The following is a 144,179-nucleotide window of genomic DNA, read 5'->3' as shown; positions in this document are numbered from 1 at the left end:
AAATACAGAGAGAGAGAGTGCAATAACAGGCAGAAAACTCAAGTAGAGAACTCGAGAGGCTTTCGAAACTCTATACACAAACACACACACTTATATATGTACTTATACTTCCTATAGATCCCAGCATCTTCTGACCCTAGACCCTGTGTGCGCGCGTGCGTGTGTGTAGGGGGATAGAATAGATGTGACAGGTTGTTAATGGACAGTTCAAACAGACATTTTAGTAGATATTAGTAACTGTTAATAATTCACCAGCCCATGAGCACATCTCTGTCTGTCTGTCTGTTTATCTCTTCCTGTGGCGATCCCCAAAATTTGTGGACATAAAAAGCACATTATAGAAATGTAGAAATAACATTGTATTCAAAAACAAAGATTTATTTTATTGATGAAGAATATGAAATTTGCATTTGTTTGAAATGATTGACAAAGAAAAAGAAGAAAATGTAAAAATAATAATTTGGACATGTCTTGGTTGTCAAACATTATGCGGAACTCAAAATTGTCATCGTTCAGTTTCATTTAATCATAAATAGATAAATTCAGGTTTGTACTTTTACTGTTTCTGTTGTTTGTTCTACAACTATAGAAGTAACAGTGCGAAATAGAAACAATTTGAATAAAAAAAATTCTTTATCATCAACTGTGAAATCTTTTTTGGCTTTCAAAAGTTAGATCTCTTTCTCAATTCATTTTCTATTGACTCTATCATTTTCGATTTTCTTTTGTGTGTCTTTGTATAGATGTAGTGTTGGATCCTCCTGTCTGACCCCTGGATGGCAGTGCAGATGTAGACAGTGATGTATCGTGGCACCACGGGCCGTGCTTCATCGTCCCTCCACTGAAATCTATACTTATCTTTGTTTCAGGCGAGGTGATGACTTATGACGGTCGTATGCGCATGTGGAAGCGTGTGCACCTTACACGCGGGTTGGTTCTGCTGTCTGGTCTCTTTTTGCTGCGGGATATGTGGATGGTGATGTGGCACGGCACCGCAGGGCCCGTCCTGACCGCTGCTACACTGAGATGAGTGAGTGAGTGTGTGTGTATGTGATGGGTTCTGGCACCCGCGGGCCGGGTCGACTGGTGCCGGGCTGGTGGCACGGACAGCGATTAGGACTGTGATATCAACCTGTCACTCCGAACAACTCGACTTGTCACAGACAGAAACAGAGAGAGAGAGAGACAGAGAAGAATCAGATGAGATAATGTAGACGCTGAGTTAGTATGACAACTTTGAAGACAGAAAAAATGAACAAAAAAGAAGAGAAGAGTTGGAATTTTGGATGTGTATTGGGCTGTATGGTTATCACTCTCTTGTGAATGCTTTATCAAAAATGAAACAAAAACCGTATTGTCATTAAATCTGTAGAAATGAACCGAAGAACTAGATCATGATTTATTTTACAATTACTAATAATATTTGCTTTTGCAAGAATGTTTTTAGTGATGAGGCTTCATTACTGTTTTGTTGTTTTACAATTTACATAATTCATACAAACTACCCACCTCGTAAAATAGTTTGACATTTTAATGAAATCTTATAAAAACCTTGTTTATAGATTAAAAGACTCACGAGACTCAAGAGATCCTTTAAATTCACTCTTGTATTTAAACATCCCTTTTGAGAGCGGTCACTTCGACATTGCGGAGACCGCATATGAAACTCCTCCTCTTTTTCACTTTTCCTGAAGTCCTATAGGATAACGCCAGTAAAAAACTGGCCAATTGTCGCAAGACATGCACAGTATGCAAATACTGACGAATCTAGACAGTATAAATACAGTGCATGTGACGACAATCCTCAGAATCTTCTTTTTCACGCTGCCATCGTTGAAGACGCAACTAGAACTTCTTTCACCGCATCCGATGGCTTCATTCTGTCGTCTTTGCACGGGCCCCATTGGCCCGCAGGATACTCACGAGCACTGCATTCCCTGCCTGGGCCTCGCTCACGCGGAGGATGCATTCTGCGAGTCTGATTGCGCGCACTGTGCGGACCTGCCGGCGCGTGTCTTGAGGACTCGCAGGAACATCGCTCGTGGACTCATAGGGTCGAGGCTCACCACCGCCAACGAGCCGCTGGTGAGTCGACCCACCCCGCGAGGTGGTGGCGACAACTCGGCTCCGGGCCCCCGTCCTCTGCCGTCACCTCATTCCCCAGTCCTCTACGTGGACGAGAGCCTTCGTCCCCCGCCTTCCATCGCGGACGCCGTTTCCTTCGGCGTCGAGGAGGATGATGACTCCATGTCCATCTCGGACAAGGACTGGGCAGGATCGGAGCGGGATCGTCCCGATCCAGAGAGCCCCCCGGACCTCCACGAGGAGTTCGTAAGGGTTCTCGAGAAGGCCGTAAGCGAGCTCGACATTGCCTGGGATTCAAAAGTAGGCTCGACTCCTGGTACTTTCAGGCGAGCCGCCGCCAGACCACGTCGAAGCGGAGTGCGCCGTTTTTCCCAGACGTCCACGAGCACGTGGTGAAATCCTGGTCTGCACCTAGGTCGGCGCGCCTTCACGCTACTATGCCGGCCATGTTCGCCCACGTGGTCGGGGCTGAAGCCCACGGTTACGTGCGTATTCCACCCTTCGAGGAAACCCTCGCTGCTCATCCGTGCCCTTCCACCACCTCGTTGGGCTCGGACCCAGGCCTGCCCTCGAAACCGTGCAGGTTTACCGCCCATCTTGCCGGTAAAGCCTGCGAGGCCGCCTGCGCTTTGCACTCTATGGCGGTGCTGCAGGTGTTCCAGGCTAAGATCCTTCCGTCGCTGGATAGCGGCACCTTGGAGGCGGACGCCACGAAGGATCTGAGGGCGGCGACTGACTTCGCTCTGATGGCTACAAGCGCACCGCACAAGCTATCGGCAGGTCTATGGGGTTCATGGTCGTCCTCAACGGTCATCTGTGGCTTACGTTGGTGGATCTAAAGGACGCTGATCGTAAGTCCCTTCTGAACGCACCAATCACTCCCTCTGGCCTCTTTGGTGACGTCGTGGAGTCGGTAGTAGAGCGTTTTGGTGAGGCGCAAAAGCGCGCCAAGGCCATGAGTCACGGGCTGCCTCGAGAGGTCCGCGCCACGACGGCGGAGCGTCTTCGGCTCTCAAGCCGCCGTCCTGACGGACCTGGGAAGAGGAGGAGAGAATCCGTGAGCACATTTCCCGCCAGTGCATTTAGCCTCGCTGGGCCAGCGCCCTCCCCTAAACGGTCCGCTGACGGTAACCCCCGATCAGATTCAGCCATTATGTCTGTTTCTGGACGCGTGGAAAGCCATTCCAGGCATCTCTCTTTGGCTACTAAACGTGATAGAACACGGGTACGCCCTGCAGTTCAGGCGCAGACCTCCCCGCTTCAGCGGTGTGGTCCCGTCGCTTACGTCAGCGCAAAACGCGCCTGTGTTGAGGCAGGAAATCTGCAGCCTGCTCGCGAAAGGAGCGATCGAGCGTGTCCCCCCGAACGAGCGGGAAAGCGGGTTTTACAGCCGGTATTTTGTATTGCCCAAGAGAGATGGTGGTCTGCGTCCGATTCTGGACTTGAGACCCGTCAACCGAGCGCTTCACAAGCGAGCGTTCAGAATGACAACTCTAAAACAGATCATGGCACAAGGTCGTCCCGGGGACTGGTTTGTATCCGTAGATCTGAAGGATGCGTACTTTCATGTTCAGATAGCCAAGCGCCACCGAAGGTTCCTGCGATTCGCATTCGAGGATTTAGCGTACCAATTTGCTGTCCTCCCATTCGGGCTGGCATTAGCTCCGCGCACATTCTCGAAGTGCGTGGACGCGGCGCTTTCCCCTCTCAGAATGAGCAGAATGCGCATTCTCAATTATCTGGACGATTGGCTGATTTTAGCCCACTCTCGGAAGGCGCTAATCGGTCACACGTGGATGCTGCTTTGTCACTTGACATCCCTAGGGCTGCACGTGAACATGCAGAAGAGCAAACTCACGCCGAGTCAGTCTATAACGTATCTGGGGATATGTTTCGACTCAGTGGAGATGCACGCTCGCCTCTCCCCAGCTCTACATTTGCTCAGGCCGGGCCGGTCTGTTCCCCTGAGGGAGTTCCAGAGGCTTTTGGGTCTCATGGCGTCAGCGTCGGCGGTCTGCCACCTAGGTCTTCTGCACATGCGACCACTACAGTCCTGACTGAAGGCTCGGGTTCCATGGATAGCATGGTCCTCGGGTCGGGCGCGAGTCCCGGTTACACTCAGCTACCTCGGCGCCCTGAGTCCGTGGCGTGACCCGAGCATGTTCTGTCGGGGAGTTCCCCTGGGGCTGGGGACGAGACGCACAGTCGTTATGACGGATGCGTCATCCTCGGGATGGGGCGCGGTGTGCGAGGGCATGCCGGCATGAGGAAATGGCACATAAATCGCTTGGAGCTAAAGGCGGTGTGTCTAGCTCTTCATACTTTCCAGTCGAGGCTGGAGCAGAAACATGTTCTGATTCGCACCGACAACATGTCTGTGGTTTCGTACATAAATCGCCAGGGAGGGATCCGTTCCGGAGCTCTTTTCAAACAGGCGGCGGGTCTCCTACTGTGGGCAGATCGGCATATACATTTCAATACATTTCGTTGCACTGTACTTGTATGTGTGTAAGGACAATAAATTGAATCAAATCAAATAAAATCAAAAATATACTCTCTATCAGAGCAGCGCATATCCCCGGTCATCTGAACCGCGGAGCGGACATGCTTTCGAGGGAGGGTCTTCCGCACGGGGAATGGAGGCTTCATCCTGACACAGTCCTGTTAATTTGGGCACGCTTCGGGAAGGCGGAAGTGGATCTATTCGCGACAAGCGAGAACGCACACAGCCCGTTGTATTTCTCGCTGATCCACTCCCCCATGTGGAGCAGCGCTGACGGTGTGTTGGCCGGTCATTCGGCTTTACGCGTTTCCTCCGGTGAAGATTTTCAAAATCAGAGATGAGACGCCGTCGGTGATTCTCGTCGCTCCGTTTTGGCCGAATCAACCATGGTTTCCGGACCTGAGGGAGTTGTTGACGGCACCGCCGTGGCGGATTCCCCTCAGGAGAGACCTTTTGTCCCAAGTGAACGGCACGATATGGCACCCCAGCCCAGAGTTGTTGAACCTCCATGCCTGGCCACTTCGGGGATTCTAACTGCACTCCCTCAGCGTGTACTGGATACTATTTCGGAGTCTCATGCGCCGTCTACCAGAAGTTTATACGCTCTAAAATGGGGGGTGTTTGCTTAATGGTGCAGCAGTAACAATATCGACCCGACGTCCTGCCCCGTGTCTGATATTTTATCTTTCCTACAGCACAGGCTGGACAACGGCGGCCTCCCTTCAACGCTGAAGTTTTATGTGTCTGCTATCGCCTCATTTCGTTCCCCGGTTGATGGGCAATCGATTGGTAGGCACATGCTGGTGGTCAGATTCCTCAGAGGAGCGAGGAGACTTTTCCCCCCGCGAACCCCTTCGGTGCCACCTTGGGACTTAGCGCTGGTGTTGAAGGCTCTCTCTTCTCCCCCTTTCGAGCCTTTGGACACGGCTTCTGTAAGAGAGCTCACTCTAAAAACCGTTCTCCATCTCGCCCTTGCTTCGGCTAAGCGCATAGGGGATTTACAAGCTGCTGTGGTGTCTGCCCTGTTCAGCGCAGCCCGCTGCATTCGTTGGGTTTGGTTATGCAAATTTGCCAAGAGGCCAATCTAGCAGTTCATTGGCGTACTCAGTGATCTAGCAGTTCATAGGCCGGTTTCAGCCAATCAGCGGTTAACGCTTGGGGCGACCTCGCGAATGGTTGATTTGTATGCTCCACATACTTTGTGTGTTATCCCAGTTGTCGGGCTGTTTTTGCTAGCTCTCACGGCGGGATTGTACTGCCGTTCCATATGCGGTCTCCGCAATGTCGAAGTGACCGCTCTCGAAAGGGAACGTCTCCGGTTACTTTCGTAACCTCGGTTCCATGAGAAGCGGGAACGAGACATTGTGTAGATCGCCGTGTTCGCCGCTTATCACCTGGCGGGCGTTCTTCGTAGATTCTGAGGATTGTCGTCACATGCACTGTATTTATACTGTCTAGATTCGTCAGTATTTGCATACTATGCATGTCTTGCGACAATTGGCCAGTTTTTTTACTGGCGTTATCCTATATGACTTCAGGAAAAGTGAAAAAGAGGAGGAGTTTCATATGCGGTCTCCGCAATGTCTCGTTCCCGCTTCTCAGGGAACCGAGGTTACGAAAGTAACCAGAGACGTTATCACTACTAAAACTCTGCAGTATGTGCATGGCCTTAGAGAAAAAAAAGTTCGAATTCCAAGAACGGAATTGAACAGGGTGTTAAAGAAACGGTTTATTGCGATGTGGCTTTGGATAAAATAATCTGCCAAAAGCATAAAGATAAAAATCTAAATATGAAAATAAGAGATAGTATGAAAGGAGTCAAATGTTTGTGTCTGAAGTTTCAGCAAGATTCTTACTGTACAAGGTGGCTATTTCGAATGAATTTGTGTGAAGTGAACTGTACAAAAGCATAAAATTATTAGCAACAATGAAGCTCCACCCCTAAACCTGACTGTCACACCAAAATATACAAATTTCATATGAATCCAGATTAGATTGTACATGAAATCATGGTGGATCCGGTGCTTATATCTGAAAAATTGTCTCTGTGATTCAAATAGAGTTTATTCTCTATACTGCCGATACACTAACACACATCACTGCACAGCATCACTGTTTAGTGTTGGTGGCCATCTAGTGTCAAAATAAAAATCTCATTCATTTGTCTCTCTCTCTCTCTCTCTCTCTCTCTCTCTCTCTCTCTCTCTCGCTCTCGCTCTCGCTCTCTCTGGAGTCTGATACAGGATGGCAGCTCTTGCTTGCAGCCACAGGCCTGCCTAAAGCCATTGCAGATGATAGTTTTAATTGCTTTCAATCTTTCAGGCAAGTCCTTGCCTACTGGCACCAAGAACTGGTGTGTGTGCGCGCACGCGTGTCTGTGTGCGCGTGTGTGCTCATCTATGATCTCTTATCGTGATGCTTCTGGTAAAATGACAGCAGAAATAAAACATTTTTTGTTTTGTTTGTGTGGATAAAACACTTGAAGTTTTTTCATTAGAGGATATGTTAAGTGAGATGTTTGCCATTGTGTGTGTGTCAGTAGTTTGTAAAGGGCCTTTTTCTGTTCCAGGATGATATAATCTTCCTAGTATTAGAAGGATTTACTGAGTCTGCTGTAGTCCTGAACCCTGTCACGTGTGTCTCACCTCACCGATGTCTCCCGGCATCCATGCTTCATCTAAAATAGAGGATCAACTCTACAAGCACATAAGGTGGGTGTTTAGATGTCCATGTGTGTGTGTCAGTGTTTAATAAAATAATTCAATTGAATTTAAGTTTATTTCTATATAGTGCTTTCACGATTTTGCATTGTTGCAAGCAGCTGTACAGAAAATACACTGTAGAAGAAACAGATGTTAGAAGAAAAACTGGTGAAAAAAATGTAAAAGAAAAATCAAGAAAAAGTCCTTTGTGTGTTATGTTGCATTGGAATTATTGCAAAACTTCTACAGTATAAGTCGGATAAATAGTAAGATTTCAAATGGACTGTTATATTCGAACTGTAACAATAAAATGTACAGTAACTGAAATGAAATAATTAGGTATGTCTTAAGCTTTAAATGTAATTTAATATTTTACTCATGGCATCTAAATTAGTCTCTTCATGCAAATTTCAGCTTTATTTGGTTTACATAAATCAGTTTATGCATTCCAATGACATATGATTTGAAACATCAGCAACCCACAAGTCTGGAAACCATCTAGATTTGATCTTCACAAGGTACTGCTCCACTCATCACCCTCAGGTCACCCCGCTGCACACGTCTGATCACTTCTTCGTCACCCTTGACCTCGACCTCACTGCTCCGGATATCGCAGATGTCTCACCGATGGTCACCTTCCGGCGCAACCTGCGGTCTCTCCCTCCCTCTTGTTTTTCCTCTGCTGTCCTCTCTGCACTCCCCCCCTCTGATGAGCTCTCTCTTTTGAATACAGACAATGCCACAGCCACTCTGTGTTCCACGCTTTCATCCTGCTTGGACAACCTATGCCCTCTTGCATCTGGACCAGCCCGTCCATCCCCGTCGGCTCCCTGGTTATCGGATGTACTGCGTGAGCATCGCGCCAGCCTCCGGTCAGCTGAGAGAAAATGGCGCAAGTCAAAAGACCCTGCAGACGTCTCTCTCTACCAATCTCTTCTCTCTTCTTTCTCTGTAGATGTCACCTCTGCAAAAACAGATTACTACCACTCTAGGATCTGCAACTCTCCGGACTCTCGAATGCTCTTCAAAACCTTCTCTGCTCTCCTCTGTCCGCCTGCTCCCGCACCTTCATCGGAGTTAACAGCTGCTGATTTTGCATCGTTCTTCGTAAAGAAAACTACTGCCATCAGCAGCCAGTTCTCTACGCCACCATCTGTCGAACCCGCCCACATCCCTGACACGTGTGTGCTCCCTGCCTTTTCTCCTCTGTCTGAAGCTGATGTCTCAAAGATCATTGGCTCCAACCACCCTACCACCTGCCCACTGGATCCCATCCCCACCCATCTCCTCCAGGCCATCTCTCCAACGGTTGTGCCTGCTCTGACCCACATCATCAACTCTTCGCTCACCACTGGGACATTTCCCACAGCTTTCAAAGAGGCCCGCATCACACCGCTTCTAAAGAAACCCACCCTGGACCCTACACTGCTAGAAAACTACAGGCCTGTCTCCCTTCTTCCCTTCATCGCCAAAGCCCTGGAGCGAGTTGTGTTCAATCAGCTCTCCTCCTTTCTCATGCAAAACAACCTCCTGGACAGCAATCAGTCTGGGTTCAAGACCGGTCATTCCACAGAGACTGCACTGCTCTCAGTCATCGAAGCCCTGAGACTGGCAAAAGCATCATCCATGTCTTCTGTGCTCATCCTACTGGATCTGTCTGCTGCCTTTGACACTGTCAATCATCACATCCTCCTGGCTTCTCTCAGTGCTATGGGTGTCTCTGGAATGGCGTTGCAATGGTTTGAGTCCTACCTCTCGGGTAGGTCATTCAGAGTATCCTGGAGAGATGAGGTCTCCGCGTCCCAACAGCTCAACACGGGGGTGCCACAGGGCTCAGTGCTTGGACCGCTACTCTTCTCCATTTACATGACATCCCTCGGCTCGGTCATTCAGAAGCATGGCTTCTCCTATCACTGCTATGCCGACGACACACAACTCTACTTGTCATTTCAACCGGACGATCCGACGGTCGCTGCTCGCATCGCGGCATGCCTTAGTGACATCTCGCTTTGGATGAAGGATCATCACCTGCAGCTAAACCTTGCAAAAACGGAACTGCTTGTGATCCCGGGCAACCCAAAGATTCACCACAACCTTGCCATTCAACTAGGCTCATCAACGATTACACCGTCCAGCACAGCCAGAAACCTGGGAGTGGTAATCGATGATCGGCTTAACCTCACAAGTCATGTTGCCAGCACCACCCGGTCCTGTAGATTCATCCTCTACAACATTAGGAAAATTAGACCATTCCTATCGGAGCACTCTACGCAAGTCCTAGTCCAGGCTCTTGTCCTGTCCAAACTGGATTATTGCAATGCGCTTCTGGCTGGACTTCCTGCTTGCACAATCAAACCTCTCCAGATGATCCAGAATGCGGCGGCAAGAGTGGTCTTCAATGAACCGAAGAGAGCGCATGTAACTCCGCTCTTCATCAGGTTACACTGGCTCCCTGTTGCCGCCCGCATAAAGTTCAAGGCTTTGCTCCTGGCCTACAAGACCAACACCGGATCTGCACCATCGTATCTCCACTCGCTAATGCAGATCTATGTTCCTGCCAGATCACTGCGGTCTGCAAAGGAACAACGACTAGTGGTACCATCCCAAAAAGGAAAAAAGTCACTCTCCCGTACCTTCACTGGATCTGTTCCACATTGGTGGAATGATCTACCAGCTGCTACAAGATCAGCAGACTCGGTTGCCATCTTTAAAAAACACCTAAAAACGCATCTCTTCCGTCAACACGTTGCTGATTGAGTTTTTCCTAATTCTCTTCCCTTTCCTTCTTAAAAAAAAAAAAAAAAAAACATTACTAACCTCACTATTCTTAGCTTTTATACTGTGCTAGGCTTTAATGGACTAGTTTGATGCACTTATGTATTTTCGTTGCCTATGTTGTTATAATTGCTTCCAATGTTTCCTCATCTGTAAGTCGCTTTGGATAAAAGCGTCTGCTAAATGACTAAATGTAAATGTAAACAGATTAAAACAAAAACATTTAGATTTACCCTGATTCACCTTAGACAGTTTCATACCTTATGTTTGATTTGACCTTCACTGTAAAATAAATTTAGCAGATAAACCCCAGAAATGTTCTGTTAGCCGGAGCGACAGAAATATAGTGTAAAATAATAGTTTCTCTAAAATTCCAGGGTGTAAGGATATATAAGCTTTCCTGTAGCTCAGTGGTAAGAGCATGGCATTGACAACGGCAAGGTCGATCCCAGGGGATTGCACAGAAACAAATGTATAGTATAATGCAATGTACACTCACCTAAAGGATTATTAGGAACACCATACTAATACTGTGTTTGACCCCCTTTCGCCTTCAGAACTGCCTTAATTCTACATGGCATTGATTCAACAAGGTGCTGAAAGCATTCTTTAGAAATGTTGGCCCACATTGATAGGATAGCATCTTGCAGTTGAAGGAAATTTGTGGTATGCACATCGAGGGCACGAAGCTCCCGTTCCACCAAATCCCAAAGATGCTCTATTGGGTTGAGATCTGGTGACTGAATGCATTTTAGTACAGTGAACTCATTGTCATGTTCAAGAAACCAATTTGAAATGATTCGAGCTTTGTGACATGGTGTATTATCCTGCTGGAAGTAGCCATCAGAGGATGGGTACATGGTGGTCATAAAGGGATGGACATGGTCAGAAACAATGCTCAGGTAGGTCGTGGCATTTAAACGATGCCCAATTGGCACTAAGGGGCCTAAAGTGTGCCAAGAAAACAGCCCCCACACCATTACACCACCACCACCACCAGCCTGCACAGTGGTCACACGGCATGATGGATCCATGTTCTCATTCTGTTTACGCCAAATTCTGACTCTACCATCTGAATGTCTCAGCAGAAATCGAGACTCACCTGACCAGGCAACATTATTCCAGTCTTCAACTGTCCAATTTTGGTGAGCTCATGTAAATTGTAGCCTCTTTTTCCTATTTGTAGTGGAGATGAGTGTTTCCTGGTGGGGTCTTCTGTTGTTGTAGCCCATCCGCCTCAAGGTTTTGCGTGTTGTGGCTTCACAAATGCTTTGCTGCATACCTCGGTTGTAACGAGTGGATATTTCAGTCAAAGCTGCTCTTCTATCAGCTTGAATCAGTCTGCCCATTCTCCACTGACCTCTAGCATCAACAAGGCATTTTCGCACACAGGACTGTCGCATACTGGATGTTTTTCCCTTTTCACACCATTCTTTGTAAACCCTAGAAATGGTTGTGTGTGAAAATCGCAGTAACTGAGCAGATTGTGAAATACTCAGACTGGCCCATCTGGCACCAACAACCATGCCACGCTCAAAATTGCTTTAATCACCTTTCTTTCCCATTCTGACATTCAGTTTGGAGTTCAGGAGATTGTCTTGACCAGGACCACACCCCTAAATGCATTGAAGCAACTGCCATGTGATTGGTTGATTAGATAATTGCATTAATGAGAAATTGAAGTGTTCCTAATAATCCTTTAGTTGAGTCTAAGTCACTTTGGATAAAAGCGTCTGCCAAATGCATAAATGTAAATGTATATTATATATAGTTTTCCCCGTTTTCCTTGTCAATTTGCTGTATTTTCTGTAATTTCACAGTTTTTTAACTGTAAACTTTTAAAAAATTGCAGCTTTTTATTGTATTTCTAAAACATATTTTAAAAAAAATAATTCGGTAAATTTTAAAATAAAACCTGAAAATTCGGTTGACGTTTTCTGTCAGTTTTGACAAATTCTGTGTTGTTCTCTGCAAAAAAATCTGTTTTTCTTGTGTGTTAATTACTTTCTCTTTGCACTTGTGCTTGCTTACTGCATTAAACTTCTATTATCATATTCATGTTTGCCGTCCCATAGCCATGAGGCATATTAAGCCACAGCATTCCCACTGTGAATAATCTCTCTACATGTGAGTTTTAATCATCTCTCTCTCTCTCTCTCTCTCTCTCTCTCTCTCTCTCTCTCTCTCTCTCTCTCTCTCTCTCTCTCTCTCTCTCTCTCTCGCCCCCAGTCTCGCCCTCTCTCTTGTTCACTGGCAGCTTGCATATGTTCATAATGGCGAGTCACAACACCTCTGAAATCATGGCGGGGCTTTGACCACTGAGTGAAAAGCTTCCAGTTTGGTTTCACATTCAACTATCTTGGTATTTTTTATTTCATTATTATGATTATTTTTGTTATTATATATTGTTATAATGATTGTTTAACAAGCTATATTAGTTTTATTCTGGTCAAAGTTATCCCATACAGGAATGATGTATTTAAAGTTGTCACTACTACTAAGCTACATTTATCAGTTCCTGATGAAGTTCTGTCCCATTACACGCTATCGATTCAACACAGGTTGTTATGGTTACCGTGCCTCTTAGATGAATGAGCATCTCACAGGCACATGTTACAGTATATGTGACCACCGAAAGGTGTGAGAAAAGATATGACTTTCTCAGATGTTTCAGATCATGCAGTGTTCGTAGGGTATGATGTGCTGCACAGATGCCGGGTTTCTGCGCTTTTAAATGCTACATTTGCGTTGCTAAGCATCTGTGTGTCTCTCTGTGTGTGTTGGTGTTTTTCTCTTTCGTCCTGATCTAGTTTGACTGTAATGGGACCCAGTGGTGAATTTTTCATTCTGCCCAGAGGGAAGCAACATTGTGCTGCAGAGAGAGACAGACCGAGAGATACAGAAAGGACTTTTTTAAAAGACACTTGGCTTCTTTAGTGCATTTAATGCATGCACAGTATAGCAAGTAAACACCAGCGAATACTCATTTCTGTCCAGTTCCTCTACGGTAAAAGCAGTCGGACAAAACTAGATCACTTCTATTATAAACAAATCAAGTTTATGTTCTGCTTTGGGCCCTAATCTTAATTTTGTTATTGAGTGGTCTTTTTGGAGGTGGTCCAAAATACCATGTAGGCTACATCATTTTTTTTTATTTTGCCCAAAAATTACATAATAATGACAACTCAAGTTATGTTTTTAAATTGGTTTATCTACATTTTCCAAATACTTCTTCCAAATATTTTATATTCTTCAAAGTGGCACTCCGAGATGAACACAAGTCAGACCTCGGGTTTCTCAGGACACACACGCACACACACACACTAGCATGTTCTAATACGTTGTAATTTGCAGGACAGCCTAGAGATTATTCCATCTGTTCGCACATGCCTCGCTCCTCCACGGCTTTGAGCTTCGTCTTATGCAAATATCTTTTGCCTTGAAATCTATTTGGAGTTGCTTGAAGGGTCCAGAATGTTGCCCTGCTGTTGTCCCACCGCACACACACTCACAATCACACACACTCCTGCTGTCTGGCCCAGCGGCCTGCCCCTGCTCCGCCTCTCTTCTGTCATGTGGAAAACTTTTTACCAGCACATACACGCAGACACATGCCCAGAATAACCCCCATCTCTCTGTCTCATCCTCAAAATCTGCTGTGATTTTGTAACGTTAAAAAAGAGAGAACAGATTACATTTTTTATGTTGACTACACACACATCATCTTTCAGACATCTTAAAGGGGGATAGTTCACCTCAAAATGAAAATTCTTTCATCATTTGTTTACCCTCATGTCAAACTTGTGTGACTTTCTTTTGCAGAACACAAACAACATCAACCCCGGAATGTGTTTACTTATGTATATTTTTGGTTCTAGAAAATTACAAATATTTCTTCACAAACGTTTTTGAACAAATCTCTGTATCGCCAACTAGTGGTCACTAGAGAGAACAGCGTTAAAGAGCCACACATCTGGTGTAAAAAATTATTGTTATACAGTTCATACATAATACAGTTCTTATGTTGTTGATATTCCATGAATAGCAGTAACAGTGTGATAACCTCATAAATCATCCTCCAATCCATCATTATTTAAATCGTCGTGACAGGCAGATGTAAAATAAAGTCATGCTTAGAGTCACACAGCTGTTGTCAGGGTCTTGACTCTCATTTTGGAGTTTCGTGTGATGTTTGTTAATGAACTAAAGATGTTTTATTATTGCTTAGTCAATGTAAAGTCTTCAGGTTTGTACATCTGATAATAATCACATGTTCCTTCTCATGTTCCTCGACTGGTAAGCTCAGCACTTGCAAGGTGCCGGGTTTAATTCCAGAATGCACTCATACTTTATGTCTGGCAAATATAATTTTGATGCATATATATATAAGTAATAGAACTTACAAAGGTTTATAGTTGATCATCTCATATTTATTTTTACCAGTTGCTAAACTAGACACATTTTATTGTTAGTCACAGTTTAATTGCATGAAAACCAAGATTCCAAGTTATTATATTTTCAGAGTTATTTGTACACATTTCCCCGCTCTATAGTTGTAATTCGGGTGTATTAAAATACTATTGGATTTAACTCATGCAGTCTTTACATTTTAAATACAAAGATGAACAAGCAAGAATAATCCTAACTTAATTCAAGATTAAGCACAGATCTGTTTCCAAGTTTTGCAAAGTAGGCCGAATTGAATGCGTCGAAGGGCATCTGACGTATTTGTTTAATGTAGTGTTGCCACCCTCTGGTCACATTTAGGCAATGCAGTCTTGAGGAACCAACAAACAATTAAAACACCTGTTTTAAAAATGCCTGTTAATACCCACTTTTTTACATTGTATGTTTTAAACACTAATAAAGTCAAACTCATTTATATCTGTAATGTGTTTACAAGGAAAGAAGATTCAACCAGAGGAAATGTTGAGATGTACTGCCGTCCTGAAACATCATCAGCATAAATTTCGAAGGAGCACCTGGAAGTGGAGGCTGAAGGTCCTAAACCTCCAGATCATCTCCATACCTCCATGGTACTAAACATTTTTTTCTATTATTGCTGTAACCTTTTGAATGTAAGTATTAACTAGCTGTATTTTTTTGTAGGTTCACATGAGCTCTGCATTACTTGCTTAAAACAATATCTACCATACTAAAGAACAAAAGAGAGCATTACAGATGCTACCAATGGATTATTGGTTTTAATGGGAACTTTAATAATTTCTGTTGATCTCTTCTGGTAATGTGTTGGGTTCTATTAGGAAACCAATAGAACACTGTTAAATTATACTGGAATAAGACTCATGACACTACATTTTTAATGGTTTAAATGGTAAAAAGCTGATGGTTCATAACGGTAATATAATCTATAATGTCAATTGTTTTCAGCGGAGTGACGTCATCTGAACATAAACATTTTAGATAACATTTTTGCACATATGCGAATGACCTTGAAGTTTTAATCATCTTGCACCACTAATACATTTCCCTGAATCTCATATTCGATGGTGTTCCAATCAAACACGTTTGCTTTAGGCACACGCTGGGCTTGGTTAAAGTACAAGGCTTTAATCTGATTCCCGGTGAGGACATAATCCCACATATTCAGGTCGGTGAGCTCGCCAGCAAAACTCTGCACCGCCTCAAAGTCGCCCAGATGTTTATCCGCGTCCTGACCGAGCAGCGCGGTGCCCCGCGGGCTTATGCTGTGACCCGGTTTGTAGAGCTGGAGCGCGCTGCGTCGCCCGTCCACCCAGAAGGCGGTGAGCCCGGTGCGTGACGCCCAGGTGAGGCACAGGTGAAGCCTGAAGGTGGAGAGAGGAGGTAAGTGGAAAAACGACCCATCGCCGCTGAGATAGAAGGACACACGCCCGTCTCTCTCTCTCCACACGTTCAGCTCGTCGTAGTCGGGCGTGCGGTAAGCGAACAGGATGATCTGACGCTCGCCCTGCAGCTCCGTCGCCACGCGCATGCACAGAGTGAACGCTGAAAGGCTCAGAGGTTTCATAGGAGTGAGTTTAACAAAACTGAAGTCTGTCTCATAGGGGAAGAGAAGGACTTTGCCACTGAGACCCACTACAGAAGAGACGTGAAGAATAACAATAATTTACTACAATAAACGAATGCAGTGTTAAACTTTCAATGCCAATTTACCTTCTGTAGATTCTGAGACCGGTAAAAACACATAGAGAAGTAAAGCCAGTGGTACCACCATCTTGCCGCAGGTCTAAATTAAGCAGAGCAAGAATAAGAATGAAATCTGAAAATTTACTTTGATTTATAGTGTGTTAGGAAAATAATTTAAAACAAATATTTTGTCCTGTTTGAAAACCACTATCAACTACATATCACACTAAATATAGTGAATCACATACAAAGATTTCATTCTTACAATCAAAAGTATAAACTTTTGCATGAAGTAAATGACAAATATTTATATAGGACCATTACAACTTTTTGTGACTTTTCAGGTAAATTAAACACACAATTTTAAATCTTCCTCCTGTAATGGCACTGTATAAATATTAAAACAAAAAATATATTAAATTAATTAAAGACTTCAAATATTATAAACAGTATAAATAGTTTTGCCTCTAGCCTGACAGTACATCTCAGCCATGAAAGTATTTACCATCAATCATTTTCACTTTAACATTTCTGACATTTTATTCAAAAAAACTGAAATGTTTTAATGTTCTAAAGTAATAACAACAATATAAAAACGAAAATAATTATTCTAAATGACTTACTGTCTATGCGATGGTTGTAAGTTTATGTCTCAGAGCAAAGTGATGCTGCTGGTCTGCTTCCCTCCTGACACCGATGACATCACATCAAACAAACCAAACAGAAGATGCTGTGTGTTCGAACAGTCATGAGACCAAAAACACAAAGCCTCTTTCATGTGTTGACTCTTGACACAACAGACCTCATAAATCAATACGGTAGTTTAGAAAACCCAAAGTTTGAACTTTAAATGAACATGAATGTGAATTCGTAATGAATAAGTTATCATTGGCTTTAGAATATTTCACTACCTCTTTTAAAATTAAACAAATACATTACATTTTGCCTCTTGAATTTAAGGGTCTCGGTTAGATCCTGTTACTCTATCTTAGTTCAGGATATTTCAAGCTTACATTTGTTGGAGAGTTTTTCACAAAAATGATGATTTTTGACTACTGTACCAGAAAATGTTTTAAAGCTCATTTATCATTACAATAACTAGAATTATTTTTCCAAAAACTTGTGGATTAATACTTTTTAAAATTTGAATACATTTATCTAACGTTAGACAAACATTTAAAACCCGTCTCTATCGAAATAACCTCAGAAGTATAGACTAATGTCATGATTCTGCCTTCTCTGATTTTCTAGTGTAGTGGCAGAATCATGACAGACCCACGTGTTTTGTGTGGAGAGAAACATATTATTGTCAATCAGGACATAAACGCGTTCTCTCCAGTGTCGTCATTAGCCCCGTCCTCTCGCTCCTAGTATCGCTTTCCACCTGTGTCTCATCACCCACACCTGCCCATTGTTATCTCCTTTGTTAGTCTCCCTATTTAATGGCCTTGTGTCTATTGTCTTGTGCTTGTTCGTTGCTCTAAGTTTCGATGCTGCAGTCGATGTCCAGTCCGGTGCAGGAACCAGCGTCTGTGTCCAGTCTGGCGTCCAGTCCGGATGCCGTAACAGCTGGCTATCCAGCCGACGTTCCAGCAGGCTTCCAGTCCTGCCCAGCCGCAGACGTCAAGTCCTGTCCAGCGGGCAGCATTCAAGCTGACATCTGGTCCTGCCCAGCAGCCGGTGACTTAGTAGGCCATCCAGCCAGCCAGCCTTCCAGCCGGTGACTCAGCAGGTTCCCAGCCTTGTCAGGCCGACTCTCCAGTCGGCAGTTCCTTCCAGTTCATCCCCTACTAAGTTCCCCAGGACCCCACATTCTTGAGTGCCTCCAGGTACTATGACTGTTCCCCCATGGACTTTGTTGTTCCCCCTCCCCCCTCCCTTGTTTGTTATTTTTATTATGCCACCCCAACCCTCTTCATGTATTCTTGTCTGCCCCTAATTTTGTATACCATGTTTTTTTGGATGTTGGCTGTTTCCCAGTCTGTCTTGTCTCGTTTGTCTGCTCCCTTGGTGAACGCCAGGGGGCGTTCATTAAGGGGGGGGGGGGGGGTTCTGTCACGATTCTGCCTCCTCTGGTCTGGATTTTCTACTCTAGTGGCAGAATCATGACAGACCCACGTGTTTTGTGTGGAGAGATACATATTATTGTCAATCAGTACATTATATGCGTTCTCTCCAGTTTCGTCATGACCCCCGCCCCTCTAGTTCCTAGTATTGCTTTGTACACCTGTGTCTCATTACCCACACCTGCCCATTTTTATCTCTATTGTTAGTCTTCCTATTTAATGCCCTTGTGTCTATTGTCTTGTGCTTGTTCGGTGCTCTAAGTTCAGTGGTTCACGTTCCAGATACCTTGTTGGATGTTGCTAGTTCCCTAGTTCTTTATTCCCCCTGTTTTGTAACAAGGCATGATGGATTCATGTTCTCATTCTGTTTACGCCAAATTCTGACTCTACCATCTGAAAGTCTCAACTGAAATCGAGACTCAATTTAGGTGAGCTTGTGCAAATTTTAGCCTCATTTTCCTATTTGTAGTGGAGATGAGTGGTACCCGGTGGGGTCTTCTGCTGTTGTAGCCCATCCGCCTCAAAGTTGTGCGTGTTGTGGCTTCACAAATTCTTTGCTGTATACCTCGGTTGTAACGAGTGGATATTTCAGTCAAAGTTGCTCATTTATCAGCTTGAATCAGTCGGCCCATTCTCTGACCTCTAGCATCAACAAGGCATTTTCGCCCACAGGACTGCCGCATACTGGATGTTTTTCCCTTTTCACGCCATTCTTTGTAAACCCTAGAAATGGTGGTGCGTGAAAATCCCAGTAACTGAGCAGATTGTGAAATACTCAGACCGGCCCGTCTGGCACCAACAACCATGCCACGCTCAAAAGGGCTTAAATCACCTTTCTTTCCCATTCTGACATTCAATTTGGAGTTCAGGAGATTGTCTTGAGCAGGACCACACCCCTAAATGCATTGAAGCAACTGCCATGTGATTGGTTGATTAGATAATTGCATTAATGAGAAATTGAACAGGTGTTCCTAATAATCCTTTAGGTGAAATGTATATTGTGATCTAATGTGTTGAACTGATGTGAGTTTAGTGACAATTATAATTCATATAATCTATCTGATCTATTTCCTCATCCTCATATCTTTCCAAACCTGTACACTTTCTTTGCTCTGCAGAACACAAAAGAAGATATTTTGAACATTTGTAACATTTTGGATGAACGACCCCTTTATTCTGTGTTATTTATTCTGTGGTTAGCCCCTCATTCTGCTTTATACATTTGAATGTGAGAGAGGTGAGAACTGTGTCCATACTTGATGTACTTTATTTGTACTTTATATGTGCTAGTCAAAACTTGTTGTTTTCCTGGCACTCGTGTTCTTGATGTCTCTGCGCAGGTACCTGCGATCAAGATGCAGCAGTCGGAGATCCTGAAGAGGGATTTCAGGAGCCTGATCGATACGGTACGCAACGCATCACCCGCGGCGAGGATCATTATATCAGGGCCGTAACCTACCTACCTAACTACCGACGAGGGAATGAAAAGTTCAGTAGACTATTTATGCTAAATCAATGGTTGATGTCATGGTGTATTGAACAGAAGCTGCTCTTTGTTAATAATTTTGATCTGTTCTGGGAGCAACCTAGGCCACCGTTTTGACTATATCTCCACTTCAAAATTTTAACCATAGTCTATGTCCCTCCCACTCAAGTGTTATTAATGTTTCTGCTTCCAAATATATAGAGACCGTATCTGTCCCCGAATAATACTACAAAATAATAATTTTGGCAAAAGTCAGAGAAAAATCTGATCGTGATTAAACCTGCAGACAATGTAATAAACAACCAAAACCAATTCATAAAGTTCGGCCTACTTAATATTAGATCACTAAATTCAAAGGCAGTTATTGTAAATTAAATTATCATAGACAACAGCTTAGATATACTTTTTTTCCGAAACCTGGCTTAAACCAAATTAATATTTCGGTCTAAATGAGTGTACCACACCAAGCTACAGTTATATGTGTAGCTAAGTGGCCAACCTATAGTGACTACGCCACCCTGAATAAACAGGGAAAATAACTAAAGCACACACGTCCACTCCCTTCAAGAGGACAAGGCAAGAGGTGCGGGTAAAGGTACAAAAATTGTTGTATTTATTACAGTCAAAGAAAAGATAATCAAAAAGAATCAATTAAATCAAAATACAGAGCATGAATATCAGGGAATATAATCCGGTAAACAAACAAACTCAAATGAAAAGCAGGGGGCTGAGGCGACCTGTGTAAGAGGCGGGCTGGAACAAGGTTACCAGTTTACACACCACGCACACTGCATACACCACTTCGATCCATAATAATGGCACAGCAAACTTATACACCATAACACCATTGGGTGCGACAAAGAGTCAGCCCGCCTCAGGACACACTCAGCTCCTGCAATGAAAGAAATATTAAAGCAAATATCACACAAAAATACTTCCAAACAAAATAACCTAATAAAGAAAAAAACAATTAAATGTTAACCAAGGAAACCAAAACAGGAAAGAAATTAAATGAAATAACTACAACTACAATTCTACCCACATAGCATACAAGATCATGTATAGAAGGCAAAAGGTCTAAGTATTATAAAAGGGTCGACTCCGCTATTACAATATGAGAACTAAAGGGTAACTCCTCATAAGATGACACCGAGATACACGGGAGAGAAACTGCAATGAATAGATTAAGTGACAATGTGGCCACACAGATCAGGAGGACCACACTTGGGGTGGTAAAATACAACAATGGGAGAAAACAAAAATAAGGAACACAGCAAAAGCTTTGTTCACCAAAAGCAGCAGCGTGAAAGCGTCACAATAGCACAGCCCAACTTGCTCTAATAAGAAAATAAAGAAACTAATTAATAATTGTATTTAAGAACCATAAAATAATTCGACCCATACGATTTACCTACCCAATGATTCAAGGAATTATTGCCCAGAAATCCACCGTAAACTAACGCTAGTTCTTTAGCCGTTACAGCTTTAGCCCAGCCTATGCTCCGTCATCCAGGGAGACAAAACTCGTAGCCCTAAGGGCAAACCATACTAAAATAAGCGCACATAGAAACCAAAAGTAGAAGTGCTGCCTTTAAACTTTCACTTAAGTAAAAGTACAAAAGTATTTGCCTTCAAATGTATACTCAAGTATCCAAGTACTATGATTTGTTTTTATGGCTATAATGTCCTATTATCATTTTTGTCACAAGACTCTTGCCAAACTCAGTCTATGTGAAGACTCTCATGTCACTCTTGGCACACCAATCTATTAATAAAATTACATTCATTAGTCAGATAGACACGGAACTTCTCTCTGGAAGCCCAACAATCCTTGTACTCTGATGCAAATACACTGTAGTAACGCTGTGGTAAAGCTTTGTTGGCCAACTTTAAATGAATAGTATTTATAAACAAAAGCTTTGATATTCGTGCACCACAAGCACATTGTTGTATGTCTCATATTTGATTGTGTCCCTGTAATGGAAATTTTCTAGTCTAGCTTCTTGATGTGTCTATCTATATGTTTATGAAGTTTTTATCCATGTTTTCTTCTCTATGTTATCATGTTTTTCTCTATACGCGTCATACCACTCTGCCTTTGCCCTCGAGCAGAGGCCAAGATGTTCTGTTTGGAATAACGGGCATCACTTCTCGGAAACCAGCTCGGGATTCTGGCTAGGGGGCAAAGGGAGGGGTTTTCACGTTTTAATATATACTCTGGGTGCAGAAGGAAAGAGTGCCTTTGCTCTGCACCATGCTCATTGCTTATGATGCAGATTAAACGACAATAAAATACTTTGCAAAGTACCTGATGTCTCTGTATATTGCGTTTGTCAAAATTGACTCACCTTGATTAAGGAATAAGAAAATTCCACAACAATTTGGCGACGAGGTATGGGATCACAAGGCTGACGGAGAACGGACTAGAGTTGACTGATCATCCTGGACATAGCAAATCCAGCTCTAACCCCATACAGGGACGAGAGAACTCTACTCCGGACCCCAGGCTGACGTGATCCCAAAAGAACTCAGTGCAAGGCACAAAAAGGAAAAGTGGTGAGTCAGGTAGATTTCTGAACAGTCTGGAACGAAAGGGGAGACTACTTAGCGCTAAACAGTCTGGGGGACTGATTAAAACAGTCTGGTTAAAGAGGGGAGACTACTCCGAATCGAGAGATTCTAAACAGTCTGGGGGACTGCTTAAAACAGTCTGGTTAAAGAGGGGAGACTACTCAGAATCGAGAGAGATTCTAAACAGTCTGGGGGACTATTAAGAAATGATATGGATAAACCAACATACAGAGAAATGAGGAAAAGGTGGGGAACGGGAAGTTTACAAGGTGTACCCTATTTAATAGAAAAAGCTAACTTTCCAGGAAACGGTACATTTAGTACCACAAAATTAGAGAAAATAAGAGAACACATGGGGAAAACGGACATATTTAAAATGTCTACAAAAGAAAGGGAAAAATATGACGAAGCGTGTAAATGTTTAGAATTATGGGAAAATGAAGCAAATAGACGTGACTATGTTTTTAAAGAAAAGGCATTGGAAGAACTGCTACCACCGAAAACTCCATTGTACCCTGTTTTGCTTGAATATAATGATTTAACCCCTCTGTCTTCTTTACCCCCATCTATGACTGAGTACAACCACCAACCGGAGGATGATTGTGTCCCTCCTCACCGACATCTGAACCCGATCGAGGCAGCTCCAGTGCCCCCACCAGTGTCTCCACCAGCACAAGTGCCGTCTCCACCACAGCCCGTGGTGCGTCAAAAGCACCGACAGATAAAGAACTTTTGACATTTTGCAAAGAATTCTCACCCTCAATGAAAGAATTAGAGAGACTGTTGAAAGTCAAACTGAAACCATCTGACCTGAGAAAGCTACAGTGTAAATGGCCTGTGGAGGAAGTATTTAAAGAACATTCTGGACTTCAACCTGATTCAGACGGACCGGACATTGGTCCGTTCGAAGGACATCTCAGATCCGTTTTTCTGTGGAACCTCAGAGAAGAGCTGAGACGAGAAGTGGAAAAATCGTGCATCGAGCCAGATCGCGCGAGAATGAGTGAGATTGTCCGTCATGCTGTACACGCCGAAAGACAAACAGGCAAGAAAGAGCTTCAGAAGAAAAACACACAAGATAAAGAACTCCACATGGCTCTAATGAATATCGGAGGAGAACACGGAAGAATAGGAAGATGGCGAGGGAGAGGAGGTTTTAAACCCTCTGGCATGTATGGAGAGAAGTGTTTCAATTGTGGAAGAACGGGGCACTGGCGAAATGATTGTCCTGAGCCTCGGAGATCGCGGAGGTCAAGAGAAAAGGTAGATGGAAGTGAGGAGGTGAGGCATCATTCCGAGGGTGGTGAGTATGATTTCCCTTAGCATATGCAATGAAGAAATGCTTTTTCCTACTGTATGCAACGAAGATCTGCTTAGCTCACATTCCATGATGAATGAAACCGCTTTCTGAACTTTGCTAAAATGCACAATGTGTGCAACAAACCGCTTGAATTTTTGATAGATTCAGGGGCAACAAATAGCCTACTGTGATTCACAAGAAGTGTTTAAATTTGCCAGGGTCTAAACTAGCTGTGTTTTCCCTAAATGCTAGTGGCTCTAATGTAAAATAATTTATGTCAAAAGGGTGCAATGTGAGTTGGGGAGTGACAAATTTCAACACAGGTTTCTCATGTCTGACTGCTGCCCGATTCATTTGCTGGGCAGAGTCATAATGTGTATGATGACAGATTGAGCATGATACCAACACGACCCGTGTGCAGCGCTCGTACAGCTGTACGATGTAGTTTTGAATTACGTAAGTATGATGTAGAATGTATTGCCTCACAGAGCCTCATGACGTTGATTACAATGGTGTGGGGAGCTGTGGGTGTTTTGCTGACAAATATGCGCACGCCATAGAATGGGTTAAAAGGGACGACTTGCAATATTCAAATTTGTTGCATGCCCATCGTGAGAATCATGCCTGTCTGTCAGCAACAAGGGGACTTGAAGTGTTTTCACACACAAAGAGATTAATGAAGAGTATTTACATACCAGAAATTTTGGGAAAGGTGCCCGTACAACTGTTGATAACAGGAAAATATTATGTTTGGTTGATTAGGAACTGTGAACCTGTTGTGTGATAACGCCCAAGGGTAATTTTCGTCCACGCAAACAGCAATTCCCCCTCAAAACAGAAGCCTCAAATCAGAAGACCTCAATGGCATAAGGCCAATATTCAACGAGTTTCTCAAAAAAGGCATATATGTGCCATGCCCACATTTACCGGTGCGCAGGCCTTTGTTTCCAGTTTAAAAGATAAGAGAGTAGAAGTAAATGTCTCCAAAGTCCAGCTGGCAAAACAATTTGTTCGTTTTTTGGGTCACGAAATTACTGACCGTGGCAGACAGCTGTCCGCAAAGCGCGTGTCTGCAATTTCAGACATCGCACGCCCAAAACAAAGAAGCAACTAATGACATTTTTAGGGATGACCTCTTACTGTAGGAATTTCATTTTGAGGTACACAGAGATGGAAAAACATCTCACGGTATTGATTCATGGGAAGCCCATGACTGCAAATGCGCAGATTGAATGGACTGATGCAGGGGTTGAGGCTTTTGGTGATCTAAAGCGAGCTCTGCAATCTGCGCCTGCGCTAGGTATCCCAAACCCAGACAAACCATTCACACAAATGGTAGACGAAAAAGACGGCACAATGCTCTCTGTGCTGCTCCAAAAACACGGAGACCAGCTGCGCCCCGTTGCTTATCTTTCATCCAGATTAGATAGTGTGGCACAAGGTCTCCCACCGTGCCTGCGCGCAGTAGCAGCAGCAGAGAAAGCAGTGCTGGCCTCTAGGGAGTTTGTTGGTTATTCTCCCCTTACTGTGTTTGTTCCCCATGCAGTGGCTATGATTCTGTTAGAACAACGAGTGTCACATTTATCTACAGCGAGGTGGCTGAGATATAATCTGACGTTGTTGGAATTGCCAAACATCACGGTAAAGAGATGTAACACACTAAACCCAGCCACGTTGCTGCCACTTCCTGACAATGGTGACCCACACAACTGTGTTGCCACTTTAGAGCAAGTGTGCTCGCCACGTGTTGATCTCAGAGACGAACCTCTGCTAAATGCAGACTTGACTTTCTATGTAGATGGCAGTGCACGAACAGATGAGGCGGGAAAGAATCATGTGGGGTTTGCTGTTGTGTCTGATTTTGAAACAGTACAGTCAGGCCGCCTGCCTGACCATTTCTCTGCTCAAACAGCAGTGCTCATTGCACTCACACGCACATGCGAATTAGCAAAGAATAAAAATGTAGACATTCACACAGATTTAGATGTGCATTTGGTGTGACTCATGATTTTGGCACACTGTGTAAACACAGAAACTTTTAAAAGCTGATGGTAAAAACATTCTTAATCAGACACCGGTTGCTGATATGCTATCTGCCATTATTCTCCCAATAGCCATTGTTGTGTGTGACTCTGACACACACACTTTTGTATCTGAAACAATTTTTGCAGGAAGCCGACGAGCTGACCTTGCAGCAAAGCAAGCAACATCAGAGACAGACAGATTGTCTCCAGAAATCACTAACAAAACTCTTTCTCTTGCAGAGATGCAAACATTTTGCAGAACCAGCTGAGCGTGCATTCTGGAAGGAGTGCTCATGTAAATACACAGACAATGTGCTTGACCTGTTTGCCAAAACATTTTTTCTCTGCTTTTGCGATTTTGACGCATGGCCTAGACCACGCGTCAAAAGGGGGGATGTTACAAGGCAATGTGTTTTTGTGTTTTTGCTCTCAAAATTTTTGTGCAGGTCAAAAGAGCAGTAGCAAATGGAGCTGACAAATCATTACACAGCTTCCAGGAAGTCGTGGGAAAGACACACCTCCCACTGCAAAAAGGTCCAAGGAGGGGCAACTCCATCCACAATGGCTCTTCGCAATGGTCGTGCTGACAAAGGGAATCAACTGTTCCAGTCGGGGACGCATCGAACCCCGAGAAATTAGAGATTATAGAATTTTGTTTTTGTGCAACACTATATTCCAAGTTTGATAAAATGGTATGGGGAGTGACAGTGTTACCCTAATTCTGCTAGGTACTGGGGAACAAATATGTATTTGTGTAGAGGTACGTGTACCTCAGTTGATGTTGTGGATAAGGCAACAAAATTTGAAAATGTGGGCCATTATGTCCCCTGGGACGGCCAAATAAAAAGGAAAAAGAGAAAGTTTTAGACTAGCTGTAACTCAGAAAAATTTTAGTTATGAGGGAACGGGAGCAATTCCACAAATGAGAGTAAGAATATGGAAAGTGACGAAGGCTGAAGCAGGTGGTGTTACCAATTCTAGTGGGATTTTAAGAACTGTTTAGATAGAAGAATGAAACCTGTAAGAGAAAGGGCGTTGCTCATCTTACGGGTCAAAGTATAAAGATTTTGGTTATCATATATGATAAAAGGGGGGAATGTAATGGAAATTTTCTAGTCTAGCTTCTTGATGTGTCTATCTATATGTTTATGAAGTTTTTATCCATGTTTTCTTCTGTATGTTATCATGTTTTTCTCTATACGCGTCATACCACTCTGCCTTTGCCCTCGAGCAGAGGCCAAGATGTTCTGTTTGGAATAACGGGCATCACTTCTCGGAAACCAGCTCGGGATTCTGGCTAGGGGGCAAAGGGAGGGGTTTTCACGTTTTAATATATACTCTGGGTGCAGAAGGAAAGAGTGCCTTTGCTCTGCACCATGCTCATTGCTTATGATGCAGATTAAACGACAATAAAATACTTTGCAAAGTACCTGATGTCTCTGTATATTGCGTTTGTCAAAATTGACTCACCTTGATTAAGGAATAAGAAAATTCCACAACATCCCAGTCGAACACATTTGCCATTTGCACTTCATCTCGATCATAGAGCACCTTAATCTGGTTTGCAGCCAGAACATAATCCCACAATTTCATGTCTGTGATTTCACCCACAAAGCTCTGCTCTGAGTCAAACTGACCCACATTTGAATCTGTATCTTGACCGATCAGCACAACGCCACCAGGACTTGAATGAAGTGACCTTTTCTGTACACCTGGAGAGCACTGCGACATCCGTCCATCCAAGCGGTGCTGAGACCGGTGGCTGAGTCCCATGTAAAACACAGATGGGTTTGGAGAGTGGAGAGAGAAGGCAAGTCAAAAATCACTCCTTCACCACTACTACGGAGATAGAATGACATTTTTCCATTTCTCTCAATCCAAACATTAAACTCATCATCGTAGGGTGTGCGGTAGGCAAAGAGAACCATCTCTCTATCTCTTATCAGCTTCACAGTGACACGCATGCAAAGAGTGAATGCCTTAAGGCTCAGTGGTTTATCTGGAATGATTTTAACATAGGCATTATCGGTCTTAGTTGGAAACTGAAGCGATTTACCACCAAGACCCACTGCAAAACAAAACATGACAAACATCAACATACAGTTGACACCCAGCTAGGACCCAAACATTTTTATATTCTGCTTTGCATATTTGGTATTTTTTATTCTTCTCAAATAAATGTAAGTTCAGTCATTACTTGAGTACTTAACTTGAGAATAGTCAAACAAACTTACGTCCAGAATGAATGTGATTTACTAATAGAAATGTACTACCATTAGCAGTTCCTGCGGTGAAACCCACATACAGCAAACAGTGGATGAAAACCACTAGCACCAGCATCTTGCTGCAGATCAAAAGGAAACAAAGCAAGAATAATAATTTGAGATGTGAGAAACGGAGAGGCGTAAGTGACATTTCATCAACTTTGAAGGACAGCCAGAATAAACAATATCATAGTTTGATCTGACTTGATCTTATAATAGACTTACACACATGGATGACAGTATCCAGACTTCACTTGTGTCATTTTGGCAGTAGAAAGAGCTTATAGATTTTTCACCCAAAATGTACATTTATTTATATACGTTTAGATAAACTGATCATATTTGTTTAATTTTGTGAAAAACTAACAATATCACTCCCAAATTTCTAATAAAAATATACATAGTATTGTATGAGGCGCCGTATAGGGTTTAAATAAACTAGAACAGGCCATAGAGGCCGTCCGCGTTATGATGACATCTCGTATGAGTAAATGTGCCAGTTAAACCCAAGCCGGAAACAATGGCACATTTCCCCCAATCCCTGGGATCCTGCTGTATACGTGTTAGGCAGTGTAAAACGCTATTAAAGAAATCGGCTATCATCTTCTATGCAATTTACACGCAAGTAAAGGACTAATGAGCGTCAACGCTATCGCTTTCATATTCATGTTGATCTAAATGAAGACGACTTCCGTTTACACTGAAAAGTTCACAAACATCCACACATGATATCACTATGTATGCAAGTCATTATATTTTGTATGTATGTTGCGAGTGTTTTATAGATGTGTGTGTACGCAGAGTTTGTATGTATGTGCGAGAGTTTTATAGATGTGTGTGTATGCAGAGTTTATATGTAGGCTATGTGCGAGAGTTTTATAGATGTGTGTGTATGCAGAGTTTATATGTATGTGCGAGTGTTTTATAGATGTGTGTGTACGCAGAGTTTGTATGTCTGTGCGAGAGTTTTATAGATGTGTGTGTACGCAGAGTTTGTATGTATGTGCAAGTGTTATATAGATGTGTTTTGCATGCATCGAGTTTATGTGCGAGTGTTGAATAGGTGTGTTTGCACGCATCGAGTTTGTATGTACAGAAACGTCCACTTTTGGTATGGCAAGATGTCTTAAAATAGGTTTGTTAAAAGTGTGACTGAATGATGTTAGTTCAATTGCGCAACCATGTATTTGCTATAACAATGAAAATATTTGAAAAACAGTTATAAACAAGCAATGATACAATCCTTTAATTTCATTGAATTCCGCTACACTTAAGAATTAGGCTTTAAAGCAAAATATTTTCTTGAAAAAAAAGTTCTCACTCATTTAACCCTCTCTTGCTCTCTTTGTATGTCTAAGTATGTGTCTCTTTTTCTGTGTGTGTGTGAATGTGAAGAAAAGGTGTTAGGGAAGGAGTAAGTGAAAAGGTTATGTGAGATGATGGTGTGAATAGCCAGGGAAGCAAATCCAGATGTGACTAGAGAGAAGTTTTGTACCTTGAAACGCTGGGTGATCTATCTGGTGATGATGGGGGTGTCAATGTTTCTACTCTGACTCTTTGCCTGCATCTTTGCTGACGGACCCTCCATGCCTTTCGCTCATATCTCTTCTCCCTTTCACTCAAATCACTTATTCTCTTTCATTTTTGTGTGTCAATGTCACAGAGATAGCTCTGTTTCCTTTTCTGCAAATACTCTGCTCTGCGTTCAGGATCAGCATCCCTACGCTTTCTGTTTAGTCGCTGTTTCTCAGCTGCAATCAGTTTAGCCATACCCTCAATTTAGAAATACCTGACCAAAGGAGGATTAACAATGACAAAGAAAAGTTAGAATCACACAATGTGATTTAGTGCTATTTTACGCAAAATAACTAAATGAATAGCTTTGAACAAAGTTTATCTATAAAAGGGAGTCACTGGTGTTACTGATCTTCACTGGTGTTACCCACAAGGAAGGTGACACCAGTGACAGTAACACCATTGACAATTCTCATGAAAAATGCATTTTACAAAATGGCTGCTGCAAGGTAGGCCTATCAATAAATTTTCGTAGAATGACCCATGTATGTGCGAGTGTTGTTTAGGTTTTGCACGCATCGAGTTTATATGTATGCGTGAAAAAGTGTACATGCATGCATTACTAACATAATATGCATTGGTATACTATACATGTATATGTGAGCGATGTATATGTGTGTATGCACGCTTTTATATATGTATTCATAAGCGCAGTTTGATTTAAATCCTGTACGGCGCCTCATAATATAGTTTCTATTTGCATTCATTTGCAAAAAAAAGAAAACTGGAGAAACAGGTGAAAATAACAGAAAAGATGCTCTGTATTTTTTCCGACATCAAAATACTGCAAAGAAAACAAGATCATGTTCACTTTTAATGTGATAACCTGAATCACTGCTGTTGGATGACTTTAAGTCCCTCCTTAGGTTTGATTTTATTGTAATTCAAAAGACTGTACTGGAATGCTAGAAATGCTGTTTTGAAATGAAACTTTGAAATGGTCTCTTAATTTTTGTCGAATGCTGTATTTGCAACCGAGATGGATTTTTTTAAGTGGACTATATGTGCATATTTGTTTCATTAAATTAACTTAAATAAACACTCACGCGCGATCTCCGTCACTGCGGCCAGTTTATTCCAATCGCTCAGAATACTTCCGCACGCAGACAGACACAGTCAGAATGTATGGAGGGATTTTTCGGTCAGAATATAAACTAAAAGTCTAAAACTAAAAGTTTTAAACCAAAACTAAAAGTCTAAATTTGAAACTAAAAGTCCAAGTTGAAAATAAATTTGGTATATGGGATTGGGCATTTGGTATGTAGGATTGGGCATTTAATCATTTAGCCATTTAGGATTGAGGATTTGGGGATTTAGGATTGTATGTATGTGCGAGTGTTGTTTAGGTTAGTTTGCACGCATCGAGTTTATATGTATGCTTGAAAAAGTGTACATGCATGCAATACTAACATATGTATTGGTATGGATTTCACATTAGTGCCCACATGTTTTTCATATGTGTTTGCTTGAACATCCAATACTATACATGTGTATGTAAGCAATGTATATGTGTGTATGCACGCTTTTATATATGTATTCATAAGCGCAGTTTGATTTAAACCCTATACGGCGCCTCATATCCTCGCTCCATTCACTCACTCGCTCTGTTTGGTTTCATTACAGTGTGCTCCTTAGCACTGGGAGCTCCCTCTGCTGTCCATAAGGTGCCTCTGCGCACCAGCCATTCAAACCTGTATTTTGGCCACGCCTCCTCATTTGCATACACTCCTCAATCCTCAAATGCCCAATCCTAAATCGCCAAATCCTCAATTCTAAATGGCTAAATGATTAAATGCCCAATCCTACATACCAAATGCCCAATCCTATATACCAAATGCCCAATCCTATATACCAAATGCCCAATCCTCTTTACCGAATTCATTTTCAACTTCGACTTTTAGTTTCAAATTTAGACTTTTAGTTTTGGTTTAAAACTTTTAGTTTTAGACTTTTAGTTTATATTCTGACCGAAAAATCCCTCCATAAGAATGCAGTGATGGGCGCTTTGTGAAACTGGCCGTTCCCCTTCGGCCGGTCTCTCGACGTTGTCATCTCCGAGATCAATTTAAAATGGCAATGGGCTTGGCGAATGGCACGCCCACGCAAATCTCTGGCCTGTACGTACGGGTATAAAAGGAAGATGGCGGCGGTCATTCACTCATCCTTGGTTCTTCTGAACCTGTTTGGCACATGCTGTCAAGTGAATTCGTCTTCGAAACTACTTTCCTGCTGGACTTACGACGTAGAGCAGCAGACTTCTCCCTCCTGAGCAGACTTCCCCTGGGCGTTTCGGCAGAGAGCTACAGATCTAAAAGAGCTAATTTCTCGCTGTGTCCTTGGGTGTGACAGACTCATCCATGAGTCTGATGGCCATGATAACTGCGTCACTTGCTTGAGGCTCAAGCATGCAGAGGCGGTTTTCACTGATTCGGCATGCTCCGTCTGCGGGGGCATGGCAATCAGGGTGTTGCGGTCACGGCTGGCCTCGTTCTTTGTGAATGTTGCCGCCACCTCTGGTGCCATTTTTCCCGGAGGTGCATGAGGAGCTCACTACGTCTTCAAATGCACCATGCTCGGCGCATTCCCGGCTAGAGGGCTCGGTAGCTGTGACTTCCCTGGATGGTGGGGTGGCCAAAGGCTACGTTGACGTCCCCCAGGTGGAACTTGCAGTTGTGGGGCACCTCTGACCACAGACAGCTGCCACCTGGAGGGGTCAACGTAGACCTCCCGTCCAGGGCTTGTAAGCTCTCTTTGACATTCATGTCCTCAAGTAGTACTCAACTATCTCGACGACTGGCTTATCTTGGCGCACTCACGAGATGTGTTGTGTATGCACAAGGTCCGGTCCTTCGGGTCAACTGGGAGAAGAGAAAGCTCTTCCCTGTTCAGAGCTCCTCCTATCTCAGTTTGGAACTAGACTCTGTCCATATGTCAGCATGTCTCACCAACGAGCGCGCACAGTCAGTGCTGACCTGTATGAGGTTGATCAGTCGGAATCCCTCGACTCCGCTGAAAAACTTTCAGAGGCTCCTGGAAAAGATAATGAATGAAGTGCTAAATCATTAAGTGCTGAACAATTTCTAATCTCAAAAATCATAATGGCTTGTTTTACTTGTATCACAGTACATTCTTGTCAAACATAATGTTACTCTTACATATAAGCCTATTTGGTTTAAAACAAAAATATAAAATCTTGTTGAATTCTAACTAAACATATCTGGACTTAAAATGGAACTGTTTTTTCTATAATGCTGGCAAAATAAACATTGTCTTCCTCCATACTGATTTCATTACCTTACCTGCTTGTTTTTCTAGACAGCTTTAATGACAAACAATTGTATAATTAAAAGGGGAACAGTGATAGTTAGTTATATGTTACTCCTCTAATTAGCCTTAAATTAAAAACACTGAACAAAGGCACTAATCTTTGATTGTATTTACTGATTTATAATTTATATATAAAACCTTTGCTTAGTATTTACCTGTAGGTGGCGCCAGCATGCAGTGTTTCGAACGTTTTGAAGCTGTTAATCATTTTGCGAAGTAATCGGTTCATTTGATCATCACGAACCTACTTGTAAGGCCTGTGACACACTGGATGCGTGGCGTGAGCGTCTCAGAAGCGTGGCGTGTCCGTTTTTAAATCGGCTCCCATGTTAACAGGTTAGAGCTTGCACACTGCCTGCGTGAGACGCGCGTCTCAGGCGCGGCTCGAGCCGCGCGGAAAACGCGTGCATGCTAGGAATAGAACCGACGCCTATTTTTCACGCGACACGCAAGCGTGTTGGAAGCGTTTCCAGGCAAAATAGAATAGGAAAAGATGTTTATATGTCATTTTGTACACGAATACATATTAATAAATGCCATTTTGATGTTTGAAGATCAAGGTTGATATAAATTCAGATAAAAATTTAATTTAAAAAAATATATATATAATAATAATTATCGATTTTCAAATATTTCACCTCTCAAACAAAGTCTATTTTGCCGTCAATAATGTTGACGGTGTCCTTTATCAGTAGGCTTTATACTGCTTAACATGAAGTATAGTCTTCCACAACGCTCTCCCCATATGTGAGCAAGGATGATCCAAATCACGTGACTTGACACTTTCAAGTAGGCTACACTTCGATTTTCAACGATGGACGACGGCAGGTTAATTGAAGAGGTGGAGAAACACAGACAACTGTACGATCCACAGGATCCTTGCTATAAAGATCCACGAAAGAAGGAGAAGGCATGGGACTCTGTTTCTACAGCTATTGGTCAAAATGGTAGGTTTACTATATTGCCTATAGACAACTTAGCGATAGCCTACATGAGGTCCAATCGAAGTTTGGGTGTACATAAAAAGTCTATAACCTCCTAATCTTTTCAGGTCGGTTATCTATCCCTCCATTATTATGTTTCAACCAGCACACAGTTTACTTCATGTCTCCAGCTTGCACTTGCCTTTTATAAATTTAGAAATCCATTCAGAACATAATTTATTACATAATTGACCTACAATTCTTTTTAATATATATTTTAACGTCCATTTGTTAATTATTTGTCAGTATTACATTGTCCTAACAATATATTTAGCATTTGAAAATTAAGTTTGCAGTGATGTGTTTATCTGCCACATACTGTACCACAGAAAAACCTTTCAAAACAAGTCACCAAACAGACTACAAAACAGAGCTTTTTTTAATGTAGGCCTATTGACTGTGATAATATAAATGAAATAAGTCATTTTGTAGAGATTAACATGTCAGTCTTTATTTAAGATCATGATTATAATTATGAACATAAAAAGTATATTATTTTTTGTCATTAATTGAGATACCACACTGAACATTTCAAATTACAAACAAACATTACAAACTATATACAGGAATAGAAAATAAAGTTGTTAAATTATTTACAATGAATGAATGATGTGATGTGATCACATGCTCCCTTCTAGAGAATTGAAGAAAGCGCTGAATTTCTCACGCACTCCATAGGCATCCTTGGTGCCCCTGTTTCCTCCCATGTTCCTTACATTAGGCAACATGTTTCCTGTATGCTCGGCTTCATCCTGCCATCTCCGGTTTTGCGCTGGGTTGATGAGAAAGTTGTGCAGGATGCACGAAGCCATAACGACACTGTCCGCAAAGTGTGGTGCCATCTGCAGCCTTGAAAGCAGCACTCTCCATCTCGCACTGAGGATGCCGAAGGCACACTCAACGACCATTCTTGCTGAGGACAAGCGGTAGTTGAAATTTTCTCGCCATCTTGGGAGACGTTGACCCGGGAAAGGCCTCATGAGGTAAGTTTTTAACGGAAATGCCGCATCTCCAACAATGACATAGGGCATGGGACCATGCACACCTGAACCTGGTAGTGGGCTGTCTTCAGGCACATTCAATGTTTTGGCCTCCATGCCCCTGCCAAGCCGCGAAGAGCCGTACACCCCCCCGTCACTGGCCCGGCCAAAGTCTCCTACCTGGATGTAAGTGAATCGGTAATCTGCATCCACAAGTGCCAGAAGAACAATGGAGAAAGTTTTCTTATAATTAAAAAACAGACTTCCGGAATTGGGAGGTGCTTTAATGGAGATGTGCTTCCCATCGATTGCACCCAAGCAGTTTGGGAATTTCCACTTCTCCCAAAATTTTGAAGCAATGGTTTTCCACTGGTCCTCAGTTGGTGGAGGAATGTGTGTTGACATCATCCGGTTTTCAATGGCACTGCATGTCATGTGCACAGATGAGCACACAGTAATTGCCCCCAAACGATACTGATAGGCCAGGCTAGCAAAGCTTTCTCCTGCTGCAAGGTATCTGTGTCAAAAAGAAAAATATGTCATTGTCAATATGAGTGTTTACAATATAGTAGTTAAAATATTACAACAAAGTGATAGTAGCATTGATGAAATTATATTTTCTCCTCATAGGTGATGATTGCAAAAAAAGGTGGAAGGTGCTGAGAGATGCTTTTGTAAAACATAAAAAACAAAAGCATCCTCCCAGTGGCTCTGCAGGTGGGACAGTCAAGGAATGGAAATATGCAGTTGAAATGTCATTTCTACTTCCTCATTTAAATCCAAGAAGGTTAGTATGTACTTTAATTTCCATGTTTAGGTTATAGATATATGCAATTAAATTGTTTACATTATACACAAAGGTTGTTTACTAATTGTATAAAGTTAAGTGTTACTTAATTATCACAAGGACCACTGTTACTCTATTTTAGCTCAAGATGTTCACTGGATCCAATACAACAACTGGAAGACACACAGGACCCCATTGATTTGAGTGCAATAGAGGAGGATGTGGAGCGCACAGCAACTCCAACATCACAGAGGTGTAACACCCCAACCCCACCATCTGGGCCAAACGCATCAACATCTCACTCCCGAGCTAGTCCCACTCCAGTCCACCCCCGCATTCAAGCAATTCTGTCAGAGACTAGACAAAGCACCCAATCTCAAACAAGACCTGCACGTGAAAGGAGAAGACAGGGAGTAAGTGAAGCTGAGCAACAGCTACTGGACATCATCTCCATTCCGACTTCAAATGTGCCCCCTCATGTCCCTACTGGGAAAGAGGAGATGTACTATTTTGCTTTAAGTTTGGTGCCTAGGTTAAATAGGCTATCACGTGAGGCGCAGACCCAAGCCCAAACTCATTTTTTGACATTTCTCACTGAACTGGAGGACAGACAGCTGGCACAGATGAACACCCCAGGCCCTATAAGAGGAAGCCACTCTTCCGCCTCCACTGCATTTCACCCTTATATCCCCACACTCCAACCCCGGTCACAATATCATCCTGTTTCTCCCCAAGATGACCCTCCCATGACATATTCAGAGAATCTGTCTGACCCTTTACCCCACAGCTACCATAATTTTTAAATAAGGTCATTAAATGTAAATAGTTTAGTTTTGAAAATTAACATTATGTAGAATAATGTATCTGTTTTAGTGTAAAGAATAGTGTTCTGTTATTTAAACATTTATAATGTTCAATTGTTTAATTAAAAAAAGTCTTCTTGTTGAATAGTCTTTTGTTCTTTTATTATAAAGAGAATAAAAAGCTTACCTGAGTGTAACGGCAAGCCTCTGCTTGGGCTCGATAGGATCACGAAAATTGGTTGTCTGCCTCGTCAGGTCCGGTCCGACAATAGACAGAATCTCCTCCATTTGTTCCGCTGACATCCGAAAGTAATTCAGATGTTTTTCTGAATCAAGTTGCAACTCTGCAACGAGGTGATAATAAGCTCCAAAAGTTTTTCTTCTTTGATTCAGGGGGTGAACCCACCATCGTCTGTTTCTCCTCCTTCGAATTCTTAACAGAAGAAGGGCCGCAATGGCTTTTCTTCTGTCAACCACTCGTACTGTAAAAAAACAAATAGTATTGGAAATTTTATGTAATTTATCTGATAACATGTCACAATCTGGTGTCCGGTAAATACCACATTCAGGGGTTTTCAGAGACACCAAATCTTTTGAGGTTTAACTCTGACATTTATATAGCCTAGTGATCAAATTTAGCACTTTTGAAATGTATCATATTTTCATATTTATGTAAATAATATGATAATAGATTCTAAGCTAATCATCTTTTATTTGAACTTCTTTTCAAATTGAATTTCACACGTTATGGTGTTTTCTCCACAGGACAGGGCATTGATTTCATACATGTCCACTGTAGAAAACATCAGGACTTAAATCATGGTTATAATGCATTTTTGGAGAAACAACAAGTGAATAGTGAAATAAATTTTACATTAATATTCCTATTAAGTTTGAGATATTATTACTAAATTTGCACATTAATACTCCAATTACACTACTTTTTTTCCATTAAATCTTCCTCCAAGAAAATGCTTATTATATCCAATGAAAAGATCCATTGCATTGAATGGGAATATTAATTTATGTCCATCTTAAACTCATATTGCATAAAGTAAAATCGTGCATCAATTAAATACGTTACATCTTTAATAACATATCTGAGAATCATATCATCTTAATAAGAATTGTGGTTCGTATTAAACCCCAAAATGTATTGGTGACTGAATTATTTTACTTTTTTATGCTCTTAAAAAATGACACACTACAATAACAACGTAGTCTAGTGTGTCATCTGAGTGACGGTCCAACATCAGGTAATAAAGCTACAAAACATTTGGAAATGTTATTTAAATAAACAGACAGCCCACTCACCCATTTTTCGGATTTTGGAAGGTGTAGGTTATGTCAAAAAAGTTGAAACTTGTCGTGAATACAAGACCCTTGTCTGTCGGCGGCCTCCCTCTACGTCACCTATAGCAGCAGCAGCGCGCCAGCGCCGCGTCAGGCACGGTGCTGTGCAAAGACACAGAAAACGCGACGCAGCCGCCACGCAGCTGACACGCAACAGAAACGCCACGCTCACGCCACGCATCCAGTGTGTCACAGGCCTAACGTGGAGTCAGAGATGTTCGGATCCATATGCAGTACTTTATTAACAGCGTCCGGTACGTCAGGGAATATCCACAATAAGAAAGTAACAAGCAGAAGTCGGGGCAGGCAGCAGAGAATCACAGTCGGTATAGACAATCCAAAATAAAACACAGACGGAACAAACACATGGAAACGCTCGGAAATGTCAGACTAGGCTAAACAAGACTTCGCAATCATTGAGAGTCCAAACACAGTATATATAGGGGAGTGGTAATGGGAATCACCTGGTGGTGATTAGCATGGGATGATGGGAATGGACACAAGATGCCAGAGTCCTAAGTGGAGTGCCCTCTACTGGAGTTCATGGGCACTCCATCTGACGATCGCGAAATAACCGACCCCCCCAAGGAGTGGCTTCCAGACAATCCTAACTGAGAATAGACCAGAGTTCAGATGGGAGGTGGAGCGGGTTGGAGCAGGCGGAGCTGGAGCCCACCAGGTTGGAGCTGGAGCCCGAGACAGAAGCCCATCAGGGCGGAGCAAAGGTCCACCACAACCGAGCAACTGGGCCAGAAGCCCACCAGGGCGGAGCAGAGGAATACCATACTGGCGTCGATGGCACAGGAGACCAAGTCTGGTAGGGGTAGGACTGAAGCAGAGAACATAAACAAATTAATGGCGGCCTCCGTGGCCGTGAGATGGCGGTTAGAGAGTTCACAGATGGTCTCCATGGCTGTGACAGGACAGGATGAGAGTTCATGGATGGATCCTACTGACACCTCTGAAGGTTGTGCAGCAGTTGCCACCACCTCTGGAGGTTCTGCCACAGTAACAGTCTCCTTGACAGCAACACAACAGGCTGAGAAAACATTGCTGGGTGCAACAGACAGTATAAACCAAGACACTGGATGATCAGCTGTGACGAGACGAGGCACTAGATAATCAGCTGAGACGTGACGAGGCTCTGGAAGCTCTGCTGAGACGTGACAAGGCTCTAGAAGCACAGCCGTGACTCGCCCTGACTCTGGACGGTCAGATGTGACTCGCCCTGACTCTGGACGGTCAGCGGTGACCTGACTTGACCCTGGAAGGTCAGCTGTTTCTGCCATTTCGTGCAGTGGCTCTGGGCTGGCGGCCATCTTGTGCAGTGGCACTGGTGGTTCAAGCTCCACTGCCAACTGCGCTTGACACTGTTGCCCCCCCAAAAAGGTTATTAGGGGTTTCAACACTGTCCTCTGCCTATCCCACATGAACGTAGAGTCACACAACATCAGTCCATAGTCCTTGATGTCCCTTAAACTGCCATTAAACTCCCCTCTAGGTGACTGTGGTGAAAAGAATTTCAGTGTGCGAACTCCACGCCCACTAGTAATGAGTGTCATTGGGTGGCGGGTATATATATCGTGGTGGGGGGGAACAGGTGATTTTGCATCACCGTTTCAGCCGGTTCCGGTATTCGCTGTGTTTCGCTGCCTGGTGTTGAGGGTATGTGTTGCCGTTCTCCATCGTTAGTTTTGTCTGCTCGCTTTAATTATGCCGTTTTCTGAAAGGCTGGCGTCTGTTCGATATCCCCTCGTGGTGAAGTGTCTGTTTGCCTTTTTGGGATAATAATTTGCTGCATCGTTGGTCAAACTGCTACGCAGATGCGTGTTTGTGACCGCTGTCTTCCTGTCGGTAGGTATCGTTGTACTTTCACACGATATGCATGTCAGAGATCTTTTCTTAATTGTTACCATTATTTTCGCGTAGTTATTTAAGGTGCTCCACCGGATAGGTGACGGGTTTTCCCGCATGTGGGTATGTAAAACCTACTCTTCTTTTACGATTGCGTTGAAATGTATGTGAAGTCATTGTTTTAAATTGTGTATTTATATTTTAGATACAAACCAGTGCATCCTTGCATCCTTTTGTGCTCTGTCGCTGCAAGATTTGATGTCTCAATACTGCCGTTTTTCTTTAGTTTTTCTTTAGTTTTTCTTTAGTTTTGCTTCGCGTTGCTTCCGGGTTGCTGCTTGCTCGCTTTTCTCGCTAGCCGGCCCAGGGGTGTGTGTCGTGGCCTAGTGGTTGCCGGTGTTTCTGTTGTTGTTTAATTGATTTCCTTTTTGTACTTATTTCTTTAGTTTTCTTGTTTTCATTATAGTTTTGTTTAATTTAATCATTGTTTAATTTCTATTTTCTTTATTTCTAGGAGCTGGGAGGAGTCCAGAGTGGGCAGGCTAGTTATCCCTGGTGCCAGAGTTTTCCTACCAAGTGTAGTTTTCTTTATATTTTCTTTTGAAGTGTATTCCACGTGTGTGTGTGTCGTGGTTGTCTGTTTGGTGCACGGGTTGATCCTTGCGGGCATTTTGGAGGCCTAGGATCTAGCCTGTTCAACTACTGGTGATCCCAGTTCCCGTAGTTTGTGTACTATTTTGTTTAGTTAAAATTGTCTGCTTCATGTGATTGAACTCCTGACTACCTCCATTGCAGTGACCAGTTTTTAATTATTTATATTAAAATTACAACTGGTACCAAATAAAGATGTCAATTATCAATATCCACGTCTCATAGTCTCTGTGAAAAAGGGAAACTTGAACCTGTGTGCTGATGAACATTAAAACAATGTTCTGCGTGTTCAAAATTGGAGAGAGGCCAGTTAAGAAAATGTTGAAATTTATTGATCAGAAGTCTCAAACAATACAGCCGCTGGGTGAGTTCTCAGACGTAAAGTCTTACACAAAGAACCGACCACGAAAAACAGTCTCACAGCTTTTTAATATTTCACGTCGCGTCTCTTCTTCAGCTAGGGTCCAATCAGCTCTCTCTCCTTTGTCTTGTCTTCAGCCAATCAGATCACACTGCTTTGCTCTCGAACATCTGCAATGTATTATATAGAAACACTACACACCACATTCCATGGGGCTCCCTGTGTAATCTAATCTTTACACACACATACCGTTTCCTGTGGAAAAATACCCTCAAAATCATCCCAACTCTTGGCTAACACAACTCACACACTTGGTTATATTTTCAACATATTATGCACAGTTAGTAAACAATAATGAAATCATAAAGCATATTAAATGTAAAGGCACGTTTAATTCCACAATAAAATAAAATCCTTCAGTGTGCACATTCCTTCCCCCAAAAAGAAGATGCTTCTTGTTACAAACACACATAAGCAGAACATGCACCCCCCACTTACTGACCACATTCCAATCTCTGGCAACATCTAGCAACTGTAGAACTCTCAGCTTCAAGCTTTTGTTCACAATCATGTCATGTAGGAAAATACATCTGATTTAAACAAAATGAATCATCCATTTTTATATCGATCTATATATTGATCTTAATTCCCACAGTGCTTGTATTGATTCTTTCCCAGGTAGTTAACCTGGGTGGCGTAGTCGTTATTTTCTTTAGTCCAGTAGGATTCAGTTCTTCCTCGGGCTGTTCGAATCCAAATCCCACCCTTTCTTGGCACATAACCATGACTTAATTGGGTCATTGAGTCCGAAACGGAACAAGTCCTTAAACAAAACTTCATCACCGAACGATACTTGATATGATATCTCACAGAATTGTTGAACATACTCCTCAGGAGAAAGGCCTCATTGACGAAGGTGCAATAGCTGATCTACTGGGTCAATGATCGAGCTCTATAGTTGACATGCTGACCTAGAAGTGGGAACAGACATCTGAGTAACGAAAGGGTACCGGTCTTCTGGATCTTTGTATGGCGAAGTAACGTGGAGTCAGAGGTATGTCAGGGAATATCCAAAATCAGAAACAGTAACAAGCAGAGGCCGGGGCAGGCAGCAGAGAATCACAGTCGGTATAAACAATCCTAGATAAACCACGGAAGGAACAAACACAGGTAAACGCTCGGAAATGTCAGATTAGGCTAAACAAGACTTTGCAATCATTGAGAATCCATACACAGTATGTATAGGGGAGTGGTAATGGGGAACACCTGATGGTGATTTGCATGGGATTATGGGAATGGACACAAAATGCCAGAGTGCTGAGTGGAGTGCCCTCTACTGGAGATCATGGGCACTCCAGCTGACGATCGTGAAACTACTGAAGTTCTAAAAGGGCATGCATTATAATATACTTTCTCGTGATCACAAAATAACCATTTCTTTTCTCGTTATCACGACTTAATTTTAATCGCGATCTCGACATAACAAAAGTTGTTTTCTCGTTATCACAACTTCATTTTCTTGCGATCTCGACATGACAAGAGTTATATTCTCGTTATCACGACTTAATTTTCTCATGATATCAACATAATACGAGTTGTTTTCTCGTTATCATGACTTAATTTTCTCGTGATATTGACATAATAAGAGCTGTTTACTCGTTATCACGACTTAATTTTTATGTGTTCTATTGCATGCTCAGCATTATCGCAGCATCATGGATGAACGCATTTGCTTTTACTTTGATCAAGGATTAACCCAAACTGAAATAGCTCTGTGTCTGTCAGTGATTGACAACTTAAGTGTCTGTCACTTTCGAAGAAGGCTGTCAGGGCTGCAAATTTATCATCGAAGACAATATAGTTGTGTAGTTAATGTCATTGTCAGCCAACTTGAGGGACCAGGACGTCTGCATGGGTACCGAATGATGCATGAAAGATGCCGTTTGAGTGGTTTGCGGCTGACTTGAGCAATGGTCAGAGAGATACAGTTAAGTCTGGATCTGTTAAGTGTGGAGGAAAGAAGAGGGAGAAGGTTGTGGAGGCGAAGTAATTGAGTGCCAGGCCCTTACTATCTTTGGCACATGAATTCTTACAACAAACTGAAGCATGGCATAGGGGTTAACGGCTACATTGATGGTCTCTTTAGGCACATCATCTGGATGCAAGCTTATTTCACCAATAGCAATCCCAGAGTAATTGCTGGGTACTATTTCCGCGCTGTTGCTGAAAGAATGGGTTGTCCTCGAATAATCCGATCCGATTTTGGTACCGAAAATGTCCATGTCAACCAGGGCCGGATTATGCAATGGACATTATGGGCACCATGCACGTTTGAGACCCAAGAAAAGGGGAGAAACGTTCACATAACAATGTTTTCGCTATATTCATTCTGTATGTCTCTCTGGCCCACACACACGCAAGTGTGCATGGAGAATAGTTTTTCCCCATTTATGGCAGCTATATTACTATTTTTAATGTAATTGTACTTTGTATTATCATTTTGAAACCATAACGAAACAAATATTCACAATGACATTTTCTCTTTCCCCTGCATTGAGTAAATCAACAGTTCCCTGCTAAAGACAGATTATAATGGCAATCAGTGTTTGTACTGTTGTACAGCAGGTGTCGCTGTTACACACCTTTGGAAAAAGTACATAATCTCTGAACCTAGAAGGTATATATATATATATATATATATATATATATATATATTGATCTGTTTTTGAGTCTAATCTGGGTGGAGTCTTAGACCAAAAATTTTAATTATCTCAGCTGTTTAATCAAAATGATGTAAATTTGAAGAAACGTACCCATATCTAAAGGGGGATAAAAAAGAACAATTGAAGATAGAAGAATACAGTTTATTTTGTTTGAATGCAGAGACTCTGTTCCTTCATTTGATATATTGTTTGACCATAAATCAATTACAGATAATATACTGTGAGCCATCAAGATTCAGTGCAAATGTTAAATGACGCTGGCGTAGTATGGCAACTTTTCTTTTAAAGGCTGGCGGGGAAAGAGTTAACATGCAGACTATGTCTGCTGTAAGCCTGCAACTATGAAGTTACATCAAGAGAAAAGTTGATTAGGAATTTGGAATAAACAGCATTGCTAATATACACTCACCTAAAGGATTATTAGGAACACCGTACTAATACTATGGCAAGCCGTTTTGACATAAACCTATGGTTTGACTATCCATAAAATATATTTTAGATAGTTTCAATTGTATTTCGACAAGTCATAATTATAATTTCACTAGTCAAATTGATAATTAGAGATATCTGCAATTATAATTGCGCTAGTAAGAAATCTGATTCAAGATATCTGTAAATATGTTTTGACTAGTCAAAACTCTATTTGAGATATCTGTAATGATGTCATAGATATCGAAAATTATCTCGTCACACATACGCAAAGTATTTAAAGATATCTGGAATTCAGTTTCGACTAGTCACAATTATATTTTAAGATATCTGAATTGTGCCTGCACCTAGTCGAATCTGCTGTTGTGTGACGTGAGATTTAATCTCCTCAGCTCCTCCCCTACACCAGAGCCAAAGCCAAAAGCGCAACGGCTAATGCTATCACCTTAGCTTCATCGGAACACAGCAAGGAGACAACAGGCTAGTTTTTAAAATGGATGTCAATGGGTTTGTTAGCTGTTACGCTTTCTCCAGTTGGATGTATTAAAGACCCTTCCATCTAACTAAAATAAGGGTTACCCCTCCTTAACGGCTAACAACAGTAGACAGTGTTTGTAACTTGTCAAGGAGAGAAAAGAACCGAATGAAGTAGGCTTCTTACGTGATTATTAAATAATATTTGGATGAATTCATGTGGTAAAAGATGTCCAACATGCATGTCTGCATAGCTGTTACAGAGCAGGCTTCCTCTCCACCTCCTCCATCACTGTAGGACAAACTCACCAGTATATTAACCGGCTCAAACTCAACATCCCATCATGCCATTCACCTGGGACTGATTGCATACACACCTGCAGCTAATCTACACCCATCCATATAAGCCCCGCTTACCTTCAGTTCATCGCGAAGTATTGCATTGCCCCGGCGTACAATTTCTGAGCGGTTTATTCATTGTGTTTGCTATTCTGTTATCGACCTTGGATTGTGTATATCGACTTCTGATTCTTCTGCTACCTGCCCCGACCCGGACTGTTATACCGACTCCTGATTCTTCTGCTACCTGCCTCGACCCGGATTGTTATATAGACCTCTGATTGCTCTCTGCCTGTCTCGACCCCTGCCTGTGACTCACTTCGGCTCTGGGATTATCTCCGTTGTTCTGTCTGTCCCGGATTTACCTTGCCTGTTTGATTGTTCCAAATAAAGCTGCAAATGGATCCTGCTGTGTCCGACACCTCATTACAGAATACTTCGCCAACTACTGATCCAGCAGCAGTCGTACAATTATCTACGGAACTCTCTTCCCAAGCTTCACGTCTGGACCTGCATCACCGTCAGTTAAGCCATCTGACGACACTGACTGAAAAACTTGTAAAGGGGTTACATGATCTCCGGGCGACAATTGGGAATGCTACCAGCACCTCCGCCATGCCACCACCAGCAACACCAGCAGCACCACAGCCTGTCCCACTCGCTGCAACTCCATCAATAAATCCACGACTGGCATTTCCTGAAAAGTTTGATGGTAACCCGACGAAATGCAAGGGATTCTTATTGCAACCGCCACTCTATACCACTGACGCGAGTCGCATAGCATTCGTTTGCTCATTACTTTGGGTCGAGCATTAGATTGGGCTACGGCGGTTTGGAGACCAGAGGGGTTGTCATTCGCCACGTTTGGGAGTTTATTCAACAATTCCCTCACGTCTTCGAACACCCCACGGAGGGCGGAACAATTACTCAGGCTGTCACAGGGAGGAAACACAACGGCTGAGTATGCACTCACCCTGGATACCCTAAAAACCCTCTTCCGAAAGGGACTCGCCGCGGAGCTCCAATCTGAATTAGCCTGCCGTGATGAGGGAAGAGATCTAAATGGATACATCGATCTAGCCATCCAGGTAGACAATTTAATCCGTTCTTGACGCTCTGGCCGTATTTCCAGGCGTTATCTTCAAGACACGCCCACCCTGCACGAGCCCATGCAAATCGGCTTCACTAGCCTAACACCAGAGGAACGAGAACGTCGGAGGCGGAACCATCTGTGCATGTACTGTGGCCAGCCTGGACACATGAAATTCGCCTGTCCAGCTCGTCCCTCTGCTGAAACCCGCTCGGTGAGTGTCCGCACTAATGCCCACACTACCACATCCAGTTTCACATTACCTGTATGCCTAATGATTCACAATACAGTTATCAGCACCACTGCTCTGATAGACTCAGGAGCCGCGGGGAACTTCATATCTCACAAATTCGCTGTACAATGCAACCTGGAATTAAAACCTTGTCCTTCCTTGACAGTAGAGGCGCTAGATGGTCGACCTCTTGGGGAGGGGAAAATTCACAGCACCACAGAACAAATCAGACTACTTGTCGGATCATTACACACCGAGAACATCAGCTTCTATGTCATCCAATCACGTCATCACTCTATCATTCTCGGTCATCCCTGGTTACATGACCACAACCCTCACATCTCCTGGAGAGAGGGGCAAATCATTCAATGGGGTCCTGCCTGCCAAAAACGCTGCTTATCCAGAGTCACCCGCATTCCTCCAATAGATCCAAATCCTGTCACGCCAGATCCAGAGCAACCCAAAGTACCACCTGAGTATGCAGATCTCATCGAAGCCTTCAGTAAGAGCAAAGCATCACGACTCCCCGAACACCGCTCCAGCGACTGCGCCATCGACCTTCTTCCTGGAGCTTCTCCTCCGCGGGGAAGGATCTTTCCTCTGTCTCGACCAGAATCCGAAGCTATGAAACAGTACATTGAGGAGGAACTTACCAAAGGTTTCATCAGACCGTCAACTTCCCCGGCAGCCGCCGGATTTTTCTTCGTAAAGAAGAAGGACGGGGGTTTACGACCCTGCATTGACTACCGAGGGCTGAACGATAAGACTGTGAAGTTCCGATATCCACTGCCTCTGGTTCCTGCAGCACTGGAACAACTCCGTCAGTCCAAATACTTTACTAAACTGGATCTACGCAGTGCTTACAACCTGATTCGCATTCGTGAGGGAGACGAGTGGAAGACGGCTTTTTCCACCACCACTGGACACTACGAATACCTGGTCATGCCTTTCGGCCTGTCAAACAGCCCCTCAGTGTTCCAGTCCTTCATGAATGACGTGTTCCGAGACATGCTAGATAAATGGGTGATTGTCTGCATCGATGACATACTGATATACTCAAATTCTATGGAGGAGCATATCCGTCAGGTCAGATTGGTTCTGCAACGTTTAATTCAATACCAACTCTACGCCAAGGCTGAGAACGTTTGATGGGCTCTATTCTTTACCAGATTTCAGTTCACCGTAACATGTAGACCAGGAACCAAGAACATCAAAGCCGACGCACTCTCACGTCAGACAGAGGAGATCGCGCAAACGCCAGACCACGAGAACATCCTTCAAACAAATCTCCTAGTGGCTCCTGTACAATGGGATATCATCACAGAAATCCAGCAAACAAACCGTCAAGAAGGACCACCCCCAGAGTGCTCAACTAATCTGCTTTTTGTTCCAGACCACCTTCGTTCGCGTCTTCTCACTCAAGTTCACTCCACACCCAGCTCTGGTCACCCCAGGATCACCGTTACCATTCATCTGCTTCAAAATCGCTTCTGGTGGCCCACGTTACGGTCTGATACCATCAAACACGTTCAGGACTGTACCAACTGCAACACATCCAAATCACCCAGACAGTTACCTGCTGGACTCCTAACACCACTACCTACACCACAACGCCCCTGGTCTCATATCGCCATTGACTTCATTACGGACCTACCCAACTCCCAGGGACATACCACCATACTTACCATCGTGGACCGATTCTCCAAGGGCTGCTGTCTAATACCACTACCTAAACTCCCCACTGCACTTCAGACTGCCGAACTCCTCTGCAACCAAGTATTCCGCATCTATGGTCTGCCCGAAGACATAGTTTCGGACCATGGGCCTCAATTTACCTCCAGAATTTGGACCGCATTCTTCAAACAGCTTAAAATCAACATCAGTCTCACCTCCGGTTATCATCCCCAGTCCAACGGGCAAACGGAACGCCTGAATCAGGAACGTCACCCGCTTCCTTCGGACCTACTGTCAGAAACAACAAACAGAGTGGAGCAGATACCTGTTTTGGGCTGAATACGCCCAGAACTCCCTAGTTAAATCCGCCACAGGCATTACCCCTTTCAAATGTATTCTGGGCTTCCAACCTCCCCTGTTGGAAGCCACAGAATTACCATCAGTCACCGAATGGCTAGACAAGAGCGGGGAAATCTGGGACCAAGCTCACATTCACCTTCGTCACGCAGTCAGACGACAAGAACGACAGGCTAACCTCCATCGTCGGCCGGGGGGCGGAATACCGTGCAGGTCAATGGGTGTGGTTATCCACCAAGAATCTAAGACTCCGACTCCCTTGCCGCAAACTCAGTCCCAGGTGTGTTGGCCCATTCCAAATAATGAGACAAATTTCTCCTGTGTCTTTTCGATTGGATTTGCCTGCTGACTATCGCATTTCTCCTACATTCCATGTATCGCTTCTGAAACCGGCCGGTGGTCCGAGAGGAGAGTTGGAGGAAGTCGCGGCTCAAGACCCCCTGCCCATTCTAGTTGGCGGCGAGGAGGCGTACAGTGTGCACGAGCTGCTGGACTCCAGGCGCCGGGGTAACGTCCTCCAATATCTGGTTGACTGGGAGGGGTACGGTCCGGAGGAGCAATCATGGGTCGACGCTGGAGATATCCTAGACCCCACACTTACTGATGAATTTCACCAAATGCACCCGGAGAAACTGGCTCCTCGACCCCGGCGTCAGTTGTCTTCTCGCCTCAGGAGCTGCTCGCAGGGGGGGGGGGGCTCTGTTACAGAGCAGGCTTCCTCTCCACCTCCTCTCCATCACTGTAGGACAAACTCACCAGTATATTAACCGGCTCAAACTCAACATCCCATCATGCCATTCATCTGGGACTGATTGCATACACACCTGCAGCTAATCTACACCCATCCATATAAACCCCGCTTACCTTCAGTTCATCGCGAAGTATTGCATTGCCCCGGCGTACAATTTCTGAGCGGTTTATTCATTGTGTTTGCTATTCTGTTATCGACCTTGGATTGTGTATATCGACTTCTGATTCTTCTGCTACCTGCCTCGACCCGGAGTGTTATACCGACCTCTGATTGCTCTCTGCCTGCCTCGACCCCTGCCTGTGACTCACTTCGGCTCTGGGATTATCTCCGTTGTTCTGTCTGTCCCCGATTTACCTTGCCTGTTTGATTGTTCCAAATAAAGCTGCAAATGGATCCTGCTGTGTCTGACACCTCATTACAATAGCGCTGAGATTTTAATTGCAGTCATGTGACAAAGCGCACCAAACAATGTGTAATGTTCAATAAATACAAAGATCAGCAAACTGCTTGTTTTGTTGTAATTTATTTTGTATATATACAAAAAATATAACTTTTTTTGAAGAAGATTACAAGTGAATCATAGTTTAACATTCATTAATGGCATTTATAAGTATGTTTCGTTATGCATACAGTATGTTTTGTTAATGCAGGTTAAGTTGTGTCTTTAGGTACTTACACACAAGGTGGGAGTATTGTATTATATTATAGTAAGAGATCAATGATGGTGATGTTCTGTTGTGTTCAGTGATGAGTCCAGTGCAATTAAATATTTACAAATGAATCAAATTGTTGCACCAGACATGATGCCTATACAGATGCTTATCTTAAATGTGTTAATTTGGAATAAAGGCAAACACTATTTAATCCGCAGCACAAATCTCCAACATTACGATATTTTACTAATACCTCTGCATACCTTATGCTAAGTTTTTATTTTCATTCTTTTAATATGAGTTTTGTATGAAGCAGTTTGAATGACACAAAATGTAAGACCTTTATTATATAATTATTTGACAAAATGGCAGCTGACAACAGTTTCCGAGGAAGGATTGGTTAAAAACGCTTAAGGTGGGGCTTAGAAAAAGTGTATTTGCATGCATTCATTTAATATATCTATGAAGCAGTTTTGACTAGTTAGAATGTTAATTCCAGATATCTATATTGAAATTCTTCCTGTCGCCAAGCTAAATTAAGATATATCCAAAGAAAGATCTTCCTAGTTACAAATCAGACTAAGATATTCATAATTAAATTGCAGATATCTTTAAATGAGATATCACTTAGAAGAATTTCAATTCATGATATCTCTAATTTAGTTTTGTCGAGTCAAAAATCCAATTCAAGATATCTACAATTAAAATAAGACTAGTAATAAGTTGCTTTCAGATATCTGCAAATGTGGTTTTGGATATCTTAAAAGTGATTATGACTAGTCAAAGACCAGTTACAGATATCTCTAATTATGATTTCTACTGGTGGTAACTCAGTTAGAGATATCTCTAATTGAAATATCACTAGTAAAAATTAGTTCAAGATATCTCTAATTGGAATTATGCCTAGTACAAAATGAATTATAGATATCTTTAATTGCAGTTTCTACCAGTCAAAACACATTTGTAGCTATCTGAAAATATTTTTCAATGGAAGTCAATGGAAGAATATGACTAGTCAAAACAGCATTGTAGATATCTCAAATGTATATTATGAATAGCCAGAATAACATTATAGATATCTTCATTACCTGTTATGACATTGTAGATATACTAATTCCAATTGCGACGACTCAAAATTACAGAAGAGATATCTGGAATTGGAATTTTGACTAGTCAAAACTAAATTATGACTAGTACAGCCATGCGTATTTTATGTCAAAATGGCTTGCCATACTAATACTGTGTTTGACTCCCTTTCGCCTTAATACTACGTAGCATTGATTCAACAAGGTGCTGAAAGCATTCTTTAGAAATGATGGCTCATATTGATATGATAGCATCTTGCAGTTGATGGAGATTTGTGGGATGCACATCCAGGGCAAAAAGCTCCCGTTCCACCACATCCCTGGTGACTGTGGGGGCCATTTTAGTACAGTGAACTCATTGTCATGTTCAAGAAAGCATTTTGAAATTATTCGAGCTTTGTGACATGGTGCATTATCCTGCTGGAAGTAGCCATCAGAGGATGGGTACATGGTGGTCATAAAGGGATGGACATGGTCAGAAACAATGCTCAGGTAGGCCGTGGCATTTAAACGATGCCCAATTGGCACAAAGGGGCCTAAAGTGTGCCAAGAAAACAGCCCCCACACCATTACACCACCACCACCAGCCTGCACAGTGGTCACAAGGCATGATGGATCCATGTTCTCATTCTGTTTACGCCAAATTCTGACTCTACCATCTGAATGTCTCAACAGAAATCGAGACTCATCAGACCAGGCAACATTTTTCCAGTCTTCAACTGTCCAATTTTGGTGAGTTTGTGCAAATTGTAGCCTCTTTTTCCTATTTGTAGTGGAGATGAGTGGTACCCGGTGGTTTAGCCCATCCGCCTCAAGGTTTTGCGTGTTGTGGCATCCCAAATGCTTTGCTGCATACCTCGGTTGCAACGAGTGAATATTTTAGTCAAAGTTGCTCTTCTATCAGCTTGAATCAGTCCGCCCATTCTCCTCTGACCTCTAGCATCAACAAGGTATCTTCGCCCACAGGACTGCCACATACTGGATGTTTTTCTCTTTTCACACCATTCTTTGTAAACCCTTGAAATGGTTGTGTGTGAAAATCCCAGTCACTGAGCCGATTGTGAAATACTCAGACCGGCCCGTCTGGCACCAACAACCAAGCCAAGCTCAAAATTGCTTAAATCACTTTTCTTTCCCATTCTGACATTCAGTTTGGAGTTCAGGGGATTGTCTTGACCAGGACCGCACCCCTAAATGCATTGAAGCAACTGCCATGTGATTAGTTGATTAGACTAATTTGAACAGGTGTTCCTAATAATCCTTTAGCGGGTGTAGAATTTTAATTAGTTTTCATCTCTGAATCTTTTTTTTTTACATATCATAATGTAGCAATACATTGCGGTGCAGGGATTCATCACGAGATAATATCGTAACCTATTCACATAAACAACAAATTCGTCATAAAACTACAGGATATTTATTTGTGTATAAATAAAGAAATACGTCAACTTCATTTAATTTTTATATAGCACATTTAAGTGCAGCGTTGTTGTCCAAAGCGCTTCACAAATTTAAAATGCAATAAAATAAACATATAACCAACATACACGTACGACAACTTTTGTAAAATATTCCCATATCAAACGTAACCTACTTCAAAGGCCAGACTGAAGAAATGTGTCCTCAACTGGGACTTAAAAACCTCCATAGATGGGGTCTGCCGAATATATAGGGAAAGACAGTTCCATAACTGTGGCCCTACTACTAAAAAGGTTTGGTCACCTTTTGACTTCTGTTTTAACTAAGGGACAGTCAGCCACGACTGATTTCCTGATCTAAGTGACCTAGCTGGCATGTACGAACCTATGAGATCGCTAATGTAGTTTGGGGAGAGGTTGTGAAACGCCTTTAAAAACCCATAATAAAATATGAAAATCAATCCTATACTTGACTGGAAGCCAGAGGATAGATGATAAAACCGGGGTATTGTTTTCCCTTTTTTTAAATAATAAAAAAATTACAAAAATACAAATGAGGGGGAAAACAACACTAAGACTGCTGAGAATCATAAGACACTTTTTTTATTTGATTTTTAAAAGTTGTAAAATGCCATATATTTGAAATTAACATTCTACTTCTACTACTTCAGTACATACTGCCGATTCACTGGATTGTATTCCTTTATTAATGCCTAATATTCTTTGTCTTTAGGACGAACTGGACTCTCTTGTGTACACATATGGAATAACCATTCGGTGTAGCAATGGTGGTGACCTACAACATGGGAAGCCCATACAACTTACCAGAACATTATCAATCAAAAGACTATTTTAATCCTCTAGATGCTGAAAGATTGGATGTGATTATCCATGAAAATGTCTGCCTGTGGAAATCAGACACCCTATGATTGCGACCTATATGACCTTCTTGTTTTGGAAGAAAGTAATCTACAGCTAGGTGCAACAGTCACAGAAGCATAAACATTCGACCTCTGGTTAGAGAACTTTTAGGTATTTCGTTTATGCACATATGCCATATAACATACAATTTCATTTTTAAATGTACTGTATTTAATGGAATGTTGTAATGTAAACTTTTTGTAGACTTTCATTTTTTAGCTGAATTTTTTACACCTACTGAAAGCAGTTTTAAAGTAATTACAACAAAATGTAATAACAATCATTAATAAAATGTTTAAATAATCTGAGAAAATAAACAATTCAGGTGCACATATTGCTTATACATAACACATTTTTGAGACCTGTTGTATGTATATATAAATGGGAAAAATGATCACCTGTTGTATGCACATATCCTTTGTTGAGAATCAGTATACAGCACGACTGCAAAAATTATACTTTATACCAATAAAGTTTATTTTCACACAACTTTGTGAAATGTAAACGTCAATTTAACTTTTTCTAGAAATGAACATTCAGGAGACAATTGTTTAGAAAATACTAATCCATCCATCCATTATCTTCCGCTTATCCGGGGCCGGGTCGCGGGGCAGCAGTCTAAGCAGAGACGCCCAGACATCCATCGCCCTAGACACTTCCTTTATCTCTTCCGGGGGGACACCAAGGCATTCCAAGGCCAGCCGGGAGACATAGTCACTCCAGCGTGTCCTAGGTCTTCCCCGGGGTCTCCTCCAGGTTGGACGGGCCCGGAACACCTTCCGAGGAAGGCGTCCAGTAGGCATCCGGAACAGATGGCCAAGCCACCTCAGCTGACCCCTCTCGATGCGGAGGAGCAGCAGCTCTACTCCGAGCTCCTCCCAGGTGACCGAGCTTCTCACCATATCTCTAAGGGATCGCCCAGCCACCCTGTGGAGGAAGTTAATTTCGGTCGCCTGTATCCGGGATCTTGTCCTTTCGGTCATGACCCAAAGCTCATGACCAAAGGTGAGAGTAGGAATGTAGATTGACTGGTAAATCGACTCAGCTCTTTCTTCACCACGACAGACCGGTACATCGACCGCATTACTGCAGAAGCTGCACCGATCCGTCTGTCAATCTCCCGCTCCATCCTTCCCTCACTCGTGAACAAGACCACAAGATACTTAAACTCCTTCACTTGAGGCAGGATCTCTCCACCAACCTGAAGTGGGCAAGCCACCCTTTTCCGACTGAGGACCATGGCCTCGGATTTGGAGGTACTGATTTTCATTCCAGCAGCATCACACTCGGCTGTAAACCGTCCCAGTGCATGCTGAATGTCCTACTTTGAAGGGGCCAACACGACAACATCATCCGCAAAGAGCAGAGATCGTGTGGTCCCCAAACCTGACACCCTCCGGCCCCTGGCTGTGCTTAGAAATTCTGTCCATAAAAATTACGAACAGAACCGGCGACAAAGGTCAGCCCTACCGGAGTCCGACATCCACTGGGAACAAGTCCAACTTACTGCCGGCATACAGGGACCTGACAGCCGTTAGCAAAGGACCCCGGACCCCATACTCCCGAAGCACCCCCCACAGGACGCTGCAAGGGACACAGTCGAATCCCTTCTCCAAATCCACAAAACACATGTGGATTGGTTGGGCAAACTCCCATGAACCCTCCAGCACCCTGTAGAGGGTGTAGAACTTTGGTCCAGCCTTCCATGGCCGGACGAAAACCATAGTGTTCTACTATCGGCTGTATTCTCCTTTCCAGTACTCTGGCATAGACTTTCTCGTGGAGGCTGAGAAGTGTGATCCCCCTGTAGTTGGAACACCCTCGGTCCCTCTTCTTAAAATGAGGGACCACCACCCCGGTCTGCCATCCCACGCGATGCTGCAGAGGCGTGTCAGCCAAGACAGCCCCACAACACCCAGAGACTTCAGGTAATCAGGACGACTCTCATCCACCCCTGGTGACCTTACGGCCACAGCACCGAGCGGCCACTTCGACAATGGAGGTGGAGAACATGGTCCACTCGGACTCAATATCTCCAGCCTGCCTCGGGATCCGATTAAAGCTCTGCCGGAGGTGGGAGTTAAAGATCTCTCTGACATGAGACTCGGCCAGACGTTCCCAGCAGACCCTTACAGTACATTTGGGTCTGCTGAGTCTGTCCAGCTTCCTCTCCCACCATCGGATCCAACTCACCACCAGGTGGTGATCAGTTGACAGCACCGCCCCTCTCTTAACCAGAGTGTCCAAAACATATGGTCGCAGGTGAGATGAAATGACCACAAAGTTGATAATCGACCTGCGGCCTAGGGTGTCCTTGTGCCATGTGCACTGATGGACACCCTTATGCTTGAACATGGTGTTCGTTATAGACAAACTGTGACTAGCACAGAAGTCCAATAACTGAATACCGCTCGGGTTCAGATCAGGGGGGCCGTTCCTCCTGGTCACACCCCTCCAGGTGTCACTGTCATTACCCACATGGATGTTGAAGTCCCCCAGTAGAACGACGAAGTCCCCAGTCGGAGCACTTTCCAGCACCCCTCCCAGAGATTCCATGAAGGTAGGGTACTCTGCACTGCCGTTCGGCCCGTAGGCACAAACAACAGTGAGAGACCTATCCCGACCTGTAGGCGCAGGGAAACGACCCTCTCGTTCACCTGGGTAAACTCCAACACATGGCAGGAGAGCTGGGGGGCTATAAGCAAACCCACACCAGCCCGCCGCCTCTCACCATGGGCAACTCCAGAGTGGTGAAGTGTCCATCCTCTCTCGAGGAGTGTGTTCCAGAGCCCAAGCCATATGTAGAGGTGATCCTGACTATCTCTAGTCGGAACCTCTCAACCTCACGCACCATCTCAGGCTCCTTCCCCGCCAGCAAGGTGACATTCCACGTCCCTAGACCTAGTTTCCGTGTCCACTATGCACCGACCCCCTATGGTCCCTCCCGCACGTGGTGAGCCCACAGGAAGGCGGCTCCATGTCAGTCCTTCGGGCTGTGGGGAAAGGCCCGGCCACCAGGCGCTCACATACGAGCACCAACCCCGGGCCTGGCTCCAGGGTGGTGCCCCGGTTGCGCTATACCGGGCAACGTCACGGTCCTTGAGATCTTTTTCATCATATGGGGGTTTTTGAACCACTCTTAGTCTGACTCGTCGCCTAGGACCTGTTTGCCTTGGGAGACCCTACCAGGGGCATATAGCCCCAGACAACATAGCTCCTAGGGTCACTCAGGTACTCAAACCCCTCCACCACGTTAAGGTGGCGGTTCAAGGAAGGGAAAAAATATTAATCAGTTGATGCAAATAAAACAATTAAAGTGCAAATGCATTAAAAAAATGTAAGTGCAACAAATGCAATTGTTCATAAATGGAAAAAAACTCATCTGATAGGAAAACAATAAAACATTTAACGGTCTTGGTCAAATCTGGCAAACAAGCTAAAATTGTATTTCCCCTACAGACAAAAAATACTATTCCAATCACAATAAAATGACTCCTATTTACAACTTCATGAACACAATACAATGTTTAAACAAAAACCTTCCTTTAAATTACAATTGTGTACGAACACGTTATTGCTATATAATATCCTGTTAACTGTTGTATTTGCATTACTTCAATGAGAAAACGTGTACAATTGGAAAACCCATACAACATATCAATACTATTCCAGTCACAATACATTTTCACAGGAACTTCATGAACAAATTACAATGTTTATTCATGATCCTGCCTCTCCTTGTCTTGGATTACGAGTCGTGTGGCCCATGAAAACGATCATGTTAGACCGATGTGTTTTGTGTGGAGAAAGGACATTGTTTTGGTTTTGTCATGCCGTGCTCTTTGTCCGGTGTCGCATCCTTAAGCCCCTCCCTTTGTTTCTCCGTTAGTTCGATGTTTCAATAACAATGTTTAGACTTAACGAACAGGATATACAGTATTCAACCACCACAATGTTCAATCGTACCTATGACACGTCTATGACATGTCCATTATCCACAGTCCACTGTTTAACACAGAGCACAACTCTGCCCTAAATTCTGCATAAGTAAGTGCTGTAGTCACATGCCAGTTCCAGTTGTTACTTCCATGTTACTTGAATTGTTTTGGAAAGAAAGAAATCAGTCCCTGTGCAGTATCTGAGAAAAAGATCAAGCTCCTTCTGGTCTCTTTCCCTGATGAATCGCAGCAGATGATTGGAGACATTATTTGTGGGAACTTGGATTTGTGGGAATGGATTTTCAGTTATCTTGTCCAGTTTTTCTTCAGTCGTGGTTACTCCAATAGATTGCAGAATTGGTTCCAAGCCACTAATAAATGCTGGTTGCTGCACCATCTCTATATGTGCATTTCCGTCTAGTATTTTCTGGAGATTGTTCTCATTTGGAAGCACTGAGCAGTTGTGATTGCTAAGTACACTCCATGTCAGCATTTTGGAAATCTTGAAGTGCTTCGATTACAACATCCCTCTCTGCTGGGCTTATGTAATGGAAAAACACACCCATTAGACTGGATTCTGGTGAAGGAATGGACCGTGCATCTTTCAGAAATGGAAGTGCTAGTTGAATAGGCAAATAACCAAAGCGCGGGCATCCAATTGGCAAAATTTGTGCAACTGCTTACCATTCTCTGTCATGATTCCGCTATCATGTCATGTTTATTCTTGGTCTTACAGCGGAGTCATGGCATAGCCTTAGGTTTTGTGTGAGAAAGACATGGCTTTGTTTTGATTCTGACTTGCCATGTGCTTTCTCGTGTCTCGTCAGTGTTTCCCGCCCTTTTGTCTCGTTAACCTTCCCGGAGTGTTTCAGTACCCACACCTGCCCATTGTTATCTCCTTTGTTAGTTTTCCTATAAGATGCCCTCATGTCTATTATCTTGTGCTCGTTCGTTGTACTTGTTCCCTTGGTCATGTTCAGAGTTCCTGGTGTGTTGTATGTATACTCCTGGTTAAGATTCCTAGTAGTTTTGTTTTTGCCCCCCATGTGGGAAGTGTTTAGTTTCAGTTTTTGTATTTAGTTTGAGTAGTGTTTTCCCCCATTGTGGGTGGTTGTTTTGTTTTATTAAAAGTCTTGTTAACCCCTTCACCAAAGCTGCCTGCAATTGGGTTCTTCCACCACGTTCCATGACATTCTCTGTCTTGGTAAGTGTGATGTAACTTAGGTATCTTGTAAGTTGTTCCACAAGTTCTTGTTGCAAAAAATGTGTCCCAGTCTTGGAACACTCCATCTCTGATGCCTGCTTCTTCCTCACCATTTTCAAGAAGACGTTTAAATGTTACTTTGGCATGTAGTATGTTTTTGTCTGAGAAAGCTTGAATCATATCATTAACACATTGAACACTACGAACTACTACTGTTTTACTTTCGATCACATTTCTAGGATTTTCAAAGAATGTCTCATTGTTTGTTGGCTCCTTGGAGTCAGTTGCCTGAGCTAGATCTTCAGTCAATGTCATCTCTTCAACATTTATGTTTTCTGGAATGAAGACTGAACCTGAGTCGGTCTGAACTGTTTCAACAAATGTTTCAGTCACCACATCATCAATATGTACAGGTGAGTATACAAGTGTGTCAGAGACCATGTCGAAGTATGACTTAACATCATTATCAAGAAAGACCACTTGATCGTCGTAAGACAGGAGTGTTTCATCAGAGTTCACAGACGTAGAATGTCTGTGGTAGATGTCTGTGGTCAGCTGTGGCCTAATGGTTAGAGCGTTGGGCTTGTGATCAGAAGGTTGCCGGTTCTAATCTCAGTGCCAGCAGGTCATGACTGAAGGGCCCTTGAGCAAGGCACCTTACCCCGATTGCTCTGCAGTAATGTGCCACTGTATAAAAACTACTTGTAAGTCGCTTTGGATAAAAGCGTCTGCCAAATGAATAAATGTAAATGGTAGATCCTTGGGACCCATTATAGGGGCACACAGCTTCTCGTATCACTGTTATGCTGACGACAGCCAGATCTACATCTCGTTTCACCCAGACGATACCACCGTAGCAGCTCGCATAACAGCCTGCCTAGAAGAGATTTCAGCGTGGATGAAAGAGCATCACCTCCAGCTGAACCCGGCCAAGACAGAACTACTCGTGTTTCCAGAACTACTCGTGTTGCACGATCTCACCATTCAACTTGGCAATTCCACAATCAATCAAACCAAATCGGCCAGGAACCTCAGAGTCATATTTGATGAACAGCTGTCCTTCAATGATCACATTGCAAAGACAACGCGATCCTGCCGATATGCCTTATTCAACATTAGAAAGGTTAGACCCATCTCACTGAGATGCAGTACAACTCCTTGTCCAGGCCCTGGTCATCTCAAGGTTGGACTACTACAATGCTCTCCTAGCTGGCCTTCCTGCAAATGCTAACAAATCACTCCAGCTGGTTCAAAACGCAGCAGCACGCCTCGTATTCCAACAGCCCAAAAGGGCTCATGTGACACCCCTTTCTCTCTCCACTGGCTACAGGTTGAAGACTGTATCAGATTCAAGTCACTGATGCTTGCCTACAGAACTATCACTGGATTGGTACCAGCATACTTTCATACACTCCTACACCCCATCAAGGACCCTGCGTTCAGCAAACGAGCGGCGCCTTGTATTGCCTTCTCATAATCACTTTATTCTCCTTCATAATTCCTTCCTGGTGGAACATTCTTCCTTCTCTTCTGTGAATACTTGACAGAAAATAAACAAAAAGTGATGTACACTAACATCGCGGTTACGTCTGTAACCTCCGTTCCACCATGGAGGGAACGAGATATTGTGTCCAACCGACAGATGGAGTTTGACATTCAATTAAATTCAATTCAATTTTATTTATATAGCGCTTTTCACAATTTGCATTGTTCCAAAGCAGCTTTACAGGGGAATAACAAAAACCCAAGAAAGGGGAAAACGCACTACATGGTGTTTTATATAATAAATCCAATTATTCTAGTAAATAATATCTAATGTCAGCATCTCCTGGTGGTTTATTTAGCATATTTTGCATTAAGTGAATGCTTGGCTGAAAAGATGCGTTTTTAATCTAGATTTAAATTGGGCAAGTGTGTCTGATCCTCGAATAATATCAGGAAGGCTATTCCAGAGTTTAGGTGCTACATATGAGAAAGCTCGACCCCCTTTGATGGATTTAGTTATTCTAGGTATTATCAAAAGTCGTGCGTTTTGAGATCTTAGAGAGCGTGATGGGTTGTAGTGTGATAGAAGCTCTGTTAGGTAGGTAGGGGCTAAACCCTTTAAGGCTTTATAAGTGATTAAAAGAACTTTAAAGTCAATACGATACTTAATGGGTAGCCAGTGAAGGGTTGATAAAATTGGGGTTATGTGATCGTATTTTCTGGACCTGGTTAGAACTCTGGCAGCTGCGTTCTGAACTAACTGTAGTTTGTTTATTGATGATGCAGGACAACCACTAAGTAGCGTATTACAGTAGTCAAGTCTTGAGGTCATAAATGCATGAATAAGCTTCTCCGCGTCAGCAACACACAGAATATTTCGTAACTTGGCAACATTTCTTAGGTGGAAAAAGGCTGTTTTTGTGACATTTGAGATGTGATTTCGAAATGACAGGTTGCTGTCTAATTTAACGCCTAGATCTTTTACTGTATTTGTTGGAGTAACAGTACATCCTTCAACTTGCAGTTTATAATCAGAAATATTTTGTTTGCGTGTCTTTGGTCCGATAAGTAATATTTCTGTTTTATTAGAATTTAAAAGAAGGAAATTACAGGTCATCCAATGTTGTATATCTTCAATGCACTCTGCCAATTTGGATAGCTGGGAGGAATCATCTGGTCTTGATGAGATATATAGCTGAGTATCATCTGCATAGCAATGGAGGCTAATTCCATGTTTTTTAATAATGTTTCCGAGGGGAAGCATGTATATGGAGAACAGCACGGGTCCCAGAACCGATCCCTGAGGTAATCCATAATTTACTTGCGTTAGATTAGATGATTCCCCATTTAAATGGACAAATTGATGTCTGTCTGACAAGTAAGATCTAAACCATTGTAGTGCCTGTCCCTCAATACCGGTATAATTGTGTAAGCGATCTAGAAGTATGTTATGGTCTACGGTATCGAACACAGCACTAAGGTCAAGCAGGTCCAGGAGTGAGATGTTACCTTTATCTGATGCTATAAGCAGGTCGTTTGTAATTTTAACGAGCGCAGTTTCAGTGCTATGATGCGGTCTAAAGCCTGACTGAAATTTTTCGTGCATGTTGTTATTTTGTAAGAAAGAGCACAACTGAGTGCACACTACTTTTTCTAGTATTTTAGACAGGTATGGGAGATTTTAAATCGGTCTATAGTTTCCAAGTTCATTTGGATCTAAGTTTGGTTTCTTGATTAGAGGCTTAATGACGGCCATCTTAAAGCGTCCTGGGACATGGCCTAGATTAATTGACGAGTTGATAATGTTATAAATGGGCTTTTGAGAACCTATCATCATGAGAACCTATCATCTTCTGACTAGTTTTGGAAGGGCCAATTGTGGCTCCCTCAGTTAACAGACACGAAGACAAGGCGTTCTTGTTAATGGGCATTTATTAGTCATCCTCGATGCCATTAAACATGCCGTGAGAACTAAATTAAACATAAAATCACAAAAGTTACAGAGAATAGCACATTAATAAATAAACAACACAACGTTGGATTGCCTGTTAATAACCGTCACACAGTTATGCTTTACATTGATAATTACACATTAAAAGAACTATGCATACCTCGTTGGTCGCGTTAACTCAAAGGGAAGGAAAAAACAGGTAACAGAGGCAACTTCTCTTCCGTGTGACTCTCGGTGAACTTACTAATTTAATGACATTACCAAATACTAAACTAGCCGATGTCAGCTCGGCATGCAATAACCATGTGCGCTACATACTACCAGAGAATGTCTATATTACGATGCTGGTGTAACATCAATCAACATCTGAACCAACCGAACCTCAGAAACAATATTTCCGCTATATAAGCCTACATAAACCAGTCAGCTTATACACATATTTTAAAGTAAAAGAAATGTAGATAAATATAAATATATTATGATATATTTAAACGTGGTTGCTTATTAAATTAAAGCTATTATTTTATGGAACTTAAATTATGCAACTGTCTCTGCTGGCAGCTACACTCCCACCAAATCACTGGTGATTTCTTCTGAGCTCATTCATTGTAATGCCACGTCCTTGGTGTTGCACTCTCAGATGGTAGTGTGTAACCAGTAAACTGGTAATGTGTCTGGTCCTTGGTAAGACTGCCGGATGCCTGATGTAAGGGTGCAGCGCAGCCTGCTCTAATCGACCTCCCACCCTGAGGATGTCATGATTCTGCCTTCTCTTGATTTTCGAGTCTAGTGGCAGAATCATGACTGATGTGTTTTATGTGGAGAGAGACGTATTATTGTCAATCAGGACATAATATGTGTTCTCTCCTGTCTCGTCATAGGCCCACTCGTTCCTAGTATTGCTTTCCACCTATGTTTCATTCCCCACACCTGCCCATTGTTATCTCCTTTGTTAATTTCCATATTTAATGCCTTCTTGTCTATAGTCTTGTGCTCGTTCGTTGTTCTTAGTTCCCTTGGTCATGTTCCTAGTTCTTGTTCCTGTTAATCCTGTATGTATATTTTAAATTACCTTGTGCATTGTTCGTGTTTGGTTGTTTTTGCCCCCCTTGTGGGAAGTGTTTTGTATCTAGTTTGGTTAGTGTTTTTCCCCCATCGTTGGTCTTTGTTTTGTATTTGTTTTATTATTAAAGTCTATTTGTTAAACCAGATTACGACCGAACAAACGAGCCATAACCGAACTCAGCAGGCAGCATGGACATGGGGGACCGAGTAAAGGAGTCGCATCATCTCTTTGGCCTCCGTCAGGAAGATTCCTACATTTGGGACTTTGCCGACAACTTCTTGGAGACGGCTAAGCGAGGAGGAGGAGTTGAAGTTTATCTTCAACCGCTGCCTCGCAGAACTGCTCTCCCAGTCGGAGGTGAGGAGGCTGAGACCCCTGGGCTTCATGGATCTGGTCAGTTGGGTTTGCGATCGGGATTCATCCAGGGTCTCAGCCCATCTCAATTCCACGGCTCCCTTGGTCTCGATTCCTGAGGGTCGTGTCCTGCAGATCGGGGTTATGGGCATCACCATGCCCTCTACTCCATTGCCTACAGCCTCCCCACCCTACAGCCTTGGTGGCAACTTCTCTGGGTAACAGGGCTTGAGAACAGTTGTAACCTATAAGCAGACCAACGTCACACTCAATTAAAGGAGCAATCTCTTTTGCAAGATGCTCTAGATGAGGCCATGCTCTTGCTTTCTTGGGTGTGGGAATGTGATTTACATTGACAGGAATGAAGTCTCTCGACTAGTTTACCGGAAGAGTGATTTTCCTCGCTGAATAAAAACCTCTGATCTGCAACCCAGTTACCTTATGACTTGGAATGACTGTACTTCTCGATGACAAGGTTGAGAGTTTTAGTTGCACTGGCTCCTTATGTGCGTCTGCCTTTTCTTTCAGGATAAAAGTGGTGTCACTTTGGTTATCCAGGAAAGCATATACGAGAACTTCATGTGGTTGACAACCACACTGGAATAACGGTGGAGGTGTATGTTCCATTCATGTTTTGCACCACACGGTTAGCGGTGGCTTCCTTAGAATCTTCATTTCAGAATCCATCCTTTTCTTTGACCTCTCCTTCTCTTTGGCTTGGTTCCAACTCTCCTTTCTCCCGTCATCTCTGTGATCTTTCTTTCCGTCATCCTTTACCCAGTCTTCTTGCAAACAGGTTGGGTGCTTCCTTTTACATGTATCGCAGACACTCCTCCTTTAAAAGTTCTTAGAATGGTGTCCTGTCTTTATGCATCCAAAACACAGTCCTTAGTTTGCACGATTTTGACTCTTTCTGAGATTGACTTTTCTTCTCACAAAAAGACACATGTTTTAGGGTCTTGCCAGCACCTTTAAACCAACATTTCGAGGCTTTGGCGTCTTAACCTTTTCACAAGACTTCCAAGTAAGAAGAGATGTCACAGGGTTGCATTCTATCTTGGCTTCTCCTGCAACAAACTTAACAAATTCACTAAAACTTGGAAAATCATGTGTTGATTTTTCAACCGCCAGGACTTTTTTGTTCCATCTGGCTATTAGCCAATCATGAAGCTTGTTGAGAATTCTTTGGTTTTCACCGCACTCATTTAGGACTGCAAGACTCTTGATCTGCAACATGTCTGCTTCACAGCTTCGTAGAAAATCTGAGAATTCTCTTAGTTCAATGCTGTCCTTGGGTCCTATTTTATCCGTGCCGGATCCAGCCTAACAGGAGTAACCTTCAATAGTTTAGCACTTATAGAGCCCCTTTAGCAGTTGAATGCTATTCCACTTCTTAATATTTAACTTGTATTTAAATATTCTACTTCTTGTAGGTTGAACCATGCAAAATCCTCCGGGGTTCTGCTTGCCTTTAAATATGTTAACATTGTATGTCTTATCTTTCATTCACTCACCTTTTGTGCTGAGGAGCCTGAGAGCATCTCTCGACTGCTGCAGCGGATGGCAAGTGGTGTGGCATGAAGGACACATCAGGGAAAAGAGGTTATAGACGTAATCGAGACATTCCCTTTCTGTCGGTCTCTCGACGTTGGGGTTCCTATTGAAAACGCTGCATCACAATCTCTAGCGAAGCGACGCTGACTGGCCTGGGTCAGTGGGCACAGGCGGTCCTGGGACCGGTACGCCATAGCGACAGCATCCACGATCCAGTGCGTCAACCTCTGTTTGGATCCAGTGCGTCAACCTCTCCCCTTTTGCTGACCTCCAAAACAGACAAAGAGCTGCTCAGAGCTCCTGAAGCTATGCGTGCCGTCCAGGTAGAGGCGCAGTCCGCGTACTGGACACAACACAGACGGGGTTGGGTCTTCCTTCCCGGTGGGAAGCGCCTGCAAGTTCACCACCTGGTCCCGAAAGGGAGTGGTGGGAACTTTGAGCACGTAGCCAGGCTGGGGTCTCAGGATCACGTGAGAGTCACCGGGCCCGAAATTTAGGCAATCAGTGGACACAGAAAATGCTTGCAGGTCCCCTGGCCTCTTGATGGACGCGAGCACCAGCAGGAGAACTGTCTACATCATAAGAGGAAGAGCGGCCTCTCCAAGGGGCTCGAAAGAGGTCCTCTGAAGGCCTGCCAGGACCACATCGAGGTCCCAAGGGGGTAAGGAGCACGGACGAGGCAAATTTAGCCTTCTCGCGCCCCTGAGGAACTTAATGATCAGGTCATGCTGCCCTAGAGGCTTAACAGCAACTGGTTCATGATGTGCGGCGATGTCGGCTACATACACTTTCAGTATGGAAGCTGAGAGATTACTCTCCAGCCTCTCCTGCAGGAAGGACAGCACATTCCGGATCGAGCAGTTCCGCAGGTCTTCTCTTCGAGAAGAACACCAGGACGAGAAGAGGCGCCTCTTAAAGGCGTACAGCCTGGTCTCGGTTGCTTCAACAAGCCCTTCCCCTGTGAGAGAAGGCCCTTCGTCAGGGGAATCGGCTAGGGGGGAGTTTTTGTCAGGAGCATTAGCTCCGAAAACCAAGTCTGGTTGGGCTAGTAAGGCGTTGGGATGGGGGAGAGACCTTCCCAGTCCGACCGGCCAGCGATGGAATGGCTGAGAGAAGTCCTCATCAGTGTTGCCAAACAGCCCACCTTGCGAGTCACGCAACTGAGCAAGGTTGAGCCAAGGGTGCCTCTTCTGGACCACTAGTGTGGAAATCCTCATTCACCTCGGGAAAAAATGGCACTGGGGCCGGCCGCGACTTGGAGTCGTTTCAAATTAATATGATTATTATTGCAGGACGCGTGTGTGCGTGCACAGACAGAGAGAGTTCTCGCAATACACTTTTCAAAGCAACGTGAAGAAGCATCGCCTCTGAATGATGCGGGGGGAGGGGTTATATATATATGATATTCATATGAATGTGGTCCGCCCATAGATTTAGACCGGCCCTCTGAGCAATGCCTTATAGTGTGTTCACACCAAACGCGAATGAAGCGTTAAGCGCGAGTGATTTACATGTTAAGTCAATGAAAAAATGCGATGACCTACTTGCGGCACAATTCGCGCGAATAGAAAAATCTGAACTTTGGCGAAAATTTAGAGGCATAATAAATACATTTCAAATTCATAATTAAATCTCCACAATAATTCAAGTAGTACCTCCGGCCCATGTAATTTTCTGTTACAAACCGACCTGGCCCCCCATTAAAGACAGGGAGAATTATGTGGCCCTTGCAGAAAAAAGTTTGGGGACCCCTGGTCTACAATATAATAGCCATATAAACGTAGCGTAATTATAATAATTAAAACATAGCAAAGAGGCATTGACAGATAAATTATGATGAGAAGAATTATTATTAATATTTCAGTAAAGTTCATCTATTCTGTTGTTAGTGTGGTCTTTAAACTTATGAACTGTGTATGGACTGACAAAAGTGTTACATGAGGAAGCAATTTGACAACAATGCAATAAATATTTTAGGTGCATCAAAAAGGGTGCTGGTTAAAATACCAGCAGACAAGCTAATCCAGCAGAAATTAGTGCATAAAAGGTCACCAAAATGAAGTATTTGAACCTCATAATTAAATACAAAAGGAGAAAAACTGCATAAAGGTCAACTTTTTGAAAAAAAGAACCTCCCCTTTCAACTGGCTGGCTACGGACCTGTTATCTGCACATTTATTGAATGGAAATGTTTCTGATTCATATATACAAATTCTTCTTCAGATGGCGCCTTTATAGCAATGTGTGCGCAGTCGAACGCTCCGATTAAATTTGGAAAACCGGCTATCGCTGCAAATTGCGTTCTAATGTTTGGCTCGTCAACTGCATCATTTTGTCATGCCAAGCTCAGACGGATGAACACACCACAGTCGACAGGATAAGAAAAGTGGGATTTAATAAAGAAAAAGTAAAGGATGTCTCTCCAAAAGCAGAAAAGTAACAAAGCAGGTAAATTATTTCTCAAAAAGCAAACGCAAAATCTCCAAAATCAGGCTTCTGGTATATTCCTTAAAAATGAGTAACATCCATAACAGGTAACAAACATAACTAGTAACGACATCAATACTGAACAAAGACAGAACAAAAACGCACAACCTAAATAGTGTCCAAACAAATGAGCTGATGAGGTACCGGTGCAGGTGTAATCAGAAGTCCGGTGAGCTTGATCTGTGTGGAAAGTGAGAGAGTTGTAGGGGGCGTGGTCGGCGGAGCCGGTGTTACACATATGGGAACCTTATATACCTGGTAGACATGCGGATGATCCCGTCCCATACCGCTGGCATTGCGCGGCTCAAAGACGACTTTCTTATTCCTGAGCGGTCTGCCAGTTGTGTGACAATATATTTCAATATTTTATAAATTGCAAATTAATAGCAATGCTTCCCACAGGTGGTGGTGCGATAGACTTGTAGAACAATTTGTTGTGTAATGTTTACAACTTCACTTCATTGCCTGTAAGAGTCGCCAACGGACAAAAACAATGAGAAATGTATGTACCCCGGACATGAAATTGGCTTGGAGGAACGCACATTCTCGCGTTAATATCACTGTTAGTACATCCGACCGTGAGCGTGAAAGCTGGCATACGCAAAGTTTTTGTGCGTACGCAAGGTTGATACTTGAGGCCCTTGATCTCTGAGTCTTGTACACATGTAGAGTCTAAGGATTTTGTAACGTGTTGCCTCATACAAGCTACCAATGTCTGGTTTTTCTCAAGTGGTTCTTCCGAGCCACTTACACAGAGCATAAAGTTTAAATCATCAGCATTCCCTCTTGTTGATTCACCTGAAAGGGTGATCCAGGAACTTGTGATACAGTGTCTTTTCTTTTTTAACAACAATTTCTGGTGTTCCATCTCTTTTGGGCCTTCTAACTTGTTTGTAGCTAGAGCTTTGGTAGTGCATCCAGCCAAATTCAATTTTCCTTTTTTATTTGCATAATTTCTTTCTGATTTGAAATTGCTGATAGGCTCAATCTGAGGTTCCCTTCAATCTGTTAATCAGTTTCTGTTTTTGTCTTCTTTTTTTTTTCCAAATATTTTTTATTTTCTTTTAAACAAATTTAAGTTTAACAAACAAGAACAGAAAAACAGAACAGAGCTCAGCACAATATAGATCTGGACAATATACAGGACATAAGATACAATACAAAACAAAAAGATTAATCTAGAGCAACGCCATTCAATATAGACGCAACAGTAGAGTTGGTAAAACGAAGATAGGGAGTCCAAATATTTAAGAAACGTCCTTTTGTGGAATGAAGAAGGCAGGTTAGGTATTCCAAAGGAAAGAGCTCCATGATGAGTTTATGCCAAGATGTTTTAGAAGGAGGTTTGTCGCTAATCCACGACAGGAAAATGTTCTTGCGTGCAGCATAGGTGAGAATATCATATAGTCTGCCTGAACCAGGACTGAGTTTAGTGTCTCTATATCCCAAGAGCAGCGAGACAGGATCACAGGTCAAAACAGTTCCAAAAATAGCGCTCATATCTTCCAGAACATCTTGCCAGTATGACTGAATTTTAGGACAGTACCAAACACAATGAGTATATGTACCCAACGCAGTTTTGCATTTAAGGCAATCAGGAGAGGTATGAGGATACATTTTATGTCTTTTGCTAGGAGATATTTGCAATCTGTGAATAATTTTAAATTGTAACAACCTGGCGCGATTACAGACAGATATCCGTTTTGTTTGATTGCAGATGACATCCCATTTCTCCTTACCAATAGTTACACCCAGTTCAGTTTGCCATATTAGTGCTGCGTCTGAGACTGCCAGTATGACAGATGTCTGGTTAAGCACATTATAAAAAGAAGTGATCACCTTCTTAACTGGACATTTGAGTAGTAATTTTTCTATTAGAGATAAAGAGGCTTCAGAAGCAAATGTAGTTTTTTTAAATATAAAATCACGCACTTGGAGATATCTAAAAAAATGAGAGCCAGGGAGGTTATATTTAGCCTGAATTTGTTCAAATGAGGATAAGGAGGGTCCCACAAACAAATCACACATCTTTTTGACTCCTTGGTGCGTCCAGATATCATAACCTGTATCTGTCATGCCTGGTTCAAAGTCAGGGTTTCCTTGCACTGGGGAAAGCAAAGGAGTCAGTAAAGATCTTCCCTCTAGCTTACGCACTGCAAACCATGCTTTAACAGTATTAACAACTATAGGGTTGTTATTGCACAAAGTCCTTACAGACTTTATATTCTTACAGGATAAAAGACCGAGCAATGAGCAGTGAGTGTGAAACTTTTCTAGACCTAACCAAACAGAGGTGGGATCCTCCTTTACCCATTCGGCTACAAACCTCAAATGTGATGCCAGTTGATACAATCTGAAGTTAGGCACATCCAACCCCCCTTTTGACGTAGGTAACTGTAACTTGGAAAATTTAAGCCTGGGTTTTCTTTTATTCCAAATAAATTCACTCAACCAGCTGTTAAGTAGCTTCAGTACTTTGTTTGAGAGTAATAAGGGGATCATCTGTAAGGGGTACAGTAATTTAGGAAGAACTTTCATCTTAATAAGAGATACCCTACCAAGCAAAGATAAGGGAAGAGAGCACCACCTTTGTAAATCTTTTTTTATGACATCTAGTAGAGGAGTGTAGTTAGCCTTAAACATTTGGTGAAACATAGGGGTGATATGAATACCGAGGTACACAAAACCAGACGGGGACCAGCGAAATGGAAAAGGTACAAGGGAAGTAGTCCTTCCTCTGAGAGCCCCCAGTGGCATCGCAAGAGATTTCGAGAAGTTTATTTTGTAACCCGAAAATGTTCCAAATTGGTGAATTAGTTTGAGGAAACGAGAGATAGTTGAAGCTGGTTCTGATATATATAATAAAATATCATCCGCATATAGAGAAATTTTATGTTGAGTGTCGCCGGCGCTAATTCCTTTTATTAATAAATCTTGCCTGACGGCCGCGGCCAGGTGCTCAATCGCCAGGGCAAAGAGGGAGGGGCTGAGAGGACAGCCTTGCCGTGTCGAGCGGTAAAGTGAGAAACTGTTAGACCTACAGCCGTTAGTGATAACTGAAGCTAAAGGGTTATTATACAGCAAATCAATCCACCTTGTCAGGAATGCGGAAAGAGAACCCAAGTGCAGGCAGCGAAACGGGGTTTAAACAGGATTTTAATAAATAATAAACAGGAACAAAACAAAAACCCAAGAGGGGGTAAACGGGGAACACAATAAACTGAAGACTAACACTTGACAAGAACTACAACTACAAAAACACCTAGACTAACAAAACACTCACACTGACTTGACTAGACTATCAATAACAATGACAAAGACTCCAAGACATGGCATGGCAAAAAGCATGAAACATGTACAACGAACGAGCACAGGACAATGAACACGAGGATGTTTTATAGGGGAAACAAACAGGATAATTGACAAGGGTCAGGTGCGGGTAATGAAACACTCAGGGAAGGTTAACGAGGAAACGAGATGGCGGGAACAAAGACACGGACCAGAGAGAGAGCATAGAAAGCCGATAGCCAATATCTCTCTCTCACATAAAACATAAGACTTTGTCATGAATCTGCCTCAAGACCAAGAATAGACATGACATGAAGGCAGATTCATGACAGAAGCCCCCCCTTTAATGAACACCTCCAGGTGTTCATCAAGGGGTAGACTAACAAGACAAGGCAGACTGGGAACACGACAAGACAAGGCAAAACATACTAAACAAGATCAAGGGCAGACACGAATACATTACAAAAGGGTTGGGGTGAAATAATAAAAATAACAAACAAGGGAGGGGGGGAGGGGGAACAACAAAGTTCATGGGGGGAACACCTGAGTCCATGGGGGGGAAGTCCAAAGGCAGTGGGACAAGGGGAAACAGTCCTAGTTCCCGGGGGCGCTCGTGAGCGTGGAGTCCCCGGGGACTTGATGGGAGAAGTCCTCGGGAGAACTGTTCTTGTTCCCGGCATAACTGCCGGACTGGGTGCCGGCTGGAAGGCCGGCAGGGCAGGACTGGGTGCAGGACTGGGTGCAGGACTTGGCGCCGGCTGGAAGGCCGGCAGGACTGGAGTGGACGCCTGGGCAGGACTTGGCACTGGAGTGGACGCCTGGGCAGGACTTGGCACTGGAGTGGACGCCTGGGCAGGACTTGGCACTGGAGTGGACGCCTGGGCAGGACTTGGCACTGGAGTGGACGCCTGGGCAGGACTTGGCACTGGAGTGGACGCCTGGGCAGGACTTGGCACTGGAGTGGACGCCTGGGCAGGACTTGGCACTGGAGTGGACGCCTGGGCAGGACTTGGCACTGGAGTGGACGCCTGGGCAGGACTTGGCACTGGAGTGGACGCCTGGGCAGGACTTGGCACTGGAGTGGACGCCTGGGCAGGACTTGGCACTGGAGTGGACGCCTGGGCAGGACTTGGCACTGGAGTGGACGCCTGGGCAGGACTTGGCACTGGAGTGGACGCCTGGGCAGGACTTGGCACTGGAGTGGACGCCTGGGCAGGACTTGGCACTGGAGTGGACGCCTGGGCAGGACTTGGCACTGGAGTGGACGCCTGGGCAGGACTTGGCACTGGAGTGGACGCCTGGGCAGGACTTGGCACTGGAGTGGACGCCTGGGCAGGACTTGGCACTGGAGTGGACGCCTGGGCAGGACTTGGCACTGGAGTGGACGCCTGGGCAGGACTTGGGACCACCGGACTTGGGACCACCGGACTTGGGACCACCGGACTTGGGACCACCGGACTTGGGACCACCGGACTTGGGACCACCGGACTTGGGACCACCGGACTTGGGACCACCGGACTTGGGACCACCGGGACCACTGGACTTGACGGGACCACCAGACTTGACGGGACCACCGGGACCACCGGACCTGGGACATCAGGAGGCCCGCTGGACGATCGGGCCCTCCTGCTCGTATGGCGCCCCCCCAAAAAATATTTGGGTTGAGTCCCGGTCCTCTCCTCCGGCTGGAGCTTCGGGCTGGACAAGTCAAAGGGTGCAGAGGGTGAGGAGAGGCACACGGTCCCGATCTGCAAAACCCGACCCTCAGGGCCCGAGTCCAAGAGGGCCGTGGAGTTGGGATGGGTTGAGACCCTGGGCGAATCCCGATCGCAAATCCAGCTGACCAGATCCGTGAAGCCCAGGGGTCTCAGCCTCCTCATCTCCGACTGGGAGAGCGGTTCTGCGAGGCAGCGGTTGAATATGCTCTTCAACTCCTGCTCCGTGAAGCAGCTTCGTTTAGATGTTGCTAAGAACTTGTGTGCAAAGTCCCAAATATAGGTGTTGCCCTGCCGGAGGCCAAAGAGGAGGTGCGCCTCCTTTACCCGGTCTCCCGGGTCCATGCTGCCTGCTGGGTTCGGTTGTGGCTCGTTCGTTCTGTCAGGAATGCGGAAAGAGAACCCAAGTGCAGGCAGCGAAACGGGGTTTAAACAGGATTTTAATAAATAATAAACAGGAACAAAACAAAAACCCACGAGGGGGTAAACGGGGAACACAATAAACTGAAGACTAACACTTGACAAGAACTACAACTACAAAAACACCTAGACTAACAAAACACTCACACTGACTAGTGTATTTAGTGTATTTTATTCATAGCATACATTGTTAATTATCACTGTCGTTGCTAACTTATCCTGATATCTTAATAACCTCTCCTGGTTATTTACTTGAAAATCTTAAACCAAAACACTCAGCGCCGTTAGCATAGCACAAGCGTGCTAGCGGCCTTTCTGTTTACACTGCTAAATATCATCTCGCCTTCTAGCTGTCTTGTGTTCTAACGGTTTCTCTCTAAAGCGTATATACTAAGATTCATCGAGCAACCTTGGTAAGTTGGAATTACTCTTCAAACCCGGTGAGTTATGGCTTCTTCTCTTATTATTGTCACTTGCACCTCATGTCATATGTTTAGCTTAGCCTTCTCTGTCAGTGGCGAGGGCTTTACATGCGATAAATGCAGGGAAATAGCTAGGCTGACAGAGAAGATCACAGTATTAGAGTCTCGCATCCAATCTTTATCTGAGGATAGTAAGAATGTAAGGAGCTTAGAAAACACTTTGGATGCGAGCAATATTAGCGCGCACAGTTCGGTTCCGGTTGAACAACCCCCGCAGCTGGGAAACTTTGTGACTGTGAGACGGTGTAGTCGCAGGTCAAAACATCACTCAAACGTTCCGACTACAGTCTCGAACAGGTTTGCCCCGCTTAGTGACGCACCGACTGAGAAACCTGCTGAAAGTGCCCTAGTTATCGGTGATTCTATTGTTCGGAACGTTAACATAGAGGCACCAGCCACCATAGTCAAATGTTTACCGGGAGCCAGAGCGCCTGACATCAAGTCAAATTTAAATGTGCTGGCTAAGGCTAATCGTAAATTCAGTAAGATTGTTATTCACGTCGGCACAAATGATGTTCGACTCCGTCAATCGGAGATCACAAAAGATAATATTAAAGAGGTGTGTGAGCTCGCAAGCACGATGTCAGAAACTGTAATATTCTCTGGCCCCCTCCCCACTTATCGTGGTGATGAGATACATAGCAGATACTAAGGACAAAACATCTTTAAAATTTATTCTGGCTATTGTATATAGGCCTCCAGGGCACCAGACAGATTTTATTAAAGAATTTGGTGGGTTCTTATCAGAACTAGTACTGTCTGCAGACAGAGTCCTGGTTGCTGGGGACTTTAACATTCATGTAGATAATGATACAGATGCTTTTGGAATGGCTTTTAAAGACACTCTTAACTCCATGGGCGTTAGTCAACATGTGTCAGGACCTACTCACCTTCGTAATCATACTTTAGATTTAATTTTGTCTTGCGGTATAAACGTGGTCGATGTTAAAATCCTTCAGCAGAGCGAAGACATCTCAGATCATTATCTGGTATCATGCTTGCTTCAATACCCAATGGTGGCAAATCAAACTCCAAGTTACAAATATTGTAGAACAATAACTTCGACTACAAAAGGTGCGTTTCTTGATAATTTGCCTGAATTGTCTCAAATCTCTAGCATGAGTAATAACGTTGAAGATCTTGACTTTACCATTGAAAATATTAATGCCACCTTCTCGGAAACGCTAGACATAGTTGCTCCCTTGCGCTTAAAGAAGATTAAAAATGACAGACCGACACCGTGGAAAAATGAACACACTCAGGCTCTAAAGAAAGCGGCACGAAAAATGGAGCGCAACTTTAAGAAGACTAAATTAGAGGTATTTCGCACTGCCTGGAAGGATAGTACAAAAAAATACAGGAAAGCCCTAAAAACGTCTCAATCCGCCTACATTTCATCATTAATAGAAGAAACCCAAAATAACCCTAGGTTTTTATTTGATACAGTGGCTAAATTAACCAAAAATAAATCGTCAGCGACTTCTTATGCTGTATACCAGCATAGCAGTGATGATTTTATGAACTATTTCACAAATAAAATCCAAGATATTCGAGAGAAAATTATAACTATGCAACCAGATACGAAACCCGCTGAACAAACGACTAACTACAGCACCCCTAAGGAGAAATTATGTTTATTTTCTACTATAGATCACGATGAACTATCGAAAATCATTAGATCATCTAAATCGACTACATGCATGCTAGACCCTATACCTACAAATCTTCTGAAAGAGATGCTCCCAGAAATTATAGATCCTCTACTTAGCATTGTTAACTCATCTCTGACTTTAGGACATGTGCCTAAAGCATATAAGGTGGCTGTTATAAGGCCCCTTGTCAAAAAACCCCATCTGGACCCTGGAGAACTAGTTAACTATAGACCTATTTCGAATCTACCTTTCTTATCTAAAGTTCTGGAAACAGTAGTCTCAACTCAAATATGTTCCTTCCTCCAAAGGAATGAGATTAATGAAGATTTCCAGTCTGGATTTAGAGCACATCACAGTACAGAGACTGCTCTGATTAGAGTTACAAATGATCTGCTTATGGCGTCCGACCGAGGTTGTATCTCCTTATTGGTGCTGCTAGATCTTAGTGCTGCATTCGACACCATTGACCACAGCATGCTCCTACATAGACTTGAAAATTATGTCGGTATTAAGGAAATAGCTTTGAAATGGCTTAGATCTTATTTATGCGACCGTTTCCAATATGTAAAAATAAACAATGAGGTATCACGCAAATCGCAAATCCAGTACGGTGTACCACAGGGCTCAGTACTAGGGCCTATGCTCTTCGCATTATACATGTTACCCCTAGGAGATATAATAAAGCGACACGGAATAAGCTTTCACTGCTATGCTGATGATACGCAACTTTATATTTCCTCGAAGCCTCACGAAACACAGCAATTCCATCGAATAGTGGAGTGCATTGTCGATATAAAAAAGTGGATGAGTAGCAATTTTTTATTACTGAACTCGGACAAAACTGAAGTGTTACTTATCGGACCGAAAACCGCCCTACGTAACAACCAAGAATACTGCTTAACTATTGATGGATGTTCCATAAAACCCTCATCTTCAGCTAAGAATCTTGGCTTTATATTCGATAGTACTCTGTCATTTGAGAACCAGGTCGCCAACACCTGTAAGATTGCGTTTTTCCATCTTAAAAATATATCTAAATTACGTCATATGCTGTCACCATCAGATGCAGAGAAGCTTATACATGCCTTTATGACATCAAGACTAGATTACTGTAATGCACTATTAGGTGGTTGCCCTGCAGGCCTATTACAAAAACTCCAACTGGTCCAAAATGCGGCAGCTCGAGTTCTTACACGTACAAAAAAGTATGAGCATATTAGCCCGGTTCTGTCAACCTTGCACTGGTTACCTATAAAGCATCGCATAAATTTTAAAATCTTGCTTATTACCTATAAAGCCTTGCATGGTTTAGCTCCTCACTACTTGAGAGAACTTCTTACGTATTATAGTCCATCACGTGCACTACGCTCTCAGGCGTCAGGTCAGTTGGTAATACCTAGAATTTCAAAATCAAGTGCAGGCGGCAGATCCTTTTCCTATCTAGCGCCTAAACTTTGGAACAGTCTTCCCTGCAATGTCCGGGAGGCGGACACACTCTGTCAGTTTAAATCTAGACTAAAGACGCATCTTTTTAATCTTGCATACACTAGATTATCATAATATATGTATTTCAAAGATCTAGGCTGCACTAGTTAGATCAACCGGAACCAGGGACACTTCCAATAACAACTGATGCATTTGTTGCATCAAAGAGTGCAGAACAGTACTCTACTCTCAGCCAGTCTTGTCTCATTGTTCCAAGGTTACAAGAGCGGAGCGGGCAGGGCGCAATCCATTCCTAGACCTGACAAATGCTGGACGAAGGAAGTGACGTCCCTACAAAACTTCAGCCACTATTAGATTATTAATGATAATTTTAAATCTAATTTTTTTATTTTTGCCTTGTTGTGCAAGCACTGTTGAGCTTGTGCAGAGGCTGCAGTTTTTGCCAGAGGGGAACTGGAATCCCCTGGTTAGGCCTGGTTTCCCTCCGAGGTTTTTTTTCTCCTCCAATGGAGTTTTGGGTTCCTCGCCACCGTTTGCATACTGTTTTGCACTGTTTTGCCTGGCCGGGGGGGCTGCTAGAATTTGATAGTCTTATTTAATTAACACTGCATATAGGAATTTATTGTGTGTCTGATATTTGACCTGTGTTTTGAATTTCATTACCTTTTATGTTTTACTTAGTCATTTTTTCTTGTACAGCTGCTTTGTAACAATGAAAATTGTAAAAAGCGCTATATAAATAAAGCTGACTTGACTTGACTTGACTGACTTGACTAGACTAGACTAGACTATCAATAACAATGACAAAGACAAAGACTCCAAGACATGGCATGGCAAAAAGCATGAAACATGTACAACGAACAAGCACAGGACAATGAACACGAGGATGTTTTATAGGGGAAACAAACACAGGATAATTGACAAGGGTCAGGTGCGGGTAATGAAACACTCAGGGAAGGTTAACGAGGAAACGAGATGGCGGGAACAAAGACACGGACCAGAGAGAGAGCATAGAAAGCCGATAGCCAATATCTCTCTCTCACATAAAACATAAGACTTTGTCATGAATCTGCCTCAAGACCAAGAATAGACATGACATGAAGGCAGATTCATGACACACCTTATAAATGTCTCCCCTAAATTAAACTTATGTAAAATATGATGCAAATAAGGCCACTCAACACGGTCGAAGGCCTTCTCTGGATCAAGTGAGATGATTAGACTTTCGATATTCTGGGTTTGACATATATTAATAACATTTAAGAGTCTTCTTACATTGTGGCTAGAACTTCTTCCCTTGATAAACCCTGTCTGGTCTTCCTTGATTATGACAGGCAAAACTTTTTCGAGTCTGAGCGCTAGTATCTTAGAAAGTAACTTAAGATCCTGGTTTAACAAAGCGATAGGCCTGTAATTAGAACAGTGATCTGCGTTCTTGCCCTTTTTAAGGATAACTGTGATGTCTGCCTCTCTCAAAGATTGAGGTAGAAGGCCGGATGTAAAAGAATGCTCTAGCATATTCAAAAAAGGGTCCAATAACACGTGATGGAACTCTTTATAAAAATCGCCAGTCAAGCCATCTGGCCCGGGCGCCTTCCCTGATTGTAATGTTTTAAGTGCAAACAGGGCTTCATCTTTAGTAATAGGTGCATTTAATTCAGCCTTCTGAGTTTCAGAAATAGTAGGAAGAATTATTTGAGACAGAAAATGTTCCATATCCACAGAGGCTCCCGGGGGAAGATATGATTTATAAAGTTGCGAGTAAAATTCTCTGAAAATATTATTTATGCTTTTATTATCAAAATAACGAGTACCAGCAGTATCAACTATTGAGGTAATTATTTGAGGATCTGATTCAACTTTAGTCAAGTAAGATAGATACTTGCTGGGTTTATCACCAAATTCATATAGTCGCTGTCTAGTTAAGAGAATTGAACTCTTAGCCTGTTGAGTTAACAAAGTGTCTAATGCGGCTTGCAAAGCGCATTTATTTTGTAATAATAATGGGTCAGATGATGAAGTTAACATTTTTTCAATATCCTTTAAATCTTTCTCAAGCTTTGACTGGAGCTCTGATTGCCTTCGTCTCTTAGAGGCAGAGTAGCCAATTACTAAGCCTCTGATATATGTTTTAGAAGTCTCCCAAAGTAGAGAGGGGTCTTCAGTAGACTGTGAGTTTATATCCATAAAGATTTTAAATTCACTGGTCATATAAGATACAAATTTCTCATCTCTTAGAAGGCGTGAATCAAATCTCCATCTCCTACTTCCTGCAAAATGTCCAACAGTCAACTTCAGACAAACCATAGCATGATCACTAACAACAATGATCCCGATTTCGCAAGATGAGACATATTGTATGAGGGACTTCGGGACAAATAAATAATCTATACGAGTGTGGCATTTATGAGGAGGGGAGTAAAATGTAAATTGTTTGTCAGATGGGTGTAAAGTTCGCCACACATCGAGAAAGCTCATCTCATCACATATCGCAGATAGGGCACTGGCCTAGTTTGTTAAAGCAGAGCTACGCGAGGGATGCTTATCAATTAGGGGATTGAGCAAGCAATTAAAGTCACCCCCCACCAAAGCTACAGATGACGATATTTCTGTGAATTCTAAAAATGCTTTTGTTAAAAGATCAGGAGAGTAATTAGGAGGGCAGTAGAGATTCATCACAGTAGTTTCTTCTCCCTGTAAGATTCCCTTAATTATAACATATCTTCCACGCGTGTCCTTGACACACGTCTTTAAATGAAATGGTATTTTCTTACTTATAAGTATTACAACACCCCTACTGCTGGTGGTGAAAGAGGAAAAGTAAACCTGGCTAACCCAACCATATTTCAATCTAAGATGCTCATTATCATTAAGATGTGATTCCTGAAGCAGCGCCACGTCAACTTTCTCCTTTTTTAATAAAGCAAATACTTTTCTCTGTTTAACCCTGCCTCGCAAACCCCTCACATTCCATGAACAAAATTTGACGTTATTATTTGACATTATCAAGGTTATTAGTATATAATACAATTAAACCTAGCACAATAAAGTAATTTTGACAACCTAATGATGCATCGTAAAATACAAAAAAATAACCAGATCAGAGCTGAGCATAACCACCAACCAAACCTCACTAAACATGAGGGGGGAAAAGAACAACAAAGGACAATAGTAGAAGAAAATGAAAAAAAGTAAAATTATAAAGTTCAGTAGAAAACTATAACATAAAAGTTCTTTTGAGGGGAGACTTCCCCCAGATTTTATGGGGGCCACCTTTTTAGAATGCGCCCTGAAGAGGTGCATAAACACTTGCCAGAGCTGATACAAAACGTGACGGGGACAAAAGCAAGCGCCCGCGAGTAAATATGTAATTAAATCTTAATGCAGACCGCTTTCTCAATCAATATTAGTAATATAAAACACATACAAGCGGGCTATATTAATGAAATCTTAAACACAACAGGACTGACTACAGTCTTCATAAGATGGATGTGTGAACAACACACACATGATATAACCCACCGTGTCACAGTAAATAAACGTTCCTCAGCCTTGATTTGCAACACTGGACACAAAAGAAAAAACATCGGCCGGCGAAAGGAAGATTCTCTTTATCCCGTTGAACGACACCTGTAGCTTCGCTGGGTTGAGCATGGAGTATTGTGCGCCAATTTCTCTGAGACGCTTTTTAGCCTCCGTGAACTCTTTTCGTTTCCGCAGCACTGCAGCAGAGAGGTCATTGTAGAAAAAAATTCGTTTACCGCACATAGTAATGTCGCCTTCCGCCGCTTTACGTCGTACTGCTGCCATCACTCTCTGCTTATCTGGAAACGAGTGGAATCTGACAATGACCGGGCGCGGCCGCTGGCCATCCCCGGGTTTGGGTGCGAGGGAGCGATGTGCACGCTCAAGCTTGACACGGCCACCCTTCATATCCATGCCGAGGAAAGTTGGCAGCCAGCGTTCAAAAAACGCTAGAGCATTTTCTCCTTCTGTGTCTTCAGAGATATTAAAGATACATATATTCTTTCGCCGTCCCCTGTTTTCCAAATCGTCAATATGGTCAGCGAAGGCCTTGACTTTCTCCTCTAGGGCCTGTGTTTTAGCAGCGAGAGGCCCGGTAGCCGTTTCTAGCTGTAGTATTCTGGCTTCCGCTTCGTCCAGGCGCTCATTAGCTCGTGACAGCTCGGTTGTATGCGACGCGACCGTCTTCGCCAAAGGATCCAGCTTTTCACTGATTTGCAGCATGATCTTTTTTGTCATTTCCTCAAAAGCTTTAGCAAGCCCGGGCTCCAGGTCAGGTTCAGACGGGTTGCTACTGTTTTCGACGTCTTGTTCGCCATGTTGAGCTAAAAGTGTGGCCGAGGTGTCCATAGCCCGCTGATCCAACTTGACGTTCTTTCGCTTACTGGAGGGCATCGTTTCGTGTTGTTTAGTCCAAAAGTGTTCCAAAGTCATAATACAGCGTCAGCATTTGCAAAAGAGGTCAATATCTAACGGAATATTGCGAAATGTTGGGGCGCCCGCGGAGCTCCCGAAAACACGTCTGTCTCTTATGCCACCATCACGTGTCCCCTTTTTGTCTTCTTTATTGTGTTCATCTCTTTTTAACTCCCTCTAGTTCTTTGCATACACCCTGTCGCCATATCTAGGAATATACTGTGACAATTATTTTTCATCCGTAAATCTGGAAACATCGCAATCAATCTGAAACACATCAAAATATTTAGTTTCTAGATAACTGTCAAAGTTTGTTTCAGAAAGGGGAAAAAAGAAATTATCAGTATCACAATATGGCACATAATATTATATTTTTGTCTGAAATATGTACTTTTTAAAATTATGTTATAAGGGTCACTACATCCAAAAAACTGCTTTACATTTATTGTTTTGCAGTATGTTATACTGTACAGAGTGTAGTATGGACATTTAAAATAATTATAAATTAGTGTAACTTTATATAAGTAATACTGTATACTGAGCATTAGCCATATAACTGCCATCTACTGGCCATATTTTTGACTTAACTTTGATTTGTATTAAAGGTGGACAAAATGCACTTCAGTAAAAGTACAGATACTCTAACCTAATTAAACTTTAATATATTAAAATATCGATACATAACCATGTCTGTGAAATCCAGGCACAATTCTTACAATCTTATGATGAGATAAAAAAATTGATTTTAATCATTCATTTTAGTACGATTTCAATCTTTGACATGCTCTTCCTCAATCAATATTAAAGATATCAATAGTATATTTTCACAGAATGTTCTTTACATTATGTAGAATGATTTGATGTTGAAAATAGTAAATTACAAAAATTACTTTAGGCTTTCGCAGGGTCATATATAAGTTACAAATGTATACTGTAAAAGAACAAAAAGAACAAAATATTATACAATATTTGAAATGTGAATAAAACAAACGCTGTGGTTTCAAGTAATCTAAACGTCACATAAGGCGAACTGTGCATTTTAAGAACTCTTTGCCAACTTCAAAAAACTTTTACTCCTACACCAGCATTCTGTTAGGACTCTGTCCTTCCTGTCTCGAGTTTTCTAGCTCCCTGGGCAGAGTCATGACATTGCCACGTCTTTCGTGTTTCTGTTGTGTTATGTGTGGAGACATGTGGCTTTATGTTGTTACTTAATGCCACATGTCTTCCTGTTATGTCTCTCAGCCCCACCCTCCTATCTCCTGTAATTATATTAGGGTTTCATTCCCATCGTCTGTTTTGTAATTCACCTCGTTAGGGTTTCATTCCCATCAGCTGTCACCACTCTCCCCATGTAATCACTCCTCGTTAGTGTCTCCCTTTATATGGTCTCAGTTTCTCTCTGTTCAGTGTTGGTGCATTGTCTTTATCTTTTGTCTTATGGCTATTGTCTCACGGTAGTATCACAGTTTCTTGTCGTGTTGGACTACCCTGTTTCCTGTTTCGGTTTTGTGAAGTGTTTTGTTTCTAGTGTTTGTTTTCTAGTGTGTTTTTGTTCTTGTTTTTCCCCATTGCGGGTGTTTGATTTAATAAACATTTATATTTAACCCCTCGTCTGCCTGCATCTGGGTTCTGTCAAAACCATTTCGTGACACATTCAGATGATCTTAACATTACCTCGCCCTACAGAAGATTTACTATACAGACAACTGATATTCATAAATTTAAATGTAATTTTTACCTGCAATAGTCACCACTAAAATTGCCATTCGGTAACACTATAAGCAGTACGTTTAATAACCAAAAACAGGAATATTAAACATATTAATGTAGCAAGTAGCTTGCATTATCTTCCTCCATTCGTCTGAGGTTGTCCTCTGGGTAGAGGTGAGATAAAGCTGAGATAAAGTCCATTGTGGGTGATTATTAGCCTTCATGTGTTATGGTGGCGGCAGACATCAACATATACACCAGCACTCCAGTTCAAAATATGCAAAAATTACGTCATGATATATGTGATGACGAGGAAACAACTTTTCTTTGTGGAGATCACAAAAAATTAAGACAAGAAAACAAGTGGTTATTGCGTGATCACGAGAAAACAAATAAGAAAAAAATATTAGTATTAGTAATATTAGGAATACCTTGTACGAAATGTGGTTAATCTGAGAAAGGTTCAGGTCAACTGTTTGTCTGATCATGAATGTGCGAGTCTTCAGAATTTAAAGGCATCAGGGGTTGAGCTCTAGATCATAGGAGGTTCCAGGGATATCATTTTGCGTTTATTTTTTATTGACCCATACCATCTGGGCAGTTGAAGTTCCTCTTTATGATTTGGGCAAAGACTTTTATTCAAAGTGACACTGAGATTTAAGGCTTTATATTTAATCGATACATGCACTCAATTACTTCAGAAAGAACATTTTCAAAGCAGGACAAATGTCGGAGCCTTTGGAACTGTCCCGGCTCGTTGTCCTTTCCCGATCATTCATATAGTTTCCTGTCTTCCCTATAAAAAATGGAAAAGTAAAACAACAAAACTGGACTATTAACATGAACTGCATATGAGTGATTAAAATGGTGATCTCTCTATTATAGCTCATGAGATTTGAAAGAGTTCTCGGTTCAGTATCAACTTAGTCTCAGATGTTTCTCCTAAAAATGTTAAGGAGACATAGAAGGAGAGCGTAATTGTTGAAAAAGGGTGTGGAGGTGTAAAATGTACTGTAGATTGTAAAGGTCAAATAATCTGGATTTGGGTCATTTTGATGAGAAATGTTTGAGTTCATCATTGAGATCTTCAATACTACTGACTTTTGATTGTAGACTTGACAAATCTGAGATGAGATTGACACATCTCTTACGAGACTCGAATGTGAGATTTCTGCCTCTTTTCCTCAGGAGACAAAAGTTTATTTTTTAAGTATTTGCTCTCCTTTTGATCTGACTGAAATTATCGAGACATTACGGAGATCTCATCTGTGATTTTTCTTTCTTTTGCAAACAAATAGTGACCAAATGAAAAATTCTTAACTGCAGTATAGCTGTACATACACGATTAATGATCCAGTTGAGACTAAAGAGCTATGCATGACAAAGATCTGCTCTCAGAGGGTTATTATCAATGCTGAGAGTTAACCAGACAGACAGAGGAATCAGTGTTCATGGATGAAAAAGAGATGTAAACCTCGGCAGCCGAGTTTGTGTGGCCGTGTTGTGTTTGTGTGGTGGTCTCTTACAGCGAGAGAGATGCTCAGAGAGTCATGACGCTGGAACTTGCTGATGGACACAGAAAACAGAGCAGGTAATACAAATCTGAATTTTTATTCTGTTCTTTAAGCTTCTACAGGGTTATGATGTGACTTTGAGTAGTTTGTGTTTGTATGTTGTTCTAAGCCAAATGTATGTCCTTTTGAGTACATCAGAATGTCGGATGTAACGTTGGAAAGTTTCTTTAATCTATAATGTACACAATACAATAACAATGCGCACACACAATGTTTAACATCCTTGAATTTCCTATCAGTTTACATTAGACATTCCTGCGAACTTAAGCAGTCATGTGATTATGTTTAACATGATATAATTCTAAAACCAACAATATTCTTCTTTATAATAGCTCAACAGTCGTTCAGACATGACAATTATTTCTTGTGAACTGAAGGCCAGTGACAAGATTGTTCGATGTGAAAATAAAACAAACCATAATATTTAATGCGGCACCCATCGGGCACAATACTTGTCATTGCTTGATCTTTATTTCAGAGCTTTCCCTCACAAATATTGATTTGTGAACTTAATTAGTAATTTATTAATCATTTAATTTAATAGACAAATGGACAAAAATAAGGACTGTCAAACCCTACCATTGCTCTCACACAGGGTGACTGTAATGGTTTCTGTGGTCTGACGAGCATTGCTTAATGAAAGACTGTCAGTGTTTTGTTCATGAGGCTGCAAACAATTCATGCTTTGTTGTACACAAGCTCCATCTGTATGTGTGATATTTCAAACACTCCTACACCTAGAATACTTAATGTCCAGGGTGGGTGAGTCTTCAAATAGTAGAACTCTTGATTTTATCTTATTAAAATACTTACTGCTTTACGAATGAAAATGTTTTACATTTCTGCTTGCGCTTTACATTTCTGTACTGTATAGTCCTAACCAACCCAAAAATATAAAAACAAATGTAAGTGTTCTTTTGAATGCTTGGCAAGAGAAAAATACAATAATATTGCAAAATTGAATCAAGTTTTAAGATTATAAACTATTTCTTATGAAAATGAGTAAAGTAGAACATTCCCTTATTTTTACACTTTTTCTCATGAATGTAGTACTTTTGTATATTTATAATTTGTATATATTTAGTGAAATTCAGAAATATCTCTCTCACACACACACACAGGTTTCCATGTTTTATGGGGACATATCATATCATATATGGGGACTTTCGATTCAATCAGATTTATGATAAATTCTTTCCCCAAAGCCCACACCTAAACCTAATAATCACACAAACCTTTCTGCATTTTTTAATTATCAATAAATTGAATTCTCTATGATCTATAAGCCTAAAAATGTCCCCACAAGGTAAAATATTACTATCTTTGAAAAAACTAATTATGTGCCTTAGTTGATTTTATGAAAATAAATTAATAAAATATATTTAATAGAAGTATGTTCCTGTTTTTATCAAAATATTTAGTTAAAATGACGTAAAAATCTTGGGAACTAAATCTTAAAATTTTCCTCGTTAAGATTTTAATTATTATGTTTGTGTAATTTTAATTAACAAATTATTAAGTCAACCCAATTCAGTTTAATTGTGTTAAACCCATTTAAATTCATGAAATTAAGTTTACTTATTTATTTTGTGTTGACACTACATAAATCATTTTTGTAGATATAACTACCTTGGCAGATCAAATTGTTACGAGGACTTTATTAAGCGGTAAGTTCATCCTAAAATCTAATTTGTGTAATTTTGTTAGTCACCAACATGATGTTCAACATGTTTTAAGACTTCCCGGCATCTTCGGAGCAGAAATAAAGATATGTAATTACACAAAAAAACTATTCGTATAAGAAGAAAACATTGTTTACACCGCATGGCGCTTCCCTCTATAGTTCATATGCCACTTAAGTGAATGAAGTGATTTTCTCCTAAAGGAATTGACTATAACAAACTCAAAATACCTATGTTCTGCATTGTTTTTGACTGTTCAAATTGATCAAACCATGAAAGGTGTTTTATTGTGTAGTAAACGCTGATGTCCATGGTGGGGGAAAATGTGAGTATTGACTGAGATAAAAGTGTCACGTAAACCTGAATCTGCGGTTGGGATGAGCCGAGCCCGATGACTTTCTAAAAAAACGTAACAAGGTTTATCGAACCCAAATAACGACCAGGTGAGCACAAATTTACTGCTCAAGAACCCTGTCATGGCGCTGCAAAGATCTAGTGCTGATTAAATGGATAAAGTGATAAATCTCGCCCATATAAGGCGTGAAGTGACGGCTGTGAATGACTTTTGCCGATTGTTAGAAGTAAATCTACGCATCCACGGTACAATTAGTGTATCTAAACTAATATTTGACAGTAGAGACAAGAAGAAAATATTTGCATTAGTTCTGTTAAACACAGCTTTCGTTCATTTCGAGTCTGTCAAAAATATTTCAAATGAATGCTTAATGTTTACGACATGGCTCTCAGCCCCCCCCCCTCTGTTTGTTGGTTGGATGGCTTGTGAAAGCCAGAGATAATCTGGGAGCTGGTTTGCTATATCAGCCTGAGTACAGAAGCAAACTGTAATTATAACCGTAATTGAGCGGAAGTACGAAGTCAGGCTAGGGACATTAGGTCCCCACACACTTTAAGGATGCCGGGAGGTCGTAAAACATGTTGAACGTTATGATGGTGGGTAAAAAATTACACAAATTAGACTTTTGGAAAACTTCAATTTTACAACAATTTTTTTTTAGTGTGGGGACATTCAGAGCCCACACAGTGTTTAATACCAGTATACACATACACACACTCTTTGAGTCCAGGCCCTGGGCAACAGCTGTTATGTGCCACTCTAAACTAAGGGTTTGCAGTTCCTAGAATAGAAGACACAGTCTATAAGAGATTTTGGTCTGGAGCACTACACTGCGCTGAAACTCTTGAGCTTGGTCTGTATTTAAAATTTCTGCACGTAAATGAATACTGCTGTGTTCCTTGCATGAGAATGTACAGTACAATACTTTGTCCTACATTTGTATTTGTACAATAACACTATTATTCCGATAAATGGCTAAAGAATGTCAGTGGGACCGCAAGAAATGAAAAGGACAAAAACGAATGTATGAAAATATTAATTGATTGGGCTTTACTGGTTTACAGGGCTGGTGTACAGTGTCCATGAGAAATTAAATGTACTAAGAACATAATGAAGAATAGATCAAGCATTAAAAAGCATTTAAAAATAAAACAAATCGGCTCCTACCACTTTAATAATATGTGGTTAACTCAATGGTAAAAACCATTTGTTTATGAATTTTTCTTTTAAAAACTATGATTTTATTTCATGTTCATTTGATGTCTTTAGTATGGCACTATAACCATACAGAATATACACAGAAGTAAAGCGCAGTTATGTGTAATGTTGCATGCATATGTCGTCATAAATTAACAATCTACCAACATGCTCTGTATGCCCAAGTAAAACACCCTGACACTTTATGGCTTTATAGTCAAGTCAACTTTTTAAAAATTTTCATTATTCATTGTTACAAAGCAGCTGTACAAGAAACATATTGACTATAAGCAAAACATATAAGGTTATACAAGTCAAAACAAAAAAGGTGAAAACACAGAAGACAGACACGAACACACACTGATTTAAACACAGCCACATACAAAACACATACACTCCACACACAACATGCACCAACACACAGAGACACACATACAAACGCACACACAGAGGGATGCACAGACACACACAGACACGCACGCATGCACAGGAGCCATCCCCGAAAACCACACACCTAAGATAAGGAGAGGGCAACACAGGTCAAATATTAAACAGACTATAAATTCCTATATGCAGTGTTAATTAAATAAAACGTTTAAATTCTTAATCTAAAGCAGCCCCATCCCCGGCCAGGCAAACAGTGCAAAACAGTATGCAATCGGTGGCAAACTGACTAAACAGTGTGTCTGCCTCCAGGACAGTGTAGGGCTTTATAGGTAATAAGCAAGATTGTAAAGTTAATGCGATGCTTTACCAGTGCAAGGTTGACAGAACCGGGCTAATATGCTCATTCTTTTTTGTACATGCAAGAACTCGAGCTGCCGCGTTTTGGACCAGTTGGAGTTTTTGTAATAAGCCTGCAGGGCAACCACCTAATAGTGCTTTAACAGAAATCCAGTCTTGATATCATGAATGCACAAATCGATGGGGGTTTTATGGAACACCCATCAATAGTCAAGCAGTATTCCTGTTTGTTACGAATGGTGGTTTTTGGTTCAATAAGTAATACTTCTATTTTATCCAAGTTCAGTAATAAAAAGTTGTTACTCATCCAGTTTTTTATATCGACTATGCATTCCATTATTCGATGGAACTGCTGTGTTTCATGAGTCTTCGGGGAAATATAAAGTTGCATATCATCAGCATAACAGTGAAAGCTAACCCTGTGTCACTTTATTATCTCTCCTAGAGTATGTATAATGCGTAAAGAGCATAGGCCCCAAGACTGAGCCCTGTGGTACACCATACTGGACTTGCGATTTGCGTGACACCTCATTGGTTATTGCTACATAATGAAAACGGTCGGATAAATAAGATGTAAACCATTTCAAAGCTATTTCTTTAATGCCGTAATTTTCGAGTCTATGTAGGAGTGTGCTGTGGTTAATGGTGTTGAGTGTAGCACTAAGGTCTTGCAGCACCAATAATGAGATGCAACCTCGGTCCGATGCCAAAAGCAGATCAAATGTAACTCTAATCAAAGCAGTCTCTGTACTGTGATGTGCTCTAAATCCAGACTGGAAATCTTCATTGATGTCATTCCTTTGGAGGAAGGAACATAATTGAGTTGAAACTACTTTTTCCAGAACTTTAGATACGAAAGGTAGATTCGATATAGGTCTGAAGTTAACTAGTTCTCCAGGGTCGAGTTGTTGTTTTTTTACAAGGGGCCTTATAACAGCCACCTTATATGCTTTAGGCACATGTCCTGGTGTCAGAGATGAGTAAATACACACACACACACACACACACAAAGAAAACCTGGTTGCCAGTGATACGAATTGTTTAATTATAGGGTATGAAAGCAAACAATTTAATATACTTCTTTATAATGTTGTGTAGTTTTTAAATCGGTCATATCGAAAATGTGACACTACAAATTTACATTAAATGTTTGTCTTGTTGACAGCAGCTGGCCAATGTGATTGTGTGAATGTGCAAATTTGCAAAAACCCTGAAGCACTCGAGTCAAATATACTGAAATCCTTAAAAGGAACCTTGGGTATAGAGAGATGTATGGCTTAATATATTAACAATGGCATTGACTTGTAATTAAACCTGTAATAAAAAAAACAGTGTTACTCTCACAGCATTCATAAACTTTGAAAAAAATATTTACTCGGAGGGCGCCTTTTTTTCTAAATCCGTGACGTCAAATGGTTGCAACCTAAATCCTCTTAACGCTACAGCGAAGCACACACGTTTTCCATTTATAACAGTAAAATATGAGACGTCAAACATAAGATCAGATATATAATAGGTCATTATATATATAATTATTTATAACACAGGGACAGTAGGTGGCGGTATGTCCTTGTGACACAAGCCAGCCTGCCTGTCATGAAAGAACTGAAATGATGCATTCAGTATCAGTAAGCGTCTGTTCAAAGTAAACATGCATTTAATCATAGCTGTAAACTACTGCCTTTAAGACAGCATCCACCATTTTCATTTACATTTGGCAGACGCTTTTAGCGACTTACATTGCATTATCCTATACATTTGTTTCTAAATATGTGCAATCCCCTGGGATCGAACCCACGATCTTGGCGTTGTTAACGCCATGCTCTTACCACTGAGCTAGAATATACTGATAAACACAATAATAAGATGCTTGCGGTTTGGTTATTTATTCTGTATTAGAGCAAACATTAATATTAGTCCCGTCAGCTAATGACAGAGAGAGAGCGAAGACAATAACGTTAGGCTACTGACGTTGATAAATCAACATCAAAAAGTCAAAATCTGGATAAATGCATTTCAAAATGGCTAAAACGTTGTTTATATAATAAATTCAAAATGATTTTGGTTATTAGCATGCATGTTTGTATTGATACTGACCAACAACATATGAAACGTATGAAAATACACAAAATAGAGTCTTTATATATATTTGATCCTACAGCACCTTATATTTACTGAAGAACTGGTTAGTTTGTCTGTGTTCAGTTTGGCTGCCTAGCTTTGAGTGCAACCATTTCACGTCATCGAAAAAATAACATTGCGGCCTCCTTAGGTTAAAATGAATATTACATTTAGGTTTTGTTTTAAGAATTGAAAATATTTGATGTGTTTCTAACGACAAATCCTAGTAGTGTAAGGCTATTACAACGTATTAAGCCATACATCTCTCTATACACGAGTTCCCTTTAAAATAATTCTGGTAAACTGATAACCAATCATGAGAACTTTTAACATTTAAATCTGCTTTGATACAATTAAAATGGTAAAAAGTACTATAAAAATGAGGTAAAAACAAACCAAAAAAACCCAAGATGGTAAAAAGACATTTACGTTTGTACATCATACATACACACGTATTCATTATACAGTAATCCGTTATAGAGTATAAAACACACAGTATTATTACTAGTTTCCTAAATATGATCTAGACTAGAGATACTTTAGATATATGTATTACCAACAAGTCAAAAGAGATTTACCAATTATATAATAATATATTCATTAATAATATATTTACTTATTTATAATATCTATTCAATGCTGTGCTGATCTAACACAATAATTGTCTTCGAATAAACCACATTTGGGGTCTTTCTGGCAAAAATGTATAATTATTTCTGCAGGATGGAGGATCACGATAGGGTGAGTCAGACTTCCAGCGTTGCCACTGTGTCCTTTCTGCCAACCAGAGACAAAGTGAGTCATAAACACATGCAAACAAACACACACATTTCATGCAGACAGATATTTGATGTGTCATTATATGCTTACAGTGTGATGAAAAGGTGCAGACATTTGGAAAGAGATGTCATGCAGTAAAGAGGGACCCAAACTGTCCGGTGGTGATCAGAGGATGGCTTTACAAGAGGGTAACATGTTTTCGACAGTATCACCAAAACATGCATTAGCCTGTGTGAAAAATAAATTGCACAAGAGTAGCTCTTTTAGAGCTCAAGAGACCATTTTACATAAGTAATCGCCAAAAAATACATCCAATGTTATGATACCTGTCTCTGTCTTAATCTATAGGACAGCAGTGGGTTGAAGTTATGGAAGAGAAGATGGTTTGTGCTCTCCAATTACTGCCTGTATTATTATAAAGGTAAGACATGTGATTGTTTTGTATGTAAATGACAAAAGTGTTATTTTGACCTGAGCTAAACAAGTTGTTCTCTAGACAGCAGAGAGGAGTCTGTTTTGGGCAGTATTCCTATTCCCAGCTACAGGATTCTGTACTGCGCCCCTCGAGAATGCAGGAACCGCAAATACGCATTCAAGGTGAGAATGCACATGTGCACATGTGTAAAACCGCAAGCACATTTGTTCTTTTTATGATAGTAATGCTCATGTGAATGCAGGTCGTCCATCAGGGGATGCGTCCTTATATCATGAGTGCCGAAACTCAAGAGGACATGTTGGGATGGGTCAGAGCTCTCAGCCAATCGGCAAACATGGAAGCTGATGACATCATCAACAGGTGAACTTCCTGTGCACAATAATACAATAATACCACATCTTTAATGCCACATCTACCAATGTAAAAAAAAATATCCGAAAACGTTGATTTGACCTTAATGACAGAGTAAATTCTGGCACAGTTCTTAAATCTAATCCAATCTGACAAAACACTTCCTACACGGTGAAGATGATTGGTTCCCTCCGTATCGGCAGCCAATGAGCTTGCTGCTCTATGTTTAAATATTGGCTAGTGTTGTAGTAGCAGCACAGCGTGTTTCGGTAACCCTCCTCCTTCCCCAGCTCCACACGTATAGATCTGCTACAAGGTGATCGCGTAAGTTATGGGGGTTTCTTCAAATGTTATACGTGTAGCAGTCCTTATATGCACACAGCAGCTTGCTGTGGGTGTATTGGAAGTAGCAAGTCTCCGTACTTGATTCGCCCCAGCAGCGTAGCAGATGTATTCCGCCAAGACCAAATACATTTATTTGTCATGTAAACTACCATGCCAAACCCTCCGAGAGTTGTCATTACAGAAATGTATTTTCTTCTTTTCCAGACGCTGTAGCAGTTTTCAAGACTTTACTCAGATGAGAGACGACACCGAAATGATGGAGCTCCAGGAGACACCCAGGAGAAATGCCCAGACAGCAGCAAAACTGACCCGAGCCCAGACAGAACCGACTCTGCAGGATCAACCCATGATGGGAATTAAAATGAAGACACCAGAGCTGAGAGGCAAACATGGAATCAGATCTTGGTAAATCATCTCTGAGGATCTTAAGTTTCTTATTTTCATTCTGTATAACCCACATTAAATGGACGTTTAAGTTTGATTTTTGTTTGCTATGTTAGTGATCCTGAAGCTCTCTGGCAGTCTCAAACTTTGGGAAAGGCAGATGAAGAGCCATTTTCCTTCCTATTTCCGAAAGAAACTTTAGGAGCACTCCCTTTATTTGCCAGAGATCAGTATGGCTGTCATGGTAATGTTGGAAGAGATGGTTGGCCGCTGGATAACTGCTCCAGCACTCCTCTGTCCCCCTGCATCTATACAGAGAGAAGAAACCTGAGCGACACTGTGAGAATCAACATCGTTTATCTTTTAAAATCAGCTGAAATAAAATAAACAAATAAATACAATAAAACAAATAAAACATCATTGCAAATACTCACTTTAATTCTCTATATGAGTTTCAGAGTTTTCCATGTGGAGTGTGCTATTGTTCAGAATATCACACAGCTGAACAAATGACGCTGTGTAAGGTAAGAGAAATCCCTACTAGTGTCTTATGCTCTAATGACAAAACAATTATAAAAATAAAATGAAATAATACATATAAATTTTAAAATAAAACTATACAACAACAAACCTATTCCCAACACAATTCCACAAAGACTGTCCGTTCGTTTTATACATTACACTTGTGGACAGAAAAATATATGGTGTAAAGTTATCACAGAATTTTTCTTTATATTATTGAACCTTTGGTGTGCTGACTTAAATATATGTTTTCCGCTTTGAAAGAAAATATACGTGCTTGTTACATTAAGTATACAGTAATTAAGTCAAGTCAACTTTATTTATAAAGCACTTTTACAATTTTCATTGTTACAAAGCAGCTGTACATGAAACATATTGACTATAACCAAAACATATAAAGTTCTACAAGTAAAAAAAAGGTGAAAACAGAAGACAGACACACACAACGATTCATACACACCCTCTACACACTATAAATTCCTATATGCAATATTAATGAAGTAAAACGTAAAAATTCTGTTTGGTTACATGCATTTGTCCAAATATCTTTCTCTGTTCAACCAAACAAAGACATGTAAACAGAGTGAGTAATTTTTCGGGTGAACTATCCCTTTAAGTTCAAGTATACTCTCAAGTAGTTATACTTATATGTAGCATTTCAGCACTACTTGGGATCAAATTTGTCCACTTTTTAAGTTACACAAGTGTACTTTCAAGTGTAGCAGTAGTAAACCTTAAACACTAAAGCATGTTTTCAACTAGCTGAGAAGTACATGAGGTATGAGGAAGTCATGAGGAAGTACACAAAAAAGTACATACATGACGAAGTACATAAAAAGTAGACTGAAATTCACTGAATTTCACTGAAAGTAGTATACTAACACAGTAACAGCACACTTGAATAAACATATTTTTTGTTAGGTTAGTTCCAAAGAAACTGAATTTCAACACCCATTATTTACACTGTGTGTTTGTCCACTGTGTGGTCACAGACGGGAAAATCTGACTTTCTCTTCAGGAGAGATGTACAGCCAATCAGAGACCTGGAGAATGACACAGATGTAAGTTTACTGTCATACGTGTGTGAGAGAGTTTTTACACAGTAAACAATGCTTGGCAAGCTTTTGTCAAACTCTCTCTCTTGCTCTCTCAGGTGGTGTTGACCCGTTTGTGTGGTTGTGATAAGCTCCTGCAGTCTCTTTCAATACAGATGACTGAACTGCATGCAGATAAAGTCAGTCTCACACAATGAGATTCATGAAGTAAAAATACATGAAGACATATTCCTGCTCACTCTTAATTTTTATTTGATCAGAAAAGTGTGGAGTATGCTTTAGAAAGAAGATGGCTTGAGATGGAGGACGTACTTCCTGAAGAACAGGATGCAGCGCAGAAGGCTTTGCTTCAGGAGGATCTGGTTACACTCAGAGCAAGAATATGTGATGTGTCATCGGTACCACAATGTCTATCAATGTCATGTCAAAAATAAATATTATGATTTTGCCACTTCAATAAATAAATTATCGACTAAAAATGCAAGTTGCATACTACTTCCATCTAGTAGGCAGAATACCAAACAGACTGACTTGTTTTGGTTTGAGCTTCAAGTTTACATAAAAATACAAATGTTCGAGCAACGAATAGACGTTAAACCTCTCTGATGTTTTCTGTTTCACAGGAGATGGACAGACTCTGGAGTGATTATGAACGAATGGAAAGCGAACTCTCTGTCTTCCATTCTCATTTCCAACACATTCTGCATTTTGGAACGCCACAGGTAACACACGCATGTGCACACACACACACGTGCACACATACATTGAGAGAAGAATCGTGATATTGAATGTGAATCACATGTGTCACAGGAGCAGATTCAGGCCCAGCGGCAGCTCTGGATGACGGAGGACATCTTGTGCGGTTTGAGAGTCAACAAGAACCGTTTCATGAGTTTACTGGGTTTACAAACAACGGAGGGTGGGCAGATGTGTTCCAATTACTCAATGTGTCTGTTTCAATGTCTGTCTACATTCATCATTTTGTATTCATTTTTGTTCTCCAGTTCCTCAGCCAAAAACCCTCTCCTACTTTGATGGAGAGTTCAGAGGTCATGACATGGTAATCAGACTTGGATTACGTTCACATAATAACATCATCATTTTTATTTATCGCCACATGATGGCAATGGAGCTTGTTTTTAAGAAGGTCAACACACACACACACTGAACTCTTGTGTAACAGGAATGTGTGACTCAACAGGAGCAGCAGAAGGACTTCATGAAATATCACCACAATTATACAAGAGACCCCCAAGAGATCTCCGCCAGTGACAGCAGGAGCAACTTTGAATATGACAGCAAACTCTCCAACGAATCCCCTCAGGAGCCACTGCGACTGACACGCGTCGTCACATCAACCCTTCCGACATCACTAATGGCCGAGCACATCTTTGTAGAAGACCATGAACAGATCCACCAGCAGTCAGCTCTGAAGAACAGCAAGATCCCCAAAAAAACCAGCAGAATGACGCATGAGATGACTGACAAGACCAGACGCTGTCGCTGGGCGGATTTGCCAGAAGAGAGAGAAAATCCCAACAAACAGAACGAGTTTCCTGCAAAGACTGATGGGAAGGGATGGATACACCATCAGCAGCAGGTACTGTCGAGTTTTTTTTATGGAAGCTTCCTGTTGAGGTTCATTTACAGAATTTGAAGCAGTTTAATCATGATGTTTCAAGTATTTGTGAACAAATAGTACAGGCAAGGCAAGTTAAAAAAAACTCAAATAAGCAGGTGAAACGGAACGTTGACAATTGCAAAAGTCAAATTTATGGTGCAGGGTCTCACATAATGTTTGTGATTTATAAGGTATATTGCTTTTAGGGATGCACCGGTATTTACATTTTGGACTGTAACCGATAGTTATTGAACATTGGAAGATGATAAGCAATATATTGGCCGATATACAGTACCTTAAAATATAAATATAACATTTTCTGAGACTGAAAATTCTTTTTTCCCCTGAAAATCATATAGCAAGCCCACTATTTCAAGATTCTTTAACTTTTATTTAAATTATTTTATATAAATTATATTTTTTTTATTATAGATGTTCTTCCAGAGCAACCCAGAAAGGTGTTCTCAATAGCGACAAGTCTAACAGGTCTCAAGACAGGAAGCATTCAGACAGCATACGGCCTCAAACAATGCTTTTGTTCCTAATAAATATCTATCTTCAACAATGTTTTGCTAAAAGTAGTAAGCGAATGATCATGACAGAAAGACAGTACTGTATTGTATTGTACTGTACTGGATTTGAACTTTGAGCAGCGTGCAGCGAGACTCTGCTTGTCTAAGACATCCTTTTATAGCTCATCATGTCACAGATGATATCAATGAACTTAGCTAGTCACTAGATGTTCTCCCAGCTGAATCTTTTCAAAACTGCTTGCTTTTTTAGCCATTTGTTGCCCCATCCCAACTTTTTTGAGACCTGTAGCAGGCATTACATCTTAAATGAACAAATTTAGTGGATAAAAGTGTACAATTTCTCAGTTTAAACATTTGCTATGTTATCTATGTTCTATTGTGAATAAAATATTGGCTTATTTGATTTGAAATTCCTTTAGTTGATAATTTTATTCAGGTTTTTTATCCAACTTTTCCGGAATTCGGGTTGTATATATCGGCCTAAATTTTATTATCGTCCTATACGAAAACATTAAAAATGACCAAAAATGACAATTTATCGTCCCTCCCTAGCTGCTTTTGAATGGCTGTCAATAGTTAAAGAATCTTTCTTGCTTTATAATAAAGTGCTGCTTGTGCTAACCAGCTATAACCAACCATACACAGAGTTAAATAAATCCACCCATGATTATAAATGAGATATTTTTGTGCATGTGTGCATGAATGCATGTTACAGCTCGAGCCTGAAGCTTCATGTGTCACGAACGGTGAGTCTGACTGTGACCTCGCCATGGCCTCTCAGAGACAAGAAAGTAAAGTCAGACACATGGAGCGTGAAGACAGACCTCTAAGGTATGAACATTTACACAAACTACACCGACATTTAAAAAACAATTCAATGTACAGTAACAAAATTAGTCCATTATTCACCATTCATTATGTGGTTTAAACCCTGTATGTGGAACACAAAAGAAGATATTTAGGGAAATGTTTCAGTGGTTTTATGTTCATACAATGGAGGAGAAAATGGAGGGCAATATTGTTTGGTTATCAATGTTCTTCAAAATGTCTTCTTTTGTGTTCTTCAGAAGAAAGAAAGTCATTCAGGTTTAAAAGGACATGAAGATGAATAAATAATGAAAAATTTTCATTTTGAGGTGAACTATCCCTTTAAAGTCTCTGAGAACCAGAAGTTGCGATAATTTTTACTTGTGTATTTTGACGCATTTCAGAGTAAAATGGAATTTAGAATAAGAAATTTCTTCTTTCTCTGCAATTTGATTGGATGTATAAAAACAGCCGTTGCATTTTGAAATGGAACTGCCAGCAGACTGACAGTTGAAGGGGAGGAGTTAACGGATGCTCCGCCCAAGCCGTCTAACAAACCTCATCTAAGATGGATAGTCATTACAGGAAGTTAATTTTCAGATTTTAAAAGATTATGAGGAAACACCATTTTTAAAAAGAGAATGACCCACATTGATTGACTATTTACAATAAACGATGGAATATTTCATTTGAAAAAGGCATTGTAATCTTTAAATGTACTTTTGTACATATTATATATAGAAAAGCTGAAAGGGCACAGCCATTTAAAACTTACTCAAGTTCTAGTACCAGTTTTTATAATCTCGATAATGCAAATTGCTGCATTTCTTTGTGCATTATGGGATGTGCATGTGTGTGCATATATGTGCTGCATTTTAGCTCGAGTGTGATTATGATGTATTTAATTATTTTTGTTTTTGTCACGATATGGAGGGGAAGAACCCGAGAGCAGGCAGCAGTGCATACGCGGATGACTTTTAATAATAAAAAAAAGCCACAATGGGGTAAAACTGTAACGAAACTAAAATACAAACAAGAAAAAAATACTTCCCGCAATGGGGCAAAAACGAGAACACAGGATACAAGACTTACTTCTAAATGACAGGACCAAATAATAATTAACAGTCCAAGGCAAGGGATTGAAAGGGTCAAGGTAACAGGAACACAAGAAGAGAGGTAGGTAAATACAAAACAATTCAGCACAGGACAGCAAACCCAAGGGCATTGTATAGGGAGACTAACAAAGGATAATCTACAAGGCCGGTGTGGGGAATGAAACACTAAATGGAAGCACATTAATGATGTGTTTCTCTCCACACAAAACACGTTGTACTGTCATGATCCTGACCTAAGACTAGAAAAACCTGACATGCAGTGGCTGAACATGACAGTTTTGTCTAAAAAAAAAATTATTATTTATTTCTTAAATATGTTTCAAGTTACAAATATGTTTTAATGTGCATTTTGCAGGTTATACTTGTGTCATGTGACATGTAAAGAGTTCAGAACAGAAATAGTTTTCTTAGTACAGTGTCAATAAAGAAAAATATTTTGGCAAAAATGTTAACTTACAACCTAGGAGCCAAACAAAAAACATTTTTACATGAATTAAGTTATTGAACACTGTTACAAAGTCTAAAATCTTCTGAAATCTGATGTATGTTAGATATTTCCTGTAATGGATTTGACACAAGAAATGAATGTTTGCACTCCCACAGTTTTCAGAAACAGACAGGAGTTTCACAAACGTTTCCTTATTAGTCATTACAGGAAGGAAGTACATTTTCTCATTTTAAACAAAGATTTTGAGGGAACAGCTTTTTTAAAAAGAGAATGATCCACATTGATAGACTATTAACAATAAACGCTGCAATATTTAATTAAAAAATTAAATTTTTTATTTCACTGGGACTTTTAATGTACTTTTGTACATATTATATATAGAATAGCTGAAAGGGCACAGCTATTCAAAACTTACTCCAGTTCTACTGCATTGTGTTTTCATCTTGAAGGAAGAAACTGTGTTCATCGAAACCTGTTTGCACTGAAACCTGTTTGCTCATGTTGCTCCAAACCTGTTTGACCTGTATGCACAAATAATTTACCACAATGTTTATAGTGTTAAACTATTTACAGTACACTACTTTTTGTCCATACAGTAAAATGAAAATTAGGAAACACAGCACCATTAATGCGGTCCCTACCGTTTTTTTTGGTGGACTATTTATTTAATGGTGAACATCTAGCCTCCATTAAAAAAAATATTCTGAAATAGTTTTCTTTCATATGTTTCTTTCAGTGTGGTCATAGAACACTTCACAGACGACATTCAATGCTTGGGACTCATTACAGCCAATGGGAATGAGACAGATACCAACAAGTGCACAACAGGTGCTTTGGAATCATCCTAATATCATGCCTCTATGAAATTTATACTATAGTGTATATTATTTCTCATTTTTATTGTTATCTTTTTATTTTCTTTCAGATACAGCTGTTCTACACTTGAGTAATGGCTACAGCGGCACAGAGTCGGCCCATCCGCCAACACCCAACACTAAATTGAAGGATGTGACATCACAACAATCCTCCCGTAATGACATCATTGTCATAGAAAGCCACTCCATTAATCATATCTCAACACTGACTGTGTTTAAGGGTCATCAGGGAAATAATCAAACAAACAAACCTCAAAAGAAAACCAGGAACTCTGATGGACAAAAGTTCTCCACTAATCTGAAATCAGAGTGTTTTCTGTCAAACAGAAGATGGTGTGAGGTTGTCCCGGTCCACCGTAAGAAAGCATTTCTCCTGCCACTGGAAAATCAACAATCAGACCAAGAAAGCAACCGTAAAGCTCAAAATGTTGAAAACAATTCCAGCATTCATGAAGGTCAGAATGAAATAGACTTTGGCCAAAGTCCCAAAACATCCAATCAACTGCAAGACACTCAATCCAATCAACCAATCACAACATCTAACAATCAATCGATGTGCACATCTGACCAATCCAAACCGGACCAGTGCATCTATGAGGAAATCCAGATGATCTCACCCGCATCAGAAGATCCCCCACCGGACCAGAACAATCACACGCAGCCATCAAACGTCACGGCAGATGATGACAAAGCTTCCACTGAGGATCATGGGGAGTACAATGCAATAAACACAGAAAGCAGAAAGTGTCAAGAGGTGTCCAAAGGTGGAACAGGAAGTGATATCACATGCAAACCAGGGAAGGGACAGAAAGTTTATAGCTCCGTCATGAAGAGTTCTTTGGTTAACCATCATGTGCAGGAGGATTGCAGGCCGCGGATTACCGTGGTAAGCACCAGTCTGTAACTGTTAGCTTAGAGCGACTTCCGAAAGTCAATGAGACAAAAAAATACGAATGAGACTGAACAGGAAGTTAAACTCAAGATAAAATACTGAACACGATTCACTTTTATTTCATATGCTGAATCAATAAAAAATAAATAAAAACAATCCAGGCACCAAAATCAAGTTTGTGTGTAGCTTATGATCTGCAGGTTATGCAGAACTGAGCTGCAGAATAAATTCTGTGAACTTTGTTTGTGGTGTTTACTATTTACAGTAGGCCTATATAAAAGTAATTCAAATCTCTTTTCAATTTAAATGTATGTTTCTATTGTGCTTTTCACACTTTAACATTGTTGCAATAAAGCAACTTTTTACTAAATAAGCCTACATTTGAAAACAAACCGAAATAAGAAACAGTATAGAAATAAGGAAAACATGTTATTATAAGATGTGCGTAAGCATTTTAATGGTAGAAATGATTGTTTATGAAAATAACGCCACCAAATAAACATAAAATATGACTTAATGAGATTGAAGACTAAATGGAAAATGTTAATAAGATAAAACATTCACTTAATCTGCGTGTCAAACTATTGTCTAACATTGTATTCTCATGTGGCTTATCATTTGAACATAATAAAAGTGATTATACTAAAATAACTTTGTACTTTCAATCTCACAGTCTTGTGTTGTTGTGGTTGCATCATGTAATGTTGTTGTTACTAAACATTGTTGGACAACACAGTTTTTAACTGAGTTTAAATGCAAAAACTTTTTTGTCTTGATTGAGTGGTTTTTATTAACTAAAGGAGTTTTTTTACACTACAGGTGTTTTTCAAGACTAGAGCACTTATCACTTTATCAGCAGCAAATGATTTCGTGACCTTTGTCTCTTGAACACATTCTTATAACCATCAAGTGCATTACATTAGTTTCTCTTTCATCTTACATTTTACAAACGCTCTTTTAATGTTGATAAATACTTTCAATATTTTAATGTTAAATATGTTTTAAGCTGGTAATAAACTACAATCTTTTATTTTGCATATTGCAGTTTATGCTTGTGTAAAGAGGTAAGAACAGAAATGGTTTTCTTAGTACAGTGTCAATAAAGACACATTTTTTGCATAAATGTTGACTTACAACCTAGGAGCCAAACAAAAAACATTGGTACATGATATTGAACACCATTTACCACGTCTAAAATGTTCTGAAATCTGATGTATGTAATTTCTGTATGGTTGGATGCAGGTGTGTGAAGGCGTGTCGTGGATTTGACACAAGAAATGAATGTTTGCACTCCCACAGTTCTCAGAAACAGACACTGGAATTTCTTCCTTTAACTGGAGTCTCACACATGTGTCCTTAAGAGCACAGAAGCTTTTGTGTGGATCTTTGCTTCTCTGTGCAGGGAAATGGCAGAAGCCAGTATTTCTGTGGAACAGTTGACGTGTCCGGTGTGTCATTGGTCATTGATCTTTAAATTCATCAAGTGCATTTATGTATGATAGTTTCTACCTCAACTTGAATTTAGAAAAAGCCATAGTTAAGATCTTTAGATAAATTGTGTGCGACTTCACGAAAGGTAAAGCACTGTTTGTTTGCTTGACATGTCAAGACAGTAACGCTTTTAAGCCTAATTTTGTATTCTGTATTTATTCTAACTTTATATCCTGCACTTGCTAATTGCACTTCTGGTTAGACCTAAACTACATTTCGTTACACTGTACTTGTATATGTGTAGTGACAATAAAGTTGAATCTAATCTAAAAAGAGATCAAATTAACTTTGACCAGATATCTAATTTTAACATTAAAGTTGTCTACATCTCTGATCAGTTCGATAATATGTCCTACAAGGTCTAAAGCCAGTATTTGTGCCTTTTCATTATATTTTATTAAAAGGTATATTGTCTTTATAATTGTTTTTCATAATCCTTAATGTGTTAGTTTACCCAAAAATGAAATTGCTGTTAATTTACTCACCCCCAGTACTTCCAAGATGTGGGAGGCATTGTTTAGTTGATATTTTACACAGCAGAAGTTTTCCAGATCTTTAGCAGACATCTTACAGATGTACCTGTGCTATCTGGGTCATAGACATTCATGTGCCCCATGCACTGAAATGACCAAATCCTCAGAAGTGTTAGAACTGGATGGAGATGAACAGCTGTTTTTGTAAATAAAGCTGTTTAAATCATACATAATGAATCCAGTAATAAAAACAACATAGTTTTTCTATTATCTGAGACAACAGTTCACGTGGCGTAGTATCCTTCCTGCAGTTACTTTCAAGGGCAAAGACACGTTTTGGAACGCGACACATCGCTTGCGCAAACCGACTGCCTGTGGCTTGCCGATAATGTTGTAAATTAATTGACAGATCAAGTCACTTTATAAGACATCAATCGTTATGAGATGCTGGAATTACCTTCGTATTGAATGTAGCAGCGTTTTGGACATGTGGCATCTCAATACGTCATTTCTGAAAGCACGCCATTCTTAAAGTCTCCTCACTTATTTGAAATGTTAAGGCGGGCAAGGTAAAGATGATTGGTGGGATGCCAGTTGACTGATCAAGTCGCTTTATAAGACATCAATCGTTATGAGATGCTGGAATTACCTTCGTATTGAATGTAGCAGCGTTTTGGACATGTGGCATCTCAATACGTCATTTCTGAAAGCACGCCATTCTTAAAGTCTCCTCACTTATTTGAAATGTTAAGGCGGGCAAGGTAAAGATGATTGGTGGGCCGCCAGTTGACTAGCCCTGGCCTATACCCATACTTTACTATTTTATGTAATTTGATAAATGTAAAAAGTACATCAAAATCATAGAACGTTCTTCCTTTTAATAAAGCTAATTCTACTAAAAAATTGTTGTTTGTGACAATAGCGGCACCAAATATACATACAATTCTACTTATTGAGATTAAAAACTAAATGAAAAAATGTTAATGAAATAAAACAAATTAAAACATTCATTGTATAACCATCTATGTGCCCAGCTATTGTTTAACATTGTATTCTCATCATGTGGCTCATGACATAATAAAAGTAATTACACTAAAATAACTTTAATTGTCTTGTGTTGTTGTGGCTTTATATTACAAAACATTGCTGGACAAAACAGTTTAAAAACTGAGTTTAAATGCAAAAACTTGCATTTGTCTTGATCCAGTAGTTTTATTGTATCTATATTAACTACTGCTGATTTTAGTAGTAAATACTGTAACATGAATGCTATCTAGAGCACATCACTTTCTTACCAGGAAATGATTTCTTGAACTTTTGTCTCTTGAACATGTTTATATAATCATCACGTTACCTACTGTACATAAGTTTCTCTTTCACCTTAGGCTACATTGCAGCTAGTCTTCTGTATGTCAGTGCATCGATTCTGTGGAATTTAAGATTAATGTACAAAACGATGTGTACAAGATCATTCATTTTTTTATACACTGTGGGATGTAAAACATATTAACCTGATGTCATCCAGCAGGTGTTGAACTTCTCCATCACTTCTCTACGACGGTAAGCACAATTTGTTTCGATGGATTGTGGATAAAAAGTATAATAGATACTTTAAATATTTTAATTAGTACCATAAAGGTTGTAATGTTACTAAATACTTTTAATGTCACAAAATTTAGACTTTATTTCCGGGTTTGAGGTGGTAAATATCTAGGGCTGGGCGATTAGATATTCTGATTCGATTCGATTTAAATTGTCAAGGTCTCGATTTGGTTCAATGCATGCACACAGATAAAAAGCATATAGATATTTATAAAAAAGGACGATACACATCAGATTACATGGTGAATTAACAAAAAGAAAAAAAACACCTGTTTTGTATACTTTTATTCACGAATCGGCCTGCCGTACTGTGGTTTGAATGTGCTGCTTCTCCATGCTGCTCGTTGCATTGATTTGCATTGAGTCACACTGATGAGCCCTGTGCCCAGGAAAGCGAGGCCTTGCGGGTATGGCAAGCCATTTTGACATATAAACCTTTGGTTTGACTATCCATAAAATATATTTTAGATAGTTTCAATTGTATTTCGACGAGTCATAATTATAATTTCACTAGTCAAATTGATAATTAGAGATATCTGCAATGACGTCATAGATATCTAAAATTATCGTATCACACATATGCAAAGTATTTAAAGATATCTCGAATTCAGTTTCCACTAGTCCCAATTATATTTTAAGATATCTGAATTGTGCCTGCTCCTAGTCGAATCTGCTGTTGTGTGCCGTGAGACTTAATTTCCTCAGCTCCTCCCCCATGCCAAAACCAAACGCACAACTGCTAATGCTATCACCTTGGCTTCATTGGAACACAGCAATGGAGACAACAGGCCAGTTTTCTAAATGGATGTCTATGGGTTTTGTTAGCTGTTACGCTTTCTCCAGTTGGATGTATTAAAGACCCTTCCATCTCTATACTAAAATAGTACTCTGTACTAAAATAAGGGTTACTTATCTATGCCAGAGCCCCTCCTAATACCTAGTGCTAACGGCTAACAACGGTAGACAGCGTTTGTAAATTGTCAATGAGAGAAAAGACCTGAATGAAGTACTTTAGGGATTATTAAATAAATATGGATGCAGTCATGTGGTAAAAGGTGTCCAGCATACATGAATAGCGCTGAGATTTAAATTGCAGTCATGTTACAAAACGGACCAAACAATGTGTAATGTTCAATAAAGACAAAGAACAGCAAACTGTTTGTTTTGTTGTAATTCATTTTTATATATATTTTGAAGAGACATCAGTGAAAAACATAGGAATTATATTCCAAAACGTGAAAAAGTACAAATAAGCACTTGATGGTAAATAGGTTAAGACTTTTTTTGAAGAAGATTACAAGGGAATTAAAGTTTAACATTCATTGATGGCCTTTATAAGTACGTTTCATTATGCATACAGTATGTTTTACTAATGCAGGTTAAGTTGTGAAGTATAGTGTGTATTTGTGAAGCAGTTTGAATAACACAAAATGTAAGACCTTTATTATACAATTATTTGACAAAATGGCAGATGACAACAGTTTCCAAGGAAGGATTGGTTTAAAAACGCTTAAGGTGGGGCTTGGAAAAAGTGTATTTGCATGCATGAATTTTAGATATCTATAAAGTAATTTTTGTTAGAATGTTAATTCCAGATATCTATATTGAAATTCTTCCTGTCACCAAGCTAAATGAAGATATATCCAAAGAAGATATTCATAATTAAATTGCAGATATCTTTAAATGAGATATCACTAAGAAAAATTTCAATTCAAGATATCTCTAATTTAGTTTTGTCGAGTCAAAAATCCTATTCAAGATATCTACAATTAAAATAAGACTAGTAATAAGTTACTTTCAGATATCTGCAAATGTGTTATTGGATATCTTTAAAAATTATTCATCAAAGATATATAAAATGTGATTATGACTAGTCAAAGACCAGCTCCAGAGATCTCTAATTATGATTTCTACTGGTGGTAACTCAGTTAGAGATATCTCTCATTTAATTATCACTTGTAAGAATTAGATCAAGATATCTCTAATTGGAATTATGCCTAGTACAAAATGAATTATTGATATCTTTAATTGCAGTTTCTACTAGTCAAAACACATTTGTAGATATCTGAAAATATTTTTCAATGAAAGTCAATTGAAGAATATGACTAGTCAAAACAGCATTGTAGATATCTCAAATGTATATTATGAATAGCCAAAATAACATTATAGATATCTTCATTGCCTGTTATGACTAGTCATAATCACATTGTAGATATACTAATTCCAATTGCGACGAATCAAAATTACAGAAGAGATATCTGGAATTGGAATTTTGACTAGTCAAAACTAAATTATGGCTAGTACAGCCAGGCGTATTTTATGTCAAAACGGCTTGCCATTCTAGGATTGTCATTATGCGCTTCGTCTGAACAAAACACGACATACTTTTAATCCGCCATGTTAAGCAATGAATGAACTATAGGCTACGTGTTATAACATCCCCGTTGTACAAACAAAGTGAAATATATTGGAGAAGACTAGTAGTAGTAAGAATCCCTGAATCCTGCTTTCAGAGGATGTGAATATTATCTGTGATTCGCTTCTGGTCCTGAAGATGTCGCTATTCGTCTCTTTAAAGACAAGGGGTGGAATTTGGTCCATATAAAAGCTTTATGTGGGCCTGTTTTTAAATGTTTAGAATTCTTTTAATGGTTTTATTTCCTAAATACACTGTTAACGATTTGCTTGTATTTTTACAGTACGTTACTGGCAGCACGGTTGCCAGTAAGTTACTGTATTTTGATTTACAGTGCTGTACTGTAATAGATTACTACAGTACAAAAAATATTGCTGTATAGATACAACACAGTACTTTACTGTATTTTTACTATATTTTTACTGCAATTTACTGTAATACCTATATTGACAAATTACTCTTTATTTCGTATTGGCAATAATTACAAATATTATTATATATTTTAGCTAGTTTGGATATAAATCTGTAGTTATTAATATTATAAAACTGCTATACTTGACATTATGAATCAAAAGGCAATCCAGGCAAATTTTTTATTGAATCATTTCATTGAAACAAAAAGTATTAAAACATTTAAAACAGTATTGAAGAATGATGTATTACATTAACAACATATAATGACTATGTACAGTAGTCAACATTTAAAGTGGATCAAAAAGGCGAGAACAATACCTATTCTTGTAACTTTTTTGACTTCCTTCAAATGTTGACTACTATATATATTACAACATTTAAGTGAGCAAAAATATTCATACATTACATATCAAAACAAACAATAGCAACAAAGTGACAGAAAACACTGGTCTGTAGTTAAAATGTTCCATTCAAACTGAGTGTCGTGTGTTAGAGTGTTGTGTGTGGCTGTGTGAGAGTGACAGTGTTGTGTGTGGCTGTGTGAGAGTGACAGTGTTGTGTGTGGCTGTGTGAGAGTGTTGTGTGTGAGTGTTGTGTGTGAGAGTGTTGTGTGGGGCTGTGTGAGAGTGTTGTGTGGTGCTGTGTGAGAGTGTTGTGTGTGGCTGTGTGAGAGTGACAGTGTTGTGTGTGAGAGTGTTGTGTGGGGCTGTGTGAGAGGGTTGTGTGTGTATGAGAGTGTTGTGTGCGGGTGTGTGAGAGTGTTGTGTGAGAGTGTTGTGTGGTGCTGTGTGAGAGTGTTGTGTGCGGGTGTGTGAGAGTGTTGTGTGTGTGTGTGTGTGTGAGAGTGTTGTGTGTGTGTGTGGGTATTTTTGTCGAGAAACTACATGACTTGCAGTTGTAACTGGACATCCTGGGATGACTTGCTTGGTTTAAAAATGACCAAATCCAGCCAAAATATCAATGGTGAGACTGTAACACAAAAAGCCAAAAATAACAAAATCTGTTAGCCATTGAATTAAGTACAAATTGTGAAGTAAATGGTGAAAGAAAATTAAGTAACACTTTACTATAAGGTTTTATTCCATAACATTTATTAATGGTTTAGATAATATGATCTAACAATGAACAATATATTTTCTTAACATTAATAATATTTGAGAATTCATTATGAATTAACTAATGTGAACAGAGATAAATTGATTGATTTAAAAATGTATTGCCAAATGTTAAAATGTATTAACATCCTATGTTAACAAATAGAACCTTTTTGTAAGTGTTACTAAAAAGTCCGAAGTAAAACCAGAAACAAATTTGAATAAAAGTTGTATTATAAATACATGGTCAATACTTACAGAAACTCATAAGCCCAGGGTGCAAAAGTGGACCAAACTGTGACGTTAGAGCTGTAAGAAGAAATATATAATGATATGTTACTTGCTGAAATTTAGAAACCATTCTGTTTATTATATACGCTTAAGATAGTCAATCAAAAATGTAGCAAAATGATCATTTAAATGTTTTCCCCTGTATACATTAACATTAAGAGTTCAAATATTTGGGATTGCATTTCTATACCGTCGGTGTAGCGAAAATCAATGTGTTTTTGGAAATGCATTTAAAGCTGATCGCGCTCCTCTTTCCGTACAGCGTCATTACGTAAAGGCGGAGTCAGCAGCGCTCTTTAGCAAAGTACGAGCATTGATTTGAGGTGTTGGAAGCAATATCGCTACAAATATATTGTCATACAAAACTTTTTGCCCAACTGAATATAAAACACTCTAAAGAACAACATATCTGCTTCTGCGGATATACCGTAAATACAGAAATAAGCGCCGCAAACACATTTATAAATCTGTTAGTAATGAAATCTGTATGGATCGCACTCATCACAGTTAAATATGACGTTTCATTTTGTGTGAAGCAGTTTGGTAGCTGTGTGGGCTACTTTACAGTGACTTTGTTATTTCGTATGAGATTTATTTAGGAGGAATCTTAGTTGAATTGGTCAAAGATTATTTTATTTGAACACAAACGCGAGTTTATCTATTACCAAATACAAGTCGGTTTACCTAGCTTGCCATTATAAACGAACTTCATCTATTCGACAGAAAATAAACTCACCAAAACCCTCATAAATGGTTGAAATAATCCTACATTCATTAAGTGAGATGTGTAAAACGGGTTTAAGCAGTGGGCTGACTTAGTTTAATTTCTGAGGTAGAAGCAACGTTTGTTGGCGACCATATCTCTCTCATTCCACGTTTAAAACAACACTGTGACAAACTGTTGTGCAAAATACAAAAACAAAATATTTTTTTGTATGAAACACATAAAATAAACCAAACTAAAAACTTACCAAACTGCCAGAAATCGATTATCCTCCTCCAGCTGCAGCCAGGATGGGCTCTGTGTGATTTGACGTGATGACGTTGTGGCGCACTTTCGTTACACGTTACAGCAAAGCTACAGCGAGGTTACAGCGAGACCAAAATTTACTGTAAAAGTTTCCCGCTCAATGAAAATTACCCAGAATGCATTATGAGCTGCAGTATTTTACTGTAATATACAGATGCAGTATTGTACTGTTGATTTTTACAGTAATGTGCTGCTAATCTACAGCGACATCTAACAGTGTAGGTTACAAACTACAATGTTTTTAAAGTAATGTGCACTTTTCAGTTTTTGCTAGTGACATGTACAAAAGGTCCGAATAGGAATTGTTTTTTTAATACAGTCAAGTGTCATTAAAGAAAGATATTTTTGCATAAATGTGAATTAACCCAACCTGGGAGCCAAACAAAACAAATTCTAACATGATATTGAACACCGTTACCAAGTCTAAAATGTTCTTATATCTGATGTACACTGTATGTTTATATTTCTCAAAGTGTAATAGATGCAGGCGTGTGAAGGCGTGTTGTGGATTTGACGCAAGAAATGAATGTTTGCACTCCCACAGTTCTCAGAAACAGACAGTGGATTTTTTAACTCTTAACTGGAGTCTCATACACGTGTCCTTAATAGCACAGAAGCTTTTGTATGGATCTTTGTTTCTCTGTGCATGGAAATGGCAGAAGCCAGTATTTCTGTGGAACAGTTGACGTGTCCGGTGTGTCTGGATCTATTGAACGATCCTGTGACCGCTCCCTGTGGACACAGTTACTGTATGCGCTGTATTACAGACTGCTGGGATCAGACGGGAGTCTACAGTTGCCCTCACTGCAGAAGGGTCTTCACTCCCAGACCTGATTTTGGTAAAAACATCATTCTGACTGAAATGATAGAGAAACTGAAGCAGATTAAGCTCCATGCCGCTGATCCCGTTCAGTCTTACCCTAGAGATGGAAATGTGTGTGACATGTGCATCGGGAAAAAACTTAAAGCTGTCAAGTCCTGTCTGATGTGTTTGAAATCTTATTGTCATGCTCATTTTGAACGTCATGAAAAGGATTACTGGGGTAAAGCACACGAGGTGATTGAGGCCACTAGCCTTCAGGATAGCATCTGTCGTCAACATAACAAACATCTGGACGTCTTCTGTCGTAGCGACCAGCAGCTTATTTGTTCTCTTTGTACAAGAGATGAGCACAAAAAACACGATACTGTACCAGCTGAAGAAGAGAGGAAAGAGAAACAGGTATGAATAAATTATGCATTTACATTTCATGTAAAAAATAATTTTGATTCCTAAGGTTCCTAAGAAAAAAGTAGACATCTCAACTGCATCTCAGATATTTCTTCTGGGGAAAGAGGCAGACAGATCCCAGGATCAATAAACAAATCAAAACAAAGCAAAATTATTTTGTTAACAGGAACAGCTGAAAATATCACAGAGAAACCTCCAGAATTATATAAGATTTAGAAAAGGACATCTTCAGCAATTAAGAGAAAAGGTGAAGAGTCATAAGGTGAGCTGAGAAGAGATATTTGGTCTCAGTGAAGTTCAGTGTTTTTCACAGACTGTGCAGTAGACGTGAGATGTGATTTGTGTCATAACAGTGGTCCGCACAGACAGAGAGTCTAGCTGAAAGACGCGCGGAGCAACTGGAGAAAGAGATGGATTACATGAAGAGAAGAGATGCTGAACTGGACGAGGTTTTGAACACACGTGATCACATCCAATTCCTGCAGGTGATAGAAAAATAACTAAAGTGATGTTTTATTTCGAGCAATTTTATTTCTCATTTAAATAAATAATTCAAATCATTATCTTCATGTCATTCCAGATAGCTTTTTCTAAAATGCTCTGATTTGAACTTCATTGCATTTGAACTTCAAATATCATTGGTTCTCGTGCTTAGTTATCATATACTTTTGTTTCATGACACGCAGGAACCAATGAGATTTGAAGTTTTTGACATGTCGCAAGGTATGAATTTAGCACTCGTATATGTATTTCCGTTTTGCTCAGACAACTCACACTAACTTGGATGTTGTTGAATTGATGTTAAATGTTTGTTATCATGATGATGTTGCTAAAGAAAAAGGATTGTATAATCTACACCACTCAGAGCTCAAAAAGTACATTTGTACTTTATGTTGTGTGTCTGTAGAGATTCCAGTATTTCTCTGGTCCTGACATACCTGTGGATATATCTGGCTTGACTTCACTCTTCTCTGTTGACGATATGGGAAACATGTTAAAAGGTAAACATGAAGATTTATTTAATGGGGACATATAAAATATATGGTAGAAGTCCTGGAGATTACAAATCAATGTACTCATGTTCCCTTTTGTGAATGGAATCAGCGGTTTACAGCACAGAACAGACAGACTATTTTTGCATAAATGGTAAACAAGTTTGTTAATACTATGTTTTTAGATGAAAGTGAATCGTGCATGTTCTTGTCTTTGCAGCAAAATATTTGTGATGCAGGAGCCCATTTGGGTCGACGCAAACACAAAGCACTTTGATTACCTCATGATTTTTATTTCAGTTTAAAACTCATAACATTCTCACTCATGTTTTTTAAATGTTCTCAGCTTCAATAAAGGCTCGACTGAATAATAGTCACCACAGAGCATGTGCTTTCCTTTGCAGTACTAGAGTTAAAGTCCAAGACAGTGCTACGACCCAGGTGGTCCTCAGTGGGGTTCCAGCCAAGTGCCTACACACCTACAACATCAAAGCCACAGGTCTGGCCCCCCACACCACCAAAGCCACGACTCAGGCCATTATCAATAGCATTAAATACAGGATTCTCAACATTACCGAAATCAGGGGCAAGGTCCACCACAGCATCAGAGCCACCGCCCTGGCCCAACGTAGAGTCAGTGTTCCAGAGGTATGGCTTCACAGCATCAAAGTCAACGTATGGGACTGTTACAGCAGAATCAAAGCGTAGGTCCATCATGCTGCCACCAGAATCATGGCCTGGGACCTCCACAACACCAGAGTCAGGACCCAAGACCTCCACAGCACCAGACTCACGGTTCGGGACCTCCACAGTAACAAAGTTTGGGACCGTCACCTCTAGGGCTAATGTAGCACCTGAGTCAAAGAGCAGGCTCGTGATGCCACCAAAGCCAGAGCACACAACCCCCACAGCACCCAAGTCACGGCCCAGGACCTCAACAGAACCGGAGTCACAGCTCAGGAATTCAATGGCACTAAAGTTTGGGACTGTCTCCTCCAGGACCAGTATACTACCTGAGTCAAGGCGCAGAGCCATTATGCCACCAAAGCTAGAGCTCAGGACCTCAACAGCACCAGAGTCACAGCTCAGGACCACAATAGCACCGGAGTCACAGCCCAGCACCTCAACATCACCTATGTCACAGCTCAGGACCTCAACATCATCAGAGCCACAGCTCAGGACCTCAACATCACCCAAGTCACAGCTCAGGCCCTCAACATCACCCAAGTCACAGCTCAGGCCCTCAACATCACCGGAGTCACAGCTCAGAACCTCAATTGCACCAAAGTTTGGGACTGTCACATCTAGGACCAGTATACTACCTGAGTCGAGGCGCAGGCCCATTATACAACCTAAGCCAGAGCGCATAACCACCACAGCACCAGAATTACAGACCAACCATGACTTAGTGAAGGAACTGAAGTCTAAGCTCAATGACAAAAAACAGTTTGTTCCCTGATATATTTTTGTTTAGGGATAAAACATATTATAATCAACTACATGGGTACCACTTGATTTATTTTATTCATGTTGCTACATTTATTACTTCTTGTGCAAAAAAATGAATAAGCAACAGCTGTTCATTTTTAAGTTGTTGGAGATATACACCCTGAATGTGTAGCCGTGGAAATGTGTTTTTGGTGAAACCTCGGTGCCATATCTTCTGTAATAATTGAAGTTATTAGTGAATTGCTTTCCTGTAGTTTAGTGGTTAGAGCATGGCACTAGCAAAATGCCAAGGTTGTGGGTTTGATCCCAGGGAATTGCACATACTTAGAATCAAATGTATAGAATAATGGAATGTGAGTCGCTTTGGATTAAAGCGTCTGCCAAATGGATAAATGTAAATGATTATTAGGGCCCATAAAAATATCTTATTAAACTTCTTAACCCTTCAGAGCCATTTAACTGTGGAAATACTATTCATGTTTTGACAAGTTAAAGTACTTGGGTTAGTTTATTTTTGGTTTAGTGTGAAAATCACATTTGCATTGGCAGCGTGGAGTGATTGACAATAGACTGAAACTCAGATTTGCATCTTCAGGGTGAGAGATTCTGTTCCTCTCACAACAGAGCAGATGTTTCATGTTCCTTTAATCCATTCAACACTACAAACTCACAATTTTCTCTACACATTTGATACAGTTCTCTTTCAATGTATACTGTATATATTCTTATTTCTACGTTTACATCATTGTACTGTAATTCAAGACATTCATGAGAAGATCATATGTAGGAGGTTGCCCCTGGTTTAGTCTTGGGTCAGTTTATCTGCAGGTGTGTTCTTGCTTCATTGACTGACGTTTATTTTTATTAATGGGAATTGAAACAATGAAGTGACACAACACATTTCTCAAAACTAAAAGAGACAACAAGAATCAACAAAATAAATGTAACCTTTATTGAATCTTAGCAAAAGATAATCAGCACTGAATGAATGAAGCACATATGAATAGAAAGCCACTGTGGTGAGACATGAATGAGAAGAAGAGAGCAGAAGACAGAGGATCTATTGAGAACACTGATCTCTCTTCACTTGTCCAGTGACTGTCTGGTCTCCTCGTGTGGCCTCACAGCTCACTGAGACGCTCTTGATCCAGTCGTGTTCAGAGAGAGTCAGACTGCTGCTCCAGCTGTACAGACCGTTCTTCTGCAGGAGTCCAGCGCTGTTCTCCTGAGACCTGCTGTTCCCGTCCACCTTCCAGCTCAAGCTCCAGTCTGAAGGGAAGCCCTTGCTGACCACACACATCAGTGTTGCTGTCTGCTTACTGGAGATCTCTTCACTGGACGCTGACAGAACCGTAACTGTAGGACGAGTTACACCTGACGTACAGAGAACATGAGGCAAAATTGAATGTCAAGTTAAATGCCCACATATCCTAAAGAAAGAAAACCAACATATATGGCTATAAATGGCTATTTATACATTTAAATGTATGCATTTGGCAAACGCTTTTATCCAAAATCCACTTACATTGCATTATACTGTACATTCTTTTATCTTTTAAAATATAATCCCAAACTAAATAAGTTTTCAGCTTGATTTTTATTGAATCATGTACATTATTCAGATGGAAAGGAATAATGTTGGCAATGACAAGAGAATGGGTTTTATTTCCAAATCTATAGAATGCTTTGACAGCATTTTAAATCACATTGGATGAAAGCGTCTGACAAATTCTTAAAAAAATTATTTCTGCCCAAATACCACACATCTTTTTTATTAGGTTTAAGATCCGCAAGGATCCGCAAGATCTCAGGGTTTAACAGTATTCTGTGTCCAATTCAACCTGGTTGCACTGCTTGCGCGTAGCTCTCGGGCTCTGCGGTAAGTACTCCAAGCATGAGTTTGTAAGATCTTGTGGTTTGGTTTTGCGTTGCCTTTATTTGCGAAGCCCTTAAAACTGGCACAGCAACAAGATAAATACTGTCTGCAACAATGTTATAACATTAATGACAAGTTGTCTTCGCATGTTTTACCGATTGCGTTCTTCCACACAATGTTTTTCATTTCTGGCTTTAACTAGAGGTATCTGAGCTCATAGTTGTTGTTCAAGTATACTTTTAAAATAGAAAAATACTGAATTTATTCAAGGCGTGTTTCACTACAGCAACAGAGACCAGTGTTCTGAAAAAGTAAACTAGTTACTAGTTACTTATTACATTTTAAATAGTGTAATAAGATTATTGTACCAATGACACTCTCAAAAAGTATTTAATTACTTATTACTAATTACTTTCTATATCCTACATCATTCTTTGTGAATTGATTCAGGGATAAACATGAAACGGCTTATTTAATTCATTCAAATAAATAATAAATAACTTTAAATAAATAAATTATTCTTATTAACAGTCAGTATACAAATTTGAGAAGGATATATTGAAGCGTAGATTTTAGAGTTCGACTTATACTTTTGATGTCATTTCCACTATTGAATATATTACACAGTATATTTGTTCAATTACAGCAGACGTAACTATAATTAAATTAGAGGAAAAATAAGAATAATCCCTTACTTTACTTTACTTTTTCTATGGAAAAGTAATTCAATTACAGTAACTAATAACTTAGTAACTAGTTACACCCAACACTGACAGAGACGGGAGATAACGTTCGTAAAGGTGTGCATATGAAAACTGTCTGTGTCGCGGAAAGTGAGCCGATGTCAAATACCTGGATGAGTGTCAACCCCATTAGTTTATTATCAAATCATGCGAATACTGTCGAAGTGTCGGGATCCGGAGCTAACACATGTTTGTTTTGTCGTGTGTGTGTATGTCAGAGCACATGGGGATTGTTTTGACAGCCCCACGTGTTCGCTGTTTACGTGTCACACCACGACTGTGTCAAGTATCCCCGCCATCTCAGCGTCACCCGCAGCAGTCTTCGCCATCACCGAGGGGCAGCCCCGGATTGGCTAATCGGGAGCACCGGGAGAATTCCCGGTGGGCCGGTCAGTTTTTTTGGCCGCGAGGGCCGGTATTGTCATGGCACCGTTGAAATGTGGCTTTCCCTAGGCTGCCTTCACTCACAGCCGCCCTAAACTTTTTATTTATTATTTTATCGCAGCCCCACTCTTTTTTATTTCATATTTTTTCGCAGCCCAACTCAGAGCGCAGCCTGCAGGTTAATGATGACGTGATTATCTTTTGACTCCCTGGCCCCGCCCCCGACAGCGCCACTGCAAGTTGCTCAAAATAAAAAAACGTCAGAAATAAAAATGGATGACAGAAAGCGCAAAGGCGGCGCTGAAAAGTCCAGGATCAAAAGCAAGAAAGCTCTGGAAACTGACGCGGCCAAATGTTCTAAGAAGACCACATTTTTTCTCAAAGCAAATGAAGACGACGAGACGGCCGGTAAGCTAACGTTAAGGTATTTAGGAATAGGGTTGTCCATGTTTCCTTAAAGCTACACTTATGCAGAGGAAAAAGAGATGAAACAATCATTAGAAATCATTGTGAAAGAAAATTCAGATAACAGTCCAATAGTTTTATTATTTAACTAATGTTCTCATATTTGTAAAAAAATATTTGAAGTTGTAAAGCAGATGTTTATTTAAAATAAATTATAGTGTCATTAGACAGTGCAATACATTATATTTTAATCTTTTGTAATTTATATTTTTTTCCTTATTTCAATGTTTGGATATTTATGAACACTAATTCTTAAAGAAAATAGATTCTGATACTGTCCTGTTCTAATAAATCTTCACTGTGAAGCAAAACTTAGGCTACTGTATTTTCACTGAATGACAATGAATTCAAGGCTGTAGAGAACAGTGCGCTATTGCAGACTTAGGTTTTAATTATCATTATTTTAATATAGTCAGTCGTAAACTAAAGTGGGCCGGTCTAAGGCATGAAACTCCAGGGCTGAAAATTAGTCCCAATCCGGCCCTGCCGAGGGGATTGCCGTCTCCGCGGGCAAGTGACTCTCCGAATTCCGTGCGGCCGGCACCGACGCTCTCTGGATCCTACTGTAGCGGGGCGGACGTTAACTCTCCCATCTCGGCTGGCGCTGCCGTATACTGGGTCTCCCAGTTGGCCTCGCAGTCAGCCTGGGCTTTCGTCCCGTCGATCATTCTTATTCCTATTGGACTTTCACTAATTCAATCCTTGGAGCTACCAATAAAACTCTTGTTACTCCTCTGCAATTGAATCCTTGTGTTTCTCATTCCTGACACGAAGTATTGTTATCACATCTAGGGTATTATATACATACGCAAATTTATATTTGATAATTATTTTATTCCTGAAATAGGTGAGTTTTATATTTTTTATGGGTTCACGGCACAAGTTAGATATCAAATATTTAAAGTGCCCCTGTAAAAAAAAAAATTTCAGCTTCAGTAAATCAGCTTTACGTCAGGACATTATTACTGTCAGAGTTTTCATATCATCAGTGGAAGCTATGTGTTCACACAGTGATAAAGAGTCGTACAAAAACCTCCATCAGTCAGACTTAAACTGATACACCTGACTGATAGCTGCACACAAACCAGTGTGGGTGAGAATGAATTAGCATTAAGAACACAAACATATTGAAATTGCGATAAAATATTATACTCTTAGGAAAAAAATCTTCTAAATAGAGACATTTACCTTTTTTCTAGAAACAATCAAGAGCCAGGGCTATCACTATATCAACAGTAAAGATGTGTTCACACAGTGATAAAGAGTCATACAAAATCCTCCATCAGTCAGACTGAACTGATTTACCTGACAAACAAGGTTTTTTTTACATTCTATCCCCTAAACCCAACCATCACACAAAACTATGGTCATCTTTACATTTTCAAATAAACATAATTTAATATGTTTAATAATAGATTTACATCATGGGGACCACAGGTCAGTCCTCAGACTTTAACCATCCGAGGACATTTGGTGATCAGAAATGAAACCGTTGCGGTTCATCAAACAAATAGTGAATGTGATAGTGAGATGTGAAAATGACATTTGCATTGACAGGTGTAACGCTGAACCTCTCAGCTCTGTCTCCTGTTTAAACCACAGGAGCTTCATCGAGTTCACAGACAAAAGCATGATTTTATTAAACTATTTTAATGTGTGAAACTTCATCAAACGACATTCTAAGACAAATAAATCACTTAAACACAAACGTAACATCTTCAAAAGCTTTATTGAATGTAACAGCAAACACCAGAAATAACAGTAGATGATCAGACGTTTGTAACGTAGTGGCCTTGAAAGAGTTTGTTTCTTTTTCTTTAGTTTATGTTGGGCGCCAGACAGTTTTCATTAACTGTCGCAAACTCTCTTCGACCCGTTCAGCAATTGAATAACCTCCCAAATCAAAAATGTTTAAATAACAAGATTATTATTAAATCAGTTCAAATCTTGTGTAAACAACAAAACATTTGGAAACGTACATGAGCATGACATCCATATAGGAACATGTAACAAAACCTAAATATAAATTAACAATTTCTCACCAAACTCCAAATAAAGAATCTCACACTGGAAACGTAAAAGAAAGTTATTTGCGGATTAATATAATCTATAATCCGCTATAGCATTTGAGTCTTTGTGTATCAGTGTACTTATTTCCCAATACTGTTCGGTAAGTCCTAGAGCATGCAACTGTAATTTCCTTCCAACTTTTCTTCGGACCCCTAAATGTGCACATTAGGCAATTCCAAAAAAAGAAGGGAAAAACTCTTCAAACCATTTACGACGTGCCACCGTTTGCAGAGGAGGGCCGTCGGTCCGTTTTCAAACTCTCCTTGCGCTGAATCCACATCCACAGAAACGGGACGTAATATCCACAAGGTTCTCAAGTGAAGTAAGACCGAATTCCAGTCCAACCTTTCAGCAAACACACGCTACGCAAGTTTTCGCCATTTCCACCGCGCTCTGACTTCCGTCTCTCTCCTCTTCCGGATGTCATTTCCTCTCTTTTTATCCAATATCCACCGCCTTCCCTCCAGACTTCATCATTTTTCATTAGGATAAATTATAAGATAAATTATTAAGATGAATTTGTTACAGATTTGTAACTTTTTTGTGACTTTTTCGTTTACTGAAACCGGTGTAACATTCAGCGATTTGGAGTATGCGAGGTGAAGAGCATACGAAGAGCGTATCCGTTACACGCTCTCCCCCTCATCGGAAGTCAATCAATGGGTGACCTCAACTTCCATCCTGAAATCCAAGAAAGTCTTCTTCCTCGGAGGAGTCCTGAAACATTTCAAGAATTTTCAATTTTTCCCTTTTTTCTATCTCTTCAGCTGTAGGATAACAAGGCTTGAGATTACAGACATGAATGTTTCGAACATCTTCCCCGGAGCTTTCCAAAGCGACTTGATAGTTTACAGGTCCCAGTTTCCGTACGACTCGGTAAGGTCCTTTCCATTTCTTAGCCAACTTGGCTGTAAAGTGACACAATGCACTTGACTGTGGGAAGGCCCTCAGCCATACTCGATCTTGAAATTTGTAAGTCACTTCTGTTCGGTTTTTATTATAGTTCCTAAGTTGACGAAGCCGTGCCTTCCTAGAACTGATTTCCACATTCTTCTGCAATTGTTTCAATCGATGAACAGTTTCATATGGTACAGTGTCTGGGGAGATGACGACATCTGCTTGAAGGATTCTGTCCATAGGACTTTGTAGTTTTCTTCCTATGTGTAGCTCAGCAGGCGTCACTCCGATTGTTTCTTGTACGGCTGAGTTTACTGCAAATCTGAATTCGCAGAGGAAAACATCCCATTTCCTATGGTTGTCCTCAACATAAGATGCAATCATACCCTTCAATGTACGATTTACCCTTTCGGTCATGTTTGTTTGGGGATGGTAAGCTGTGGTAAGTTTTGGGGTGATTGTCCACTGGCTACAAAGTTCTTGAAAGACTGCAGAAACAAACTGAGACCCTCGATCAGAAAGAATATGGGTAGGCACTCCCCATCTAGTAAATATCTCTGTTCTGAGAATGCGTGCTATGGTCAAAGCAGTTGCAGATCGCATGGGAAAGAGCTCCACCCATCGTGTATGGTAATCCACAGTCACCAGTAGATACTCATGCTGTTGGGAGCTGCGAGGGAAGGGACCCATAATGTCAACTCCTAACATCTCATTAGGATGGTTAACAATATTCTGCTGAATTTTCCCTGCAGGCTTTTTATTGTCACTCTTTATTACTTGACACCGTTCACAGCATTTGACAAAACTCTTGACATCTGTCCACATCTTCGGCCAGAAAGCAACAGCGTACAGTCTTTTGTAGGTTTTAAAAATTCCCAGATGGCCACTGAGGGTATTGCTGTGATAAGCTTCCAATACCTGCAAGGTAAGTGAAGAGGGAATGTATATACCGAAGTGAGTCTGTTGATCAGTTAACTGTATTTTCCTGTACAATTTATCCTCCAAGACTGCATATTTCTCTTGAATTCCTCGGTCTTCCTCTGCTAATGCTTTAAATATTTTCCCCACCTCAGCATCCTTGTGCTGCTCTTGCCAGATGAGGTCAGCAGTGAAAGGGAGGTTGTTATCTAACTCTTTTTGCAAAGAGAGAACACACCCTGCAGAGGGAGTAATTCGAGAGAGAGCATCAGGAACCACATTAAGCTTTCCCTTGCGATATTCTACAATGAGATCAAATTTCTGTAACCTGAGAGCCCATCGTAGAAGACGATTTGTTGTCTTTGGGGAGGACAGGACCCATTGCAGTGCAGAATGGTCAGTTATCACTGTGACTAGTTTTTGTTCCAAATAGTGTTGCCACTTTTCTAAGGCCCATACCACAGCGAGGCACTCTTTTTCCGTAGCAGAATAGTTTGTTTCAGCCTTGTTGAGTGTCCTGCTGGCATACGCTATTACTTGTTCACAATCGGGTCCTGTTTTCTGTGTTAGGACAGCCCCAAGGCCAGTTGCACTTGCATCCGTGTAGACAGTAAATGACAGATCTGGGTTTGGATGGCCCAGTATTGGGGGTGAAGTCAAACATGCTTTAAGTTGATCAAAAGCCTCTTGGCACTTAGGAGACCAAATGAAAGGACATCCCTTTTTTTTCAAACTATTCAATGGTTCCGCTATCTGGGAGAATCCAGGTACAAAGCGATGGTACCATCCAGACAAACCAAGAAATCTTTGCACTTCCTTAAGGTTTCTGGGGGCCGGGTATGCCCGAATGCTTTCTACCTTTTCAGGATCTGCAGTGATACCTTCCTGATTTACTATGTGTCCCAGAAATTTGATTTGTTTCATGCAGAATCTACTTTTCTTCAGATTAATAGTAAGTCCTGCTTGATGAAGTTTGGTGAACACCTTCTGAAGGTCTAAGAGATGTTGATTCACTGAAGAGGAATAAATTATAATGTCATCCAAATAAACAAAGCAACATTGACCCTTTAGCTCTCCAAGGACCAACTCCATTAGCCTTTGGAAAGTCGCTGGAGCATTCTTTAGACCAAAAGGCATCACATTAAAGTGATAGAGGCCTGACGGTGTTATGAAGGCAGTTCTCTGCTTACTTTCTGAGGCCATCGCTACCTGCCAGTAACCGCTGTTTAAGTCAATTGTTGAGAAGATAACTGAACCGGCGAGGGACTCCAGAATCTCTGTAATAGTAGGCAGGGGATAAGCATCATTTTCAGTGCATGAATTAAGTTTTCTGTAGTCCACACAAAATCTATAACTGCCATCTTTTTTTGGGACCAATACCACTGGAGAAGACCAGCCAGAATGTGATGGTTCAATAATTCCAGAGGATAACATCTCTGCCAGTTGCTCCTTTACTATGACCTGTTTTGCTGGGGACATCCTGTAAGATTTTTGTTTTATGGGAACATTGCTTGTTGAGTATATGTGATGCTTCAGCACATTCGTTCTGCCAGTATCGTGTGTGCACACCTGAGAATTTGATTGAAGAATATCCTGCAATTGTTGTTTTTCAGATTCATATACCTGGGCAGACGATAGAGCCTGATCTATATACTCTTGCACACTCAGGTGTCCTAATTCCGAAGGACACATTGGGGGTGGATTTGAACTAATGAGGCCCAACTGCTGTGTTTGTTGGCCTTGTCTCCAACTGTTCTTATTTTCAGAACTTTTCCATCCAGACACATAGGAATTCCCAGGTTGAAAGGGATGGAAAACCATGGGTGCCTTTTTGAACCCATACACCTGATCGGCAACGTTTATTTGAATTTGGCTGTGGAAAATAAAGTCAAGGCCTAAGATAATTCCGTATGCAAGAGCGTGTGTTGGAAGTACTGCTACAGGCATGTTAACAATGTTTCCATGTACCTCAATGTCTAAAGTGGTCCACCCAAGTGGAGACTCCGATTTCCCATTAGCTAGATATAAAGGCCCATTTGTCCACGGCCTAAGAACTTCCTTTACACCTTTCAGTTCAGCCCAAAGGTGTTCATGTAGCAAAGTATAGCTGGCACCTGTATCAACAATAGCCTTACCATACCAAGACTTAATGTGTATGGGTATAATCAGTTGCTGTGGAGTAGCCATTGATTCAAAAGGAGAAGTTAATGCAGAATTTTCTTTCCTTGGAATTTGCTTGGATGTCACAGACGAGGCCGATGAGTTGGTGAGGTGTCTACTGGCTTGTGAATTGTAAGATTTCTGCTTATGTTGATTTGCAACCTGTTGTTGGGCCGGAGAATATTGAGGGCATGAGCCCGGGGAGTGGGAGCCTTTACAGCGCCAACACAGAGGTACCTTTCCTCCCTGCTGACTTCCAGGACTAACCCCTTTCTGATTTATATTTACCTTCCTTAGCTGGAAGCTATGCTCATACTTAAGTTGTTGCTCATAGTCTTTCTCTAATTGATGCCCAAGGCGCACAAGTTCATCCACATTCTCCACTCTTCCTCTGAGCTGACTAGCTAGGTATGGTTTTATGTGTTTCATGATTAGTTTTACGATATCTGATTCCAAAAGTTTTGGATTCCACCTAGTACAGAGTGCTCTATACGAATACGCAAAATCTCTGATAGATTCATTGTCCCCTTGGGTTTTAGTTCGGACACGTTCAGCAAGTTCATCCTCGTAATCCTCAGCCAAAAATGCTGATATGAAGGCAGTTTTGAAAACTTCCCAAGATCTCACTTGGGAACGAGTTATTTCCCACCAATCTCGAGCAGTGCCATGAAGAACGGTTCTGAATGTAGCAAGAATATCATTATCTGGTAAAGGATGTATTGCAAGAAAATCTTCACACTTCGATAAATAAAGTAAGGGGTCAGCATCATCTCCTGGTTTACCATACGTAGGAAAGGTTAATCTGATATGATCAGTTTTTGATGCAGGACTAATACCAGATGCAATAGGTACGGACATGACGCTTTGAGAACAAGGCGACAAAAGAGGAGTTAGTTGCTTTATAGTCTTGTGGATAGTTTCCATTTCACCCTTGTGAGTTTCCGCAATTGACTCAACTTTCCCACTCACATCATCCAGTTTTACAGACAAGTTCTTTAAGACTGAAGTACAATCATTCAGACATTTGGTAATGTCAACATTTTTCTGTTCAAAAGACTTCTGAGTACCTTGAAGTTCTCCTTGAAGCTCCTTTTGCATCTGTTCCATCATAAACCCAAGTTCAGACAAAAGAGAATCTTTGAACCCATCCAATTCCTCTGATATCAATGTTTTCGTGGCTTTTAGTATAGTATCCATTTCACGATCATGCTTTTCCTTGTTTGATGACATAACTGCATGGAGGCTGCGAAAACTTTGTTCAGTTTGATCAGTAAGTTTGGTCAATTTTGACTCTAGATGGAAACGACTTCGTTGTACCTGTTTGGTCAATTCATTGATAACCTGGTCCTGTTTTTGCCGAAATTTGTCCAGGTTATCGTGAACCTGAAAGGTGAGCTGCCCCATTTTTCTGCCAGTACCGGGAAGCACATACGGGAGCTCATATTGAACAGAGTCAGTCGAAGAACCATTGCGTACTTCTTTTTGGTTTTCTTCAGCTTGGTTTACAGACTCAGGGGACACAAGCTCCATTTCTTCAGATTGTGAAACGGAGGAGGTTTGAGCCTGGTCATTTCTTATGGTATAGTTGGGGGGCAAAATTATAGGAGTAGAAACATCAGGGACTAGAGGATCCTCGTCTAATGAGGTAAAAAGAACAGGTGGACGTATAGGGGTAGACATGGTCAGGGATCAAAAAATAAAAAAACTGTTAACAATTTCCCATATAAAACAGCATCAAATCCTACAAAAATATGAGCATTACTTGTTCGGTGACAATTTCACAATAAACAGAATTTATGCATTAGACCTCTTTGTCTTTATAGTTTCAAAAGTTCCATAACTCAGTTCTCCCAAACTTGGTTCGATGCGAATGCTCACTTTAGTTCGTGCCCCACGTTGGGCGCCATTCTGTAACGTAGTGGCCTTGAAAGAGTTTGTTTCTTTTTCTTTAGTTTATGTTGGGCGCCAGACAGTTTTCATTAACTGTCGCAAACTCTCTTCGACCCGTTCAGCAATTGAATAACCTCCCAAATCAAAAATGTTTAAATAACAAGATTATTATTAAATCAGTTCAAATCTTGTGTAAACAACAAAACATTTGGAAACGTACATGAGCATGACATCCATATAGGAACATGTAACAAAACCTAAATATAAATTAACAATTTCTCACCAAACTCCAAATAAAGAATCTCACACTGGAAACGTAAAAGAAAGTTATTTGCGGATTAATATAATCTATAATCCGCTATAGCATTTGAGTCTTTGTGTATCAGTGTACTTATTTCCCAATACTGTTCGGTAAGTCCTAGAGCATGCAACTGTAATTTCCTTCCAACTTTTCTTCGGACCCCTAAATGTGCACATTAGGCAATTCCAAAAAAAGAAGGGAAAAACTCTTCAAACCATTTACGACGTGCCACCGTTTGCAGAGGAGGGCCGTCGGTCCGTTTTCAAACTCTCCTTGCGCTGAATCCACATCCACAGAAACGGGACGTAATATCCACAAGGTTCTCAAGTGAAGTAAGACCGAATTCCAGTCCAACCTTTCAGCAAACACACGCTACGCAAGTTTTCGCCATTTCCACCGCGCTCTGACTTCCGTCTCTCTCCTCTTCCGGATGTCATTTCCTCTCTTTTTATCCAATATCCACCGCCTTCCCTCCAGACTTCATCATTTTTCGTTAGGATAAATTATAAGATAAATTATTAAGATGAATTTGTTACAGATTTGTAACTTTTTTGTGACTTTTTCGTTTACTGAAACCGGTGTAACATTCAGCGATTTGGAGTATGCGAGGTGAAGAGCATACGAAGAGCGTATCCGTTACACGTTCAGCAGTAAACTGACATGAACATCAGGTCTGATCTTCAGCTCTCACTGGACAAACATCAGGACTCAGAGCTTCTAACAGCGGCTCTTGCGGACCGCGACCTGGTGAAGCGCATCATCGTGCGTCACTCTGCAGACGAACACCTCCGCCTCTTCCCACAGACCTTTGTTGAGGGTCAAGACACTGTTGCGGCTGTATCGTCCGTCCTGCTCGGTTTCGGCACTGGTCTGAATCCCCTCAGTGACCTCTAGGCCGTCCAGCGTCCAGCTCACTAGCGCCCCCTGTGGTGAGTAAGAGTTGATCAGACAGAAGAGCGCTGCTGAGTCTCCAGAGATCTGTAGAGCAGGGGGTGACAGCAGAGACAATGACGGCTTGACTGTGGGACCGGCTGCAAGACACAAACACCAAACACATTATTGAACGGACACAAATAAATAAATAGTTTTATTTAATTAACACTGCATATAGGAATTTATAGTCTGTCTGATATTTGACTTGCATAACCTTTTATGTTTTGCTTATAGTCAATGTTTTCTTGTAAAATTGTAAAAAGCGCTAGATAGATAAAGTTGACTTGACAAAACATTTATCTTTTCCTCTTATTTACATTAGTTTCTAAATCATTTCAAAACCATATTTATAATCAGAAAATATTTTAAGCAATTTCCAAACAGTATGTTGAAATGACATGTACAGACAATTTTTAGGAATCTCCTTTTTGAGATAAAAAACATTTAATGAAAAGTTGTAAATGTTGGTATGATTTTTGAAAATATTCTTCCAAATGTGGTAACACTTACATTAAGGTTGTATTTGTTCATTTTAGGTAATGCATTAGCTAACATTAACTTTAACATCATTTATTACTTTTTGTTCATTTTCATTTCAGCATTCACAAATATATTTTCAAAATCAAAAGTTGTAACTTGTTAACATTATTTAATTCCCAATGAACTCACATAAACACTAATAACATTATCAACAATAATAAATGCAGAAGAACTATCTACAAATTTACTCATGTTAGTAACTAATACAACCTTATTCATTATAAATGATTTATGAAAGACATGACAAATCAACTACAAAAGATAATTTGAGTGTTCACTACAATCTCCATAAAATTACCATTTAAACTACACATCAATGCAAGACATTTGTCTTTGTAACCAAAATTGGTTTTATATTTTAACATATCATATACATTTAGGAGAAGATTAAAAACAGAAAGACTTACTTCTGAGCACCAGTTTAGTTCCTCCACCAAACGTGTATCACAGTGTCACGTTCTAATGAAAGCATCGTACAAAAACCTCTGTTAGTGAACATCAGGTTTGAACAGAGAGAAAACAACATCTCCACACCGTGATTTCAGACTGTTGTCTATATAACTGATATTTTACTTGTATGTCAAAACTTTTTTATTGTAAAAGAAGCAAAAGTCCCTTATCCCATCACCGTAAAATCTTTATGACAATTTGAAATTCAACAAACATTTTCACTTTTAAATCTTAAAAAACAAGCATTTGTAACATTTTCATTAGATGGTTTAATTTAGAGGGGTCAGCTGAGGTGGCTTGGGCATCTGTTGCGGATGCCTACTGGACGCCTTCCTCGGAAGGTGTTCCGGGCCCGTCCGACCGGGAGGAGACCCTGGGGAAGACCTAGGACACGCTGGTGGGACTATGTCTCCCGGCTGGCCTGGGAACGCCTCGGTGTCCCCCCGGAAGAGCTGGAGGAAGTGTCTAGGGTGAGGGATGTCTGGGCATCTCTGCTTAGACTGCTGCCCCCGCGACCCGGTCCCGGATAAGCGGAAGAAAATGGATGGATGGATGGATGGTTTAATTTAGGTTTTCTACAAAAATGTGTTTCAATTCATTTTAAATAATTGTATAATTAGTCATTTTAATAGCAGATGTTCTGATGAACACACATTTGCATAAAGACACTTTACATTGGGAACTCAGTGTTTGAGAGATCTTTATAGAAGCTTCAAAAGTCCATCATCACAAATCTAAACCCACAGTCACCATGATCTTCATCAGCATCTTCATCTGGATGATAACAAGCTCTTGTTTCAGAGGTGAGATCAACATTAACATTCACAAGACTGATCCACTGTATTAGATGATGCTTTCATTGTGAATCTTTACTCATATTTTTCTTCTTTGTGTAGAATCAAGAGGTCAGGTGACGGTCATTCAGACACCTTCAGTGAAATCTGTTCATCCAGGAGAAACAGTTACGATCACCTGTAAAACCAGTCCTGAAGTCTATCAGAGTTGGGATTATCAGCCTCTGTCCTGGTACTTGCAGAAACCTGGAGAAGCTCCTAAACTCCTGATTAGAAAAGCAAATGAGTTACACACAAATACTCCATCTAGATTCAGTGGCAGTGGATCAAACACAGATTTCACTCTGAGCATCAGTGGAGTTCAGACTGAAGATGCAGGAGATTACTACTGTCAGAGTTTCCACTATATCAACAGTAAAAACATGTTCACACAGTGATAAAGAGTCGTACAAAAACCTCTGTCATTCAAAGAGGAACTACAGACACACCAGCCTCATTGTTAATGTAAATAAATTCAAACAAACAGAAAAGACTGAAATTTCACCCGACACTATATGAAACTATGTCTACATTCAGAAATCATCCGTGATATTGTGCCAGTAAAGATAATAACACATAATGCTGAGCATCTTCTGTATGATCAAACGATCAACAGGTCAAGAATTAATACAACTGTTTTAGAACAATAATATACAAACATAAAAGACTGACACATATGAACTCAAACCCGTGATTTACCAATATCACCATAAAATCAATTTTGGGCAAAAACTTTTTGAGGGTGCAAAAAAGATTAAAATAATGAGAAAATCACATTTAAAGTTGTCATTCAGAGTCGCTAAAGCTGCGATTCTAAGCTTTACGTAGATACCAAACTTGAGTGGGTAATTTCCCAAAGAACAGGCAGCAGCGAGTAAAGTTTGTAGTGTGTTTCCAGCCATTTTTTGTTCATTATTTTGCAGCATTCAGTAAAGTTTTGATGTTCTTACAGTAGGAAATTTACCAAATATCTTCATGGATCATGATCTTTACCTAATGATTTTTGGCATGAAAGTAAAATGTAAAATGTTTTACCCATACAATATTTTGTTGGATATTGCCACAAATATACCTGTGTGACTTATGACTGTGATCCAGGATAAAACATTACAGTTTGAGAAAGCTTCCAGATACTGTAGCCCGCTCCACTGTAATGTGTTTGAGAATTTCTTTCCCTTTTGAATTTTAAATATAAAAAATGTTATATCAATTAAAAATAATATATTTAATAAACCTTTTTTAGAGTTCATCCTCATTCTAAATGTTTGTCCTGTAACTGACAGTGAGACAGGAAACAGATTTGAATTTGTGTGTCTCACATCTGATCACATCACAACATCAGACTGTCTGTCAATCATTAAAGCAACATCACTGCTCCTTCACTTCTCACTCATTCACTGGAAATATGACGGCACAAACTCTCCTCTGCTCTTTAACCCTTTTACTTACAGGTGAGATTAGAACAATAATCATGAATGTCAATTCATGACAGACAAACTAAAACATAGAGGAAAGATTTTTGGGAAATACATTTATCTGATTCAGATCACTGCATGTGTTTGTTTCTCTAAATGTTGGTCATGAATGTTTGATTTACACTGACTGATGGTTGTGTTGTGTTGTGACAGGTTGCTTTGGTGAGATTATTCTCACTCAGAGTCCCACCATTCAGATGGTGTCAGTAGGAGAGAGCGTAACTCTCAACTGCAGATCCAGCAGTTCTAGTTTTACATCCAGTTTAGCCTGGTATCATCAAAAACCTGGACAAACACCCAAACTCCTTTTCTCTAGTGTTGGTAGCCGAGTGTCTGGAGTGTCTGAGAGGTTTACTGATGGAAGATCAAACACAAACTTCATGCTGAATATCAAAAATGTTCAGACTGAAGATGCAGGAGATTATTACTGTCAACAGTGTTATGAGTTTCCACTCACACAGTGAAATAGAGCCGTACTAAAACCTCCTTCAGCCGAAGAGGAACTACAGACACATTATAGTCTCTGTCAATATTATAAATAAACTGTTTTAACACTAACATTTCACCCTTAACACTACTTCATCGTCGCCATCAGACAAAAATCTATTTTGCATATTTTTTCCATAAAAACTTTTGTCTATGGGCTTTGAAAATGTTTATCCAATGAAACGTGTTTAAAAGCTTGTCAGATTTGACATTATTAAAATAATTACAATGTTTTTGGGATGATATGAAACTGTTCGTCCACATTCAGAAATGATTCCTGATATTGTGTCATTAAAGATATTTGATGCTGAGCATCTGTATGATTGAATAATATACGTCTAAAATTAATTAAAATACTTTAATTAGTTGGTTAGTTTGATTCAATATTTTTTAGTCCACAAATAATAAAATATTAGTAAAAATACATATCAATGAACATAAACATTTACAAACACACAGTAAAGTATAAACTGGTGTTGTGATGTAAATATGTAAATCCATGTGGAGTGTGTTTGCATAGTGAGCGGATGCTTCAGAGGTCTGAGAGTGTTTATAGAGCTGTGAGTTTAACACTTCACAACTAAACACAAACACACAAAACATCAACAATGACCTTCATCATCAGCTTCATCTGGACACTTTTATTCTCTATACAAGGTAGAATCTTTAATGCACTTTATTTATAAAAAATTAGTGTAAGGGTTTTTTTTCACTGCATGTCAATCTTATACTTTTCTTTTTCAGGGTGTAAATCACAGATCACAGTAATTCAAAGTCCTTCGGTGGAAACTGCTGCACCAGATAAATCTGTTACTCTGAACTGTAGATTCAGTTCTCCTCCAGCCTGTAACCCACCCTGTGTGTCCTGGTACTTACAGAAACCTGGTGAAGCTCCTAAACTCCTGATATATGAGACAAACAGCCTTCAGTCTGGAACTCCATCTAGATTCAGTGGCAGTGGATCAAACACAGATTTCACTCTGAGCATCAGTGGAGTCAAGACTGAAGATGCAGGAGATTATTACTGTCAGAGTTATCACTATATCAACAGTAAACATGTGTTCACACAGTGATAAAGAGTCATACAAAAACCTCCATCAGTCAGACTGACACTGATACACCTGACTGATTCTGCAGCTGCACACACAGTTTTACACGCTAGAAAAGTGCAAAGCACAGAAATATTAACATTGTTTAATGTGCTTTACACAATATAAATAGTTTCAAACAGTTTTTCAGCGAATTTTTCCTCAGTGACTTAATGTTCCAGTGAGAAAACAAAGGCGACTGAGACAAGATAAAAAACACGTCAGACGTCAAGAGGAAAAACCTCAAGAGGAGCTGGACACACTGATGAAAAATCATGTGTTCATTAAATAAATTCAATTATTGAATGTTTTAATTGTCAATGGAAACTGAACTGCTTTATTTCAGAGAATAAAGTGAGAAACAGTGAAACTGAAACTCAGATTTGCATGATCAGGATGAGACATTTTGTTCCTCTCACAACAGAGTGTTACGACAGAGAGACACGGAGCACAGAAGTCTGAAACAGAACAAAGGTTTATTAAACAACGACTCTTAGGACCTCGCGGAGGAGGATTAGGGGTGAGCAAAACTGGAACCAGGGAGGACACAGGAGACTGGAGACGAGGAGGATGACGAGGAGGAAGACCAGAGCTGGGAAGGCAGGTTGGTTTGTTCTTAGGAGTCCTTGACATTTACGTGTGACGTTAACGAGACCGGACAAGGAGTGAGGGAAACTGTGGTGGTTTAAGTGCTGGTGGTGATGAGGTGATGATGAGATGCAGGTGATCGTGATCAGAACTCGGGGGAGGTTGCTCGTGATGCTTGGGTGGAGCCTGGCGTGTTCGTAACATTACCCCCCCCTCCACGGCCCGCACCCGAGGGCCGAGGACCCCGACGACGTGGTGGTCGGCCTCTGCCTCGAGGTGCTGGTCGATCCGGGTGGGATACATGAAACTCTTCGAGTAGGTTGGGATCAAGAATGTCATCTCTGGGTACCCAAGATCGTTCTTCGGGACCATACCCCTCCCAGTCCACCAGGTACTCGAGACGACCACCACGCCGCCGGGAGTCCAAGATCTCCTGGACCAGATAGGCTGCGCCGTCCTCCATGATGAGTGGAAGGGGGGGTTCCGGGGTTGCACCAGACTCTGGGGAAACAGAAACAGACGGATGGTGAGGCTTGAGAAGTGATACATGGAAGGTAGGGTGAATCCGATAGTGTGGTGGTAGTTTGAGTTTGAAAGTGACAGGGTTGATCTGCTGGATTATTGGAAACGGGCCAATGAACCTGGGACTCAGCTTTTTGCAAGGTTGACGAAGACGGATGTCCCGGGTAGACAGCCAGACCTTCTGTCCTACTTGAAAGGGTGGAGTGTCTGAGCGGCGAAGGTCGGCTGTCATCCTCCGTCGTCGTCGAGCACGTTGTAATTGCTGGTGTGCTGAGTCCCAGACCCTCTCACTCTCCCGGAACCAGAAATCCACAGCCGGAACGTCCGATGTCTCCCCATACCAAGGGAACAGCGGCGGTTGGTAACCGAGCACACACTGGAATGGAGTGAGACCCGTAGAAGGTTGACGAAGCGAGTTCTGTGCGTACTCGGCCCAACCGAGGAACTGGCTCCAGGAGTTCTGGTGGCCGTGGCAGAAGGTACGGAGGAAGCGACCGATCTCCTGGATTTTCCTCTCTGTTTGCCCGTTTGACTGTGGATGGTATCCTGACGTGAGGCTGACGGTCACACCTAGGAGTTGGAAAAACGCCTTCCAGACCTTAGATATAAACTGGGGCCCTCGATCGGATACAATGTCTTCAGGAATGCCGAAATACCGGAATATGTGGTTAAACAGGAGTTCCGCCGTCTCCATGGCGGTGGGTAACCCCTTCAATGGAAGTAGGCGGCAGGACTTGGAGAACCGATCCACCACCACCAGGATGCAGGTATGTGTCTCAGAGGCAGGGAGGTTAGTTAAAAAATCTACTCCTAGGTGTGACCAGGGTCGATTAGGCACAGGTAGAGGAAGGAGCTTGCCGGAAGGAAGGTGGCGGGGGCTCTTGGACATGGCACACTCCTGACATCCTTTCACGTACCTTCTGACGTCGAATGCCATACGTGGCCACCAGAAGCGCTCCTTTAGCAGCGAGAGGGTCTCATTGACCCCCGGGTGGCCAGTGCCCAAAGAGGAGTGAGCCGAGTGAATGAGGGGGATACGCCGAGTGCGGGTGACATACTGGAGATCTGGAGGGCAGCCCGGCGGAGCCTTTGTGGAGGTATTGGAGGCGGGCAAGGTTTCTTCTGACCAGATAATGGGGCTGACAAACACTTGGTCTGGGAGAATAGGTTCAGAATCCTCCTTTCGCTCTTCAGGACTGAAAACACGGGACAGGGCGTCTGCCTTCACGTTCTTGGATCCCGGTCGGTAGGAGATATTGAAATGGAATCTGGTAAAAAATAGTGCCCATCTTGCCTGGCGAGGGTTCAAACGTTTAGCCTCTCTGAGGTATCCCAAATTTTTGTGGTCTGTTATTACCAAAAAGGGATGTTTAGCACCCTCTAGCCAATGTCTCCACTCATCCAAGGCCAGCTTGATGGCTAGTAATTCCCTGTTTCCAATGTCGTAGTTGACCTCCGCCGGGCTGAGTTTCCGGGAGAAGAAGGCACATGGATGAAGTTTACTAGGGTTCCCCTGCTGCTGGGATAGGACTGCTCCCACTCCGGTGGTTGACGCATCTACCTCCACGAGGAAAGGGATCTCCGGGTTGGGATGGACGAGGAGGGGAGCAGTAGTGAAGGCAGTCTTTAGAGCTTCGAAGGCCTTCGTGGCTGTTGGGGACCAGGACAGAGACTTTGGTTGGTTGCGAAGAAGATGGGTGAGGGGACTGGCAATGGAACTATAACCCTGGATGAAGCGTCGATAAAAATTTGCAAAACCGAGGAAACGTTGGAGTTGCTTGATATTTGTGGGAATGGGCCAGGACCTAATGGCTTCCACCTTCCTCTCGTCCATCCGGATGCCACTGTGATCAATGATGTAACCAAGGAATTGTACTGAGGATTGGTGGAATGAGCATTTTTCTGCTTTCAAGAATAGCTGGAAGTTTCTCAGGCGTTGGAGGACCTCCGCAACGTGACGGCGATGTTCAGCCATGTCTTTGGAGTAGATTAGGATGTCATCTATGTAGACGAGTACGGATTTGTGGAGAAATTCTCGAAGTACCTCGTGTATGAAATCCTGGAATACAGAAGGGGCGTTGGCCAATCCATAAGGCATGACCAGATATTCATAATGGCCCGTGGGTGTCACGAATGCGGTCTTCCATTCATCCCCTTCACGTATCCGGATGAGGTTGTATGCGCTGCGGAGGTCCAATTTCATGAACACAGTGGCACCACGGAGATGTTCGAGCGCCGCAGGGACGAGAGGAAGGGGATAACGGAATTTTACGGTGATTTTGTTGAGAGCTCTATAATCGATGCAAGGTCGTAGTCCTCCATCCTTCTTTGCCACAAAAAAGAAGCTGGATGCAGCAGGGGAAGTAGACGGACGGATATATCCTTGTTCTAGTGCCTCCTTGATGTATTCTTCCATGGCCTTCTCCTCCGGTCGTGATAGTGGGTATATCCTTCCACGGGGCACTGGCTCACCCGGCAGCAGATCGATGGCACAGTCCCATGGCCGGTGTGGAGGAAGCTTGGAGGCACGTGTGGGGCAGAAGACGTCCTTGAAAGAATTATAACAGGCAGGGACGTCTATGGACCGCTTCTCAACAGGACTCTCGATAGATGTGGAACAGAGGGGTACCGTTGTGGGCACAGGAAGCGCGTTGAAACATTCTGGAAAACAGTCTTCACCCCACTTTAAGATTTCCCCGGTCCTCCAAGAAATCACTGGACTGTGTTGTTCCAACCACGGGCGCCCTAGGATGATGTCAGCGGTGGATTCCTCCAGAACCAGCAAATATTGTTGTTCCTCATGGAGAAGTCCCACTGTTAGTTGTAGCGGCCCCACGAAGGAACGCACATGGCGGCGACTGAGGGGTTTTCCAGTTATCGAGTTGACCTGATAGACGGATGGGGTGACTTTCGTCTTGAGTTTGAGCTGGCGGCAGAGAGGCCCCGAGATGAAGTTCCCGGCTGACCCAGAGTCGAGGAGGGCGACAACTGTAAAAGATACACCAGCAACAGTAAGCGTGACAGTGGTAGTGAGGGGTTTTATCTGACGAAGAGAAGGGATGACGGCACTCACCACTGGTCGCGGAGGACGGATGGGACATTCAGTGATGTAATGTCCCGATGCTCCACAGTATAGACACAGATTCTGGGTCAGCCGTCGTTGCCTCTCTGCCATGGATAACCGGGATGAGTCTATTTGCATGGGCTCGGGGGCTGGTTCTGGTGGGCTGACAAAATCTGGTCGGCGGAGGACCGGCATGTGGGATTGCTGGCCCTGTTGTTCTTCCACACACGACTGCATACGAGTGGCGAATCGTATAGACAGCTGTATGAAACGCTCTAGCCCGATGGTGTCCTCGTATGCAGCGAGATGCAATCGCACCTGAGGATCCAATCCTTGACGATATGATGTCAACAGGGCTTGTTCGTTCCACCCACTCGCGGCGGCTAGAGTACGGAATTTTATGGCATACTCCGTTATCGGGTTCAAACCTTGCTTCAATTGATATAATTGTTCACCTACTGCCGAATCCCACGAGGGTTTTCCAAACACCTCCTTGAAGTGATCGACGAATCCAGAGAAGGAGCGCGTAATAGGATGGTCTTGAGACCACAGGGGTTCTGCCCACCGGAGAGCCTTGTCAGATAACTGGGAAATGATGAATGCCACTTTGGATCTCTCTGTAGGATACAGGTGCGATTGCATCTCCAGGACCAGCGAGCATTGGAGTAGAAATCCGTTGCAATCCTCCGCCGAGCCAGAGAAGGGCGCCGGTTTGGCCATGGGACTGGCGTTCACCGTAGGCGAAGGAGGCGTGATGTTTGTGCTTGCGGTGCTCGTTGATGCTGAGGCGGGTGGAGTGGTGGTGAGGGTTCGCCGGAGGACATCCACCAATTCGCGAAAGGGATCTGTGGCACTCATGTCGACACTCTGTTTTAATGGTCCGGTCTTCTGTTACGACAGAGAGACACGGAGCACAGAAGTCTGAAACAGAACAAAGGTTTATTAAACAACGACTCTTAGGACCTCGCGGAGGAGGATTAGGGGTGAGCAAAACTGGAACCAGGGAGGACACAGGAGACTGGAGACGAGGAGGATGACGAGGAGGAAGACCAGAGCTGGGAAGGCAGGTTGGTTTGTTCTTAGGAGTCCTTGACATTTACGTGTGACGTTAACGAGACCGGACAAGGAGTGAGGGAAACTGTGGTGGTTTAAGTGCTGGTGGTGATGAGGTGATGATGAGATGCAGGTGATCGTGATCAGAACTCGGGGGAGGTTGCTCGTGATGCTTGGGTGGAGCCTGGCGTGTTCGTAACACAGAGCAGATGTTCACAGACTCTCATGAGTTTTATGTCTCTGTCACACCACAAACATCAAATGAAGCACCTGTTGCATAATTTATCTACAAGTGTTCATTGTTCATCTTATCAAGTTTTTTATAAACTTAAAGCCCTGAGTTTGATCCAAATCACCAAACAAATTTTCAAGTACAAAAGAGACTAAATAAATCAACAAAATCATTTATTTCTCTTTTATTGAAGTTTGATAAAAGAAACTCATCACTGAATGAATGAAGCACATATGAATAGAAAGCCACTGTTGTGAGACATGAATGAGAAGAAGAGAGCAGAAGACAGAGGATTTATTGAGAACACTGATCTCTCTTCACTTGTCCAGTGACTGTCTGGTCTCCTCGTGTGGCCTCACAGCTCACTGAGACGCTCTTGATCCAGTCGTGTTCAGAGAGAGTCAGACTGCTGCTCCAGCTGTACAGACCGTTCTTCTGCAGGAGTCCAGCGCTGTTCTCCTGAGACCTGCTGTTCCCGTCCACCTTCCAGCTCAAGCTCCAGTCTGAAGGGAAGCCCTTGCTGACCACACACATCAGTGTTGCTGTCTGCTTACTGGAGATCTCTTCACTGGACGCTGACAGAACCGTAACTGTAGGACGAGTTACACATGACGTACAGAGAAAAATGTATATTAATAAATATAGTTTTGCCTGTTTAAACTTATATCTTTAAATAACAATTAATTACAAGACAAAACTAAATGGATGTCAAGATTACATTTAGACCAAGAGTTTAGACTCGAAAGCTTTTAATTCTACTTAACAACTTCTCAATAATGTTTTCTTGATATTCATGAGCACCAGTGGCGGTTTAAGGCACGGGCGAACCGGGCAGTCGCCCGGGGCGGCATTTTTTCATGTCACGTGGGAGCGGCACCGGCACGAGCAGTAAAAAAAACTCTGGGCCGCCGCAAATCGGTTATCTATTATCTATCATTCATTGTGTGGGGAATTGGCAAATTGGCGCCCCTGCATGCTGAAAAGATAAAGGTATCCAACTATAATGTTCTCTCTGTGTTATGATTACTGTATCCATGTTGTCATCTGAAGGGCAAATTTTAACTGTAGCGGTGTTTAGCCTAGTCGTTAGAGCGCCCGACTCTCATTCGGACAGATGCCGGTTCGAGGCTCGCGCAGGGCAGGTAGAACTGACAACATTTATACAACAAATTTGGTTTTAAGTCAACAAACACGAGATCTAATTACACCATGATATTGTGCTTTGCAACAAAACTGTTACAAGTTCAGTTATTTTTATTTATTTCCATCAGTTGGGTTAACGTAAGGTCCCGTAATGAGCAAACAGAATTTTCCAATCTGTAGCTAGTTTCTATGACGAACATAACCTTTGCTTTTATTTGCTACATCACACATGTCATGAATATGAAGGTTTAATGCATGTTTATGACAACTGTCATTAAGTCTCATTCGCTCAATTATGACATTTTTAATGCAAATATTGTTTGTTTGAGGTCTTTGTTGACAACTTTACATTAACCAATACATCTTAACCTGTCATAATTGTCATAAAAACATGACATAGCAGATTAATAATTGAATGTAAGACACTACTTAGCTGGTGTTTCGGCATCTAACCATATTGCCTTAGAGACACTTCTGTACGCGTCACAGTTGTTTTATTTGACAGAACAAACATTTTACTTGTACGGTCAACAGAAAGTTGGCCATCCCATCGCTCACCCCATAAAACACCAGATATAGAGGAAACGGAAGTGAACACAACAAAACATGTGATTACAAATAACCAATAAGAAGATAGATGAATTAAGGCCACTACAGCTGGGTTAACTGTCATATTGGTTTTGACATTGGCTGTCATGAGGCCATTATAACTGTCATGAATCTTTTTCTGACCACTTTTTTTCCAGTGGTACAAATTGAATGTCAGTAAAATATCATTAAGTGTTAATACTCTGTCAAATTGTTTTATAACAATGTCATGTATACTTTTCTTGACCTCAACTACAGTGGTACAATTACATTTTAATGACAAATTCAATTTGTACCACTGTAGTTTAGGTCAAGAAAAATATGACATAATTTAGTTATTTCGAGGGGGGGGGGGGCGCTCAAAGATGTTCTCGCCCGGGGTGCAATTCAATGTAGAACCGCCACTGATGAGCACTTTAAACGTCGCATTTGGAGCACAAAAGGCAGCAGTGAACAATATTATCTCTGATCAAATATTCGATGTGCCCCAACTGCGAATTAAAAAATAAATAAATAAAAGGAAACAGGACGAATAATACTTAGTATAATTGTATTTTTAAAAGAAATAGTAAGCATTTGTAAAATATTGTTGTACTCACTGCAGTGCCAACAATCCAGTCTGGTGCCGCCGCAGAACGACCTCCACAATGATAGAAACTAATAGAGCAGCTGTACAAAAACCTCTGGGCGCCATCCAGGCCCTCTGTGATGACCTAAACTATCTAAACTACCTTAAAAACTTTAAAGTAACATTTTCAATACGTCGGCCTATTTTCCCTACTAGATATGTATATTTGACTTCCTGGATCGATGCAGACTCTATCCACGTGAGATTTCCAAGTCTCGCAAGAATAATACAAGATCACAGAACAGTCGCAGTTCTGAGATGTCATACGCTGTCTGCGCAGCCTGCGCATGCTGCAAGAAGTCAAACGTGTGCTTACACAGGGGTTGGGGCGCCTTCTCGTAGCATACAGCTAGCTGACAGTACAGTAAAACAACGGGAGAGGTTAGTTTCGTGTGACAGTAAAACTGACCAATCAGATCATTTTTCTTAATGGGAGCTTTGTTATTTGCTAACTTTCTGCCATATGGGGGCTTGTTCACCAACAGTCTCGTAAAGCAGAAGAAGCAAAAGAAGTTGGTTAGCCAAAACCAAAAAACTGCAAAAGAAACGTTGTTCAAAACAACAGGAAGAACACCTCGTTATAAAGTAATCGGTCCATCTTAAATTTAAATCAATTAGCGGCCAGTCTTAAATGTAACATATTGTGCATGCATATTTGCTGTTGTTCTGCATAACAGTGATATTTTATCCGATAAATGCACTACGGTCAGTTCTATACGTTTAGTTCACTGTAATGTTACCAGTTTAATATTATGATTTATTATAATCATAGTTTATTCGCTGGCGAATCTCTGTTTACTGTCTGCTAGTTTAACACCGCTTCTGCATTCAGGCATAATTCATCTAACTTTCTGGTCTTTTACACTAAAATACATCATATCAGATGTGAGTCAATTCCGAGAGCGCAGAACAGCAAACAAAGATTAACATTATTGAATTTCTGTCTTGACACACATCAGTATTTCACAGGAGACACAATACAAAAACACTAGAATGACTATATAAACAGCAAATATTTTTATTAGCAAATGTGATATCTGTGTCCTGTTCACGAAGGCCCTAAAGATGTATGAAATTAAAAAGAGAATGAATATAAAAACACATGAACACATCAACAGAAACATCTTAACTTCAACACAAATGAGTCTAGTGGACAAGGTGTATATGTTTATCACTTTCATTCACATCTTACTGCTCTGTCAGTCAAATCTGCTATATTTAGTACAAGTATTGTCATGATGTGTTTGCATAGTGAGCGGATGCTTCAGAGGTCTGAGAGTGTTTATAGAGCTTTGAGTTTAACACTTCACAACTAAACACAAACACACAAAACATCAACAATGACCTTCATCATCAGCTTCATCTGGACACTTTTATTCTCTATACAAGGTAGAATTTTGAATAATTGCTTTATTTATAAAATATGACTCAAATATATTTTTCTTATTAACTGCATGTCACATTAATTTTATTATTTGTCTTTCAGGGTGTAAATCACAGATCACAGTATCTCAAAGTCCTTCGGTGGAAACTGCTGTACCAGATAAATCTGTTACTCTGAGATGTACTACTTCAATTACTCCTTCGGGCTGTAACCCACCCTGTGTGTCCTGGTACTTACAGAAACCTGGCGAAGCTCCTAAACTCCTGATATATCGGACAAACACCCTTCAGTCTGGAACTCCATCTAGATTCAGTGGCAGTGGATCAAACACAGATTTCACTCTGAGCATCAGTGGAGTCAAGACTGAAGATGCAGGAGATTATTACTGTATGGTTGCACACCACAGCGGCAGTTGGGTGTTCACACAGTGATAAAGAGTCTTACAAAAACCTCCATGTGAATAGATGTCCTGATCTCTCGCTCTACTGAAGCGTTCACACTGAGAGGCAGTTTTGCATTAGCAGCGTTCGGTTCAGTGCTCTACATGTGTTCATAACTCTGTGAACATCACATGATCAAGAGCTGCTCTTCATGACAATCAAACCCCAATATCATCAGGGCTATCATTATATCAACAGTATATATATGTTGACACAGTGATGAAGAGTCGTACAAAAACCACCATCAGTCAGACTGACACTGACTCATATTACAGCTGCACACACACAAATACACACACACACCAGTGGAGGGGTGAACATTACAAACAGACTCATACAGATTTTCACTGCTTTTTTTAATTGTCAATATAAATATATCCCAAAAATGTGTCACCAGTTAAACGCTCACCTCAGATGAGAGGTGGACAAACTACACAAACTCTATAAACACATCAAATCATTTCCCATTACAAGTGAAAGTTGTGTAGACGTTTAACTTTTAAAGTACTTGAGTATAAAAAGTAAATGTCATTTATGTCCACGCATTGTTTATATATGTTTACAATTTTTTATGCATCTGAAACACAGGCTTTGGCAATTTGGCCGGCAAATTCATAAAAAAAACAGATTTTAAACCAAAAGTTTAGCCTAAAAGCACAGTGATTATAACTGTACATAGTTTACATTACTCAAAGCAAATATTTAAAACAAAATGAATCTCTAGTCTATTCAGTAAACTATAACGTACACTATTATTAGAACCAGTTTTTCATCACATAATTTTTCATAGTTTTTTTCATCACAAAAAATCAGACAAGCAAATAGGGGTATTCCAGTTAACACTATTCTCTTTGATAGATCAATTATTCATAACATAATGAAGTGATTGATTATTGAGATGTCATGTGATGTGTCTCTAGAGGAAGTGATTTTGAATAAAGAGAGGAAATGTTGACAGGTTTGTGCTGTTAAAGTGTGGACGGCTCTGTGATGTGAACTTCTGTTCTACACACATGCAGAAACAATGCTGAGATACTTTGTTTAGATTTAGAAAAACCAAAAGTTGGTTTGATTGGGAAAATATTATTTTCAGTGTGGTATCACTTTACAACAATTAGTTAATGCATAAGCTAACATGAACTAACATTGCACAATACTTCAACAGCTTTTATTATCCTTATATCATTTTCAAAATCAAAAGTTGTAACTTGTTTACATTAGTTAATTCACAGTGAACTCACATAAACAATAATATTTGCATTTAATGACATCATCAATTAAACATAAATTAAAAATAGCTGAAATAACTACAAAGATCATTTAAGCTATCGCTACAATCTTTAATGAAATATTTAATTTAAAAATCAATGCAAGACATTTGTCTGAATTTTCTTCTATATTTAGCAGAAGAATAAAAACAGAAACTGTTGTGTATAACGCAATTTATCTCTATGAATGAAAATTCAAAAGTAATTCAACAAACATTTCACTTTTGAATATTGGAAAACGTTTGAAACATTTTCATTTTACAGTTTAATTTAAGGTTTCTAAAAACATGTGTTTATAAATTCATTTTAAATTATATAATACTAAATCATTTTAATAGCAGATGTTCTGATGACCTGTGAAAAGCTACTGAACATATATTTGCATAAAGACACTTTACATTGGGAACTCCGTGTTTGAGAGATCTTTATAGAAGCTTCAGAAGTCCATCATCATAAATCTAAACCCACAGTCACCATGATCTTCATCAGCATCTTCATCTGGATGATAACAAGCTCTTGTTTCAGAGGTGAGATCAACATTAACATTCACAAGACTTGATCCACTGTGTTAGATGATGCTTTCATTGTGAATCTTTACTCATATTTTTCCTCTTTGTGTAGAATCAAGAGGTCAGGTGACGGTCATTCAGACACCTTCAGTGAAATCTGTTCTTCCAGGAGAAATAGTTACTATCACCTGTAAAACCAGTCCTGAAGTCTATCAGAGTTGGGGTTATCAGCCTCTGTACTGGTACTTGCAGAAACCTGGAGAAGCTCCTAAACTCATGATTAAAAAAGCAAATGAGTTACACACAAATACTCCATCTAGATTCAGTGGCAGTGGATCAAACACAGATTTCACTCTGAGCATCAGTGGAGTTCAGACTGAAGATGCAGGAGATTACTACTGTCAGAGTTATCACTATATCAACAGTAAACATGTGTTCACACAGTGATAAAGAGTCGTACAAAAACCTCTGTCATTCAAAGAGGAACTACAGACACACCAGCCTCATTGTTAATGTAAATAAATTCAAACAAACAGAAAAGACTCAAATTTCACCCAACACTATATTAAACTACACCTACATTCAGAAATCATCCTTGATATTGTGCCAGTAAACAGGGCTGGACTGAGACTAAAAAAGGGCCCTGGCATTTTTACTCAGACCGGCCCACCACAATGGGTCGGACACAACCAACCAGTACACCATCCTTGCGGTCCATTCCCCAAAAAAACAAAGCTGAGAACTAAATGCCATGGACCAGTGTACCAGTGCAAGTGGACCAGTGTACTCACTCTCTCTTGACTGACTCCCTGGTGATAGACCTATACCTACTTGTGGTGTGATTCGCGCAAATTGAGCGCTAGTAAGGGAAGCCAAACAATCCAATAGTGGGATGAGACAGCGGGGTATTACAGAGCTCGCGCCGCGCTGACATGTTATCTGCGCGATTCAATTTCCTATCGCCAACAGATGGGCAGCGTGGCACCAACCAATCCGCTGCACTGACCAATTAAAACATATACAATGTTCATTTGGCGCCACTCATTTACATTTTACCCATAAACCTCTGCTATTATTAACATAAATAGTTGAGGTAAAATGGCTAGGCGCAAAACGTACTACAATAATAAAATAAATTACCTGAACATGTAAACTGTCCTATATAATTTCCAGGAGGTTGGCGTGCTCCTCAAGACTACAATATTGGAAGTCATTGAAGTTTCTGCTTTGTACAGGTCTTTCCGTAGCCTCTATAGTATAGAGTCTATACATATGTGCAGTTCTTCAAAGTATCGATGCAAAACACTACCATTTACTTGTACACTATTAAAGATAAAAATGTGTAAATGTAAACAAATGTAAATGTTTTTAAGGAATGAGGGTTCCCTTTCTGTCGGTCTCTCGACGTTGTGTCGAAGCCGACAGATGGGGTTCGCCCTTGAGAACCAATCGTCTCTGACTATTTTGAAAAGGCCAATGAAATTGGCGAATGAAATTTGCATGCCGGGCTCCGCCCCCGGATATCCGGGTATAAAAGGGGAGCCGGCGAGCTCATTCATTCACCTTTTGTTCTTCGGAGCCTTCGCATCGAATGACTACTAGAGCTGAATTCTTGACGTGGTGCAGCGGATTGTCCCTTCCAGCGATCATCCCCCCGGCGTTTCAGCAGTTCCAGAGGTGTTTTCTGAAAGAGATATTTCCTAAAAGAGCAAATTTCCCAGCGTGGCATGTCCCCCTGCTCTCGTGGTTGCGGTTCCCTCATTGAGGAGGGGGACGGACACGATGCTTGCGTCAGGTGTTTGGGGGTCCAACACGCTGAGGCAGCCTTCGTGGAGTCATCCTGCCCGCACTGCGGGCGGATGGCTATACAGACGTTGCGGTCACGGGTGGCTGCGCTCTTTCGAGAGTCGGCCACCACCTTGTCTGCTTCCCGCTCTGCGACCGCGGTGGCCACGGCCCCGCCGTCAGCGGCGGCGAGCAGCTTGGGTGGCATGGGGATTTCCGTGACCGTAAATCCGTCAGCCGATGGCTCGCGGACCGTTCACGCCCCGTCTCACTCGTCTGACCGTTCCCAGGGAGGCGGTTCCATACCGTCTTACTCCTCCGTCACGAAATCGGGCTCGATGCGTGACGACGATGAGATGTCCCTCGCAGCATCGGAGGGCGACCTTCTGGCATCCGACCCTGACGATTCCTTCGAGCCGTCTCCGTCCGGAGATAGAGTTCAGGAAAAGGCAGACGTTGAGATATCCGCCACGCTCTATCGGGCCGCCGCGAGCATCGGGCTGCAGTGCACCGCACCGCCCACGCCCCAGCGCTCGCGGCTGGATAATTGGTACATCGGGTCCGAGCACGGCTCCAAGCCGCGCACACCCCCTGTACCTTTTTCCCCCGAGGTGCATGAGGAGATCAGCAAGACCTGGAAAGCCCCCTTTTCGGCTCGTTCCCGTCGAGCTGACTCTGTCGCCCTCTCTTCCCTCGATGGTGGGGCAGCTAGGGGCTATGTCGATGTCCCCCAGGCTGAACGTGCAGTCGCGGTGCACCTGTGCCCGCAGACGGGGCCACCTGGATGTCTCGACCTAGACTCCCGTCTAAGCCGTGTAGGGTTTCGGCATCGCTGGTGTCGAAATCCTATAACGCTGCTGGACAAGCTGCCTCAGCTCGGCACGGATGCCCTAGCGCAGAGCTGGCCACGTGACAAGTGGAAGTACGCCTTCCCCCCAGTGAGCCTCATTGCACAGGTCCTGTGCAAGGTCAGGGAAGAGGAGCATCAAGTGGTACTAGTTGCGCCGTACTGGCCCAACCGGACTTGGTTCTCGGAGCTAATGCTTCTGACGACAACTCCCCCCTGGCCAATTCCCCTGACGAAGGACCTTCTCTCGCAGGGGAAGGGCATGTTGCGGCACCCGAGACCAGACCTCTGGAACCTCCACGTCTGGCTCCTGGATGGGACGAGGAGATCCTGAGTGGTCTACCCCCCGCGGTGGTGGAGACCATCACTCAGGCTAGGG

The 144,179-nt window shown here is 41.3% G+C and overlaps 6 protein-coding genes, 1 pseudogene and 3 gene segments (V, D, J or C); 5 read left to right on the top strand and 5 right to left on the bottom strand.

Annotated features, from left to right (window-relative positions):
- Window positions 1-14,476: 14,476 nt before the first annotated feature.
- On the bottom strand, window positions 14,477-17,451 carry LOC306912206 (C-reactive protein-like). Its single transcript, XM_079488160.1, has 3 exons — window positions 16,818-17,451; window positions 16,222-16,294; window positions 14,477-16,143 (listed from the first exon to the last, which is right to left on the bottom strand). Exons 2-3 carry the CDS (start codon window positions 16,280-16,282, stop codon window positions 15,527-15,529), a joined length of 678 nt encoding a protein of 225 aa, XP_079344286.1. The 5' UTR covers window positions 16,283-16,294; window positions 16,818-17,451; the 3' UTR covers window positions 14,477-15,526.
- Window positions 17,452-25,587: 8,136 nt separating this feature from the next.
- Window positions 25,588-32,003, bottom strand: LOC306912097 (C-reactive protein-like; annotated as a pseudogene). Its single transcript has 4 exons — window positions 31,720-32,003; window positions 27,915-27,985; window positions 27,163-27,709; window positions 25,588-25,635 (listed from the first exon to the last, which is right to left on the bottom strand). The product of its transcript is annotated as a C-reactive protein-like (transcript).
- Window positions 32,004-34,410: 2,407 nt separating this feature from the next.
- LOC306912096 (uncharacterized protein) lies at window positions 34,411-36,648 on the bottom strand (the record flags this gene model as incomplete). The annotated part of the gene is made up of 2 exons (XM_079487963.1): window positions 34,411-35,287; window positions 36,548-36,648. The coding sequence occupies 2 exons, from the start codon at window positions 36,646-36,648 to the stop codon at window positions 34,411-34,413; spliced, it is 978 nt and encodes a 325-aa protein (XP_079344089.1).
- A 53,668-nt stretch (window positions 36,649-90,316) lies between these two features.
- Window positions 90,317-94,530, top strand: plekha4 (pleckstrin homology domain containing A4; the record flags this gene model as incomplete). The annotated part of the gene is made up of 13 exons (XM_079487961.1): window positions 90,317-90,388; window positions 90,466-90,561; window positions 90,722-90,794; window positions 90,870-90,970; window positions 91,051-91,169; window positions 91,710-91,910; window positions 92,006-92,228; window positions 93,404-93,472; window positions 93,565-93,645; window positions 93,727-93,864; window positions 94,090-94,188; window positions 94,277-94,336; window positions 94,471-94,530. 13 exons carry the CDS (start codon window positions 90,317-90,319, stop codon window positions 94,528-94,530), a joined length of 1,392 nt encoding a protein of 463 aa, XP_079344087.1.
- Window positions 94,531-94,627: 97 nt separating this feature from the next.
- LOC306912193 (uncharacterized protein) lies at window positions 94,628-100,401 on the top strand. Its single transcript, XM_079488138.1, has 4 exons — window positions 94,628-95,066; window positions 96,336-96,451; window positions 98,727-98,818; window positions 98,916-100,401. The coding sequence occupies exons 1-4, from the start codon at window positions 94,686-94,688 to the stop codon at window positions 99,767-99,769; spliced, it is 1,443 nt and encodes a 480-aa protein (XP_079344264.1). The 5' UTR covers window positions 94,628-94,685; the 3' UTR covers window positions 99,770-100,401.
- Window positions 100,402-103,077: 2,676 nt separating this feature from the next.
- On the top strand, window positions 103,078-112,688 carry LOC306912182 (uncharacterized protein). The gene is made up of 6 exons (XM_079488112.1): window positions 103,078-103,281; window positions 109,042-109,790; window positions 109,966-110,061; window positions 110,153-110,284; window positions 110,707-110,800; window positions 111,196-112,688. The coding sequence occupies exons 2-6, from the start codon at window positions 109,215-109,217 to the stop codon at window positions 112,248-112,250; spliced, it is 1,953 nt and encodes a 650-aa protein (XP_079344238.1). The 5' UTR covers window positions 103,078-103,281; window positions 109,042-109,214; the 3' UTR covers window positions 112,251-112,688.
- An 11,973-nt stretch (window positions 112,689-124,661) lies between these two features.
- LOC306912093 (Ig lambda-3 chain C region-like) lies at window positions 124,662-125,609 on the bottom strand. The segment is given in 2 exons: window positions 125,606-125,609; window positions 124,662-124,975 (listed from the first exon to the last, which is right to left on the bottom strand).
- Window positions 125,610-126,614: 1,005 nt separating this feature from the next.
- Window positions 126,615-127,756, top strand: LOC306912212 (Ig kappa chain V region K29-213-like). The segment is given in 2 exons: window positions 126,615-126,670; window positions 126,764-127,756.
- A 319-nt stretch (window positions 127,757-128,075) lies between these two features.
- Window positions 128,076-129,734, top strand: LOC306912092 (uncharacterized protein; the record flags this gene model as incomplete). Its single annotated transcript, XM_079487960.1, has 4 exons — window positions 128,076-128,151; window positions 128,329-128,635; window positions 129,254-129,318; window positions 129,406-129,734. Exons 1-4 carry the CDS (start codon window positions 128,106-128,108, stop codon window positions 129,732-129,734), a joined length of 747 nt encoding a protein of 248 aa, XP_079344086.1. The 5' UTR covers window positions 128,076-128,105.
- Window positions 129,735-135,502: 5,768 nt separating this feature from the next.
- Window positions 135,503-137,856, bottom strand: LOC306912091 (Ig lambda chain C region-like). The segment is given in 2 exons: window positions 137,835-137,856; window positions 135,503-135,798 (listed from the first exon to the last, which is right to left on the bottom strand).
- Between the last annotated feature and the right edge of the window lie 6,323 nt (window positions 137,857-144,179).

The sequence above is a fragment of the Barbatula barbatula genome (genome assembly GCF_947034865.1).
Source record: "Barbatula barbatula genome assembly, chromosome: 23".
Taxonomy (NCBI): domain Eukaryota; kingdom Metazoa; phylum Chordata; class Actinopteri; order Cypriniformes; family Nemacheilidae; genus Barbatula; species Barbatula barbatula.
Note: the sequence above shows the minus strand (reverse complement) of the source record. Positions and strands in the feature narration are given on the sequence as shown.

Bases quoted from the DNA above. Each gene is read 5' to 3' on its own strand.
- LOC306912193 (XM_079488138.1), top strand. From the start codon at position 94,686: ATGAAATATCACCACAATTATACAAGAGACCCCCAAGAGATCTCCGCC. The intron at 96,452-98,726 runs GTATGAACATTT...TGTTTCTTTCAG, and splicing joins CGTGAAGACAGACCTCTAAG to TGTGGTCATAGAACACTTCA. The intron at 98,819-98,915 runs GTGCTTTGGAAT...ATTTTCTTTCAG, and splicing joins TACCAACAAGTGCACAACAG to ATACAGCTGTTCTACACTTG.
- LOC306912206 (XM_079488160.1), bottom strand. From the start codon at position 16,282: ATGGTGGTACCACTGGCTTTACTTCTCTATGTGTTTTTACCGGTCTCA. The intron at 16,144-16,221 runs GTAAATTGGCAT...TCTCTTCTGTAG, and splicing joins GGTCTCAGAATCTACAGAAG to TGGGTCTCAGTGGCAAAGTC.
- LOC306912182 (XM_079488112.1), top strand. From the start codon at position 109,215: ATGGAAATGGCAGAAGCCAGTATTTCTGTGGAACAGTTGACGTGTCCG. The intron at 110,062-110,152 runs GTGAGCTGAGAA...GTGTCATAACAG, and splicing joins AAAAGGTGAAGAGTCATAAG to TGGTCCGCACAGACAGAGAG. The intron at 110,801-111,195 runs GTAAACATGAAG...TTTCCTTTGCAG, and splicing joins TATGGGAAACATGTTAAAAG to TACTAGAGTTAAAGTCCAAG.